At 40.0% G+C, this 144,179-nt stretch overlaps 5 protein-coding genes across 10 annotated transcripts; 4 read left to right on the top strand and 1 right to left on the bottom strand.

Annotated features, from left to right (window-relative positions):
* The first annotated feature begins 9,193 nt into the window (after window positions 1-9,193).
* LOC143885828 (uncharacterized) lies at window positions 9,194-10,135 on the top strand. The gene is made up of 2 exons (XM_077389884.1): window positions 9,194-9,459; window positions 9,628-10,135. The coding sequence occupies exons 1-2, from the start codon at window positions 9,194-9,196 to the stop codon at window positions 10,133-10,135; spliced, it is 774 nt and encodes a 257-aa protein (XP_077245999.1).
* A 10,139-nt stretch (window positions 10,136-20,274) lies between these two features.
* LOC143886384 (uncharacterized) lies at window positions 20,275-30,965 on the top strand. The gene is made up of 2 exons (XM_077390333.1): window positions 20,275-20,706; window positions 30,222-30,965. Exon 2 carries the CDS (start codon window positions 30,228-30,230, stop codon window positions 30,822-30,824), a length of 597 nt encoding a protein of 198 aa, XP_077246448.1. The 5' UTR covers window positions 20,275-20,706; window positions 30,222-30,227; the 3' UTR covers window positions 30,825-30,965.
* Window positions 30,966-33,826: 2,861 nt separating this feature from the next.
* On the bottom strand, window positions 33,827-86,331 carry LOC143886122 (ARM repeat superfamily protein). 2 transcript variants are annotated; one of them, XM_077390088.1, is made up of 6 exons: window positions 86,174-86,331; window positions 85,447-85,510; window positions 78,890-78,997; window positions 78,130-78,228; window positions 66,323-66,448; window positions 33,827-34,137 (listed from the first exon to the last, which is right to left on the bottom strand). In XM_077390088.1, exons 1-6 carry the CDS (start codon window positions 86,201-86,203, stop codon window positions 34,010-34,012), a joined length of 555 nt encoding a protein of 184 aa, XP_077246203.1. In that variant the 5' UTR covers window positions 86,204-86,331; the 3' UTR covers window positions 33,827-34,009. The 2 variants fall into 2 exon arrangements, with proteins under 2 accessions (XP_077246203.1, XP_077246204.1); XM_077390089.1 differs by lacking the exon at window positions 78,130-78,228.
* LOC143886917 (uncharacterized) lies at window positions 64,084-65,421 on the top strand. Its single transcript, XM_077391094.1, has 3 exons — window positions 64,084-64,495; window positions 64,592-64,967; window positions 65,055-65,421. Exons 1-3 carry the CDS (start codon window positions 64,084-64,086, stop codon window positions 65,419-65,421), a joined length of 1,155 nt encoding a protein of 384 aa, XP_077247209.1.
* A 16,816-nt stretch (window positions 86,332-103,147) lies between the features above and the next one.
* Window positions 103,148-118,738, top strand: LOC143886385 (uncharacterized). Of its 5 annotated transcripts, none has more exons than XM_077390336.1 (11): window positions 109,926-114,038; window positions 114,122-114,430; window positions 114,513-114,612; window positions 114,701-115,434; window positions 115,762-116,413; window positions 116,492-116,667; window positions 116,755-117,218; window positions 117,323-117,547; window positions 117,634-118,074; window positions 118,157-118,250; window positions 118,419-118,661. In XM_077390336.1, exons 1-4 carry the CDS (start codon window positions 112,996-112,998, stop codon window positions 115,244-115,246), a joined length of 1,998 nt encoding a protein of 665 aa, XP_077246451.1. In that variant the 5' UTR covers window positions 109,926-112,995; the 3' UTR covers window positions 115,247-115,434; window positions 115,762-116,413; window positions 116,492-116,667; window positions 116,755-117,218; window positions 117,323-117,547; window positions 117,634-118,074; window positions 118,157-118,250; window positions 118,419-118,661. The 5 variants fall into 5 exon arrangements, 3 of the variants coding, with proteins under 3 accessions (XP_077246451.1, XP_077246450.1, XP_077246449.1); XM_077390335.1 differs by having other exon boundaries at window positions 115,762-116,161; window positions 116,250-116,667; XM_077390334.1 differs by having other exon boundaries at window positions 115,762-116,667.
* Window positions 118,739-144,179: the final 25,441 nt, after the last annotated feature.

Here is a 144,179-nt window from a genome sequence, read left to right on the forward strand (position 1 = left end):
CACCCATTTAAATCAACTTGATTAAAGCAAGATTAAAACCAAGGTGATTTTTGAAAAAGGCTTAAAAGGCAAAATTTTATAAAGAAAACCAGTTCACCCCCCTCTTGGTTGCCACGCCTGTATTTCACAAAGAAAGAAGAAGAAACAAAGAAGAGATGAGTGGCCTTTAAGGCCAAAGTTGATTGTAAGGAAGTAGGAAGTGAAAAAGAGCCAAGTCTCAAGGACTTGACACTAGAATTAGCTCTCCCACGGAAGAAATTCAACAAACTTGAGAGAAAAGCAAAGAAGAGACAAAGATGAAGATCCTATCCAGTGCTATGAGTATGGGAAAATCGGACACATCCGCCTGGACTGCCCCCTATTGAAGAAGGATAAGGATTGAAGAAAATGAAGAGATCCCGGAAATCCAACCCCTTAGCCCGTTAGCACACAGCACCTTGCCTCTTACGGCGGCCCTAGATTCTGAAGATCCAACCTCCAAACTCAGAAAAACTCCATTGAAGACCAATTTCTGTTACCAGACACTTTTTGGGAACCGTAAACAATTTTGGCTACCAAAGACAACTTTTAAGAAGCCGAAAACCACATATCAGCATCCGGAAACGCAAGACCACATTTCGGGAACCTAGAACCACCCGTCGGGAACCAAGAACAACATATCGGGGATCCAGAACAACGAATTAGGGATCTAGGACCACAAACCAAGGCCCTAACCCACTCGGGATTTTTAAATCAGGGGAGGTCCCCCAAAATCACAGGACATGATTTTGGGGCCCCAAAATCGTGCCCTGTAAATTTGGGGCCCAACTCTATAAAAAGGGTCGAGTCCTCCTTCAATTTCACTTTAAAAATTTACTCTCCCCCCATATGGATAAATACAACCCCCTTTGTCTTCTTTTCACCTCCTTTTACGCTTCCACTTAGATTCTCTAGGTTCTAGTTCTGAAATCCTATAAAGAGAAAAAGTAGAGAGAAACTAGAGAAACTAGCTGAGGTTCTACAGAAATCAGGAACGGTCAGAATTCGACTTCCCAATTTCTATTGAAATCTGTTCCAAAACCACGGGACATCTGCACTCTGCCGAATTTCTAAGGAATTAGAGTGACCCCCAATCACAAATCGGGAAGTACTAGGTTATATTTACAACTTTCTGTCTTTCAATTACAAAACCGGTAGCGGGTAGCTACAGGGTTTTGAGATCCTTCTGGCCCCAAACCCTATAGCATAAATCCCCTATTTTTTTCACAGAAACAGTTCTTTTCTCTCTGCTTGTTCCGCCACTCTATCCCAAACTCCCCATAGGTCTTGGGAGCTAGAGCCTTGCGCTCCTACGGTGACAGAGAAGTAGAAAGAACGGAACCTTTTTCTCTTTACATTTCACAGGATCTAGATTGAGGATATCTTTAAGGTTTGGAGGTCCGGTGAACCCGAATCATATAGTGAAACTCTATTTTATAACATTCTGTCATTTACTTTTCATACCATCTAGATTGAGGATAGCTATAAGGTTGGGAGGTTTGGTGGACCCGAATCATACAGTGAAGCTCTCAATTTGTAGAGGTTTTACAACTTTCCATCTTTCAATTACAAAACCGGAAACGGGTTGCTATGGGATTCGGGGATCCTTCTAGCCCCATGTCCTATAGCCTATATCCCCTCCTTTTTTGCAAATAGAGTTCTTTTCTCTCTCCTTATCCCATCATTCTATTTCGGGCCCCACCATAGGCTAGGAGAGGTAGAGAAGAGAGTTTATACTAATAAAGTGTAGGACAAATGGAGAGAACTGAACACATTTCTTTACTTTCTGTAATTTACTTTCTGTCGCTTATTTTCTGTCATTTACATTCCATAGTACCTAGATTGAGGATAGCTATAAGGTTTGGATGTTCGGTGGATCTAAATTGTATAGTAAAGCTCTCAATTTATAGGTATTTAATTACAGCTTTCCTTATTGCTTTCTACATTACATATGGCAGAAATCATCTACCCGTTTGCAGCAAAAAAACCCTTTTTCCTTTCTCTTTTTAACTCTCTTTTATTCTTCTGTTTAAAAATCCTAACGTGAAAATAAGCCCGATCGTGGCAAGTGTTTTTTAAAAACTAACTTTGCTAAAGTTTTCCTATATTCTCCAAGTCAAGTTTTGGTGGAGAACAAAATCGAAACCCATAATATCCGAAACGTTACTTTATTTCGACCGATATTTCGGTTCGAAATTTCGTTTCCCCAAAATTTCGGTTCGAAATTTAAGGGATATCATAAAAAAATTGGATTTTATTGATTATTAAATACTTTCCTGAAATTTCAGTCGAAATTACATAAGTTTCGGCCAACGAAATTTTGATATTTCGGCTGAAATTTCGGTTTCAGTCGGTGAGGACCGAAACGCATTCCGAAACCGAAATTTGAAACTTGCTTAGAACTAAAGCTAGCATTAAAAGGAAGTAAGTCTTTATCAAAGCTTTTCATGGTAAATCAATATTTTTCCTTTCAGCATGTTTTGATAATTGGGCAAAATCGTCTTTTCCTTTTTAATTGGCTTCCAAGAGGTTTTTATTTTTGGGAATTGCAACAAAGCTTTGACAGCTGGCTATGTGCAATTATCAGAGCATGATGGTCTGAATATCGGTTCCTAGTACCAACTACCAACAACAATTATAGGGCAATGATAAATCGACCCCCAGATATCTTAAATCGACCCCTGGTGTGTCTTTCTCTCTCCATATAAAGACACATAGGGGTCGATTGGAGAGAGAAAGACACATAGGGGGTCGATTTATCACTCCCCAATAATAAAGTTGCTTTCCTTTTTTTGCCCTTTTTTATATTTTGTTGAAGAAAAAACCAATAAATAAGGAGTTTTAAATGCAAAGGACACTCGCTTTAATATGGTATAATCCTCTGCCACTTCTTGTTCGAGCTTTACTGTGGGACCCAATCATCTCACGCATACGCATCAATATTTTATTAGGAAGGGAAGAAACAACAATGGCAGCAGGTCCCACCTTTATTCTGTCAGTAAAATCCTGACCGTAAAATTAATGGATTTTTTCCTTAAATCCGGTAAATTTCCCGTGTTTCCTTTCACCTGCCATTTAAATGGTGCCAATATCAAAACAAGGGTCAGCGTAGATATCACATTTTACTAGCCCTCCAATATAGTTTCCATAAATAATAATACGCAATTCTTCCATAGATCTGGCTAGGATCATCCTATGGAAATGATTTTTGGGCCATAACTTATTCACATTATGGCCCATCACATTGACGGTTTGGATCATCCTTTTTTTATAGCTAAATTGGGGTTAGGCAGACCCCCACCAGATATATTAAAAGAAAAAGAGCAATTAAAAACGGTTATAGATGGCTCTAGAGGAGCCCTCCAAAAGAATTACATTCAGATCATTTGGGATAGAGGAAGAGGGGATTGGAAACCCCTTACAAGGACAAGAGAATTTAGATAAGTAATCAGCAGATCTGTTTCCCTCTCGCCGAATGTGGGATATGATCCAATTTTCAAAATTATCTAGGATGTGATGAAGCTTTTCCAGAGCAGGGATTTTTCTCCAAGGGCAGTTGGTGGAATTTTGAATAACTCTGACGGCCAATAGGGAGTCAAATTCTATCCAAAGCTTAGTTGAGTTCATCATTTCAGCAAGCTGAACTCCCTTTAGAATTGCATCTATCTCGAGCTCTTGAATAGTAGCTGGGGCGCAGTTTAGAGAGAACATTGCTGTGGGGGTCCCTTGTTTATCTCTAATAATTCCTCCAATGCTACCATCAACATTGGTCAACGAAGCATCAGTGTTGAGTTTGCTGAACAGTGGCGGAGGAGCAATCCAGGTGCAGGTCTTCGTAGTAGATTGAGTAGAAAAGAGAGGGATATTCGAAAGGCTTGCGATTCTGAGATTTTCTTCAGTATGAGAGTCTTCAAGCTTGAGGAATAGAATTTTGTCCCTTTGCTGCTGAGAGGATGGATTTCAGAATATATTTTTTGTGTTTCTTCTGATTTTCATATATTCTTCTATTTCTTTCTAACCAAATGAAGTGAATTGTAGCAATAAATAAGATTCGGACTAGAGTGGGGGTTTGGCCTTTCATTTTAAACTTGCTTCTGATCCATGATCCTTATTCATTGATTGATTTCTTCTGCTTCTTTCTCTTTGAGATGTGCCAAAGAACTGATCTCCATATCCAAGCTGAGTAGCCACAGGAGAAAAAAAGATGGTTGTGGGATTCAGATTCAGTATTACATAGAGGACATGTTTTGTCTCTCAAGGGACCATGGAAGAGAAGCGTATCTCTAGTGCTTAGTTTTTCCTTGATGGCTAACCAGGAAGTTAAGCTGAATTTGGGGATGTGGCCAAGGAACCATATGGAAGAGGCCCAGGGGAGCAGGGGGCTTTTATCTCTTATGGTATTCCAAGCACTGTGAGAGGTGAGTTGGCCATTTGATTTAGGTTTCCAAATAACTTTGGTCTGGGACTTTGAGGTGAGAAGGGCAGAGTTTGTGATATCTTTGAGTTAAGAGAGTTGAGGCAAGTTCTGAATCATGGTCCACCACCTGAATGGTATGCTGGATGGAGGCGTTAAGGGGAATGAAGTTTAAGAATGAGCCAAATGATATCTGGTTTGAGACTGGGCCATTTGGGTGCCAAGGGTCAGACCAAATTTTAGGCTGGAATTTGCGCTAACAAGGTAGCAGATGTGGGGCATTGCTAGATTTCTAGCCTTGATGATAGTTCGAGCAGCCCATGAGGGTCTGGATGGCATTGGGAGAGTCCAGATGCTTCTGTTCCTGATGTATTTGAGGTCAAACCATCTAACCCAAGGAGTTCTTTTATTATCCAGGATGTGCCACAATTGCTTCAGTTGAGCTGCATTGTTTATGTCAGATAGCCTCCTAATTCCTAAACCTCCCTCTTTCTTAGGCTTACAGATTGAATCCCAAGAGATGTTGTGGTATTTTTTGTTCCCATTTCCTCCCGACCAATAAAAGTCTCTGAGAATTTTCTCCACTTTTTCCAGCACATTTGAAGGGATGTGGAATGCTGCTGACCAGTATACTTGGTATGTGCTGAGAATCGATCTAATCAGCTCCGCTCTACCGGCTCTCGAGAGAATGTTGTTGGACCAGGAATATATTCTATATCTGACTTTCTCTATAATTCGCTGGCAGTCTTGTGAGGTGAGCCTTGAAGTTATGAGGGGGAGACCAAGATTTGATGGGGAAGGATCCTTCATCAATTTTTAATATGTTGCAAGTGGCTCTTTTTGAGTTATTTTCAACTCCGGAGAAGAAAATTTCACTCTTTGCCGGATTGAATTCCAGGCCAGAGCACTCCTTGAATTTCTTTAGGCAGGTTAGGATCCTAGAGGCATATTAGGGGGTTAGATCAGCATAGATCATGACATCATCAGCGAAGAAGGTATGAGAAATGGTTAAATCTTTACGGCAAAAAGGGGTGGAAATTAGGCCAGCAGATAGGGAGGAGCGGAGAAGACAAGAGAGCATTTCCATTACAAAACAGAACAGGAGAGGGGACAGAGGGTTTCCTTGCCTAATTCCATTTGAAGACTTGAAGAAACCTTGAGGGACTCCATCTATGAGGATAGAGAAGGAAGGGGTGGTTATGCATTGGGAGATCCATTTGCACCAATTTTCTGGAAAGCTAATTTTTTTAAAGAATGTGAGTAGGGAGGAATGATTTACACTATCAAAGGCTTTTTTGAGGTCCATTTTGATACACATGGTTTTGGTGGAGTTGGATTTATAGAAATTATGGCAAAGGTCATGGGAGAGAAGAATGTTGTCTTTTATGGTTCTCCCTCTGATGAAAGCAGATTGGAATGGGCTAATCAAGGAGTCCATATGAGGTTTAAGCCTATTTGCCATGAGCTTTGTGATGGTTTTGTAGATAAAATTGCAGAGAGAGATGGGGCGGTATTTTTCAGGGGATGAAGCATCAGGACATTTCGGGATCAAAGCTATGAAGGTATGGTTCATTTTAGGAAGGAGTTTTCCTTTAGAGAAGAATGAGAGAATTGCTTTGGAAATGTCTTCTTTCACCAAGTACCAAAAGGCCTTGAAAAAATCCCCATTGAATCCATCGGGTCCAGGGGCTTTGTTACCATCAGAGGGGAGGATAGTATTCTGATTTCTTCTTCAGAGAATGGCACAGATAGGGATTGAATCTGGTCTGGAGAGAGATAGTGCATCGGATCTGGAATGTTGCAGGGATCAGAAGGATGGTCCTGGCTTTTAGAATTGAGCAGGTTTTTGAAGAATGAGACCATAGTGTTGGAAATGGTTTCAGGGTCAGAGGAGAAAGAACCATCTAGGGTGGAAGTACCTTGAATGCTGTTTTGATTTCTTCTGGCCATCATTGCAGAATGGAAGAAGGATGAATTTGAATCGCCATGGTTCAGCCACTGGATTCTGGACTTTTGCTTGAAGAGGATTTCTTCCTTTCTTGACATTCTGATATAGGCATCCTTCAAAGTTTCTTCCGTCTCTCTCAAGTTTTGATCAGTTGGGTTGAGGGCTAGCTGACTCTGAATTGTGTCAAGTTGCGTTCCATATTTTTAAGGCTTTTTTGACCTCTTTGAGTTTTTGGGAAATTTGATAGAGATGGGAGCCTTTCACTTCAGTGGACCAAGCTCTTTAAACAATTTCGTACACCGAAGTTTCTTCCAACCACATTGATTGGAAGTGGAATGGTTTTCTGCCATTTTGTGTGGGATTATCAAAATGGATGATCAAGGGAGAGTGGTCCGAGAGGCCATGGTGAGGATAGGTGTTGAATGATATTGGGTAATTTACAAGCCATTCAGAATTAACCAGAGCTCTATCTAGTCTTCTAAGTTTCCAATCACCAGTTCTGGAGCTGTTGTTCCATGAAAGAGTTTGGCCATGGGATCTAAGATCAGAGAGAGAACAACATATCAATTGCAACTGGATTAGCACCACCAATCCTTTCATCAGCAAATCTTGTGATGTTGAAGTCTCCAATGATGGTCCAGGGGAGATTTATGCTTGTAGAGATGGCAGAGAGATGGTTCCAAAGGGCGCGCCTGGCAATCCCTTTGTTCCTTGCATAGACACTGGTGAGGTTGAAAGTGATTTGGGTTTGAAGGTATCTGACTTCACAGTGAATGAATTGGTCAGACTGGAGGTGGGAATGAACCTGAACTAATTGGGGGTTCCAAACTAGCCCTATTCTTCCCCTTTCAGAGAAGTTGTAGTTTGCAAGATAGTCCCAGGGTCCACAGATTTCATGAATGTATTTGACCATTTTTTGCTGGGGGGCATGGGTTTCAAGAATACTAAGCAAAGGAATGTTATGGTTGGTGATGATATCTCGGACTTCCTTCCTTTTTGTACTAGTACCAAGACCTCTTATATTCTAGACACCAAAATTAATCATGATGGATAGATGGGGGGTGGGGGAGGACAAGGCCAGCTGATTCTGGCTTTCTCTGAAGAGGTATGGGAACGGTTTTGGAAGAGTCAGAACAAAGGATAGGGAGATTTTTTGGGTTTGTCTCCAGCCTTGGAGACCAATTGGTCTTTAGGTTGGCAAAAGACTTCTTTGCATTCAATTCGAGGGATGATTCTTCTCCATCTGGGTCTTCTTCACTAGAATCCTTATTTTGGGCAGGACCTGGTGTGGGGAACTGGGGTTCAAGATTTTTGACTGGAGGGCTAAGGGGAGAGGTTGATTCAGCTATTTCTTCATTTTCCTCCTCTAGTTCCTGGAGAATAGAATAAGGATTGTGAATTTGGATGAGGAGCCTATCTTGATGAGGATGCTCTTGGATTTCGGGAGCAGGCATTTTGAGGGCTTTAGGAATAGAACAGGGAACCTGAGTCTGGGGGGTTGCTCTGGAGGGAGTTTTTGGACTTGCCTCCACACTTGGTGGAGGATGGCCTTAGGTTTTTCCAGAGGGATGTATAGGGGGTACTTTTTACTCGAGTGATTGAAAGTTAGGCAAGAGGGGTGATGGGGAGCAAAAACGCAAGCCTATCACAGGCCGCCACCTGTCCCGCCACCTGTCCTGGGAGTAGGTGAGCTCCAGCCTCTAACAGGCCACCACCTGTCCCGCCACCTGTCCTGGGAGTAAGTGAGCTCCAGCCTATAGCAGGCCGCCACCTGTCCCGCCACCTGTCCTGGGAGTAGGTGAACTCCAGCCTATAGCAGGCCGCCACCTGTCCTCGCACAGGTCATCCCACGTCACCACGTTTCCCTCTATAAAAGGGAGTTCAAAGCTCAAACCAAGGGTAATGAAAAACCTTCTCTCCACCCTAAACTCTTAAGACTAGCTCTGCACTCCTGCTCATACTGACTTGAGTGTCGAAGGGCCTGTCCGGAGTAACACCCGGGTTGGTCTTCTGACCTCGCTTGCCTTTGTGCAGGACTTGGCTCTCTCAGCAAGACTCAGTCCCTTCACTCCACTTCACTCTGGTCCTCCAGGACTTAGTTCCTTTGGTCATCCAGCTCAGCTCTTACATCACTGTCGTACCTGTTACCGATTTTCGGTCTAACAGATTGGCGCCATCCGTGGGACCCCAGAACTAAAAGCTGTTCAGATCTCTTACAAAAATGGCAGGGCGCAAGAGTGCGCGGATACCAACCACATGAACCACCCAAGCCGTGTTACCTCATAGGACCCGAAGTGAGCGAATCGCCTCACTGGTGGTGGCAGCCTCTGCTACAGCCGAACAGAGCCCGGCTCGTTCGGAACATCTCAACCCTATGCCTACTCCGGATCAAATTCAAGCTCTTTTCCAGCAGATGACGACCCTGGTCGGTCAATACCAGCAGCTACTCCAAGCACCTCCCCAGCATCCTCCAGAGACTCCACGACCTGTCCAGGAAAGGTCGAATGTACACAGGGGAGAGTCACCGCGCCACGGTGAGGACCGGGCTCACCACTCAAGACAAGTCCATCCCAAGTCCATCCCCCAAAGCCAGACATGTTCATACAGAGCCACAACTCCGCCAGAGGCCGCGGTCCTGCTCTGCGCAAAGGCCCCGAGCGCATGAAGGGCGCATACCACAAGAAAAGTCCCGGCCTCGCCGAAGGAGTCCGGAAAGTCAGTCCGGCTCTGCGGCGAGCCCATCAGTGGAGAGGAACAGGCCGCTGGACCAACCCGACCGCAGAGGTGATCCAATGCTTCAAAGGATGGAAGAAATGGATCACCGCATAGAAGAGCTGGCAAGAGATCAGAGCCGGCCTACTGTGCGGGCATTCTCGAGTAGAACGCTATTTACCGACGATGTCATGGGTGCCCCAGCACCCAGAGGGTTTAAAATGCCTACCATCCCTCAATATGATGGAACCACGGATCCAGTGGACCATTTAGAGACATTCAGAGCAATGATGCTCCTCCACGGTGCATCCGATGGTTTCCTCTGCAGGGCGTTCCAGATCACAGTGACCGGTGCGGCCCGGGACTGGTACTCCAGAATCAAACCAAGCTCCGTCAGCAACTTCGAAGACTTCGGCGATGACCTGGTCCGTCACTTTATGAGCAGTCGCAGGCCAAGGAAAACGACAGCATCCTTGATGGCCTTGCGGCAGGAGGATAATGAACCTCTAAAGGTGTTCGTTCGCCGCTTTAACAGGGAGGCACTCCAAGTACAGAATTTGGACCCCTCAGCGGCAATGAGCGCGCTTCTCACGGGCGCCGGATCCAATGACTTCCGCCGCTCAGTGGCTCACCAAAATCAGCACTCACTGGCGGATCTAATGGCCGGAGCTGAGGAGTATATAGCAGTGGAAGAAACGCTGGCAGCCCTAGACTTGACTCGGAGGAAAACCTCTGAGGACAAGAACCTTACCAAGCAGCGTAGGGATGATAAGGCCCCCGCCTCCAGAAGAGAGAAATCCCCCCAGAGGAGAGAAGAAAACTTCACGCCTCTCAACACCTCTCGGAGGCACATACTGGCTGCGATCAGCGATGAAGAATTCGTGAGGTGGCCAGCTAGAATGATCTCCAAGGGAAACAAAAGAGACCAATCAAAATATTGTTGGTTCCACAGGGACCACGGCCACGACACAGATGAATGCTGGCAGCTTAAGAAAGAAATCGAACAGCTGATAGGCCGGGGTTACTTGAAAAAATATGTCTGAACTGACGGTCGCGGACCAGAGAGAAGAGAGAAGAGTCCTCAGGGCCGCAGCCCTCGACGGTCGCAGCCGCCTCCTGTCCGGAACCAATCTCCTTAGCCACCTAGCTCACAACTGGAGGCGCCGCGGCCCCAGCCAAAGGGAGTCATTGGCACAATTATGGGCGGACCCGCCGCCGGGGGCACATCATCTGCCGCTCGAAAAGCATACGCACGCCGAGTCAACGCCGTGCACACATGCAGCAAGAAGAAAAAGACGGAGAACGAAATCTCCTTTTCAGACGCAGACTTGGACAACTTGATATTGCCTCACGACGACGCACTGGTCATAACCATGCTCGTCGCAAACTGGGAGGTAAAGAAAATTCTAGTAGATAATGGGAGTTCGGCGGATATTATGTACTATCATGCCTTCCAAAAAATGATGATAGGCGACGACCGTTTGAGGTCGGCAAACTCGGATCTGTTCGGCTTCTCAGGAGAGGTCGTGAAAGTGGAGGGCCAGATTGAACTCCCAGTCCTCGTCGGAGAACCGCCCTCTCAAGCGTTCACCATGGTCAATTTCCTGGTAGTGAGGGTCACTTCGGTCTATAACGCTATCTTAGGACGACCTGGCCAGAACCTGATTCGTGCAATGGCTTCGGCATATCACCAGAAGATGAAATTCATAACACCAAACGGCGTGGGTGAAGTTCGGGGAGACCAACCCCAGTCCAGGGAGTGCTATGCAATGGCACTTAAAGGCAAAAATGCAGTTGAATCGCTGCCAATTGAGCTACTCGACTTAAGGGATGAACTCCGGGGACTCAACTCGCCAAAGACCTCATCTCCATCCCGCTGTGCATAGACGATGATGAGAAAGTCGCTCTGATCGGCTCCTCTCTAAGCAGCAGCATCCAGCGCCACCTTACCGAGTTTCTTCAAGACAATGCTGATGTCTTTGCGTGGGATCCCGTTGATATGCCTGGCATTGACCCGGAGATCAGCACACACAGACTTGGTGTAGACTCAACCTGCAAGCCAGTGAAACAGAAAAGAAGGCATTTCGCCTTCGAAAGACAGCTGGCGATAAAAGAAGAAGTGGAGAGGCTTTTAAAGGCTGACTTCATTCGGGAGATTCAATATCCGGACTGGTTGGCAAACGTAGTCCAGGTCAAGAAGACAAATGGAAAATGGGGGACCTGCGTTGATTTCACTAATCTGAATAAGGCCTGTCCCAAGGACAGCTACCCGCTCCCAAAAATTGATCAGCTCATCGACGCCACCGCAGGCCATGAATTGCTAAGCTTCATGGACGCTTTCTCCGGATACAATCAGATCAGGATGTATGAATCAGATATACCAAAGACCTCCTTCGTGACAGATCAAGGGACCTACTGCTACCGTGTTATGCCCTTCGACCTCAAGAACGCCGGGGCCACTTATCAGAGGCTCATGAATAGACTTTTTCAGAACCAGATAGGCCGTAACATGGAAGTCTACATTGACGATATGCTGGTCAAAAGCCGAAGTGCACAGGATCACGTATCAGATTTGAGAGAAACATTTCAGGTCCTGAAAAAACATGGCATGTAGTTGAACGCCTCCAAATGCACCTTCGGCGTCAGCTCAGGAAAGTTCTTGGGGTTTATGGTAAGCCAACGAGGGATAGAGGCTAATCCAGAGAAGATCAAGGCTGTGGTGGAGCTCACTCCACCCAAAACTATCAGAGAAGTACAGCGGCTCACAGGAATGATAGCCGCGCTGGGGCGTTTCATCTCGAAATCCGCAGAAAGGTGTCTACCCTTCTTCAACGCGGTCAAAGGGCTCAAGACTGCGCCCTGGACAGAAGAATGCCATACCGCGTTCGAAGAGTTGAAGCAATACTTGTCCTCCCCGCCACTACTGACAAAGCCGGAACCAGGTGAGGAGCTACTCCTGTATCTCTCCGTAAGCCCCACCGCTCTGGCAGCTGTCCTAGTCCGTGAAGAGCATCACCAGCAAAAACATATCTACTATGTCAGCAAAGTTCTCCACGATGCCGAAATCAGATACCAGCGGGTTGAGAAAGTGGCTTACGCGCTGGTAATGGCGGCCAGGAAATTGAGGCCGTATTTTCAAGCCCATACTATAAAAGTCCTGACCGATCAGCCGCTCAGGCAAGTTCTCCATCGACCAGACATCTCGGGACGACTCGTAAAATGGGCCGTGGAGCTGAGTGAGTTCGACATCCAGTACGTGCCAAGGCCAGCGATCAAGGCTCAAGTGCTGACAGACTTCGTAGCTGAGTGCACCATCCCCCAGCAGATCACCGAGGCGGAAGTTGTTCAAGCCCCAGCCATGAAAAAATCAATCACGACTGAAGAATGCATAGCAAGAGGGACTGAAGCAGAAATCATCCCCGCACTAGCAGAACCGGGCCCCTCAATCGCCGAACTAATCTGGGAAGTATATGTCGACGGATCTTCGAATAAGGGCATGACTGAAGAATGCATAGCAGGAGGGACTGAAGCAGAAATCATCCCCGCACTAGCAGAACCGGGCCCCTCAATCGCCGAACTAATCTGGGAAGTATATGTCGACGGATCTTCGAATAAGGGCGGCTGTGGAGCCAGCCTCATTCTCACCGGGCCCGATAACTTCACTGCAGACTATGCCCAGAGGTTTGGATTCCGCGCGTCCAACAATGAGGCAGAATATGAAGCACTCCTCGCCGAGATGAACCTCGCAATTCACACCGGCGCCTAGAAGCTCAAAGCATATTGCGACTCCCAGCTGGTGGCAAACCAGATTCAAGGAGTCTATGAGGCCCGTGACGAGCGTATGATCAAATACCTCTCCAAGGTCCGCTAGCTAACCAGTAAGTTCAAAAGTTTTGAGGTCATAAGAATCCCCAGAACAGAGAATGCGAAAGCAGATGTGCTGTCTAAGTTGGCCGCCTCCAGATACACCACTCTCGGGAGTATATGTATGGAGTTCTGTAAAAACTCCAGTATCGAAAGTAAGGCCGCTGAAGTAATGCAGATGGAGCACGAGTCGTGCTGGATGGACAAAATTATTGATTATCTGCGCAGTGGTAAACTCCCCGAAGCCAGGAAGGAGGCCCGCAAAGTGATACAGAGAGCCGCCCGGTTTTCCCTCAGCGGTGAGAGTTTGTACAAAAGATCCTACACCCTCCCATACCTGAGGTGTCTCCGGCCAGGCGACGCCGCTTACACCCTGCAAGAGACACACGAAGGGATCTGCTGAGAACATCTGGGGGGCAAGGCCCTGGCGATCAAAGTGCTACTCAGAGGTCTGTACTGGCCCACCTTAAGACAAGATGCACTGAGTCTGGTTAGAAGGTGCGAGAGATGCCAGAAATTCTCTCCCACCATCCACCTTAGCCCACTCCCCTTCGCAGTATGGGGGATGGACATCTTGGGCCCGTTTCCGCCGGCCTCCGGAAGACGCACGTTCGTTGTAGTGGCAATTGACTATTTTACCAAATGGGTGGAGGCTGAACCCCTAGCCCAGATCACGGAGCAAAACATGCAGAATTTCTTCTAGAAATTGGTAGTTTGCAGATTTGGGATTCCCCGCGTTTCGATAACAGACAATGGTAAACAGTTCGACCACCGGAACTTCCGAAAGTTCTGCTCCGACTTAAAAATCGAACAAAGGTTTACTTCAGTAGCTCATCCGCAGACCAATGGGCAGACGGAAGTGACGAACCGAATCCTACTGCAGGGGATAAAGAAGAGGCTAGATGACAAGGCTGGCCGATGGGCCAATGAGCTTTATCATGTCCTGTGGGCGTATCGTACCACTCCGCGCACACCAACGGGTGAGTCACCATTCAACTTGTCCTTCGGAACAGAGGCGGTGATACCGGTGGATGTAGGCACCCCGTCTCCCAGAGTCACCAGCTTCAATGAACAGATCAATGGTGACGGGCTCCGCGCAAATCTTGACCTGTTAGAGGAGGCGAGGGAAGAATCCCGAATCAGAGTCGCCGCCTACAAGCAGAAAGTTTCTAACTACCGTAATTCGAAGATACGCCCCCGAGAATTCCGGACAGGAGATTTAGTCCCGAGGAAAGCTGCCGTCTCCCAACCAACGAAAGTCGGAAAACTCTCCCCGACATGGGAGGGGCCGTCTCGAGTGAAAAAAGTTATTCGCCCAGGAAGCTATAAGTTAGAGACACTGGAGGAGCACCTATTATCCCATGCATGGAATTCCAAGAATCTCAGAAAATATTATCAGTAGCTAAAACGACAGGCATGAAAGGTAATTTTGTAAATGTAAATACTTGTTAAATATGAATCATATGGAAACTCTTTTGCAGATCTCTACGCCTCTTGGAAACCCAGTTCACTAAAACTTGGGTACTCATATCTGGAAACCCAGTTCTCAAAAACTCGAGTACTTGTTATTCGGAAACCCAGTTCACTAAAACTTGGGTACTTATTATTTGGAAACCCAGTTCACTAAAACTTGGGTACTCATATCTGGAAACCCAGTTCTCAAAAACTCGAGTACTTGTTATTCGGAAACCCAGTTCACTAAAACTTGGGTACTTATTATTTGGAAACCCAGTTCACTAAAACTTGGGTACTCATATCTGGAAACCCAGTTCTCAAAAACTCGGGTACTTGTTATCCGAGAACCCAGTTCACTAAAACTTGGGTACTTATTATTTGGAAACCCAGTTCACTAAAACTTGGGTACTTATATCTGGAAACCCAGTTCGCAAAAATTGGGTACTTATTATCTATTTGGAACCTAGCTCTCTAAACCTGGGTATCTGACGCTTGGAGACCTAGTTTACCAAAACTTGGAAACTCGCAAGTTACTGTATTTCAAATGTCTGCCCACAGTAAGAAATCAAACAATGTTACTATTCAGAGGCAGACGGATGGAGAGCAAGTAAACATCAAAGTATGATTTCTATTCATAAAAGAGTAGGGCCTCAAAGAGCCATTACAAAAGATAAGAGCCTCAAAAAGCTGCTACAAAAGTTGGGTCTCTAAGGACCATTACAAAAAGAATCAGATGAGATGGTTCAGAAAGAAAAAGGGGAGCTCAAGAGACCCCGTGGCTACCGCTCCGAGGTAAGTCCTCCTCCGGGACCACTGCGGCGGCAGTAGCTGCCGGTTCCTCGTCAACAAGCGTCAGTGCTTCAGGAAGATTCAGGCCGGCCGAGGTCGTGGTTGGGTTGGACGCTTTGACCTGCTCGAGACAGTCGAAGTATCCAATCTTGCAGGCCTCACTGGACAAATTGAAAAGTTCGTCCTCCCGCTTTTGTACGGCCTCTGCGACGGCCTCCTTAACGGCCGCTATCTGTCTCTCCTTGGCCCTCTCCCTCTGAGCGTTAAGGGCTTCAGCTGCTTTTTGCTTCTGAAGGGTCTGCTCCTCCCTAAGCAGCTTTTTCTCCGCCTCCACCCGTCCGATACTTGTTTGAAGCTCCTTAGCCTCCATCGCCAGCTTTCCATTCTCCGTTTCTGACTTCGTGATTGCATCGGAGAATTTCTTACTCTTCTCCTGAAGATCATTGAAGTACACTCCAATCTACAAACACAAGCAGGCAAGTGTTAATACAAGAAATCAAAGCAAAAGATGGACAGAAAATAAGCATACCCGTTGCCCATCTTACCTGATAAAGCGAAGAGAATACGGCTTCTTCGGCAGTAGCTGGCAGCTCGTGGAGAACCTGCTGTTTATCTTTGCTCAGGATGCATTTGCTCTGAATCTCAACAGCTACTCGGCTTTCGCCTAAGCAAGTATCATTTTTCTGAACGGCCCAGTTGGGCCGAAAAACGTTGTCCCCTATCTTCGCCGGGGGAGGACGGGCTCCGGCTCCAGCGGACGTCCCCCCCGACTTCGAGGATCCCGCTCCTTTGCCAAAAGCACCAACCAGTTTCACCGTGGTTTTACCTTTGGGAGGCGGTGGAGGCGCAGTGTCTTGGGTATAAGCCGGACTCGCCATCTCGGCAGCTTTCCTTTTTTGGCTCTGCTGGGCCACTTGCTGAGCCCCCAGCTGAGCCTTGGGAAGGGCCCCTTGTCGTATTCTCTCAACTGTTGATTGTTGCTTCATCTCTGCAAGTGAACATAAACAGAACAGTCAGAAGCAAAAAGCAAAAAAACAAATAGAGTTCAGAACAAGGGTAGCCACATACGTTCAGAAGTCGTAGTACTAAGACCAAGCCCGGCCAGAACTTCTTCCCCTGAAAAGTCCGCGCAGTGAATAAGGCCTCCCCGTTCCACTTCCTCCCGTATTAGGGCAAACGTTCTCAAATCTTCGCCCTCGAGAAACGGTTTGCGACTCAGTGCAGTTGTATCAGGGACATTCCAGATTAGAGGAACCGGCCAGTGCTCGCTGGATTCCCTATCTTCGACATAGAAGAACCTATTCTTCCACGTGTGTATTGAAGAGGGAATGCCAGTGATTATTTTCAACTCGGAGCGCTGGCTAATATAAATCCAGCCCCCCTCCTTATGCCTCTTCAGGTGAGCACAAGCACGGAATAGCGGCACAGACACGCATCTTTCCAGCCGACCATGAACAAGGTACACAAACCCAGTCAGTAACCTCCATGAGTTCGGGGCAACCTGGGTTGGGGCCAGTCCGTAATATCGAAGCACCGCGGTGAAGAACGGGTGCAACGGGAACCTGAGTCCGGCCCTCAACGATTCATCATAGATACAGACATCCGAACTTTCATTACAAGCTCTATCTCCCTCTATCGCCGCCCTCAGCCTAAACCTGGGGGGCACACAGTACTTGTCTCTAATATCCTTCATCATGGACCCATCAAGGTAGTTCTCCTCGACAAGAGCCCGCATATTGTATTTAGGATTGGCTTCCATCCGGGCCCTAGCTACGACTTCAACGGCCCGGCCAGGAAGAAATGTTGTGGACGCCTCAGCGACATCACTACCAACACTCCCTTCTGCTCGAAGACTACCTGTTGGGGGTGGAGTGACGTTCAGATCTAATATCACCTCGTTGTGATTCTCCCCGTCGTCGCTATCTACAATTTCTACTCTAACGTCCGGACTAAACAATACGGAATCCTGAACCGGACTAGACTCTGAGCTACTGGAGGAAGACTCTGAGCCGGACTCGGAACTAGAACTACTATGAGACATGAAGTAGAAAATAGAAAGGCTGAGAAGAATACCGGGCAGAGTAGAAAGCTCCTAGTCCGCGCACGACTCCAACCACGCACCTCGCAAACCGAACTGGCAGAGCAGAGAAGGAGGAGAAGTAAAAAGAGAAAAGTGAAAAATGAGAAGGTAAAAACCTCTTTTTATAGCCTTTTACCCAAGGCGGTGTGCATTTAATGAAGGGCACATACTTCGAGGGTGCTTGAATGGTGCCACGTGTATGACGGACACACACTTCGAGGCGAAGGTATGGGTTAATATGCGCGTATCTCCAGAAAGCTAAGGGCCTCCGGACAGAAGATAATGGTCGCGTCCATCACAAAAGTCAGTCCGGCCCAAGCCGGACTGAATATGACGCGTTTTACAAAACGACAAAAGTCAGTCCAGCCCAAGCCGGACTGGATATGACGCGTTTCACAAAACGACAAAAGTCAGTCCGGCCCAAGCCGGACTGGATATGACGCGTTCCAGAAAACGACAGAAGCCAGTCCGGCCCAAGCCGGACTCATTTCCGGACAAATTTCCGGACTCATTTCCAGACTGGATATGACGCGTCGTTAGAAGCCAGTCCGGCCCAAGCCGGCCTCATTTCCGGACTCATTTCCGGACAGATTTCCGGACTCATCTCCGGACTCATTTCTGGACAGATTTCCGGACTCATCTCCCATTCAGGAATGTAATTCACCACACTTCCCCAAGTCACTACAACGACTTGGAGAACTGGGGGGCAACTGATGGGGAGCAAAAAAGCAAGCCTATCACAGGCCGCCACCTGTCCCGCCACCTGTCCTGGGAGTAGGTGAGCTCCAGCCTCTAACAGGCCACCACCTGTCCCGCCACCTGTCCTGGGAGTAGGTGAGCTCCAGCCTCTAACAGGCCACCACCTGTCCCGCCACCTGTCCTGGGAGTAGGTGAGCTCCAGCCTATAGCAGGCCGCCACCTGTCCCGCCACCTGTCCTGGGAGTAGGTGAACTCCAGCCTATAGTAAGCCGCCACCTGTCCTAGCACAGGTCATCCCACGTCACCATGTTTCCCTCTATAAAAGAGAGTTCAAAGCTCAAACCAAGGGTAATGAAAAACCTTCTCTCCACCCTAAACTGTTAAGACTAGCTCTGCACTCCTGCTCATACTGACTTGAGTGTCGAAGGGCCTGTCCGGAGTAACACCCGGGTTGGTCTTCTGACTTCGCTTGCCTTTGTGCAAGACTTGGCTCTCTCAGCAAGACTCAGTCCCTTCACTCCACTTCACTCTGGTCCTCCAGGACTTAGTTCCTCTGGTCATCCAGCTCAACTCTTACGTCACTGTCGTACCTGTTACCGATTTTCGGTCTAACAAGGGGCAGGATGTTGGCTTCCAGTCATACTCAATTTCTTGTTCAATTGATCCAGCGGAGGTTCTGATCTAGACCGAGTCTGGTAAATGCTTTCCTACCTCCACCTCAACGCAGATACGGGCATAGATGAGTCTGGTAGATTCAGCAGTATGGGTATCCAGGTAGAGAGGCTTTCCCACTCCACTTGCAATTTTGCTAAGAGCCTTTGTTGTCCAAAATTTTAGGTGGAGGTTGGGGAGTCTGATCCAAATGGGTATTTTATTAAGCTTCATCTTCTCTAAAGGCAGGTCCATGGTCCATCTTCTCAAGATCAGAGGTCTGCCTCCATAGTGGTGATTGGTTGCTTCCAGAACAAGAGTGCAATCTTCTTAATTAGAAAATCTGAAGAGGAAGAAGCCATTGTTAAGGGCATATAGTTGCAAGTCTCCTTTCAGTTTCCATTTTCTAGAGAGATGATCTCTCAGCGCTGGGAAATAGGGCCTTTTCCCTAGGAAGTAGCCAACAAGGCAATTTTTCCATTTGGTTTCAGCGTCCTCAGTGTCTTCATCCTCTATGTCGATGCAGGTTTTACCTTCTTCATTAACTTCTGGGCTATGGAAGTTTAGAGGTAGAGAGACAGCTTTTGGTTCTCCTGCAAACAGATTATTCCATCCTTTAGAAGAGTTTTCCTTGGGTTGAGAGGGTGGTGTGGGGAGAAGGGGGCCATGGGAGCTGAACGATTGTGGAGTACTGGCTTGATTCTGAGAGGCGGGAATGCAAGTTGATTTCAAAATTAGAAAAGGGAATTCCCGCTCAGGAGGAGGCCAGGAATTTTCAGCTTGGGATTTGGCGGGGTCAGAATTCAAAATTTCTTTGACCCTTGGGTCCAGCTGGCAATTTTCTATTGGGTCAAGGCCCACAACATTTCCATTTTTGGTTAGGGGTTCCTCAATGGGGCTTTCTTTTCTTAAAATGGTAAGTATCCCTTTCTCCGGTGGGTTCTCCGGTATCCTTGATCTCTCAGGGGAACCCGACCGGGGGATGAGGCTTGGGTGGGTTTCTTCTATGATTTGGGTAAGAACTAGAGGAGGGGGAGGGAGGAATTGTTTCTGGGTCATAGAGTTCTGGATGGGGCTGAAATCTAACTCCTTTTTGTTTGAGTTTCTTCTTTTCAGAGGAGGATTTCCCTGGCGAATCTGAGGATTGACTTGTCCTATTGAGGATTTTGTGGATCCTTGTTCCCTTTTTGACATGTGTGGTTGAATCAAACTGTTGAGATTCCTCTTCAGCAAGTTTTGCATTGAAATCTTCGAGGTTTTTGAAGAGCTTTGCCTTGGTTCCGTCCTCAGGTAATAACGAAAGTTCTTCAGGCCAATATTCTTATTGAAGTTCTCTAGCCTCTCTGAGAGAGAAAGAGGAGGTGGGGCAGCCTCCGTCCGTATCAACAGGAATAGAGGTTTTTCCCGGATCTGGGGGTTTGGATTCCATGATCGTGGGGCTTTGGTGGTTTTTACCAGAAGGGGCTTGAAGGGCTTGGGCCCTTGGCTTCCCACCGGCGGTAACCGGAGGAAGAAGAAGAAATCAAGGGAGAAAGGACAAGCAGAGTTTGTGCAATCTTTCTGTCCGGCGATGGTAAATCCACTCTTGGTTTGGATCATCCTATTATAGTGTACCAATAAAAACAGAAAAAAAAACTGAATGACCCGCGGGTCCATCCGGCCCTACGGGTGGGATCCGGGTTCACCAAATTGTCACTTGTGACCCGTAAATGACCCGGCCCGTACCCCTGGACCTGTAAAGGTTGGGTGAAACCCGGCCCGGCCCACCCGTTTGCCACTTGCCAGATACCCGAGCAACCCGCGGGGATGCCAATTCTGATTCCAACCCAATCAATCCAAAGAAGCTCAATCGTCGATTTTGGTAAAGTTGATCTAAAGGATGTGATTGTTCACGGGGAGGGGCCTAAATTGGAAACAACCTAGAGGTACAAAATTATCCAAACCCTAGTACAAAATTTTCCAAAACCTTTTCGGCTTGTCATTCAGATTTCCATCCCTTCCTCTACACTCTTTCTCTGCCTCTCGTTCGTTCGAACTTGGAAAGCACGAAAGGGTATTTGGCATATCTTCAAAAGGGTGAGTCCTTCATCTCCTCTATGTTGTTCACCTTTTCCCCTTCTTATACATAAGAGCATGATCGGTTTTTCTCTTTACTTTTTCATTGAGATTATACTTTTTTAGCATCTTAAGTTCTTTCTGTGGGATTCCTTGCAATGAAAAGAAGATGTTTTGTATTTGGTTCATCACATGCCAGACGTTTTACTTTTGGGTCCTTCGTCTTTTGATTTTGCCTTTTCTTTTTATTATTTTCTGTTTAATTCTAATTAACTTTCTCTTATACTTAGTTGGATTCCCCATCCTAATTTCCGTTTAGGTGAATTCTCTCTTAAATAAAAGTTAGGTTCGACAACCCAACTAATTTGATCCCTGTAGTTCTTACTACAATGGCCCAGAAATTGTATTTCTTTCTAAACATTGTGAAAAAAAGGCTTGATATTTGATCCAACATTGTGAAAAAAAGGCTTGATATTTGATCCAAAGAAGGGCTCTTGCTTCTGCCTTGTTGGATTTGCACTCACCAACCAAGCCAGAAAAGGTCTATAAAGTGTGTCTGTTTGAGACACAAAATATACCACCAATACCTGCATGACTTGGATGAAAAATTATATGGTGGCCGACCGTCAAGTCCCGTGAAGTGATACGATGGAAGTACCATCCTTGATATTTGATCCAACAGCAGCCTCTTAATATGTGCGCTGCTGTTGAATCAAATATCAAGGGTGGTACCGCTATGACGGTACTTGACGGTCAGGCACCATATAAAAACTCTGACTTGGATTACCTTTAGAACTTTTATCAAAATTAAGCTTGATCAAACTACTAGGGGGAGGGCGCCACTTTGGAATAGATCTATTTCCGAAGCCTTTTTCCCGTACAATAGTACTCCAATTTCTAAGTATGCCACCCATGCTATAGTTGGAGAATTTCTTCTCAATTCTTCCCCAAAGAATGAGATTTATTTTTATTTCTTATATTATCATTTCCAATCACCTCTTTTTCCTAGGAAAATACTATCATTTCTCTCCTTACATGCCAAATCAATACATAAGGTAACATGTCTCAGAGTATTTTTCTTGATTTACCAGAGGATCATCCACCCCAATGTAGAATAGTGTTCTTGATTCATGAGTGCTGAGTTTTTTGTTTTAAGATACCTCTTGTCCCTGAATGACACAGAGATGTGTCCGTGCATGCTACCAAGGTTTTCATCCATTTATTGTTTCCCCACATTGACTAGTTCTCCCTTACGTGTATATATATATATATATATATATATATATATATATATATATATATATATATATATGAGAAAACATTTCCTACACACTTGTGTAGGTAAGTTACCTACACACTAGCTTAAAATACAGTGGGGGCCCACATTGTTTAGGTGATCCAAACCATTCATTTGAATGGTCCTCACATAGATAGGGTGTCCACAAAAAATCAGATCCATAGGATCATCCCAACCATTCAAACTATGGAGGCAAAAAATGGACTAATTTGTGAAGGTTTATACACGTCCATTTTACCTCCACAAATCGTAGGGTATATATATATATATATATAGAGAGAGAGAGAGAGAGAGAGTTGTCATCTTCTCGAATTCACGAGTTCCTCCTCGATCCACATACCTTCTTCGTACTCTTGCCTACCCTCCAGGCACCCAGAAAACCACCTTCCTCCTCTTACCTACGCTCCGGACACCCAGAAAACTGCATCAAGATCAAGATACATTGAATGAAGCTGAAAAAAAACCCACCTCAATACGAAAAACCTATAAAACCCACCTCAATAAAGCATCAAAAGGAAATAATGACAGCAAAATAAAACAAAAAAACCCATACACAACAGTAAAACATCAAAAGAAACAATGACAGCCGGTGTATGCGACTTCCAATGAAGTGGAAGAGAGAGCTCTCTCTTATGAGGTTTGATTTGGTTTACCGCCCACAGCTTTAGGCCGTTAATCATTGAAGGTGATTCATCAAACGTAATAGCATGGGCAAATAGCAAATCGGTCAGACCATGGATATTAGCTGACATCAGTACTGTAATCAGAGACCTAGTTGTTTTGATTGCACTCAAGTTTCAGCATATACAACACTCTGCTAATGAAATGCTTACAAATTAGCTAAAGATGACTAGAGAGGAGATGATAACCGAGTGATGCAGGAGCATCCCCTGGGAATTCTACATTGACCTAGCTTGCTCATTAGTATAGGATTAGTATCTTATTTTTTCCTTTGCTAGCCATGCAGGGGAGTTTAGTCATATTGTAATTGTTTAATGTCCTTAATTGTCTTTTCATATTGAGGAGGGGTAGTTAGGACATTTTACTTGTAAGGGATGCCTATAAAAGACCACTTCCCTCTCTTTTGTAATTAGCTTACTTGATTTTTGAAATGAGAAATTAGATTTTAGATCTAAGTGGGAACTTTGGAGGGAAATCCTCTTGTCAAAAGAGGGATTTTAGTTGAAATCCGTTTGGAGAGTGATATACAAGCTTGGATCTCAAGTCTGACCACTTCTTTGTATCCTACACCTTATTCTTTTTTTTTGAAATGGCGAAAATATATCATTAAAAGAAGAGGGGGGACTAAGATGGACCACACCCAAATATACAGGAATTAAAAAAAAAAAAATTACAAAATAATTCCCACGGAGGGAGAAAATCAAACCACTCCAACTCCGAGCGACTAACTCCACGCCTGGCCAAACCATCCCACATCCCCATTAGTGGACCTCCGCACATGATTAAACACAATACTCGAACCCGAGATTAAATCTTCTATTTCATAAAAAATAGAAGAGAACCTCCATGGAGGCAACACCGCCCTACTTAGCTACCGAATCACATTGAGTGAATCACCCTCCACAATAGTTTTATCCTACACCTTATTCTATCAAGGATTCACTTCTGATTTAGAAATTCCGGCGTCTCCTCACTGGCTATGTCACAAATATCTCCGATATTTTTAAAATATAGCGTTTTTATTGCGAGATTTTGATAAAAAGACAAAATCCCGAACTAATCCCGAGATTTTAAAAATATAGCGATATTTTCGTTTTTATCATAAAATATCCCGATATTTTTACGATATTTTTATTTTATATTTTTTTCTTAAATTTAATATTTTTATATATTTTTTAAATAATTTTAATTTTACCGTTTATTTCCCGAAATAAACCTGAAAGAATTAATAAAAATTAATATATCCCGAGATTTTCCCTTGCCGAGAAAATCCCGAGAACGACATTTGTGACATAGCTCACTGGATCTGGTTCGTTGCATTGAAGAAAACTCAAGAAGGCAACATGAACTGCTCTTGTATGCATCTCTATTTCAAGTTGCTGGATTAAAAGAGAAATATTGTGAATTCTCTTGTGCTGAAATTCGACTACAGCTTCATATCAGTAAGTGAAATCCCTTCCTTTCCATATTATTTCGATCCTAATGAAGAATCTCTTGAAATGTGGTTGAAACTTAGCAAGAATTATTAAAGTTCATTATCCTCAGTTGATAGTGCTGTAACTGCTTGGAATTGAGGTTTCAGATCCCATAGTTCTTGATTAAATCTCAGACCTGTAACATTGATGCTTTTCTTCTTTTGGAATAGTATTCACCCCAGGTTGTCATAGACAAGGATTGTAATTTCGGTTTCGGTTTCAGTTTCGGCCTCAGTCAAAAATGAAATTTCGGTGGCGATTTCGGTTCCGGTGGAAATTTCGATGAAAATCTTACAATTTCAGCCGAAATTTTTTAATTTCTGTATTTTGGCCCGTATGAAATCCTAAATTTCAGTATTTCAGCCGAAATTTAAAACTGTGATCATAGATTTTGTCAAATTTGCAGTCCTGATAAGTGAACCAAGAACAGTGACCATTTATATCTGAATTCGGCTACAGAACTGTATACTCATCCTCTAATGTAATCAGCTAGCTTCAGTCTCCTTATTTCAGCATCAAAAGCATTTAGATCTGAGCATGTTGTTTAAGAAAGTCACTGTTGTAAACTCTTCACCTAAAGGGTTCAGATCCATCAAGAGAATCTATCAATATGAGACAGATTCTTGACTTTCATTGCTGAAATGAAATCCTTTTCATAGAGCTGCAGAGATGTCTCATGGATCTGATCTAGGTATGAGGTCTGGATCAACAAGGGTTCTTTATAATTTCTGGATGAAACCGAATTAGTGACCCTATAGAACTCAGAATACTGCTATACTGACTCGTATTATGTTGTGTCCACTGCAATTCCTAAACCTCAGCTAGAATTTTTTGCTTAAGGCAAGTCTCAAGTGAATTCACATTTAGACCTAAGGAGAAAATGTTGTTTGAACCATAGTTTTCGAAACTCCCCCGAGTCGACTCCCTTTTACCTTGGCCGCGTTCCGCGTTGCACAGCATACCTGTTTTGCCCTACGGATTCAATAAAAACTCCTTTACTCTCCTGAACTATGACCGTGTCTACCGAATACTCGTGCCGAGTCGACGAGGATTTTCTTCGGCCGCGTTCCGCGTTGCATCTGTGTTTTAAACATAGGTTTGAACTACTAAGCATCCTGTTTGGGTTTAGTGAAGTCAGTACAGCCAAGAAAACTCACTGGAGTGAACAGAACTGAACTCTCCATCAATGTTGGTTATAACTTAAAAGAAAAAAGAAAAACTTTTACCCTAACATAAAACCCTAAGTCACTCTCTCTCTCTCTCTCTCTCTCTCTCTCTTTCTCTCTCTCTCTCTCTCTCTCTCTCTCTCTCTCTCTCTCCCCGGCACCGTCACCCTCTCCAGCAAGGCGGAAACCCTCCTCTCCGGTATTACTCTCTCTCCTTCTCTCCCTCTCCGACTCTCTCTCTCTCTCTATCACTCTTTGTATCTCTCTGCCTCACTCTCTCTACTCTCTCTCCCTCTCACTCTCTCTACTCTCTCTCCCTCTCACTCTCTCTAAGGCCCTGTTTTTTTTTTTTTTTTTGACAGTGGACTTTGAGTCCATAACAGATTATTGGACTCAAAATTACATCGGGCCCTGTTTGTTTTGGATTTTGAGAACAGATTGTGAGTCCAAAGCTGATTGTTGGACTCACAATCTGTTGAGTCTAATTTTGAGTCCAAGAATCAACTTCGAACTGACAATCTGTTCTCAAATCTGTTGGATTCAAAATTGGGCGCAAGAATCAGTTGAGTCCAAGAATGAGCTTCGGACTCACAGATTGGGTGCAATAATCTGTTGGATTCAAAATTGATTATTGGATTGAGAGTCCAAAACTGTTGAGAGTCAAAATTACATTTGTTGGATTCAAAACTGATTATCTGTTTGATATTTGGGTCCAATAATGTCACGGGGTGACAATTTAGCTCACCCCATCTCATTTTATAGGCATATTAGAGGCCCAAAACAAGCACGGAAAGGTGGAGTACCTTGCAAAAGCCTAGAGTTATGTAGAAGAATCTTGTATACATCTCTAGAATAATGTAGAAGATTCTAGAATGTTCTACAATGTTCTAGGCATCTCTAGAATTATGGAGAGAACTCTAGAATCTTCTAGACTCTCTAGAATTATGTAGGTTATTCTAGAACCTTCTAGAACTTGCTAGAAGGGTGGAAGGCTCTAAAAGTAGAGGCATGTGAATAGTCTAGAGGAGGATGTGCTTGGAATATCCTTAGAATACTCTAGAAAAAGAAATGTATAGAAAAGGGGTCTAGAAAGTTCCCCTTATGCCCTATAAAAGGAGAGAAGACCCCTCATTTGTGAATCACCTCAGAAATTTGTAAGCGTTCTTCAACTAATAGAAGCTCTCTTTCTAAATGTCAGTGTATTATTTTGCTCTTAGTGTTCCCGTAGTTGGGTAGAAGGCTGACTGGTGCTAGGCATTGGGGTGCTGAGTGCAAGTGCCGCACGGTTTTAGCTAACGAAAGTGCTAAGCCCGTGACAAATAATCTGTTGGATTCAAAACATATTATTATGAAAGGGGAGATTATGGTCGAAGGACCGGCAGTGCTACTACTGCTCCTACCACAACTTTAGTTGGTGGCAAGGATGTAGAAGGTGCACGCAAGTTAAAGCAGAACCGAACCCTTCTTTTGTAACGCTTTCCGAGGGTGGGAAGAGTTCCAATAGGAAAATTAAACTAAGGAATAGACCTGGTGTTGGGTTTTGCTCCTCCTGTAAATATCTTAATTTCAGGTGGCGGTATAAGTGCCGTTGGTGTCAACGGTCTGAAATCCCCTCAAAGTGGGTTGTCCGTGGTAATTCAGAGCCTCGTTTAGAAGCTAACTATGGGGTGGACAGCCGATGGCCTGATTCGGGTAATATCCATTTACTTGAGGGTAAAGGGAGCCCAGCCCTTTCCATTTCCGGCAAGGAAGTGCTAACATGTATGGACACCCTAAAAGCTTGTCTTATCGGAAAAAAGAAAGACAGTAACGTGACTCTGGAGGATCTCTGGTTTTGGGCACAAAAGGTTTGGGATTTTCCATCCTTACATCGCCCTTGTACTTTGGCGGAGGACGAGATCCTCTTTATGTTTGAATATGAAGCCCATGAATCAAAGATTCTTGTGATGGGATCTGAAGCCCTAGGTAATCAATTGGTTTCTCTCTCATCGTGGAATAGGGAGTTCCTTCAAGGTGAGGAAGCCCTTTGGGTTAATTTTTATGTATCCCACTGCATGCATGGGCTATTTCAACAGTGGAATCTATAGGGAATCTCTTTGGTAAAGTATTGGAAACCAAAATGGAAGGCAACCACCAGCATTATATGAGCTTTGTCTCGGCCAAAATTCTAGCCCCCCGGTGGCATTTCCATGGTTCTTGTGTTAGAATTAGAATTCTTGACAAGGTTTACTCCATTGGGATTGATTTTCAGAAAAAACATGATAGTAAAAATGGTGGCTACTTTTTTTAGTTCTCTAGTTCCTTGCTTGGGATGTGCTGGTTTGGGCATTATGCCGTCGATTAGGGGTTCCCCGCCGATTGACGATCAGATGCCTGGTGAGCCATTGATCCCCTAACTAATTCCAAATTCAAATTCAAGGATGGCGCTGAGAAAGAGCTCGAAAAAGGTGCGAAGGGGCCTGCCTTTAGGAGTGTTGGTCAATCTTGTGTGCCCCTGGCGGGGCTCAAGAAGAGTAAGTTTGACTCTGCTGCACCTAGACGGAAAGTTGCTTGGTCCGACTTACCCAATAAGGTTAGAAATAAAGGTGCTTTCCCTCCAAAAGTAAGGAACACCTTCGTTTCCCGAGCCTTTAACGACGTTAATCATCGCCTAAATCTTAGTGCTATGGTGGCAAGATCAGGAAACAACCTCCTCGCACTTATTGTTGAGAAACTTTTGGATGCATCTTTGGTAGGGTCAAGAAGGAAAAATAGTAGACTCTCAAATCTCTTAAAATTTTATTCCCAGTCGCCCAAGGTAGGATTTGCTTCAGGTTAAATTGTTATTACTAGTTATTCCAGTTAGTAATTAGTAGCTTTTGGGTCTGGGAGGGTCTCCTTTTTGTTAAGAGTTTTCCTCCTTTTCTGGTGTTCGAAGCTTTGGCTACCCTTGGGGCTTTTGGTGCTAGAGAATGTCATGTAGCAGTTGAGAAAGATGACTGCTGATGAAGAGATGTTGCTGTTGGGAGGTCGCCTTCAGAAGCAATGGAAAGACTTCAACTTTGAGTCTCGAGCTAGGATCCTTACATGGCTGAGCCTCTGTGGGGCATTAGGGTGGTGGGTATCCGGATGGTGGAAGAAAGAATTATTAGCAGAAACATTCTGCTTATTGATTGGGACTTCGGGGGAACTCCTCATTGACATGCTGGATTTCTTGATCCTCTATGATTATGGCGAAGGGGAGTGCGCATTTTTGGCTTGTCATTCAAAGATACAAACTGAATGACTATCTAGATGATGGTGACAAGCCTGTTTTGATGAATGCCCTAGACCATTGGGTATTGGAAAGGATTGGAAGTTGTATGGTGAAAGCTTTTTTGGTTGCGGTAGTAGATGAAGATCTCGAAAGGAAAGTGATATAGCTATTCGGCAGGGTGGAAGGGCATGGAAGTGTTGACTCATCTGCAGTGGTTTGACCCAGAAGATATTTTTGGTTTTTATTGGCCCAGGAGTATACTCCTGGCCACTCTTAATTGATTCTATGTAATGCAAGTTGGGACCACTTGTCTCCAATGTAATCTTCATAGCATCAATGAAATTGTCAATTTAAAAAAAAAAAAACATTATTATAATTTATAATAAAATATTAAATCATATTATTATATTTGGCGTACCCGAATGTACCCGCACCCGGATTTTTGGGAAAATCACCTACCCACGTACCCATGTCATGTCGTACCGGCACCCCGTACCCATGCTTCTTAGGTTGCAGCATATTGAGGTCTTAGAGTGCAGATGTATTAGTGGGACAGTCCCTGCTTCTGTACCTTGGGTATTCAATTAATAAATGTTACCTTTCAAATCAAAATGTTGGGATTTTGACTTCCACCCCCTCCTAAAGCTCTAATGATGTGCAGGGCATGCTTGGGAGGGTTCAATAGGGGGCTGAGTTGGTTATTGGTAACTCGTAAGGACCCTCTTTTAAAGTGTTTCTGCTCTACCTTTTAAATGTTAGTGCATTTTTCTTTGCATTTTTTCTGCGTTGTGACTACCATCTTGACCCGTTTATGTACTTGTTTACCTTATTTGAATTCAATTTCATCTTGTAATCCCTCAAAGAAAAGAAAGCTAGGACCAGTTCAAAAAAATAAAAAAGAGAGAAAAGAAAGCTAGAGCTGAAGTTGGGCCTGTAATTGAGTTTCCAGACTTCTACTTTGAAATTGGGCTAGTTTTGGGTCTATTTGACTCATTACTGACCAATGCTAAAAGCCCAGCTCTGCTGAACTTTCACCCCTATATAAAGCTCTTTAATTTCAATGAAGAATATCATCCTTTATTTAAAATGTCTTGTCACTATCACAATATCATTGAAAATTTCTGTCAACTTTAAAAAAAATGGCTTGCCACTGAGTCCTAGAACCCAGGAGCATTTTTACAACTGCTGCAGCCAGACTGCTGCAATATCCAGTTATCTATCTGCAGTCTATCCCGTTCGAAAAAAAAATGAAATGTAGACTATTTCCTATGACACACCTTTCAAAAAAAATGAAATGGATAACGTATCACGAGGCATCACCACCCCTCAGAGACTCCCCTGTACATTGGGTGCATATGTTTCTTTATGTCGCCTATCCTGCTTTGTTTGTTCATTGATAATTTTGTGATTGAGGCTACTATCCCGTGGTCCTTTCACATATTACATGACCTTTAATGTTTGTTGGAGGCATGATCGCACTTTTCATTTTCTGGGTTTGCTAAACTTCATAAATTTTCTTTACTGAAATGTTATAGTGAAAGACGCTCAATTGGCATTCTGGCAAGACTGGCTCATAGAGTCCTCCTCTTACTACTTACACTTGTACACAATTCACACTTGTAGATGCCAGTCACGTGCGTTTTTAGTCTTTTTTGCTGATATTGCCCCAACCATTTGTATAGGTGGTCATGGCAGTAGAAGATGATGGCTGGAAAAGTATTTTTTCACAATCAGATCAGAGAGGGAATGAACTCTCTCCAGAAGACACAGCGTGGGTAGATTCTTGCTTGGTAAAAGACCCTGCATTATCAACTGATAATTGGAGTGCCCTGCAAGATGCCTTATTAGACATTCTCAGCTCTCACACTATTTATGAACCTTCTTCAACTGTGGAACTCAATGAGATTCCAGAAGAAAATGATGAGTATGTACCAACCAGTTATGAGTCAGAAACAAGACAAGTTCGATACTGCTTACGAGACGATGTTCTCCCTAATTGTCTTGATTTAGAAGAAAATGGAGACGATCACACAGCAGAGTTGGCCATTGGATCTTCTGAGAACGCAGAGCTTGAAAATATATTCAGGGTTTGGGATCTGGACGTGACCTTTGAAGAAGATGGACTTGTCAAACAGTTGAAGAAAGCTCTTTCTGAGAGTTCACGCAGAGTTCTACCATCAACACCTTCTGATACGGTTGATACTTTTGATGAACAAAATTTTGGTGACCTTGTTGCCTCCATGGCTGATCTGTCTTTGCGTCCATGCACAAATGGAAACCTGTGAGTCTTCTGCCAATTCATCCATGTACATACATGCTAACAATGTTCTTATTATAGCTGCACTCCCTTGTTTTGATAATGGTACTATTTTCTTTATGTTGCACTTCTCTAAGTAGCTATTAAAAGCATATTAAATTTACCTACCTATCATAGCTGGTCTGAAAGTGTTTGACAGTATGAGTGCTACTATCAAAAAAGGCGGTGTGGGGTATCATTATTCTTTATTTATTTCATTTAATGATAGTAGCTTCTTCCAGGAGAGATAACTGGGATTCTGGGTGCAATTTTTATGGAAACTTTTCAATCTGATGAGATTTGTAGTTGGGGAATGTCCACTTGTGCGCCATGCTCATCTGAGTCTTTGATATGCTAACTCATCATAAATGTGAGAAAATTATCGGGAACATAGCGAGTAACAAAAAGAAAAAAAAAGGCCCTGTTTGCTTTGGCTTTTGAATCAAAGTAGGTCGTGACTGTTGGGACCCGGGTTGAACTCGCCCTTAAAATTTTACCCTTAAGTAGAGGGTGCCCATGTCCTATATAAGCACATACGTATCTCAGTTTTCCGATGTGGGATCTTTGCTTTTGTGTGGAACCCCAACAGTGACTGTTTTATTGTTGTTGGTCCAGCAAAGCTCTGCTGAGCTTTACGACAGCTCAGCCTCCTCGTCTTCCTTATGGCTTCCTTATGGCAAAGCTTCTAGGTTGCTTGCAGCTGTGGCACTTTGGCTTGCATTTGTAAAATTAAATTTGGGCTCAAATCGATTCTACATCCTAACAAAAATACACATATTACTTAGATGTAGAATCCATTTGAGTCAAGATTGATTTTATATTGCAAACCAAATGCTCGACTTTCCCTAGAATCGGTTTTGAAATCAAAATTGATTACCAAAATTATAAACAAACAGAGCTCAATGGTATTGGCACTACCATGTTTTAATAATTACACAAACTCAGCTTGTCTTTTTCTTTGTAATTGGCTTCTAACAGCTCTTTAAATAATTAAAGGCAAGATGAGTTAGTTCAATTATCAAAACATGGCTGTGCAGATATAATTGCACTAGTTTTTTTCGATCTTTATAAAATCGGATTAATAGTTGTAAATTGCATAAAAGAAGTTAGTGATATTTTATCACCATTAAGGTCATAAAAGGCTAAGAAATATTAGATCAGAGCTAATTGTAAATGAATGTTTAGACTTAAAAAAGAGAAATCATACCGGACATTATTTGGGAACTTGGTATGCAGACCGCTTCTGATCACGTAGAATGAAAATTTTGTGGATTTTATCCACAAATTCCCCATGCAACTTTCATTGTGTATTGTGCTCTCAAAAGAGCAACTCTAGTCAAAATCTCAATCAAAATGTGCTGACTTTGAATCTTATTCTAAGGATTCTTGCTCTTCCGTAGGATTTAAGGAAATGAGAACCAGGAGCGGAGAGCTCTCCCCTCTGTGGAGACCCAATGTCCAGTTACATTTTCATTATATTGGTGGAAGCGCTTAATTCAATCGTTAAGAAGGCGCAGGAAGGAATTTTGTAGGTGGCATCCAAGTTCAAATTGATGCTCCTAGTATTTTTCATTCGCAATTTATGGATGGCATACTCATATCTTTAAAATAGAAGGAAATGGCAAACTCTACTGATCATCGCCTTGGTAAGCTATTGCCTCGCTAACTAGCTAATCAGACGCAAGGCCCTCCTCGGGCGGATTCCTCCTTTCGATGGTCTGAAGTCATTTTGGGCCTAAAATTTAACATGGAGAAGAGGAAGCAAGAATGGCTGAGGTGTTGGGAGGCATCAAAGTTAATGTCCCACTATCCTATCTAGGTGTCCCATTAGGGATGGGTAATTCAAGCGCCATCCCTACAGGACCCAGTTTTCTTCTGGACCGTGTTGGCTAAAAAGATTAGTTTATGCGAACGGCTTAAGAAAGAACAAATCCAACTAGTGAGTACATGCATCCTTTGTCAGAGAGTGGAGGAATCATTAGATCAGTAAGGCCCTGCTCATTTTGGATTTTAGAGAATTGTTTAATTTTGAGCCCAATAATCAGTTTTGAACTCAAAATTGGTTTCCAGAATCCAAAACAAAGAGGCCTTAATGATTCATTGTCCATGAGTGGAGGAATCCTTAGATCACTCAATGATTCATTGTCGATGGAAGGAAAAAACCATAGATCACTTACTACTCGTTTGTTTTGGACTCGGAGATCCGACTGAGACTCCAAAACTGATTATTGGACTCATATAAATTGTTGCTTTTTGGTATGAGATGAGTTTTTCCAAAATCCATCTGAAGGGTATTTCCAAAAACTATTAGAATCCATTTTTAATTGGTTTCCAACACATTTGGAAATGCTTCTCTACAAATGTGACTGCGCATATATGACCTAATAATAGAAGGTGACTTCAATAACGTTAGCTCGTGGGCCAAAAGACTTGTGAGATGAACCACCGATTACATTGAAGATCATCTATCGTGCTGTTAAAACACCAAAATTATAGGAAATAGTGATAATGTCGATGAGATGAGACAACTTAAGCTATTCCACTCGTACCAACAAGGAATAGGCTCTTGCCTAACATATACTTGGTGGGACCTACTTGTGCCTTGTTTATATAGGTCCGGTAAATGCCATTGAGAACACCTTAATAGGAGGATTCTAGGCCTTAATCCATCAAACCTCGTTCAGGATTCCTACAAGAAAAGTTAATCCATCAATTTTTATAATTCTTACCCCTGAGCATGGGATCTCTGTTCAGGATGGGATCAAGGACAGGTAGGTCTCCTGCTGCTCTACAAGATCAACGGTCTTGATTTCAAATACATGCCCACTTATGGGACTCAAAAATTGCATGTTACCATTGATCCCTACTATGACCATCTGCCAAGTAGTCCTCTATTATATATGATCTTCCTTATCTCTTTCGAAAAAAATAAGTTGGTTTACGCTTCTCCATTACCATAACACCCTTCCGAAATATAGTATACAGTTACCATTTTAAAAAGTTGGGTAAGGAAACCTATTCATTTTAGAAGACATTTTTGACCAAAAAGTCAAATTTCAGGGTGCTCTGTATCATGTTCTTCAAACATGGGAAGTTTCTTTGGAATTTAAACATGGCTACTAAACTTACATGGATTGCTTGGGCTCACAGACCTCACCCTTTAACGAAGTTGACTCATTTTTTACCATGCAACCTTTTCAGCAGGCTGGACTTGTAATTCACAACTTCAACATCTTGGGAAATTTCAGTAGAGTTTAGGATCGGGATCGCTCCGGCTTGGTGCAGAACTCCAACTGCTGCATCTGCAGTTTTTAAGAGAGATTGCATTTTAGTATCGAACTCACGCCTACAATTAAAAACATGACAGCCAAACAATTACAATTCCAGAAGGCTGCTGATATTTGCACTACCATGTTTTGATAATTGCACCAACTCATGTTGTCTTTTAGTATTTAACCAGCTGTCAATGGTTATCATGAATTCACGGTTTCCAAAAATACTCTCAGAAGCCAAATTAATAAAGAAAAGTCAAGGTGAGTGAGTGAAAATGTCAAAACTTTTTAGCGCCCATATCAATAGCCTTCCAGAAAGGTCTTCCTTTTTTATTTCTTCTTTGTATTGAGCTGCATTAGAGGCAAGGTTTTATTTCCTCTTGTAATTATTATTTTCTCATTAATAAAATTTAAGGTGCAGACCCTGGTTCCTAAATAAATTCCGTGTCAAAAAAATGATTTCAGGATGATTGGAAAACTTAATCTAGGATGAACAATGAAGTGTAAATAAGAAAATTAAATAAGCATGAGCATAAGGTGTGATTGAATGGCCTCAATGTTCATATCGTTAAATCCTAAATGCCAGGGCATGGGAATTAAAGCTCAATGTAAAGTTGGGAGTTTCTACATGGTTCAAAATTGATGAAATTATACGGTATGGTTGAATTCCTAAGCTGAGAGGCGTAGTTAGGCTTTCCTGAGGACAAAATTTTCACAAACTTGCACCGCAGTTTAAGCTTCTTTATAGTACTTTGAGACTTTATTGGAAAATTCATCTTAGCCAGTAGCGCCCTATGGTCTCATAAAATAATCATGAGAGTGATGCTGGGGCAAGCATTGGGAATGAGTAGCTCGGTCCTAGGCGATTTCAGTGACTTCAATTAGACATGGCTGTGATCAGTTTTAAGAAAAAGGATTGATGTTTACACCCAGAAAAAAAAGATGTCCCATAACAATAAGACACGACTGTGATCAGTTTTAACTTTTAGGAAAAGGAGTAAAAAGGACCACTTGCTCAACCCCAGCAAAGGGCTAATCTGAGCTGACCTGAGGCTTAGGCCCTGTTCGTTTAAGATTATGCCAACTGATTGTGTGGGCCAAACCAATTATTGGACGCAAATTCAAACGTAATGTTGGGTCTAATAATTGGTTTGACCAAGGAAGCAGGATTCTTCCCTGGGAGCCTTCGATTTCCGTTTCAATTCCCGCTTTCGATTCCCGCTCTGGCAACCTTTAGTAGGATTCTTCCCTGGGAGCCTTCGATTCCCGTTTCAATTCCCGCTTTCGATTCCCGCTCTGGCAACCTTGGGTTTAACACTCACAATCGGTTCGCATAATCTTAAACGAACAGGCCTTTAAACTTGGATTTGCTACCTTCACTAAGAACTTGCTATCAAAGAAACAATAGAAAAGGATAATGAATGGACCCTCAGGAGATTGCAGTTCCTGAACTGGAAAGTCATGAAGTTGCAGATGGGGCTGACACCTCAGTTGCATTTGGAACTCATGGTTGTAACAGAAATCAAAATCAAGGAGTCCTAACCAAGGAAATTGAAGCCAGAGGAACTGAGACAAGATACAGGTAGCATAAATCAAAACCATATCTAGTTCCAAGTTGGGGACCAGTAGTCCCACCCCTATACAAAACACCCAGTAACAACAACATGAGAAAAACAGAAAATAACTCCCCATACCATACAAACTAAAATAGTACAACTAGGATAAAAGATAACTCAAAAAATGCGAAAGACCAAGGTCTCTCAAGCATAATCGAGCAATGCATGGTAGAGAGCCTTTCCCAACATCCTTTCTGAACCAGGCGTCCCACAAAATCAGAAATAGAAATCACCACTCCATGGAGACATCACAGTAAGCCCTCAAGCAGCGAAGGATCACAGCCCCTCAAGCGCACTTGCTATTGATAGTGATCCATCCTTTACCAAAACACAGAAAAAAACAACATTCAAAACAGCTAAAAGAAAGAACGCCACCATCCCCGCAAGCTCACAAAAGACAAAAACACAATGCTTTCCAGAAGAACACCGTATCTACACCCAAGAGAAAACAAACTCTCTTTACCTACTCAAGGCCTTTAGTTCCTTGCTACACTTTCCAGGAGTCTTCCCTTTCTTTTCTTTCCCGGCATCACGCCTCTCAATATCACTGAACATTCTCTTTGTTTCTTCCACATCTTCTTCATAATCCATCCCCAAGACACTTCCTAATTTTGCCATCTCCTCAAATTCTTCCAACTGGACCTCTCCTCCAACAACATTTTGTCCCCCTCCATCGGAACAAAGTCAGCCCTATTGAAACAAGATTTTATTTTACCGCTAAGTTCAGCTTCCAGAGAGTCTCGGGGACACTAGATTCACGATCTCCACATGACGAGCACGCCTTTTCTTTCTTCCTCCCAGTTCTCACCATCAACAAACCCTATATTCAAAACTTGTTTTTGTTTTGATTTGAAAAACGGCAATTCATATAGCGGGACACAAATCTCTGCCAATGAGTTTTTACCAGTAAGTTCCTCCAATTCTTTCTCCTTCCCCTTCGCCTCTTCTTGTATGTTCCTCCACTGGAGCTTGAGATATTCTGACGCCACTTCCTCCCTGTTGAACAAGTCCTTCCTCTTCCTTCTCTTGTTACTACTCTGCCCAATTCTTTTAAAAGATCTCTTTTCACCTAGACCCAGCAGTTCTTTCCCTCCCGAGGACCTTTTGCTTTGTTAGGAAGAAACTTCCTAACATTGTAATCACGTTAGAGACAAACTTTTTCCTTCTTTGTCTTTTAAGACGCCTCCTCACTGACCACTTTTTATACAGATCTGAACCGCCCTTTCTATCCACTGATATCATTGATGTGACAGCAGCCTCGGTATGATATCCTTTATGCGTATAAGGAACATTTTTCAAAAGGAGGGCCTTCGCATACCACCACGCATCCCACTTAAATGCGGGATTGCACATACCAACTTTCCAAACTAGAGGTTGAGAATCGACACGTCTTCCAACACTGTTATAATTATCTTTCTCGTACTCGAGAAAACTGACATTCTTCACTCCTTTCATAGAAGAAAGCGGATTGATATCGATCTTTTTCAACCTTGCTTTATCTTCTATCACCCTAATATCCCCTCCTAAATGGCCACGTGGCAACGCATTTAATTCAGGGTACTCCAATTCATCTAACTGGTCTGTATCTACGCCAGCCTTATTAAGCCTAAGCATGCCAGCCAATGAGCACTCCGCTTTATTGGACCCTAATCCAAATTTGAAATTTGAATCATCCAACGGTCTGATTGCCGCCTTCTGCCTCTTTGGTATGACCTCGTTTCCTTCCCTCCACTCGTCGGAGACGGACTTCACCGCCAACAATGATTCCTAGAGCTGAGACGGTCTTCAACTTCAATTGCGGGCACATTACCCATGGATATAGATTCCAAATGAGCCGAATTTACCTCCCCTCCCCCAACCCCATAGAAGAATTATTAACGCTAGAGTTTTTTTGCCACATTGCCATCAAAACTCTTCTCTTAAGGGCCATACCTCAGGTAAGACGACGACGCTAATTAAGAAGCATTTACCCTCAGCCTTTATTCTAATAAATGAGGTAAGGGCCTTTCCAGTTTGGAGTAAGGACTTTAGTCGATGCAAAAGCCTAAGCATGCCAACCAATGAGCACTCTGCTTTATTGGACCCTAATTCAAATTTGATGAAATTTGAATCATCCAACAGTCCGATCGCCGCCTTCTGCCTCTTTCGTATGACCTCGTTTCCTTCCCTCCACTCGTCGGAGACGGACTTCACCGCCAACAATGGATTCCTAGAGCTGAGATGGTCTTCAACTTCAATTGCGGGCACATTACCCATGGATTTAGATTCCAAATGAGCCGAATTTACCTCCCCTCCCCCAACCCCATAGAGGAATTATTAACGCTAGAGTTTTTTTGCCACATTGCCATCAAAACTCTTCTCTTAATGGCCATACCTCAGGTAAGACAACGACACTAATTAAGAAGCATTTACCCTCAGCCTTTATTCTAATAAATGAGGTAAGGCCTTTCTAGTTTGGAGTAAGGACTTTAGCCGATGCAAAAGCCATACAATGATCATGGTAACTTGACAGTTTAACTTGGAGAACCATCCCAATTATCTTACCTGCAGCTTCAATCGTCAAGATATCATAAATCTTATCCAGACAGCTTTTGCCCCAGAATACAAGGCTGAGTTCCATGGGTACAAAGAAGCAAGATAATTACCCATAGCATCACATCCACGATACAAAACCCCACATGCTTACTTCTCCGACTCAAATCTGAAGGGAAAGATGTTTGGGAGTGGTTACCACAACTTTAGAAGGGAAGAATGTCATAAATGCTTGAGAAAACCGAAATAAGGAAGATATAAAGCCAGGAAAACCGATAAGTTTGTCAAAAATGAAAAGCCCATCTGGCCAAAGAAAGAAGAAATCTATTAGAGGAGGGAGATTATCTTGCCAATGACTATAGGGAAATGATATTTCCCCCCTCTGATGGATAAAATCCCCCCGTTTAACGTTATTCGTTAAGTTTTAAAGACAAAGAAAAACATTAAAGGGGGTGAATTTATCAACCACTCTCATAGAAACCGTTAAGGGGGAGATATCCGTTTAAGGCGGGGAAAATATCATTTCCCTAGCTATATCCGGAAAGGAAGAGGAGGATTAAACCAAACTGCTGAAAACATGTTTCATATGCAGACTGAAGAAAGAAGAATGGAAACTGGAAGAAATATGGAAATGGACCAGCTGGTTTTGGGACCTCTTGCAAATACCTATGCAGTTTAACTTGAGCAGGAATGAAATCTTGTTTTCCTTCCAGTTTGAGGCACACAACTGCAATAGCCAAGAGTGGGGCGAGAGCCTCTGGGGATCATCTCCTCTCTCTGAATCTGTGGAATCCAGCTTAAAGGACTGGCTCGAGGGGGATCTGGGTCTGATTTTTCGGAATATAGTTACATGCATAGGCTATTTCTACCGTTCAAGCATTGGGTAGTTTGTTCGGCACAGTGATGAAGGTAGTGAAGGAAGAGGAGGATGGGAGATGTTTAGAATACGTCCCAGCACAAGTTTTTACTGCAGATTGGGGATTTCTACATTCCTTTGTTAGGTTAAAGGTTGCAGAAAGGTGGTAATCAATTGGTGTGGGAGGAGAATTTGAGGAATATGTAAAAATTGATGCAGAAAACCCACGACTGCTCATGAGGGTGGAAGGAGGAAGGGCAAGATCATGGAAAAAAATGGCCTAGAGCAGCGGATGCTGAGCTGGTGATGGAGGAAAGTGTACCCTCGGATCGGCAAAACAAAAGGGAGTCTAACCGCTAGAGGAAGGAGACGAAATCTCCACCCTAGGTTGGGGAGAGATCTCAATCAAACTTCTCAATTCAATTGAACGATTTGGATTGGTTAGAGGAAAGGCCATGATTTTAAATTACGACCGAAATCCGTAGATTTTGGTCGTGATCGAAACTGAAATGTACCGAAATCGAAATTGCCAAAATGTACCAAATTTCGGTCGAAATTTCAGAAATTTCGGCCAAAATTTCAAGGAAATTTGGTGAAATGGTCCCAAAAAATATCCGAAATGGTGAGACGGTACCACCGAATTTGAAACTTGTAAAAGGGGGCCATTTTGCTTTTCCTGACACTGTTTTTGACAGAAATACCCCTCAGGCTCTTTTCTTCACAAGTAAAAAATTATAGCTCTTTTTCACCGTTTACAGAGAAAAGAGAGAGAGGTCGTCTTCCTCGCCTCCATCGCGAGAAATCAGGGCATTTTTCCCTCCCATCGTCTGCGAAGAAACTGGTATGGGTTTCACTCCTCTCCTTTGCTCCGATTTTTGTTGGTAATATTTTTGTAGGAAAGTCTCTATGAAAGAAAACCCCTTTTATAGGAAAGTCACCACTATTTTCACCCTCCTTGTTCCCAGATGTAATAGATATTCATCAAATCCGGGCAACCTCACCGTTTTCCGGTTTTTTTTTTTTCTCTGATTCGATCTACATCCTTTGAATTGGATTTATTTGGGATTTACAAAGGGACGTCGCTGATGTGAAAATAGGGTCTGCAAATGCTATTTTAATTAGGGTTTTGATAATTAGTTGATGAAGAAGAAGAGGAGAGGAGAACTTAATCATTTCGCTGGCCTCGTCATCACAAACCATCCCTATGCAAATTGTAATACTCACCTTCACGATCTGAAGCACTTCATCGCCACTGGCCATCAACCATATTCTCGCTTCATATATCTGTCTTCACCTCGGAATTTCAGCCAAGGAAATTCACAACCATCTCGACTAGGTAATCTCTTCTATCTTTCTCAATTTCCTTGTTAGATGCCTTCATTTTATTACTCTTTTCTCCATTGCATGAGCATAGCTTGCACTTTTGCCTAGTATATTTTCTTTTAGTTCTTTTGCGGGACTTGTAGTAATCTCTGATTTCTGGGCTGATTTTCAAAGCTGTAGATCACTGTTGTTGAGAGAATTCATCTTATTCGTAGTAATCAAAGGGATTCAAAGGAGTACATACATGTTGCGAATAATATTCATGTTGCAAATCTTTGATAAGCTTTGATTGATTCTCATGTTGCAAATAATATTCATGTTGGAATAAAATTATGCTCTGTAGATTAAAGCTTTGATCTATTTTCTTTAAATTTGGTGGGCATATTCTGATAAGGATATTTGAGATGTCATTTACTCAATTCATCTTATTCATAGCATGTTGTCTCTATGCGTAAGATATTAAATTGGTAGTGATTAACTTCATTCAATTCTGCGAATAGGCTCAAATGCTAATTTCCAAATGAGGTCGGGTAATGTTCTTTGAGAGAACTGGTTTATCAAAACAGGGTAATTTGTGTTCGTACTCAATTAGCAATGATGTTGGTATAGGTAAATTCTGAGAATTGCATAGATTGATCTTGGTGCTAACCTAACTAATTTTGTATACGTAAGTAGAGATAAATGCTTCATTGTTTCTGAATGGTTGGGTCAAATTAATGCATTCTTATTCATTTGAACAGATGCCCTCATTTTGGGGGAACATTTTGATTGTCAAATTCTACATCATTTATGGGTTCATAATTCCTCCTTTGTATACATTCCGCTCTTCCTGAATGTTAAACGACTGTGTAAAAGATATGTGAATCAAATAATTTTTCCATCTTATGCAAGTGACATGTTCTTTATTTTGAGATGATTTTGAGAATGCAGCTCTTAGCATAAGTGTGTGAACAAGGTATGAGTTTTTGAATGACAAAAGGCAAATTGACATGTGTATGATGTTTCATATTCATCAGCTGGACGAAGTGGTTCTTATTCATATCACTAGCAGGTTTAATATTTCTTTAGTTCTTTCATAAAAAAGAAGGTAAGAATTGATAGTTATTGATTCTGATTCCTTGTTCCTTCGAATTATTGATCCAGATTCTTTGTTCCTTCGGATACCAAACCCATGGTAAGACTTTAGTAAGCCTAATTTTTCTAAGTCCTAAATGTCACTAAGAGAAAACCATACATGATCATTTTTCAAATCTTCATGTTGTGCATTTGGGTAGCATAGAGACAGGATTGAATATTTTGGTTGAGGCTCTGGATTCTTTCATAATTAGAACTTAGTTTCTATTCCTGTCCATTCTCTCTTTATCCTTCTTTCTCTTTAGGATTTTAGGCTAATGTCTGGATTCTGTTTCTAACTCTTAGAACTTCTTACTGTCCTTGAGATCTTCATGGAGGTTCAAGTGACTTTCTGGCATTTTGTAACTTGTATAAGGGTCATGAAGGTCTTGTGGCCTAATAATTTGTAGACATGGCCGTTGGATTTGGTGTCATACTCTGTTTTTTTATTGTTTATGGTGGAGACTTCAACTTATCGTGTTTTAAAAATGGCATTTCTTCATTATTCTATCACTTAACAGTGAGATATTTTAGAATGCTTCATATATATGAAAGGATAGCATATTTTTTTCAATGGCTTGAATCATACAGTTTGAATGTTGACGAGGAGGAGGCGAAGGAGGGTGGACTTGAGAGGAGGAAAGAATTGAACCAAAGGCTGAAAAAACAGGAACAAAGGCGAGTAGATATCTAAAGTTATGTGAGTATGGAAGTTAAATATGCATCTTCTAAGTTCTAACCCTGCTATAATTTTGCAGTCGTATCCTCATGAATGTTGACAGTGTAGTGATAGTTGGTGAGGACCTTGAACACCTTTGGAATCTGAGAAGAGTCCTAAGAGTCCTAAGTTGCGCTGTAAGTGTTGTCTTTTCTGTGTATATTCAGTTTCAAACATTAAGGCTACTAACTTTAAGTTTAATATGTAAAGGTGGTCGACTTATACGGGAATTACCTACGCTCCTCCAACAAGGATAGGGCGGCAGATTCTACTGGACGGACTATATTTGTTCCGTCCTCGGTACATGTAAGATGATTTTTTGTGATTATACATCTAACTTTACAACTAATTCATCAACCACTGCTTCCAAATGCCAATTTATTTCTTTTTTCTTATACACGGAACTCTTACTTCCAGTCGTGAGGCTATGGATGAGAAAAGGAAGAAGGAGAAGCATGGTATCGCCCTAGGGAAATTGCGGTCTACTCTTGACGATATCCCGTTGGAGGAGATTCATATGCTCTTACTCTCGTTATGTCAAGACTTCCATTAGGTTCTCCTAGCGGTGGACATGGTGAAGAAATCATTCGTAGAATGCAACTCATCTAAGAGAGACGAGTTCAAGGAAAGGGTATTACCCACTGAAAGTAGATTATCAACTTCAACGACATTAGAATCATCAACTTCAATGACTTTGGATAGCCCCATTTTTAATTGCCAGGTAGCATGCATCAAAGAGTATTTCAAAGGACGGGGTGCCAACATTGATGATTACCCATATGAACAGATGGATGACTACCCATAGCAGAACAATTGGTCGGTACAACCTATGATGTTTGAAACTAGTTTTATATGTTAGTTCATTAATAGTGTCAAGTCATTCGAATCACTGCATTTTATTTGACAGCTTTGATTGCGGCGCATTTGTCATAATGGGTATTGAGCATTTCTACAGTGGATCTCCATTGAATTTCGGCCCAGCAGACATTCCCAAATTTAGGCTTGAACTTTGCGAAAGATTTTTAAGGGGGGAGTTTGGGAGATGTGATCTTGAATAGGTATGTGGAGTTTCCTCTTAATCATTTCTTTTTATCCAACATTTTCGTACTTGCATGGTTCATAATGATTGGAAATTTGTAACCTACCAGAGTGCCTTTATCCCATCAACTGATCAACCCATGTACAGATGTACTAGCATATTTCTTGTTTCTTTTCACATTATCAATTTATCACCTTGTTAATTATCAGCCTGTTAATGGAGGAGTTGGATACATAGAATCACTATATGGTTGCCTAGGATGGATAGGGAATCCTGATTATTCAAGTATTTAGATCAATTTGATCCTAGTTTGTTACACATTGTTATTCCTAGCCCATATAAAACTGCACTATGTATTCAAACTTAATCTGAGAATTTTAAGCTTTCATTTCTAAGTCATGGAGTGTCTGATTGGCTGCTCTTTTTTTGCAGGCCTGCTAGTGGTGGATAGAATAGAAAGCGATCATTTTTGGGGATCCTTGCTCTGGAGTAGTGAAAGTCTAGAGCAACAGGCAGATTGTGACCATTTTTTCATTTGGAAGTGGGGAAATTCCACTTAAAAGGGTTCTTTGGCACATGCCATCACGACATGGACTAAGGAAGAGTTTAGAAGCTATGAGAAGAGAGTAGAAACAAAGAGAAATTTCGTTCAAGTCTGTAGCTAGGCTAAAAACAAGTAAAGAAAGAAAAAAAAAAACAAGAGAAAAAGAGAAGAAAATAAAGAAATAATAAGAAAAGGGAGAGGGAATCTGTGGGATTAAGGTAGGTTCTTAACTTCCTCTTGAGTATATTTTTTAATAGAAATTAAAATTTGGTATGATTTTAATCTTAAAGTCCTATGGTTTCCCTTACTCTAAATCTACATTACAAAGATTCCTGTTTTTACCCGTTTTTCTTAAATATTGGAAAAATAGTTTTTGTATGAATTGTAATCTAAAAATTTTAACAGAATTTAATACATGAGATTTAGACATGTGGTAAAAATTTCAGAGTAGTTATATAATAGGATTTTTCTGTAGAAATTTTGTTATGATCGATCCTCAGAATTCATTGAAATCTGATATTTGTGTAGTATTTCTATTATAGTAAATTCTATGATTGTTAAATGAAAATAATGTCTTCACAACATTTTTAGTACACGAAAATATCTTTGAAATGGCACCAATTTTATAACTTTTGGACACTATTTGCTATAGTTTTGACTCAACTCAAGTTTAAAGACAGAATCTGTTTTACTGTACAGTGCTAAAATTTAGTCCGTATTCATTGAATTTCTGGTATCTTTGTACAGTGAATTTGAATCCCAAATTTTTATGTATGTATTATCAATATGTAATATACTAGTGGTTAATATTTGAGGTCATTTTGACTTCTATATATTTCTGAAACATTTTAGATGTAGCTAATGGTCAGAAACTCCCTGTGCTGAACTTGAATTTGACTTTTGTATAGTTTTACCCTCATTACTACTAATGTAGTTATTATCTGAGAATGATGTCTTCATATATTTTAATGTGCACTCAATTATTCTTAAGATGGACCTGGTTTCATAGATTTTGAATGTCATTTGCTATATTTCTGTTTTGTTATTCTCTCTTGAAATTTGCATGTATTAAATTAAAGTAACTGGGGTTGAAGTGTTTGAATTTTATTGTATAAATATTGACATGTGTAGTGTAATAGTTATATATTGAAGTATTTATCGAAGTGTTGGCCTCTTCTTGATCCTGGGGTTCATTTGAACTTGATAGTGGGGGTCGTAGATGAGTTTTTCCATTCCTTGATCCCGGGGTTCTTTGAACTTGATAGTGGGGATCCTGGTTGTGGAATTTTGATTGCTTGGAGTGTTGGCTGGTGGGTGTGTAGGATGATAATATTATTGAAGTGTTTACTGGAGTGTTGGCTGGCGGGTGTGTGGAGGATAGAAATATTGAAGTGCTTATTATGAAGTGTTGCAGGGTTATGTATGAAAAAGGGCTTTGCTCAATTGCTTGGAGTGTTGGCTGGCAGGTACGTAGGAGGATAAAATATTGAAGTATTGTCAGGTTAAATATGAAAGTGTTTAAACTCTTCAGTGGTACTCGAAGTGTATTGTCTTACGATCTTACTTCTTAGTATCTTATTATTGAACCTTTAAATTGCTATTGATTCATTGCATTCATGCTTTTGACCGTGCAATACTGATTTTTCACTCAACCTCAAAGGTATGCTTCACTCTTTGAGTAAGTTGATTATCTATTGAGCTGTGTTGCTCATCCCATGTCTTATGACTATTTTACAGATCAGTGATACTGAGGAGCATTGCACGTGAGAGCCATTTTTGGGGATTGCAGGGACGAGTCAGGTTGTTTGTATTTTCTTAGTATTTGTAGTTTTCTTTTGGTTTGTAAAGTCCTTATGTTGAAGGACTATTGTATAAAGTAAAAGAACGATACTTATGTGGGATGTAAAAGCTTGACTCGTATAGTTCTTATATTGTCCTAGACAAGTTCTTATATAAAATGTGAAATGTTTTTAAGTTTGCTCATTTTATGTTATCTTAAAGTGTATTTGATTACTTTAAATTTGTAAAGTTGGTTAATGTACTTGTAATGACATCGGGGATGTCACACAAACAATGGTTGTTATAATAACAAATCAAAACCAAGAACACCCCCCCCCCCCCCCCCCACGCACGTGCACACTCACGAGATATCATTTCCATAGGATGATCTGATCCCTCCAATCTATAGAGGAACAGTATATTATGGAAACCTATATAGATTGGAGGCTTGGGATCATCCTATGGAAGTGATTTTTAGGGCACAACCGATTTACATTGTCGCCCATCAAATGGACTGCTTTGATTATCTACGGTCTAGGCCATGCATTCCTTTTGGCAAAATATTGAATTGTAGGGACTTGCACCATGTGAAATCTCAATGGATCCAATGGTTAGGAAAAAAGAATATTTATTTGTTTTAACTCTTCAGTTGCAAGCAATAGATCCACTGGTTAGGACTGCTCATAAAGATTTCTGAGCCATTGCAATCCATAATGGGGGTAGAGAAACAAATCTCGGAAGTCAAATACATGAAAAACATAATTCATGTGGAAAAGGATATTGGATTGGATGTCAGAAAGTGAATTCCAAGAGTATGAAAACAACAATAAGATCTTCATGTACCTTTAGGCCACGTTTGGATACCTCATTTGGATTTGGATTTGAGTTTTGGATATAAAATACGAAAATTTTCCAGGTGTGATACCCTCGTTTCATCTCTTGGTCACCCTGTGGTACCCCCATATTCCTTGTGCTGGTAACCCCTTCCAGGCCCAACAGACATCAACCCAAAATTTTCCAGGTGTGATACCCCCATTTCATCTTTTGGTCACCCCATTTTCATATGTGGTACCTCCATTTTCCTTGTGCTAGTAACCCCTTCCAGACCCAACAGACATCAACCCAAAATTTTTCAGGTGTAATACCCCCCCACTTCATCTTTTGGTCACCCCATTTTCATATGTGGTACCCCCATTTTCCTTGTGCTGGTAACCCCTTCCAGGCCCAAAAGACATCAACCCAAAATTTTTCAGGTGTGATACCCCCATTTCATCTTTTGGTCACCTCATTTTCATATGTGGTACCCCCATTTTCCTTGTGCTAGTAACCCCTTCCAGGCCCAACAGACATCAGGCAAAAAATTTCCAGATGTGATACCCCCATTTCATCTTTGGGTCACCCCATTTTCATATGTGGTACCCCCATTTTCCTTGTGCTGGTAACCCTTTCCAGGTGTGATACCCCAAGCTCAAGGAAAATGGGGGTATCACATATGAAAATGGGGGTACCACATATGAAAATGGGGTGACCAAAAGATGAAATGGGGGTATCACACTTGGAAAATTTTGGGTTGGTGTCTGCTGGGCCTGGAAGGGGTTACCAGCACAAGGAAAATGGGGGTACCACATATGAAAATGGGGTGACCAAAAGATGAAATGGGGGTATCACACCTGGAAAATTTTGGGTTGATGTCTGTTGGGCCTGGAAGGGGTTACCAGCACAAGGAAAATGGGGGTACCACATATGAAAATGGGGTGACCAAAAGATGAAATGGGGGGTATCACACCTGGAAATTTTTGGGTTGATGTATGTTGGGCCTGGTAGGGGTTACTAGCAAAAGGAAAAAGGGGGTACCACTTATGAAAATGGGGTGACCAAAAGATGAAATGGGGGTATCACACCTGGAAAAATTTTGCTTGATGTTTGTTAGGCCTAGAAGGGGTTACCAGCACAAGGGAAATGGGGGGGGTACCACATATGAAAATGGGGTGACCAAAAGATGAAATGGGGGTATCGCACCTGAAAAATTTTGGGTTAATGTCTGTTGGGCCTGGAAGGGGTTACCAGCACAAGGAAAATGGGGGTACCACATATGAAAATAGGGTGACCAAAAGATGAAATGGAAGTATCACACCTGAAAAATTTTAGGTTGGTGTTTGTTAGGCCTAGTAGGGGTTACCAGCACAAGGAAAAGGGGGGGTACTACATATGAAAATGGGGTGACCAAAAGATGAAATGGGGGTATCACACCTGGAAAAATTTTGCTTGATGTCTGTTGGGCCTGGAAGGGGTTTACCAGCACAAGGAAAATGGGGGTACCATATATGAAAATGGGGTGACCAAAAGATGAAATAGGGGTATCACACCTGGAAAATTTTGGGTTGATGTCTGTTGGGCCTGGAAGGGGTTACCAGCACAAGGAAAAAGGGGGTACCACATATGAAAATGAGGTGACCAAGATATGAAATGGGGGTATTACATATGAAAGTTCAGAAGTTACAAGGGATGGAGGGGACCTCTATTATTACTTGACCATATCAGGCCGAGTTATGCGAAACTTTGGGATCCACTGTAATAACTCAACAATTGATCCGTTACCGTTTCAAAAAACCTAGTAAGGGTTCAACTCAATGGTAGGGCCATCAAACATTAATAATGAACCCTTATAAACCCTAATCACGACAGTTATGAAATAAATAGCAAGGGTTCAACTCAATGGTAGGGCCATCAAACATTAATAACACTTATGAACCCTTATAAACCCTTATAAACCCTTAATACACCCTTAAGACACCCTTATACACCATCATAATAAGAGAGTAATCAAACACATTAAATGAGATATTAGGGGTTAAATCCACAAACCCTAAGAGGACAAAAATAAAATTCAACTTTTTCTCCTTTTTGTTGCAGGCGTTAATGAGATTGGCGAAGGTAAATGGTAGGTAGAAAAAGAAGGCAACACTTTTTTCTCCCTATTTTTATAGCTTAACGTGTATATTTTGAGGGTGAAGGGTATTTCGGTAAAAAATCTTGTTAGGAAAAGTAAAATGGTACCCTTTCACAAGTTTGAAATTGAAGGGTATTTCGGTAAAAAATCTTGTTAGGAAAAGTAAAATGGTACCCTTTCACAAGTTTGAAATTGAAGGGGTCCATCTCACTATTTCAGATATTTTGTGGTACCCCAATACTATTTTTAAATTTTTTTACTGAATTTCAGCCGAAATTACCAAAATTTCGGCCCAAAAAACCGGCATTTCGGGCCTTTCTACGAACTTCGGCCGAAATTTCAGTTTCGGCCAAGACTGAAATTTATACCGAAACCGAAATTTAAAACCATGGGAAAGCAACGAAAGGGCAAGTTTCTGATGGCTGATCAGGAGGAAGGGAAAACAATCCCGCCGTAAGTTTCAATTTCAAATACCGAGCACCGAGAGAAGTTTAACCACCAAACCGCCTAGTCTTAGCAGGCAGTATTTGACTCATGGTTTGTACCTCCAGAAAAGAAGTGCAATGCAGTTAATGGGGTATCTATAGGTTGAAAAAAGGATATCCCCTTCCGACAAGATCGCTATGCTAGCGGAAATTAGATTTGCATAGTATTTTATGTTTTCCTTTTGATCTTGCTTTTGCCCAAGATCCTAGAGTCTAGATTAGTTATTATAATTAATCTAAGATCAGTAAATACCTTTTTGAAGAATAAATTGATAGGTCACGATGCTTGATCTACTCCTCGAACGGTTGCGATCGTTCTAAACACCACGAACCCGCAAGTTGAACCGATGGATTCTATTGTTTGCACCGTTGATTGTGGATGTGAATAACTCGTATTCACTTCTTTAGGATCTGACTTAATCAGTATCCAAGTGACAAAGAATAGAGAATTATACTGGAAGCCTTTTTCTTTTGATCTTTGGTGTGATTTTCAACTATTGAGGGAGAGATGAAGGGAGAATGTGAAAACGATTTTCCAAGGGGGAGGGGAGTGGACGAATTCTAGATTTCATCTGCTGATGGAATTCGTCCACCCTCATATTATAGTCCAAGAGAGTTTGGTTAGTTCATTCCTTCTTTTTCTCACCCAAATTCTATCCAAATTAGAAGACATCTTGTATCAAAGTCCAAAACAAATTGGGACTCCTCCCAAAACCGACCCATGGCTGAGTTCAACGCCCTTCACTCCTTGGGGGGCGTGTATTTGAGTCACACTCCAGCTCTTTGAGAGCTTACCAATAGAGTTCAAGTTGGAATCATATTCTATGACTTCTCGAAGATAGCTTGGAACAATTCCATCTCCAAAAGAAGTTCTAGTATAAATGTAACTCCAAACCAAAGTGGAAAACATTTTCCCTTGTGTCCCAACTAAGTTGGGCGTGTGGTGGACCCAAAGTTACTGGGATTGCCCTCCCACCCTCCGACCCACGATCCGGGGTCGCCAATTCCAAACATGGGTCATTTTCGACCCAGATCGTAAAAAATGGCGACTCAAGTGACCCACAAGAATGGGAGAGGTGCATAGAGAGAGGGGGAAGAACGGGGGAAAGAGAACAAAAAAACAACTCTCTTTCCCAGCTTTAATCTAATCATACCACATTGGAGGCCGAAAAAAAGAAGAAATTGAGAAGTAAAGAGACTTAACTGAAACTTGTTCCAACAGAAACTTCCACTGAAGATCGCCAATCGAAATACAACCCATGCATAGTATTATAAAACCTCCTTCCCTGCTTCCTTGCTTTTACAAAGAGAGGGGGGGGGATTTGTAAATGACATAAGAGATGAGGCAAAAGGAAAACGTGGAAGGCATGCAACCACTTAAAAACCCTAAACAAAAAATCTGACAACAAACCTACTGATATTAACACTACAAGTTTTAACCTCTTTTTTAAAGAGTTGTCAAATGGTATTGCCTTTCCCAAAAACTGATATTGGCACTACAAGTTTTAATCTCTTTTTAAATTAGCTGTTAATTATGATTGCCTTTCCCAAAAACTATTAGCAACCACCAGTTGATATGCTTGACCGTCATATTTAAGATAAGGCCTAACAACACTTTAGCATCTCTTGGCATAACATTAAACTAGAGTGAGAGAGCACCAGAACGACCAGGATTAGCGCTCCAAGCCGACCCGTGACCCCATAAAGTGAACCAACTTTGCCTACGCTCATCGTACCGCGTACCGGGCTACCATCGTACCCCATACCCATTCCCGTACCACGTACCAGAACGAACCGCGTTCCGGGTAACCTTGGGTGGATCCCACCACACGTTTCCCAATGCGTGGGACAACTCCAATTTTGAATTCGGTTCTCATTTTGCCCTCTATGCAAAATCAGTTTGGGTACAACTGTCCTCATTTGGATTTCATACTATTATTTCTATTATTAATCATAATAATGATATTTAATAATGTTTACTTAAATAAATAATTAATTATCCATTTAATCAATTAGTGACACCCATCCTATGGGAGTTACTTGGCTCCAATTTTGTTCTCGAAAAATTCTCTCATAGTCTCTTGCTAGTTAACTCTTTAACTAACAAACACACACACACACACACACACACACACACACACATACACACACACACACACACACACACACACACACACACATATATATATATAAATATAAGAAAAGTGTCTCTAGTCTGCCGACTAGAGATCATTCTCTAGTCCGCCGACCAAAAACACATGGGTTCCACATTTTTTTTGGTGATCTAAAGCATTCATTTGATAGGCCCCATCATAGATAGGGTGTCCACAAAAAATCAGCTTCATAGGATCATCTTAACCCTTCGATTTGTAGAGCTAAAAAATGGATAGATTTGTGGCGGTTTGTAGCCGCCCCTTATAAGCTCCACAAATCGTAGGGTTGGGATGATCCTATGGAGCTGATTTTTTGTGGACACCCTCTCTATGTTGGGGCCCATCAAATGAATAATTTGCATCACCAAAATAAGATGGGACCCATGTGTTTTTGGTAGGCGGACTAGAGAATGATCTCTAGTCGGCAGACTAGAGCCTCTCTCTCTCTCTCTCTCTCTCTCTCTCTCTCTCTCTCTCTCTCTCTCTATATATATATATATATATATATATATATATATATATATATATATATATATATGTGTGTGGAAAAATGGTTTCTACACACAAGTGTAGATAAGTTATCTACACACTAGCTTAAATACAGTGGGGGCCCGCATTGTTTGGGTGATCCAAAGCATTCATTTGATGGGCCCTCACATAGATAGGGTGTGCCCAAAAAATCAGCTTCATAGGATCATCCTAACCCTTCGAACCGTGGAGGCAAAAAATGGACAGATTTTTGAAGGTTTATACACGTCCATTTTACCTCCACAAATCGTAGGGTTGGGATGATCCTATGGAGCTGATTTTTTGTGGACACCCATCTATGTGAGGGCCAATCAAATGAATGGTTTGGATCACCCAAACAATATGCCCTCCACTGTATTTTAAGCTAGTGTGTAGATAACTTATCTACACTTGTGTGTAGAAACCGTTCTCTCTCTCTCTCTCTCTCTCTCTCTCTCTCTCTCTCTATATATATATATATATATATATATATATTTATTTAATTAATAAATATTCATATTGATCTAACGGATCTTGTCTGTCTGTGCAAATACTTAAAATGTGGAACCCTGATCAGTTTAGATGTTATTGGGTCATTCGAGTTATGAGTGGGATCATCGTAGGGATCCGACGGTCGATATTGTAGAACCCTTTAGTGGGTCCCACTGTGATCTCGCTCTGTAGTTAAACTATACGCATTGGGTCAGTGGCCTCCATCGAGACGTAACCCTAAAGATGACCGTCAGATCATCTTACCCCTAATCACATCTTGTATGTGCAAGTCCTTTCTCCTCTACTACATCTACTGACTCGAGTCCTAGTTAGGTGGACACCTCTTACCCCTTTGGCCCACTCTTGGTATACCATTTTGGTCAAGCGGTGTTAGGCCTCCAAATGCATTTGTAAAAAATTTTGAAAGCTTTTCAATGTTTCATAATACATTCCGATAAACCTTTTATCAAATCCGCCTATCCTGGCTATTTAATAGGCCTACCGTTTGAACAAAATTGTAGATGTCAATCCCTAAATTTTAGGGCGAAGAATCCCATATTGAGTATCAATATTGGTCTCAAGGGTTTGCTCTAGGATATAGTACTATCTGAATGTGACCCTATACTAGATCACTATGAGATAGACTAAGACCCTAGAACGGGCCCACAGACCAATAAGATCTCTCAGGTCTAAGAACATGTGAAGGGTCATGTCTGGTAGAACAACCTTACACTCTCTTGTCCACAAGTTGTTCTTTATTTGATCTGGTTCAGTTGTGCGATCCAATCATCGCACCCACTCTTCTTGCTCAGGGTCCACTATCCAGATGACCGAGATAAGTTACCTCACAACACGCGCATGTAGGCAAGACTGGTGTTGATTGTATACAGAAAGAGATGTCCATTATCTTCCCTACCCAGGAAACATTAAGGCTTGCACAGGTAGAAGGCCTTCAACTTGCAAAGAAAAGAAGACCTTTAAGGCACAAAAGCCCTCTTATAGACATTTCATCAAATACTTAGGGTACATCGTGGAGATCAAGACAAAGGCCATAGAAGCCAAAAATATAGAAAAAAGAAAAGAAAGGGTTAGGGTGGAGTTTTGGGATTCAAAAGAGGAAGAAAGTGAGGAAATAAAGGAGATGGGAGTGCGAATTAGAGAGATTTGGAGTTTACGACAACAAGAGGAGAGAATCTGAGATTGTTCTTTTTCTTTCTTCTTTTTTTTGTGTGTTTTTGGGATTTACGGCATAGGAAAGGGTTTTGGGTTTTGCCGTAAAGAGAGAGAAAGATGGTCGAGCAAGAGAGATTTCAGAGAGAGAGAGGAGCGGGAGAATTTAGGGAGAGATTTGTGAGAGATTTTTGTAGACTAGATATTTACGGCAAAGAGAGTGGAGAGAGCGCACCACGCGTACCCGACACGTCCTGCTTCTTCCTGCTGCTTCTCTTTCCTCTCCTGTACTACTCTCTACTATTTTATTGTCCATTTACTTAAGATTTACATGTAAATAACGGAATACCCCCCTTTTAGATTTATTAAAAATAGTTTCAACACCCAAATCTAAAAGGAAAAAAGTCAACTCTCCAATTCTAGTACAAAATTCAAAGAAAAAGGGTCGGGTCAAAATTTTAACTTTCTTAACTTCCAAACGGTGGGGTATTTTTCAAATTTTAAAAATTCATAAAATCTATCGTGTCCAAACATTATTAAATCCCAAAAGTCCGGTAAAAAAAATCTCATAATTTGGTCTCTAAAAATTATTCATCTTGTCAGGCACTGGTCAACACACTGGTGACAGACTTTTTTTTCTAATGAATGATGTATTGATGCCTCATGTTCTGAAATATGGAACTTAATCACTTATGAAATGAAGAGTAATATTAGAATTTTCCATTTCGGTGATGTTATTGTTATTTGATTGCTCTACAATTATTTTTTTTAATTTTTATAAATATATAATAAAATATTAAAATATATTATTATATTCGGCGTACCCGAACGTACCCGCACCCAGTTTTTTTGGCAAATCACGTACCCACGTACCCGTGTCGTACCCGCACCCCGTACCCGTACCCGTACCCGTGCTTCATAGGTTACGGCAAAAACATTAAAAAAAAATATTAGCTCTAGGCACTATTGGGAGAGAGTGAGATTTTAGGGAGTGAGGAAAGAAAATCTAAGGGGAGAGATTTTAGGGATTTGCATCTTTGCGCAAAAATGCAAATACGAGAGAGAGAGAGAGAGAGAGAGAGTTTGCGAGAGAGAGAGAGAGAGGGAGATGGTGTGGATCAGAGAGAGATGGCTCTTCTTCTTTCCTTATTCCTTTCCCAACAAGCTTTGCTTTGATACCATGTTAGAAATGGAGGCTAGGGTTGGAGAGGATGGAGAGTCTCCACTAAGGAGATCTCTCATGTATATGATGTATATATAAGAGATATGATGTATATATAGGCCCTAAATAGGGCGAAATAATACAATGACTATAATACCCTCTAGAATACATGTAATTACTAAACTACTCTAACACACTACTGAACACTTATAATTTTCATGTGGATGTCATGCTTCCTCTATTGTCTTGGGCTCTTGAAATTTTAGCATTTCACTTATTGTTCAAGCTCACTAAACTTGTCAGTTGATTATGATTTTGTACTCTTTCCTCACGAAGTTCACTTCATTTGACATTTTTCAAAAGTTTTCATCCCCTTAAATCATATTTTGTATAAGCATATAATTTATATTATAAATTTTAACTAATCTCCAGGTGGATCTCCTCACTTTCTGATTAAAATTAACTATCCACAAGATCCACCACTTCTAAGAAGTTAAACAAACTGATATTATATATTATATATATAGGGAAATGTTATCGGCACTATATTTTGATGATGGCACTCCTCACTTTATTAAAAGTATGGTATGGCCTGTAGGAAGGTTTTTCACCCCCGGGCAAAATCGCTACGCGCAGCGGAACTAGAAATCGCGTAGAACAAATATTTTCTCGTCGATTTCGACCATTAACCCAGGATCCTAGGGTCTAGATGATCTGATGGTGATTCAAATAAAAATAAAATACATAAAAATACCTTTGTGACTGACCGTAATATCAGCCTCTGATTGATCTACTCCTCGAATGGCCACGAACGATCCGATCGCCGCAGACCCGCAAGTTGAACCGATGGATTCCTTTAAATTGCGTGAAGGGAAGTTGAAGAGCTTTTCTTCAAACATATATACTGATCTATATCAGTACCTTTCGATGAGAATCTGAATTTTCTTGATGGAGCTTTAGGTTTTCTCATGATAACTTGAACTAGAATTGAAAAACTAGAAGATAAAGAGAGAAAAGTTGAGAGGAGAAGAAAGAGAGTCTTGGATGTTTCTCCAGAGAGGGAGAACGAATTTCCCATCCTTTGTTAGCTTCCAAAAACGTTCTATGATGATTTATATAGAGTTGGTTTCCTACTTTGATGAATTCCTAAAGTTTCTCCCACAATTTGACTCAAATTGGGAAAACTAATAAAGTAGACTTTGATTATTAGAAACCAATACAGAGGGGGAAGCTATAGAGGTTTCCTACCATCATTGGGCATGTACCCAACCTTGGAAAAACGTTCCAAATTGGCTCAAATCAAATTCCTAAAAAATCTCCAAAATCTCTCCTACATTCTATCTTTTTGCACTTTCCCGCTACAAAGCTGCTGACCGATTTTCAAGACCGTTCTTGGACTAGTAGATGGCGAATTTGGAAAAATCATAAACTACAAAGTTGTAGCCCTTTGAAATATCTTTCTAATGAGTATTTACACACTCAATTTGGCCAAACGGTCAAAAAGTTATGACTGTTTTAGTAAAACATGTCTATAAGCTAAATACACATTTGTTATTTAATTTTCTAATTAAATAAACTTATTTCCTCCCATCCAATAGGATAAAAGCTCCATCCATTATATTCTATAATTCTCAAAATACCCCTAAGTTAACAATTAACACTTTGGGTATTCCAAATGTGTCCTATGGCATGTATACACCAAAGGAACTACGTAAATATTTTCTCTCGCATCAAATGTGACGAATCTAGTCCGTCCATGCAATCTAATAAATGCGGGACCCTTATCCAAATGATATAAATGGGTCATTCGAGTTGTGAGTGGGATCGTTGCAGGGATACGACGGTCAATCCTGCAAAACCCAAAAATGGGCTCCACTGCGATTTTGCTCAGTAGTCAATGACTATAATCGCATTGGATCAGTGGCCTCCATCGAGACGTAACCCTGAAGATGGCCGTCAAATCATCGTACCCCTAATCACATCTAATATGCGCAAGTCCTTTCTCCATTCTACATCTACTGAGTTGAGTTCTACGGGAGGTGGACAACTACTACCCCCTGAGCCCACTCACGGTATACCTTCCAGTCAAGCAGTTAGGGCCCACAAATGCATTTAGAAACTCATTTAAAAAACAATCAAGTGTTTTAGTAAAACCTTTGATAAACCATTTATTAAATCAGCTTAGCCAAGCTATTTTATAGGCCTACTGCTCTGACCGAAGCTGTAGATGATATTCCCTTAATTGGGGCGGAGAATTCCATGTCGGGTATCACTATTAGCCTCGTGGGTTTGTCCAAGACTCTAGTACTACCCTCTGGTGATCTCTAGAAGAACCACGGTTAGATAGACCAAGAATCAAGGGCAGGCCCACAGACCAAGATGACCCCTCGGGTCTAAGGATATGTAAAGGGTCATGTCTGGTAGAATAGCCTTACTAACTCCTGTCCACAAGCTATTCTAGTGTGATCCTGTTCAGTGCTCAATCCCTATTGTCGCACCCACTCTTCTTGCTTAGGGTCTACTACCCAAGTGACTGAGATAAGCCACTCCACGACATGTGAATACAAACAAGACTGGTGCTGGTTGTGTACAGGAGGCGATGTTTAATCTCGACCCCAACCAGGAACCTTTAAGGTCTGCAAATAACCGGAATACCATATCTCCCTGCTCCTTAGGATCTGCGAATCCTTGAGCATGGTATTCCTACTTTGCTACCTAAGGACGAATATGTGCCAAATAACAAGCACATCACACATATTCAATCATATATTACCCATTAGATGTCATGAAATTAAACCTTTATTAATATTAATGTGACAAGATATATGAAATGTACTGGCTTTTAGGACACTAACTCGAACATGGCCCACACCATAGGATGATCCAAACTGTCCATTAGATGGGCCACAGAATAGGTTGTGCCCCAAAAATCATTTCCATAGGTTGATCCTAACCGTCCGATCTAAATGTTAGAGGGGTTGATCCTAACCCTCTATAGATCGGAGGGTTAGGATCAACCAATGGAGACAATTTTTGGGGCACAACCTATTTAGGTTGTGGCCCACCTAATGGACGGTTTGGATTATCCTATGGTGCAGGCCATACCGTACTTTTAATAAAGTGAGGAGTGCGATCATCAAAATAAAATAGTGTTGATAACATTTCCCTATATATATGGAGATGATTTTTTCACCCCCCCCCCCCCGGATTATGCGGCTCCCTTTTAACATGATTTGACATCAAAAAGCGTTAAAATCGGACACAATTCACTTTAAAAAGGGGGCGCATAATCCTATAGGGGGGTGAAAAAATCATCTCCCCATATATATGGGAAAACTGTTCCTACGCAGATAAATTGATTCTATCTGCGCTCAAGTGCAAAAAACTGGGTAGGTCCACATTTTTTGGGGTAATCCAAAGCATTCATTTGAAAAGGCCCCTATCATAGATAGTGTCCACAAAAAAAAATCTCCATTGGATCATCCTAACCCTTCCATTTGCGGAGGGAAAACGGGCAGATTTGTAGACAAACAGTATCTGTCCTTTTTTCCCTCCACAAATGGACACCCTAAGATGATCCAACGGAGCTGATTTTTGGTACACACTCTATCTATGATAGGGCCTTTCAAATGAATGCTTTGGATCACCCCAAAAATGTGGGCCCAACCTGTTTCTTGCACTCAAGAGCAGGAACAGTTTTCCCTATATATATATATATATATATATATATATATATATATATATATATATAGAGAGAGAGAGAGAGAGAGAGAGGAAATGGTTTGTGAGCAGCTGCTCAGATAGGCTTATCTGAGCAGAGCTCACAAACCATTGGGGGGGCACATTTTTTGGGGGATCCAAAGCATTCATTTGGAAGGCCCTTCCATGGATAGGGTTTGTACCAAAAATCAGCCCTATAGGATCATCCTAACCAAATCAAGGGTGGAGGGGGAAATGGGCAGACACTGTGTGTCCATTGTTTTGCCCATTTTTCCCCTCCACAAAAATGGCATGGTTAGGATGATCCTATAGGGCAAATTTTTGGTACACACCCTATCCATGGAAGGGCCTTCCAAATGAATGCTTTGGATCCCCCCAAAAATGTGGCCCCCCTATGGTTTGTGAGCTCTGATAAGCTTATCTGAGCAGCTGCTCACAAACCATTTCCTTATATAACCAGAGTAACCTGAAGTAGTGCTCCAAAGCGACCCATGACCCCAAGTACTGATCCAAATAAGCCTACACCCATGATACCGTGTACCAACTAACCATCATACCCCATACCCGTTCAGGTAGAGAATACCTGAACGTATTATGTTCCACGTAACATTGCTATAAACGCTTATGCAAGGAAGGTACTATTTGTGAAATTTGCATTGGCAGGACAACTTGTCCTCAAGGAAGTAATTCTAGTTACAATTTATTAATAAATTTCACTTCCTTTAAAAAATCTTCTCCCCAATTGAGAGTATTGTTTGGTCTCAGTATATAAATACACGGTTAAGGAGAAAATGGTTATCACTTTCTATTATTAAAATCAAACAGCTAATCTGTACCAGAGAAGCAGGATTCGTACCTAGAGTTGGGGATTCGCGAATCCCCGAATCGCGAATCCGAACCGTGATTCGATTCGAATCCCCAGAATCGGGGAATCACGAATCGATTTCATCGGAATCGTGAATCGTAATTTGGGAATCGCGATTCTGTTTCCACCGGAATCGCGATTCTTAAATTTGGGATACGCGTTTTATTATAATAAAATTCGCGATTTTATTAATTTGGATTCGGGGATCACAAAAATGAAAACCGCGATTCCCATCACTTAAAATCCGTTCTTTAAGTGATGGGATTCGCGAATCCCAACTTTTTGACATTAAAATACTGTTTTGACCATTTTTTTTAAAGAGGGGGGTATTTTTAGTAGGGGCTTTTTTGTAATTTTCATTTTTAACCTAAAAATGCTTATAAAACGAGGGTTTCGACTCAAACCCTAAAAAACCGAAAGTCTTCCTCTTTCTTTCCGCCGCCCCTCTCAGTCCCGTCCGACCGTCCGCCGGAAAGGAGAAGAAGAAGAAGAAGAGAAGTGAAGAACTTTGCAGGTATTTATTTTTTTTCATTTTTTTTGAAAAAACTAAAAAAGCTTTACCCCCCGCCCCCTCACACGGTTTCTGTGGATGGTTTCTGATGGTTTCTCTCAGAAACCATCTCACACACCATTCTCTCACACAATTTCAACTCCCCTTCCCTTAAACGATTTGTGTGGGGTTTGGCAGTGGATTTTGGGTTTAGGTTGTGGGTTGTGTGAAAGGGTTTGGCAGTGAAAGGGTTAGCACTACCATGTTTTAATTATTGCACAATTTTTCTCCATTTAAATTGTCTTTTGACTCTTTTCTAATGTCGTTAAAAGCCAAGATGAGTTAGTGCAATTATCAAAACATGTTAGCTCCAATCCAACATCGGTAGCTTTTATTTTTTGGGAATTACTAATTTTCTGGAATTTAATCCAGCATTTTTCAAAAGTACAGTGGATCCCCAATTGATAGGATGATCCAAACCATTCATTTGTCGGGCCATAATGTGATGTACGGTTGTACCCCGATCTCTCGATAGGATGACCTATCCCTCTGATCTATAAACTTTTTTGAAAAATAAATGGTAGGATCATCCTATGAAACTGATTTGATCAATGGGTACACATTCAGTTGCCCAACAAATGGTTTGGAACTTTGGAATTTGGATCATCCTAAGAAGTTAGCCCCACTGTCCTTTTTGAAAAAATTGTACTTGACAGTTGTGACACACACCACACGAGATGTAAATTTTGATTCCCAAAGTGTTTACTGATTCAAAATTGCATTTAGGCCCAATTAATTTTAGAATTTGAGAATTGAGTTTGAGACTTTGAGTTCATTGAATATTATTAGATTGAATGTGCTCATTGTTGTGCAAATATATTTTTATGAAATATTGTTTATGAATGTGCTGATTTTTTATCAAAAATAATATTTTTATGATTGTGATTGTGCAAATAAAGTATAAGCAGTAATAATCTGGGAATGATAAGTATTTGTTTACTTTTTAGTATTTAATGGGCTGCGACTGAAAAGGTTCCAACTTCCAACAACCTCTCACAAGCCCATTATGAGAAGACAAGCTAGGAGAGCATCAGAGTACAAAGTACAAACTCAAATTGTCTCTGACTTAATGAGATAAAAAAGATTACAGTGATAATATCATTTCCCTAGGGTAAATGATTTTAGCCCAGCCATATTTTGATATTCAATGCTATCCTAGCTTGTCTTTTGAGCTAATAAGATATTGTTTATCATTTGTCATTCTATAATAGTACGAGTAACGAGACTACATAGTACATACGAGCCTACGTGGGGCCTTTACGAGTGATGGCGAGCGGAATTGCTGAAGTCTCCAACAATGGTTTACTGGCATGGATCAATGGGTTGCATCAAGTGGAAGGAGTTAATCTTGGCACGGTGGGCCTATGCAGCTTACGCCATATTGCCACTGTCTGTGTTTATTGGGGTTTGATTCGTGCCGCAATCAGTTGTTGGAATCCAAATTTGCATGTGTTTCATTTTGGAATGCAAGCGCTTTGTCCGACTCATGAAGATATTTGCATGATGCTCCGCATTTCTCCTGATGGTCCCATGTTCAAGCCTTCCTTTAAGGAAGGCTATGATAAGGCATTGAGCAGTCTGATTGGCGTGCCACAGAAGTCCCTAGGGCACTACCATCAGGCAAGTAGTATCTTCGTGCATAAGCTAGTACAAGTCTTTTCACCAAGTAGAGAACTGGATATGGAGTATCATCGTTGCCGTGAAAATGCATTAGCATTATGTGCTTATCCAATGTTTCTCTTTCTGGGCCGATCAGAGTCATCAGACTTGATTCCATTATATTTTGTAGACTTGGTTGATCAAGTTCGCCAAGGTGCAAATCTAGCTCCTATTGTCTTAGCGGAACTTTTTGATAGCCTAGATAGTGCTCGCCGATCTACTGGATCTGACTTCTCGGGAAGTTCCGTCATTATTTATGTAAGTATTGGATGGTTTATTAAAAATGCTTGAATGATGTACTTGGTTATGGATAATTATTATTTCTAACTTTTTTTTATTTAGGTTTGGCTAGTGGAGAGATTACGAATTTTGGGTCCACCACCTTTGCCAAGACGAGCCTGGACGAGGAGTTTTAATACTCGGGAGGTGTTGGTTTCATTCGATGATCGCGACAGTTGGGCTATATGACTTGAGGGTCGCTAAAGTAAGGACATTGAGTGGACTCTCCCATGGGCTCCCATTTCCTCTGCAGTCCTCGAGACTTCTGGTCAGAAGTGCGTTCGGATAATGGGTTTCCAGAGCACTTCCTTTTACTTGCCTCTGCGGATCCTCCGACAGTACTTTGGAGCCCAACATCACATAGCGATGATGGATGGTTCGGTACCGAACTCCATTCGCCCTCAATCGTTGAAGATGAGGACGGTGAATGCAATTGATAGAGACTGGAATAAGCGAACCATCGTTGTCGTTCAGAACAACCCCACCCCTGGAGAGGTGAACAACTATTTTTGGGAATGGTATGGGACTGGTGAGGCAAGTGGTGAGGCAAGTGGTGCTCCTGAGTCAAGTGCTACTTCTAGGAGCGGTGCAAGGGGGTGATTTATTTGTATTTTGATGATGTATTTTGCTGAACGGGTATCAGATCTATGTAATAGTTAATTAGTTGATTACTATTTTGTATTCTCAAATGGATTCGACACTGCGCCACGGGAAACCTAACCCTGACCCTACCCCTGCAAAATAGTGAATACCCTCAGGAATTCCCACGTAAGACGGTCTGTTGGATATAAATCCAATGGATTCGACACTGCGCCACGGGAAACCCAACCCTGACCCTACGCCTGCAAAATAGTGAATACCCTCGAGAATTCTCACGTAAGACGATCTGTTGGATATAAATCCAATGGATTCGACACTGCGCCACGGGAAACCCAACCCTAACCTACCCCTGCAAAATAGTGAATACCCCCGGGAATTCCCACGTAAGACGGTCTGTTGGATATAAATCCAATGGATTCGACAGTGCGCCACGGGAAACCCAACTCTGACCCTACCCCTGCAAAATAGTGAATACCCTCAGGAATTCCCACGGAAACCCAACCCTTACATACCCTTGCATGCATGCATGTAAGACACTCACAATAGAAAATATCTATCATACTTATTCAAATATTTTACAATTTGATTTTGTCAGAGGCAATTGAGGAAAGATGGTGGACGAGACTGTCAACCAAGAATTTCAAGGCCAAGGTGTAGGTGATGATGACATAGTTTTTGAAGGGGACCTAGAATACAACTATGATGAAGAATATGTGGAAGAAGATTATGATGAGGACATAGTGTTGGGTCCGAACGTAAGGTCAGCGACAGTTTTATGGTCACACGTAGTCAAAGGAAATAAAGCTAGCGAAGGACATGGGGGAACCAAAAAGTGGAAATGTAAGCACTGTAAGAAGGTTTACGCTGGAACTTATACAAGGGTTCACGCACACCTTGTGAAAGCACCAAGAGGTCAAGGTCAAGGAATAGCATATTGCAGTGCAGTTGCAAAAGACAAACAATTACAAGAGCACATCGGAAGCCAAGTCCAAAGAGCAGAGAATTTACCTGGGAGACTGCGTCTGAAGAAATCACGGTTAGACATGCTTGGCAAGTCTTCCAGTTCTGGTGCAACTTCTTCAAGTAAGGTTGGTGAATCACCAATTGGCAAGTCTTTTAGAGCAAAGGATAGAGACGATGTTGATCATAAAGTGCTGCGATTTTTTGCCGCCAATGGGATTCCCTTTAACGTCCTCCGATCTCCATATTTTCAAGAGATGATAACTGCCGCCAATTTTGTGCCTGGACACAAGTTGCCTTCTTATGGGAAAGCAAGAACAACTTTATTGGACCATGAGAAAGAGAATGTAAAAAAAGATCTAGGTGTTGTGAGAGAAAAATGGCCTGAACATGGGCTTTCTATTGTCTTTGATGGATGGACAAACGTGAAGAACAAAGCCCTGATTAATGTACTGGCATCGAATATGTTCGGTTCAATGTTTCTCTATGCGCACGACTTCTCTGCCGTGGAGAAATCAGGGAAAAACATTGCAAAGTTTTTGTTGGATGCCATTGAAGAAGTAGGGCCTTTTAATGTTGTGCAAGTGCTGACAGATAATGCAGCCAATTGCAAGCTTGGTGGGACAGAGGTTAATAAAGTTTATCCCCACATATTTTGGTCTCCTTGTGTGGTTCACACATTAAATCTGATATTCAAAGACTTGACCAAGCATAAACACCTAGGTTGGATTGGAGAGACTTACCATTCCTGCAAGGATGTCGTCAAATATATTACCAATCATTCGCAGGCTCTTGCTACATTTAGAAGCAATTCAAAGTTTGAGTTGCTGAAAGTTGCGAAAACTAGATTTGCAACTCATTATACTACACTTAAGAGACTTCTTGATGTAAGGGAGGCGTTCAGATGACAGTATTAACAGATGCTTGGAAAGATTGGTTGAATGCTTGCACCGACAAAGTGATGATAGAGAGGGGCGAGATGACAACTACTTGTGTAGTCTCTGATGAATTTTGGACGAACATAAAATTGGCATTATTAATTACGAAGCCCGTCTATAAAATGATTATGTTCACTGACCAGGAAGGCTGTCTGATATCAGAAGTGTACGAAGGCATGGACAATATGTTAGGACAAATAAAAGATAACTTGAAAGATGTGCCTGACATGTACAATCATATTCATGGTATTGTGGTGGGACGATGGGGGAAGATGAATGTTCGAATGCATGCCTTGGCTCATGTACTCACTCCAAAATATTATGACCCTGCATATCTTAATATTCCAGCACCAGGCGATGGTAAACGAGTCACCCCAGGTATGTAATTGTTTCTCATATTGTGAATTTTCATAATGTAATTGTATTTATCTTCATTTATGTATCGACTGATCGATTATTCAATTTTATTTTCAGATAAAGACCCTGAAATCATGGATGTTGTATATGAAGCCATTACGGATCTCTCCCCTGATGATGAGATGAGTGGTACGATTAGACGTCAGTTATATGATTTCATAGGAAGGGTTGGAAGGTTTTCCAGTAAATTTGCCAGGGAGGATGCGAAAGATCCCAATGTGTGTGTGACCAAATGGTGGAACTTTCATGGAAGTCATGTACCAGAGTTACAGTCAGTGGCCATCAAAATTCTCTCACAGCCTATCAGCACGTCTTCTGCAGAGAGAGTATGGACCACGTATAGCTTCATTGACAATGTAAAGCGTAATCGCTTAAATTCACATCGTGCTGATACCCTTGTGTACATCCACTCAAATCTTCGACTCCTATCCAGGTTTAAGTTTGTTTCGTTTTTGCATGCAATAATTGTTTTTTATTATTTATGTCAAATTATTTATTTAATTTCGAATCTATTATTTAGATTTAATGCGGCTGCATACAAAGAAGGACGAAATAAAAAATGGGACATCAACCCAGAGCTCCCACTTATGGATGACTCCTCTATCAGAATGGAGGATATGCGATGGCGGGATCTCGATGATGATTTCCTTAGACCTTCTACATTTCGTACGTCATCTCAGTCATTACCTTCAAGTCCTTCACTCACTATTCGTGACTTAGATGACAATGACGAAGCTGCAGGATCTGGGACTCCAAGAGTGGTCAGTAGCTCGGAACTTGAAATTGGACGACCATCCAACACTCAAGGTCGTATTACTAGTTTCCTGGGGCGTGGAGAACGTACAAGGGGAGGTACAAAATCTTTAACACTTGCAATTTCCCAGTGAAGATATTAGTCTTATAAATATTAATTCATTTATTTAAACTTTTCCTTTACAGAAAATGTAGAAGGAAGAGGACGAGCTGATCATGTTTATTCGAAGGGAAAGAGAAAAGCCTACCTTTATTTCTTTTTATTTGAAAATATTGGAGAAATTCTGTAATAATTTTGATATTTCGCTTTTTGGAAACTGAATTTTTTGTTTAATGGTGGAATCCTGGGCCTCTGGCTCCTGAATGAAAAACTGTTATAATTTCAGTATTTGGAGAATCATGTTTATGTTTAATGGTGTACAGTTGAATGCTTAGATTTTGATTTTCAGGTATTTTTCCTTAAATTTTATCTTTTATTAATTTTTTATCGCTCTCCGACGACTCTCCGACGACTCCCCGACGAATCCCCGACGACTCCCCGGCGAATCCCCAGCGAAAAATCGAATCCCGCTCCCAACCATCCCCGGAACCTTCGAATCCCGATTTCGAATCCTTCTTGCCATTAGGTGCTGCTATCGATTTTTTTAATGGTTTTATCTGCAATTTGAAATCAAAATGCCGAATTTTTTAATGGTTCTATCTGCATTTTGAAATCAAAATGCCTAATTTAACTTCAATAAATTTGAAAATCATTAAACATGTTGAAGATACTTGCAGGTTGTTGCTGGAATAACATTTTATGAAGGATAAATCTCGATCACCATTAGTGGGTTCCAGTAAGATATTCATGGCCAAGGCCACAGTCTAAAACCTCTGAATAGCAGAGATATTTAGATATCTAGGGGTTCCACCAAGCAGAAAATTTCAAAGACCTATGCTAATAAGCATGTCAGAAACAATGTAGGAAACTAAATGCCAAAATTCATATTTAACATATTCATAAATGCAAGCAAGGAAATTTGCAGAACAATTTACCTGAGAAAGAAAGAGCAACGAGAGCCTTGAGAGCTTCTTTGCGTGTGCGGTCATCTTTAGCATCCTCCAACATATTCAACAGCTGTTGAGCCCCACCAATCTCTACAATTTTCATCCTCCTTTCATCTACAGATCAACAGAACCGTGCTGAAAATAAAAAATCGTCTAGAATCACAATGAAAAATCGTCAAAAGATGATCCAAAAAGTTCAGCAATTTTACCATTTTCAATTGATGGATCAAGCATGAAGTCATATACATTAAAATTAGAATCTAATATGCATATATGATCGCCTTTTATTCGAAAATATCCTTTTTCTCAATATTTAAAACTGTATATCCATCAAATCAAAAGTTAGATGATGCATTTGCACCATAATTAAAGAAACAAGCAAGAAAACATAACATAAGCACTTGTCAAGCAAAAAAGTGAAAACCCAAGCTTTTGAATGTACTTTGGTCAAAATTTCGACTTGTTGATTGAAGTTCAGTAAATTTACACACTAAGATTGTCACGCCCCCAAACCGGGATATAGTCTAGTCACGTAACAGTGCCACATGATCTTCATAAACCATCAATATATAATGCATTCAAAGGAACCATGCAATAAAAAGAGCAACTAAATAACCAATCCATAAATGAATAATCAACTGTCAGAGTGAAATAAATGCGGAACTATCAATCTGTTGTCCAACGGAACACATTGAATTAAACCAACTGATTCAACTAAAGTTCATTCCTACTTCAACTGTTCAAAAGTAAATAACTGATCTTGTGCTTTTGCTCACTCCCAAAATCTCGTGCATCAAAACATCCTACTGCTACGCCATCTCTAACATAGAATACATGAATGAGCCAAAGCTCAATGAAATAGACAAGTTCTAAACTAACAATTTAATAACAAGAATATCATCAAAAATTAATTGGAGTATCTAACTGGCATTCTATGTAATTATTGTATACTTGCATAACAACTGACTAGCATATCTTGCAAAACATGCAAAATAACTGTACTGCAATACTCAAAAATCCCTCAACAAATTTTCTATAGTAACCTGCCAATCCCAAGAAACTTCGTACTTCTAATACGTTGATCAGCCGTCTCCATTCTGGCTGTCTCCATTCTACCACTGCCTGGATTTTTTGAGGATCCACGGATATACCGTCTTTAGAAATCACATGCCCAAGGAAGGATACTTCTTCGAGCCAAAACTCGCACTTATTAGTTTTGTATAAAGTTTCTATTCTCTAAGGGCCTGGAGGACTATTCTCAAGTTTTATTCATGCTCTTTCCTTCCCTGAGAATACACTAAGATGTCGTCAATGAATACAATAACGAACTCATCCAGTTGGGGTTTAATACCCTATTCATTAAGTCCATAAAAGCTGCTGGCGCGTTCGTCAAACCAAATTCTAATACCATAAACTCGTAGTGGCAATAACAGTTCAAAAAAAAAAAAATCGGCACATACTCTGCCTTAATCTTCAATTGGTGATAATCTGATCGAAGATCAATCTTTGAAAATACTTATGGACCTGAAGCTGATCAAACATATCATCAATTCTTGGTAAAGGGTATTTATTTTCAACAGTCACCTTGTTCAACTCCCTGTAGTCTATGCAGAGTCGCATGCTACCATCTTTCTTTTTCACAAATAGAACCGGGGCTTTCCAAGGAGACACACTAGGGCTAATAAACCCTTTATCTAGCAACTCTTGCAACCGCACACTGTGCTCTTTCAGTTCTGCTAGAGCCATTCAATAGGGAGCCTTTGATCCTGTGCCATGTGCCAAGCACTAGGTTGATAGTGAACTCTATCTCTCTATCTGGTGGCAACCCATGCAACTCCTTTGGAAAGACATTCAGATACTCCCTCACTATAGGAATGTCCTCTAGTCTTGGGTCTCCTTGACTTACATCCCTTACTGATGCCAAAAATCCCTAACATCCATTTCTCAATAATCGTCTGGCATGTATGACTGATATAACTCGGGGAGGTACAACTCTCATACATCTTTAAAAAAGAACTCTGTCTGATCAGGATTCAGGAATACAAAACCTTACCAACTTCTCCTGACAATACGGATTGACATGATTTGTTGCCAACCAGTCCATTCCTAAGATGACATCAAAATCCTTCATCCCTAGGACCACCAAATTCACAGGTAATTCCCTACCCTCAATCTTAATTGTGTAAGACTTGTAGATACTCTGCCACTATAGCACTTTCTACTCGGGTATCCACTACTAGTTCCACATCCATGGGTTCATACTTTAGTTTGTTCTTTCTAACAAAATCAGATATAAAAGAATGGGACATGCCGTACCAAACAAAACATATGTGCATACACATCAGAAATCAATAGGTACATGTCACCACCGTGTTAGAGGTCTGAGCGTTCTGCTCATTGATATTGTAAATTCTTGCTAGTATTCGAGGCCTCTGATTAGCAGGTCGATTCTGAGTTGCTGGTGCTGGCAAGGCTGGTGCGGTCTGGGTTGGTCCTTGAGTCTGATCTTCCTTCTTCTGGGGACAATTGGATTTTCTCTGTTAAAGTAGCCCATAGACGAAGCAAGCACCCGTCACATATGGGCATCCTTTCTCATCATGGCTCCTGCATCTGAAGCACCACCCCTTCAAATTTTCGCCTTTTTGGCCACTACCTTGCTGCTAGGATCCACTACCGGATTGATTACACTTCTGCTTCTTAGATTGAATGCCAGAACCTTGGCCATTGTGAGTGTCTAAGGTCTTAAACTTCCTTTTCTATTGGAGTTCTCTGGCCTGTTGGGCCAGCGCACAACACCCTTTTCAATTCCAAGGCCTTGCCCATGGACTCGGCATATGAACAGATCTAGAAATCCTTCACCCTTTGCCTGATTAGTTCCCTATAAACAACAATCTTATATATCCATATATGTACACACACACACACTCAACTCAGCTCAGCTAAGCCTTTGCCACTTTTCTAGGAAATGAATAATATATATGTGTGTGTGTGTCTATATATATATATATATATATATATATATATATATATATATATAGAGAGAGAGAGAGAGAGAGAGATGGTTTGTGTGCAGCTGCACAGATAGCTTATCTGTGCATGGCTGCCACAAACCATGGGGGGGGGGGGGGGGCACATTTTTGGAGGGATCTAAAGCATTCATTTGGAAGGCCCTTCCATGGATAGGGTGTGTACCAAAACTCAGGCCTATAGGATCATCCTAACCCTGCCATTTGTGGAGGGAAAAAATGGGCAGAAACAGTGTGTCCATTTTCCCCTCCAACTTTGATTGGGTTAGGATGATCCTATAGGGCTGATTTTTGGTACACACCCTATCCATGGAAGGGCCTTCCAAACGAATGCTTTGGATCCCTCCAAAAATGTGGCCCCCCCATGGTTTGTGGCAGCCATGCACAGATAAGCTATCTGTGCAGCTGCGCACAAACCATTTCCTCATATATATATATATATATATATATATATATATATATATATAGCAGAAGAGAAAATGAGAGAATTATTTGAATTTCTTCCAAAATTCTAATAGAATTACAGATCACTTTTTTTTGCTTTTGTTAATAAAGGCCCCCATTAAAGCCCCATATTTTCAATCCTACCCCCTTCACAATACCTATTTTACCCTTCTTTATGAATTTTTTATTATACATTTTGTCCACAAAGTCAACATGGTGGCGTTTTTTCTTTGCAAAATTACAGATTGGGTGCATATGTTACATGATACTACGGATTTTTGTGAACATATTACATAATACTACGGATTCAAGACAACTTAAAAAATATTGACGAATTATGGGCACCTTAAGAGGAACAACAATTATGGAGACCTCTATAGATTGGAGGGCTAGGATCAGCCTATGGAAATGATTTTACGGGCACAACATATTTATGTTGTGTTCCATCACATGGACGGTTTGGATCAACCTATGATGTGGTCCGTACAGTTCTTTGTCGGCCCGTGCATCGCACGGGGTTTTTTACTTGTGTGTGTGTGTGTGTGTGTGTGTGTGTGTGTGTGTGTGTGTGTGTATTTCTGAGCTACAGCTCAAATAAGCTTATCTGAGCTCGAGCTCAGAAACAAGTGTGGGACCACATTGTTGGGGGATTCAAAGCATTCATTTGCAAGCCCCTATCATGGATAGGGTGTCCACAAAAAATCAGCTCCATTGGATCATCCTAACACTTCCATTTGTGGAGGAAAAAATGGGCAGATTTGTGGAGAAACAGTATATGTCCATTTTCCCCCGCACAAATGGAAGGGTTAGGATGATCCAATGGACCTGATTTTTTGTACACACCCTATCCATGATAGGGCCTTTTAAATGAATGCTTTGGATCCCCCAAAAACATGGGCCCACATGAGTTTTTGACGCTCGAGCTCAGATAAGCTATCTGAGCACGAGCTCATAAACACTATTCTCTCTCTGCATATATAGCTTATATGAGCTTGAAGCTATCTGAGCACGAGCTTATATGATTGTGAGCTTGAAGCTCAGATAGCTTATATGAGCTTGAGGGCCCAAACACATGAGTCCCACATTTTTTGTGGTGATCCAAACCATTCATTTGCAAGGCCCCATCATAGACAGGGTGTGTACCAAAAATCAGCTCCATTGGATCATCCTAACCCCTCCAAAAGCGAGGGCAAAAATGGGCAGATTTGTGGAAAATGATGTCTGTCCATTTTGCCCTCCACTTTTGGATGGGTTAGGATGATCCTATGGAGCTGATTTTTTGAACACCTCCTATCTACGTAAGGGCCTTTCAAATTAATGCTTTGGATCATCCTAACAATGTGGGCCCACATGTGTTTGGGCCCTCAAGCTCATATAAGCTATATGAGCTTCAAGCTCACAATCATTTTCCTCTCTCTCTCTCTCTATATATATATATATAGAGAGAGAGAGAGAGGAGTGTTCCTGCGCAGCTGCTCAGATAGCTTATCTGAGCAGCTGCTTCAAAAACTCATGTGGCCCCACATTTTTGGGGTGATCCAAAGCATTCATTTGAAAGGCCATGATTCGCTCCATTTCATTAAGAGTGATCCTCCATCTTCCATGGATCCCTCTTATCCTTGATGGCATTAGGATGATGCCATGATTCGCACCCTCCTCCGGCAGAGCATGGCCTCTCATATCTCTGGCACGATGATGTGCCTTCCGACATCCAAAGCCATCTGGGATCATACTTCTATTCTCTATTATGGGGTGGACAACCTCACTCGCATCTGTACTACGTATTGCGATTGGATACGTCTCCAGTGCGGCAACACTCCTCTAGCCTTCTACAGTCAGTTCGTACCACTTTGTCAGCAATTGGATATCTTTATGCCCCTCACCACTGACCCGACTGTTCTTGCCAGGCAACGCGAGCAGCTCCATGTGGTCCACTTCCTCCATGCTTTGGGACCAGACTTTCTACACCTTCGCCAGTAGATTATTGGCTCTGGTTCCCTGCCCCCTTGCATATGTGTATTCTCGAGCACATCATTGTCTCTCGGATGGTTCTTCTCTTGATGCTCCCATCGATAGCTCTACGCTTGCAGCATATAGTACTGTTGATCGTTATGGCCCGGTGGTGGCTGGTCTTCTTGGTTGTGCTGGTGGCAGCGATACTGGAGGCGGGGTGGTTATGGTTGACGTGGTCACCTTTACTGCACTCATTGTCAGCGGAGGGCCATCATATTGATACTTGTTATGCTATACATCCAGAGCTCCGTCATCACAGTTCTGCTCATATCACAACCGTCGGTCTCCCTGATGCATCTCCCTCCTCCACAGCTAGCACAGCAGCCCCTGATGAAACTTTCCATCTCTTCAGGGCTGACTATGAGGAGTTTCAACACCTTCGCTTGAGCAGCCACTCTCCCATTGCGGGTTTTGCCCAGCCAGATAGCTCACTTGCCTCTCTACCTTCTAGGTCCAGCTTCTGGATCATTGATTCCGGGGCCTCAAACCACAGAACTGGTAATTCTTCTTCACTTAACTCATTTCAGGAATTTCTTTCCCTTTCTCATTCTGTTACTCTCGCTGATGGGACCATTTCTCTCACTTCTAGTGTTGGTACCCTTTCACCTCATTCTGGCCTTACCTTATCTTCAGTCTTATGTGTCCCGAAATCTCCTTTTAATTTACTTTCTGTCAGCCAGCTTACAAAAAATCTAAACTTCCCTTCTTATTGTGTCTTTCAGGATCTCTTTACTGGCAAAATATTGGTTCAGGTCGTGAGGTGAATGGTCTTTATTGTCTTGACTGCAGCCCAACGCCTACCATTTTGCACACTTCCGTAGATGCCTATCAGTGGCATTGTTGTCTTGTCCATCCGTCTCTTCAATATCTTCAGCAGACCTCTATTGTCTCTCTCCACTTCAGTCATGCCAATGTGAGTCATGTGAACTTAAGCACCATCATGTGTCATTTCCCTCATGTGTTATTAGCCGGGTCTCGATCCCTATTGAGTTAGTGCATTCTGATGTCTGGGGTCCCTCGAGGACCATGTCTCTTTTTGGATATAAATACTTTATTATTATTGTGGATGACTTTTCTTGTATGACATGGCTCTTTTTACTTAAGGATTGATCGTTTTGAGGTGTTTCATGCTTTCCAGACATTCCACGCAGAAATCACTAACCAGTATAATTGTCGTCTTACATGTTTGAGAACTGATAATGCTCGAGGGTACTTCTTTACATCCAATGGTTTCCAGGAGTTCTTAGCCAGTCATGGCATCGTGCATCAGTCCTCTTGTGCTTACACCTCCCAACAAAATGGTGTAGCCGAGAGGAAATTGAGGTATCTCCTCGATATGGCCCGCAACCTTCTCTTTCGGATGAGGGTCCCTAAACTATATTGGAGTGATGCCGTCCTTACCTACTGTTTCCTAGCTAACAGCCTACCCTCTTCTGTGTTAGTTGGTAAATCTCCCTTCTCCATTTTACATCCTTCGGGGAATGCCTTTCCTCTTACACCACGGGTCTTTGGTTGTGTCTATTTTGCTTACTCCTGGTTTGGATGGATTAGACCCTCGGGCGGAGCGCAGTGTCTTTCTGGGCTACTCTCGTACCCAACCCAGAAAGGTTATCGGTGCTATAGTCCTCGCCTTTGCAGGATCTTTGTTTCAGCAGATGTTTCTTTCTTTGAGTCGGTTGCTTTCTTCGATACTCCCACTGCGACTACCCGAGCTATTACCGACTCACCAATCCCTCTACCTCTTTCGGTCCTTCCTGACCCGGTTCCATCCCCTTCCGCACCCTTTCAGGTGCCAGCTATTCCTACTCCAGATCCTGTGCAGGTGATGGCGCCTCCTTCTTCAGCTCCTCTGCAACTCTATCAACGATGCCCGAGGCCCGACTCCCATCCCGCACCGCCCGAGGCATCGTCTCTTCAGCTGAAGATCATGTCTTTTTCTTCCTCTGAGGTACCTATTCTTCCCTCTTGTGATGTTCATGGCAATTCTTCTGTTGCTTCACGTACACGGTCGCGTACCACTGCACATCCTATTTCTTTTGTTGTTTCTTATGATCATCTCACCCCTTTGTTTCGTAGGTTTGTTTCTTCCTTGTCCTTGGTTTGTTTGCCGAAGTCTATGGTGGAAGCCCTTGCTCACCCATGTTGGCATGCTGGCATGGATAGTGAGATGTCCGCCCTTCAGGCCAATCATACTACTTGGGATCTGGTTCCTCTTCCTCCGGGTGCTCAGCCTGAGCGTTGTCACTAGGTGTTCGCCATCAATTACTTGCCAGATGGGACAGTGGAATGCCTGAAAGCGTGCTTGGATGTTAAGATGGCCGCCCTTCTCTCCCGTTGCCAAAATCCCTTGTGTGCGTATGAATATCCCTTGCTGTGAACAGGGATGGCCCTTATATAAACTCGATGTCAAGAATGCCTTTCTCCATGGCGATCTGACTGAGGAGGTGTATATGGAGCAACCTCTTGGGTATGTTGCTCAGGGAGAAATGCCCTCCTCAGTATGCCGGCTTCGCAAATCATTGTATGGCCTCAAACAATTTCCTCGAGCATGGTTTGGGAGATTCGGTAATGCTATCATGAGATATAGCATGAAGCAGTGCGCCGTTGATCACTCAGTATTTAGTCATCAGTTTGTTGCTGGTCATGTCCTTCCCGTTGTCTATGTCGATGACATTATTATTACAGGGAGTGATATAATTGGGATACAAAATTTGAAAGCCTACTTGCAAAAAGAAATTTCTACAAAAGACCTTGGCGCCTGCTATATTTTTTGGGGATTGAGGTAGCTTACTCATGTGGTAATCCATCCTTCTCACAGAGGAAGTATGTATTAGATCTACTAGATGAGACAGGATCTTTGGATATGAAACGAGCTGCTACTCCCATGGACCCAAATACAAAGCTACTTCCAGAAGTGGGAGGCTTGTTACACTTGTTAGATGACCCTTGCAGATACTGACGGCTCGTTGGGAAACTTATATACCTCACAGTCACTCGCCAATATTTCATTTGTAGTGGAGGTTGTTAGCCAGCTCATGAGTTCCCCTCGTACCGCTCACTGGGCAGCTGGATTCCGATACTTGAAAAAACGCACCAGGGAAAGGGCTGCTTTTCAAGAGACAGCCATGAGAAATTAGAAGGGTTCTGTGATAGAGACTGGGCGGGGCCACTAGAAAATAGAAGATCCACTACTAGATATTGTACCTTTGTTGGTGGTAACTTAGTATCATGGAAAAGGAAGAAACAAGATGTAGTGGCCAAATCGAGTGTAAAAGCCAAATACCGAGCCATGTAACATAATAGTGACGAGCTTATCTAGTTTCGCTCTCTCCTATTTGAGATTGGATTCTCACATCATCCCCGGCTCAGTTGTATTGTGACAATAAGGCTGCCATTCACATTCCCACCAACCCTGTCTTTCATGAGCGAACCAAGCACATAGAGAAGTGGATTGTCATTTCATACGCCAGAGAATTCAAAAGGGAGAAATACACACTACTTTCACTCGATCAATGGATCAGCTAGCTGATGTTTGCACTAAATCCTTGAGTTGAAGCAAATTATATGATATTTGTAACAAACTTGGAATGCATGATATATACATTCCAGCTTGAGGGGGAGTGTTAGAAGTGTGTATGTGCCTAAGGGCGTCTTTGTCATTGTACTCTTTACCTCCTTTATATAAATACATAAGTGAGGAGGAACCATCTCCAACTCACTCTTTGTCTTTCCCTTCCTCATCCTCTTGTCCTCTTCTAACAGTATATAAACCCCTCGCCGTAACTTATAACCTAAAAACAAGTAAAGAAAACCCTAACTCTATTATTCTCCTCCTTCCTCCTTTTTCTCCTCCTCTTTCATTCTTCTCCTTCTCGTCATTCGTGCTTGTTACCAACTTATAACCTATAAACCCCTTCTTTTCTTTATTTTATATTTAATTTAATTTAATGGTTTTAAATAAAAACCAGATAATTACTCATTCTATTTCTGTTTTTGACCTTTTTATAATTTTTAATATATTTTCTCATTTTTTCCATTTAAAAAGATACTCATTTTTATATATAAATGCGAAAAAAAACTTACGATTTACGATCCAATTTACGATTTGATCCCTTCTACGATTCGAACCCTGTTACTATTTACGATTTGATTCCGATTTTCAGAACTTTGGTTGTGTATGACGAGAGGGGAATAATTTCATGAGTCAAATATGAAGTATCCCAGTGATATAGATACTAATATTATACAGGATGATAAATAACTACAATTCCCTTAATATAGGGTACCATTGTACAAACACGTTTAAACAGGCAGCTTGTCGTAAGAAAACAGCTTATTATTTGTTCGCCCATCTATTTGTAGTGATTTAGCCAAAAGAGAAATGATGGCTACTATATTTCAAAAACTAAGAAACACTTGAATTACAATATCAGTCCCAAAATAGTGATCAATAGCTCGTTCTTGATCGCATATATTGATCCTAGTGACAGAGGTAAACATTCATAGAAAATGAATAGTAAACCATCACAGAACATCCATAGCTTTTGGCACATAATGTTTCAACATATAAAATGAAAATAATCATCAGACAACAAATTTTAGTATGAAAAATGATAGGCGGCCATTGGATTGAAATTTCCCCGAAATTTTCCCGAAATGACCGAAATGTTTCCATTTTCATCCCCGCCGGAACAAAATCTACATGATTTCCTTTCACATTATTATTTCCACGAAATTTTGACCGAAATTCTCGAAATTTGACCGAAATTTCCAAAATTTGACCGAAATGACAAAAAAATGGAAAGACATTATTTGCATATCATTTCATTTCATTAATGTAGAGAATAATATTTGGTAGGAAACATCATTGAACTACACAATAAAGTAACTATATCTTATGCATGGTATGTCAGATCAGCATGGGACAATTAATACCTCATAACTCTGTGGTATTGACATAAAGTTGGGGTCCTTAGAGGGGAGATTGGTCATTGTATTTTCGTAGACTTTATTACACTGTACTTCTTTATTAACTTTACCGTTCTAGACATGTGCGACAATGCATGTCACTAGGTGTTCGATGTGGTTAAGCCATTATGGATGGTTTTGTTGCTTATGTGACGGTTTCTAAGTATGCATGTGTGCTTATTCTAGCATTTCCCAAAGTTCCATTTTAAACTTTCATCATTTGCACATTTCTTTAAAAGATCAAAAAAATTCATCATCTGCATATGCTTCCATATGTTTCCATGATTTTACAAGATTTTCACCGAAATTTCCACTGAAACCAAAATGTTTCCGTTTCTGTGTTGACCAAAATCGAAACCGAAACCGAAATGTAAAACCTTGTACGTGGGTTCCACAAGCCATAGTGACAAGTGGTCGTCATCTCCAACATAAACACAGCATGTCTGTGTGATCAGGTCCATTGATCTGATGGACCACCTCATGGATGGGCCATGGATGAAAAATTGTGGTGATAGGAAAAGTAGCTGGATGAGGATCTGGTCAGTACAATTAATGCTCGTTTAATGTGAACAGTTGTGTTGCTCATTTTTTGCAACAAATACTTCTTACCATCCATTTGCAGGCCATTAATTGGATGCCTACGATCATTGAAGAACCATTACCTTTAGGCAACGACCCAATCCCAAGTCGTGGTAGGTCCATGAGATCAACATCCACCTTGCACGTATGCCATGTCTACACTGAAAATCATGGGTTGTGGCAATCCACTAAACATTACAGTCCACACAATCCTATTACCATATCTCTCATATTATTTACAATAATGAGATATAAGAGGATGCATTGATGCAGCCAAAACAGAAAAATCACAAATTCCAAGAAAAAATCAAGTGATGGCAAATATTTGATTACATAATGCTTAGTTTATACAGTCTAGAAGCAAAAACACACAAAAGGACAAAAAGAAAACAAAATCCTGACATGCAACTCTTTTTTATTTTCCTTGAAAATCACATCTATATCAACACAGTGACAAAAGAATAATAATCCCATGCACTTAATATTTTTGGACTCTTTCTGCGAAGCGGCAAGTGTCTTAAAGATATGGTTTCTGAAAGAATACGATCACAAACAAACATGCTAAAAGACATGGTTTCTGAAAGAATAAATCATAAACAAACATGCATATTACTATAATTAGCTCACACTACTATCAATTCTTATAAGCTACATAGAAACACAATAGTTCAAGAACAACCATAAAAACGAAGACAAAATACTAATGAGGAACCATACAATAGATAAATGTGATGACATTCAACAAATAGATGCGTGTAAAAATACCATCTATTGCAAAGCGTGACAATCTGGATGCTCCAATTCTTTTAAACAAGGGATCCTTCACTTGCAAAAGTGAGACAGATTGGTGCAACAAATTCTCACCTGAAATCTTGCCAGGCAACAAGACAACATGGTAAATCTATCTCCCTCAAGGTTTTAAATTTCGACCGAAATCCGAAATTTCGGGTTTTGGTTGAGACCGAAACCGAAATTGGGTGAAATCGAAACGTTATAAAATTTCGACCAAAATTTCGAAATTTTGATCGAAATTTCGTTTTGCCCGATATTTCGGGCCGAAATTTAAGGAATATCTCCAAAAAATCTGATTTTAGTTCATTATTTAATATTATCCCGAAATTTCAGCCAAAATTACATAAATTCCGGCTGAAATTTCGGAAATTTTGTCAAAATTATATACCCTATAAAATAGGCGTTAAGAAGATTTCGTCAGATTTCGCCGAAATTTTGGCTGAAATTTAGGTTTCGGTGAGGACCGAAACACATTCCAAAACCGAAATTTAAAACCTTGATCTCCCTTTCCTATCTTCTAACAACAAACATTAGATTCAAGTGTTGATGTCCATTTATGAGCATGAATTTAAATTTCGGTTTCAGTTTCAGTAGAATTCTTTTTCAAATTCGGCCAATTCGGCCGAAATTTTTACAATTTCGGTCAAAATGACCAAAGTCCAGCCGAAATCCGAAATTTTGGATTTCGGCCGAAATTTAAAACCATGTTTATGACTAAATGCATCCTGCATACCCATATAAGGGAAGAACTGGTAAGCAACGTATGAAGCAGTTCCAGCAAAGATCAGTTTCAACAGCCATCCTACTTTTCTTTCAGCCTCCTCCTCAATCGAAAGCTCATCTGGAACACAAACAAATCCATGTTGTTGATTAAGTATTCATCAACAATCTTTAGTGGAAGTTAAGTGTATAATATTCAGGTTAGGCATTCAACCTTCCACTCACTATCAAAATAAAGTTAAAATCCGGAAATGAAAGATGCAGATGAATTTACTTCATAGCTATCATGGTTTATAAAACACAAAAATAAAGAAAAGGGCACATAATTACCTTGCTAATCGTAACACTTTCAATCCCACCCACAAACCCATCACACTCCCCCAACCACTAATAACACCACATACACACACCACACATCCCTTAAATAAATGATTGGTATTTTATTGTCAGGACCAAATTGGAACAATGACATATGACTAACCATTTTTTTCCGTTGTGAAAGAACAGATAGATACTCTTGAAAAGTAAACCATTGGCACCCTCCAATTTAATTGACTTTATTCTTATATTGCTCAAAAAACATAACCGCATAAGCCATAGAAATTGTCGCGCTTGCTAACAACTAATTTACTACTCAGATTTCACAAGCACAGCTTATTATTTTGGTAACACAAGGTTTAAAATTAGCAATAAATACTCATTTTATTAAGTAAGGAACGATAGTGACACCTCTTATGGTAATGTAGGCCAGCTGTTGAAATGCTCGCATAATAATACGACTCCCCTTCAATTAGTAAAGGGTCCCCACCTAAGTTGTAAAATCCGTTTCGTTCGCCGTTTCATTTTGGCGACCGGAACAGAATGCTTCGGTGTTTCGGCCGTTTCATTCCACATTTCAGTCGAAACTTTTCATTCCGCTTCCGGGAGGAAATTTTTTTTTATTAGTTAAAAATATGAAAAAAAATCGAAAAAAAATCAGAAATTGTTAGAAAATTATAAGAAACAATTAAATGAACCAAATATGTAAAAAACACATCAATTTTATTCCTTTAAAAAGTTCACACTACAAGTTTAATACATAAAAAACAAGAAAATACACCAAAAGAAAAAAGGAAATACATCTCCAAATCACATCTCTAAATCACATTTTACAGTAAAAGTGAAGATAGAGGAAGATTAGAGAAGCTTGAAGAGCTTAGAAGAAGATTAGAGTAGATCTTAGTTGGTGGGAAAGCGTGTAAATGAAGTTTGTAAGAGAAGGGGGAAAGAGAAGAGTGTGAAAAAAAATGGTTAAAGGGGTGTGTGTATATATATATATATATATATATATATATATATAGTGGTGTGAAGGCTTGTGGATGCGAAAAGACGTAAATACCCTTCCAACGGCTATAAAACGGTGGCAAAATGAGGGTATAATGGTAAAAAAAACTCCCAACGGCTATAATGGCACTCCCGGTAATTTGTTTTTGAATTTTTTCCTCTTTCTCAGGCAATTTCATACGAAACATGGTGTTTCACCCGTTTCGTCCGAAATTTCGGTCAAATCCGAAATTTCGACCAAATCGGCCGAAACTAACCGAAATCCGGACCGAAATGAGTTCCAACCGGATTTCATTCCAGTTTCTGGACCGAAACGAAATGAAAATTACAACTTAGGTCCCCACTCACCACCCTACAAAGCTTTCGGTTTTCTCCCCTTCAATTAGTGAAGGGCAATCACCATTCTATAAAGATTTTTATGTAGACCCTAATAGCGGAAGCTTTGATAACAATCGATGCAGGGTCGCAGAGCAGGAATCTTAGGTTGGTGAGGAGTTAGGATCAAAAGGTCTAGATGAAATATATGGCGAGAAGGGTGTTAACGAGTTAAAGTGGTGGGATTGGGAGGCAATGGCCGAGAGGTAGATGGAGATGGATATATTGGGTTTCCGTTACGATGGAAGGGGTTATAGGTTGGATTTAAAAGGTTGATTAGATCAAAGGGGCTGGTTTGGATGGGGTTTTACGGTAAACCAATAGGGGTTTAAGGGTGGCTAAAATATTGGAGTTATTTGGTTAGTTTTAGGAATGAGGGTGTTGCAAGGGGTGGCTATAATATAGGGGATATTGTAGGGTTCGGTGAACATAAGGTGAACATAAGCTGGTGAATTTTTGGTCAAATAGGAAGGGCTACTTGCAGCTAAAACTTAGGGAAATTTCCTAAGGGAATGGGAGGCTAAAAGTTGGGAAATGCATGGTTTTCAGTTAAACAAGGAAAGGGATTAGAGCACCTAAAAACTAGGAATTGAAGGAGATTTTGCGGAGGGATCTCCGTCAAATAAAAAGAGGGCTTGCAGTTATTTTGCCAGAAACCTTAGGGTTAACTTTGAAAGGCAATGGGACGGCAAAAAATTAGGAACAACGGGTACAAAGAGGTTATGAGGCTAAATTTAAGAAATATGCAAAGGGTGCCTAAAATATAGGGAAATTGCACGGTTTTCAATTAAGGAATAAGGTGGTGCTATGTGGCTAAAAGGTAGGGGGTATCGGAGTTGTTCTGTGGTTTTCTAGGGGTAAACCAGATAGTGATAAGTCAGCTAAACTAACTGTTGTGAGAAAGATGGAAAACCCTGGATGGTTGCAGGTGGGTTTTAGTTCAACAAGGTCCGAACTAGATAGGCTGGGCAGCAAGATGTAGGTGTTAGTTAATTCCAGAATTCAGCAACTTGCTGACTTTGGATGGGGCTCATCTGCAAAAGGATGAAGCGGGAAAGGCTGCTTCTTATAGTGGAGCAGGCGAAGAAACTGATCAAAACCAGGTCAATTCTTGATGATCTTGCATAAAACAAGAAAATATAAAGAAAGAAACTGAAGATCTGAACTACATTCAGTTCGTGTGGTCATCCAAAACAGAACCTGTATTCAATAGGTTGGATAGAAACCAAAGAAAGGCGATTAGTATTCATTGAAAAAACTGCAAATACATGTTCTTCAAATCGTGTGAATAACAATCTCAAACACAAATTTCTGTGCATTCCATATTCAATACATTCGTGTGATATTATAGATGTTTTGGGTAGACGACTTTTACCCAAACAAGGAGGCTAAGACAGACTATAAAAAATTGACTTAAACTTGTAAACTTTGGTCAAATAAAATTCTCCTAAAATTTCTCCTTAAAATAACTCCAACTCCAAGTTTAAACCAAGGTTGCCAGAGCAGGAATCAGAGGCTCCCAGAATGGTCGGAAGCAGAAATCGTGAAGTCGCCGGAGAGTCACTAGAGATTAGCCGGGGAGTCGTTGGGGAGTTGGGAATCGCCAAGGAATCTCCAGGAATCGTCGGAAAATCACGTTTCACATAACATTAAACTGCGGTTCCCCAAAAGTGAGAATCGTGTTTCCGGGGAATCATAAACCGCAATTCCCAAAAGTGGGAATCGGGTTTCAGGCGAATCCAAACCGGGATTCCCAGTTTTTGGGGATTCGAGAAGATTCCCTGAAATCCCAATAGGCAACACAAGAGGGGGGGTGAATTGGATTATTAAAAATTTTGCCATAATTAAGTGTAATGTTAAAACCAATTTTAACAATTAGCAATTATAAGTTCAATTAGAATTTTGAAATCAACACAAGTTTAAATCTAACCCTTGTTCAAATAATTATAAACATAAAGAAAGGTTAGATATTACCAATCACCCAAATGAGGCAAAAAAGAGAGCAAGGAGACCACACAAAGATTTATAGTGGTTCGGTCACAAACAGACCTACTCCACTACCCAAGTACTTGGTCTTTCCTTGGGATTTTCCTTTACTATGATGGACCTCTTTAAATGCCGAGTCCCAAGCTTTACAATATAAACCGCCTCCAAGGGAACAAACCCTCTTTGCAAACCGCTTCCAAGGAACAATCCCTCTTTGCAAAACCGCCTCCATGGAAATCACTCATCTTCGCAAACCGCCTCCAAAGTAGTGATCCCTCTTCGCAAATGCCTCAAAGGGAAAAGCTCCTCTTCGCGCTGGATTCACCTTTGTTGTTGAGCTGAATCGTAGACCCCGATTACAATGAAAATGGAAGAAAATAAAGCTCACTTAATGCCTCTTGATAGGCTAATACAAACACTCAAAAAGCTCACAATCTCTCCAAAAAAATAGCAAAGTAAAAGCCTATAGAGATCCTCTTGATAAATGAAAATGCACAAATCAAAGCATAAAGAGGATAAAACTAAAGAACCTTAGATTTGCAAGGTTAGGCTCAAAGGATTTGAAAATGATTTGCCAAAAGGTTCCTTAGTTGGTCTAGGATAGGGTTTAAATAGCTCATGGAAAGATATGACCGTTTGGGGGGTAAAGCCGTAAAAACTAGGTTGAAAAAGTCAACCTGCGCAAGCCCCAACGGGTCTTTTGCCAGATCGGTGCGGTCGACCGGGCTACGGCGGTCGTCCGCCCCTCTCCGGCAAACCTTTTTAAATTTCAAATTTCTATCGTCGCAGTCGACCGGCCCATGGCGGTCGCCCGGCGAGGGCTAAGTGGACCTTTTTATTTTTTGGCCAGGTTCCTATCCGCGGTCGACCAGACCTATGGAGGTCGACCGGCCGGACCATGTTTGAGTGTTTTCGAATTTCCAAAAACACCTCCGCGATCACCCGGGAATACCCGGTCGACCGGGCCGCTATGTTTCGGCAAGTGATGGATTTCCAGCCACTATGCCGTGGTCGCCCAAGACACCGTGGTCAAGTGGCCCCGTTTGAAAATCCATTTTAACCTATAAAAATCAAGGGCTTTGGGCTATGGCCTTTGGGCTTTTGTCCAAGGTTTTCAAACACATTTTAGGGTGTGTAGATAGTTTCCAAAGATGTCAAATTTGTTATGAAAAACCATTTGAAAACCTTTGAAAGTGCACGTACATTTAAAACAAGAGGACTCCAATACAATCTAAAAGTGTAAACCTTGAGTCTTCTTGATGTCTTGGCTCCTCCGCACTTTCTTGGACATCTTCAACTTGCTTTGGATCTTGTGACTTCCTCCATTCTTCAAATCATGTTGAGAGGTACAGGAGGTGGTCACCAATGCTGGTTCAACTCCAAGCTTCCATTAGCACTTTGCTCGGCATACTTGTAGGATCTTTTACTTGAGCTCTTTGACTTGAACATCTTCCGAGGATGATGTCTCCCATGTGTGTACAAGCTCTTTGGTTCCTTTGTGCATATTAATCCGCAAGCCATGTGTTGAGTTGTGATGTGTTGTGTAATGGCGATATGACCTGTTAGGTTCCTATCTAAGGCACAACACTACAAAGCAACACATTAGTCCATAAAGACTAATCAATTTGGGTTTGCTAGCATCAAAACAAGAAGGTAAAGGTGAATGTTTGAACCCTTGGGCTTACATTCCCGTTTCGGATTCGAGAACCGGGGAATCGCAGTTCCCCACTCCCGAGGAAGAATCCTGCTTCCTTAATTTAAACCAAAGATTTCCTAAAATTTATTTCCCCCTTACAAAGTAGGCACATGGGAATGAATATCTAATACAAATTGGCACTAAAGGCATTAAACTTCACATCCTAAAAAGTAGGAAAATCCTACAAAATAGGATACCCCCCCCCCCTCCTCTCTTTGGATGACCAATTCAAAACAAATCCTATTAAAACTTACTCATAAAACTAAAAGGAATCTCTAATTAAAATAAAAATAGGACTCCGTGTGAAACTAGAATTGGTGAATTGAGGTGCTCCGATCTCCTAATGAGCCAGGAATCCTCAGCCTTCGGATGGTACTCTCCCAATACAGCTTGGTTTGATCGACGTTTTGGAATACCTGATCGTTGATTCAATGGTCCCGAGCAGTCGGATCATGTCTTTGAAGCTTTCGGCCATTTATCTGTGCGATCCGATCAATCTGATTGCTAGTCAAGAACCACCGGCATTCAATCTTTCATCCATTCTCTCCATCATTCTGAAGCTTGGACGCTTGTTCAAATATTGGGGTTCAGAATGTTTAGAAGGTTTATAAAGTATGCAATCCACAGTTTCGAGTTTATGACAATATTTCTTGGGAGATGATCTCCTCCCCCCCCCCCCCCAATCCCTTGTGTAGGGTAATGTGCCCCCCTTTTAACGAGCATTGTGGGCAGACTTTAACCACCCCCCCCCCCCAGCCCTTGTGTAGGGTAATGTGCCCCCCTTTTAACGAGCATTGTGGGCAGACTTTAACGCATTTTAAAAGGGGGCGCATCATCCTATGGGCGGGAAGGGGGGTGTGAAAAAATCATTGCCCTTTCTTTTTTTTTGAAGGGTAGTCATTCCCCTATTTCTTTTTACAAAAATGTCTTGATACAAATCAATAACTCAGGTTTTGAAAAACTAAATCAAATGATGAGTTTCCAACAATTTTACAACATAGGGAATTTAAAGTGGGGAATTTAAAGAAGCTAAAAGGAGAGATAATAATGGTAACATGAACAATTTTACAACAGAGGGAATTTAAATTTAAAGAAGCTAAAAGGAGAGATAATAATGGGTAACATGGTCTTTTTTTATCAGTATACGTGAATGTCTGACTAGCAACTACTGGGAAATAAAATGGGATTACCTCTTCTACTGAATGACGAGAATTGACTCGTGTGAGAATTCCTAGCATTTTTTCCGAACAAATACTGAAATTGCAGAACAAAAATTACATACCCAAAAGGAAAAATCGCCTTAAATAGATTCAGACATTGAAATACTTCAGAAAAGATGAAAAGCCTAATTCCCCTGTTTGGATTGCAGGAATTTTGTGGAAAAGCTTGGAAAGGAAAAATATTTCTAAAATTTCCTCTTTTTTTTTACATGCGAAAAATGATAACTTGAACCAACCCCAAGAAAAATTTAGCAGTGGGGCCTTCATTTTATTATAATATCCCTCGAATTAACCATAATCATATCATTTGCCTTTAAATCTTGGAAATAAAAAAATCTAGACAATTTTTTTTTTCATCAGACATGATTTTCTTGGAATCCAAACAGGGCGAAGCAAATATTAAAATTCCTTGTTGAAGACCACGAGGGAAAAAAAAAGCTCTCCAACCATAACCTTTTCACCCTTTGCATTGAACAAACAAATATTCTTAAGGTATAATTAACGTGTTAATATCACAACTCCTAGAAAAAGATAAACGTTAGATTCAGAAACTCCAAAAAGTTATTAATGTTTCACAGGAAATAGCTAGGGTTTCACAGGAAATAGCTAGGGTTTCAAAAGAACAAAATCTAAAATTCTGAGATTTAAAAGCGCAGTTTCAGATTGTGGAAGAGAAGGAGAATGGCAGAAAACTTACAGTTCGGAGCTGAGATGCTAACCTACGCATGGTGCTGGCTCTAGCCAAAGTTCACCATTCCCAGCAAGTTAGATTTGTATAGTGTTTAGTTCTGGCCCTTGTGATTGCAACGCAGGTTTGTATAGTGTTTAGTTCTGGCTCTTGTGATTGCAACGCTAGCTCTCACATGAGTAAAATTTAGGGTACGGATATTGGCACTATAATGTTTAGATAATTGCACTAACTCATCTTGACTTTTGTTATCTAAAAGGCTGTCAAAGGGTATTGCAGTTCGCAAATAGCTCTTAAAACAATTAAAAAGAAAAGACAAGCTGAATTTGTGAATTATTAAAACATGGTAGAGTGCCAAAATCAGCAGCCTTGAACTTAGGGAATGATATCAGCACAACCATCTTTTGATAATTAAACAAACCTAGCTTGTCCTTTCTTTTTTTAAATCGGCTTGTGAGAGCTTTGGAGGAAATTTCGCCGAAACCTAGCTTGTCTGAGCCCAAATGTCGCCTAAATTTCAGTTGAAATTTCATTTTTAGACTTTTTTTACAAAATTTCCACTGAAATTTTAATAATGTACTCCAAAATGTAATAATTTCCACCCAAAATAGCTGAAATTTCATCCAAAATTGCCGAAATTGACACCGAAATTTTGGACATTTCAGTCGAAATTAGAAAAAATAAACGAAATCATATTCATATTTTTACATGATTTCAGCAAAAATTTTGGACTGAAACCGAAACATTTCAGTTTCTATGGTGGTCAAAATCGACACCGAAATTTAAAACCTTGGATAACATTTGAAAGTACTTTAAATACTAAGAGACAAGATGGGTCAGTGAAAATATCAAAACATGGTTGTGCTGATATCATTTTCATAAACCTATTATCTTGTCATTAGGGAGTGACACCCACTATTGTACTTTGATAATGGCACCACTCACTTTGTTTTACACTTTTTAATTAATGATTAACAGTGTAAACATCTAAAAATAATCACTTATTTATCTAGCTATATGTTGCTGCTGAAATCTGGACCGGCTCTTAGAAAGTGAACTGGGTAAGCTAGCTCTTGGGAAGACGACATGTGAGAAGTGCGTCAGATAGAAGACTGGAGTTGGACTAAGAGGGGACTCTCTTATGTCTGTCTCAAATGCAACAACATTGTGGACATAGCTCTCAGAGAACTCTGGAACATGAAAAGTGATTGATGTGATTGTGAATGCATACCTCAAAGTTTATTTCCTTTTTATAGAGTATAGTCCTAAGCAGTGAAGGAATGTTGCCTTTATGGAGTCTCGCCTGTTTCAGCGAGTTTTTCGAAATATCAATTTATGAGTTTATCCTTGCAGAGGCGGCTAAGGATTCTATGGTTTCTAGAAGCATGATGAAATTACCCTTTTACCCTCAGCACCTTTAGGTCTTTTCTTGCCATGTGTCAACTCCCCATTGAGCAGCAGATTTTATCCCCAACATACTGCCCCTCGCTTTCTTGTGTTACTTTGGGCCAAGGAAGTAATCTTCTATCTCGGCTTGGCTAGGTTTGTTTGCTGGGTTGAGGACGGCTTGGTGAAACATACTCAAGTCGGTTGTAGTAGGTCAGTAGCGACAACTTGTGTCTGAGATTATCTTTATTGACCTCGGTCCTTGTATCTCACACTGTTAGACTTGGGCTAGATTTTCACATAGGTCCAAGTAGCACGGTCAAGGTTCTATGTTATGAAATTGATCGGTGGAGCTTAGCCAGAAAAGCACAGTCTCCCGGGGTGCTTTCCTTGGCTGGCTAACATTGGCATTAGGAGTGTTCAAATCAATTCATCTAGATCGGTCTTGGAGCCAAACACCTTGGTTCTTTGAACTCGAACCAAGATTTGTCTACTACTTCGACCTTGGGAGGTCGGTTTAGATTTCCTTCCACTCGGTCCATGCAACTCAAACAAAGGATTGTATTTAAATTTCCTAGATACAGAATTGAGATCCATTTACATAGGTGTAGATACCCCATTTTGACGAGCCCCTATTCACTTTGTTTGACCAAAAACCCAAGTAAATTAATTATCTAGTGTCCCAAGTTTGTCCCTAGAGTAGGTTAGGGTCCCAATTAGGTCTTTTTAAAATTTCGTTTAAAACCGTCGAGGTTTGCCTAGCAAACGAGCGTAGTTTGTAAGATAGTGTATGTATAGTGTAGGAATTAGGGGAGTGATTTATCTGGTTCGGGTGTGGTCCAGTTAATGTATTTTGCTAAAGGCGGTTGTCTCAGGCGACTAGAGGGGGTAAATTGTCCCTAGTTTTCATTAAAGCGTTTTTTTCTTGCGGACCATCCTTGCTCATCCAAAATCAAGTTTAAATACACATAAGGGAGTTGCCCCACAAATTCATAGGGTTCAAAAATTAGGGAGGTTTTCCTATAAATAGAGATCTAGGGCCTTAATCTGGGGATCAGATTCTTAATCTAGGGTTTTCTTGTTTTTTTAGAGAGAGAGAGCGAGAGAAATCTAGAGGGAGAAAGTAAATCTCGTTCAAACCCTAAGTTCGTTCTTTCTTCTTCTCCGATTGGCTTCCGGCAACATTCCGGCCACTTTTCTTGTTTTTTTATAGAGAGAGAGAGAGCGAGAGAAATCTAGAGGGAGAAAGTAAATCTCGTTCAAACCCTAAGTTCATTCTTTCTTCTTCTCCGATTGGCTTCCGGCAACATTCCGGCCAAGCTCCGGTCAGCTGTTCTTCCTTAAGTTGACGTGTTCTTCTTCCTTTAGCAAGCTGCTTTTGCAAGAATCCTCCAATTAACCTCTGGCCAGGGGCTTTTTCTTTCACTTTGTCATGAACTTTCGTTGTTTTACTTCTTCTTTTTGCTAGGTTTTAACTCAAAATTCCTCAAATCTTAGAAATTATAAAATAAAAAAAAATCTGAAGCTTGCTTAAAAACCCTAACTTATCTTATTAGTTGATTGTGTGAGATTTGATCTTTTGTTTGCTCGAAATTATAGATTTGATGAATTTTTTCTTTGAATGTGAACTTGTTTTGTTGATATCTTTGGATCAGAGTTATTTTCTTTTATAGATTTTTATCTTTGCAATTTCTTTTTGAACAGAACAGGTTCTGTTATGAATATAATAGAAGAAATAGTTTTTTTTTTCTTCTTTTCCTTTTGAAGTGACAAAGCTGTTGGAAAGAAGAAGAAAGAATTTTGCAAAAGTTTTTAGATCTACTGTTTTGCTGAGTGCTATCTTATGATAAGAGTTTGGAATGAATGTTCTTTATCATATATTAGTTTTTATCAATATTATTATTTGCGAACAAATATATAAGAGAAGAGCTTAAATTTAAAAAAAGAAAGAGAAAGAGGTTTCCGTGGAGAGCAATTTTGGTTCAGCTTTGCTATTTTTACTAGAGATTCGTTTATTCATTTTCATTGCACGAAATCAAAAGGAGAAGTACATAATTTTACATTTACAGACTAGGTCAGTGCATCTAATTCTCTTTTGATCATGATTAGCTTTGATGTGGTGTGGATCTTATTGCTTATCCTACTGTGATCATTTTTAGAACAAAAGTTATAATATAATCTGTTGTGATGGTTATTTCTTTATGAATTTCTATTATAGTCTAAAGGAAATCAAAAGAAGTTTTATTCATTTACATATGGAAAAGGATTTTGTTATAAGATGTCTGTTTGATTTCTTGTTTGGTTTTAATGTCACTGAATTTTCTGTTTCTTAAGAATGAAGAGGATTGTCTATTCGAATATCTTTCATCTTGATTAGAATTTCATTCTCATGGTGGTTAAGATTTTTTTTTAAAAAAAAAGAAAAGAGGAAACTTTGCAAGTTCTTCACTCATGCTTCATAATTTGTCCTTTATTATGTCCTCTTGTCCATTCAGCACTTGTAATGATGAAAGTAGTTAAGATCATTAGTTTGCATTGAAAATAATTATCTTTAGGAAGAAGATAAAATATAGTTTTATAAGGTTCAGGATGATATTTATGGTCGTACATGTTAGTGTTATAAGGTTTATTTTGCCATAAAATATGATTATAAAGCTTATAGATTTGTCTGTATATATTAAGAGTGATAACATATGGGCATAAGCTTATTTTAAGTTGGGATGAGGAAATTTGTGTATTTTTAGTTGATGATGTTTTGAGTGCCTGTTATTGAATGCCTCATATAGAATACAGAGTGAGTGCTATGCCTCATGTGTTTTTTCTTATGCAACACATGTATGTATGATCATAATCACCGACTTTATGGGAAATGGTGTCAGTTCATAGTAGGATATTGAGGCATTACGAAATCATAAGTCATTATTAATAGTATTAACACGCTACAGGTTTTATGATGAAATAAGTTCACATATGAAAGCTTAAAGTGAATTTGTTGATGCATGTTTGACTCTGGTTCTGTAAGGTTTTCTTTTCGAAATTGTAACATGTAGAATGCTCAGTTTGTACAAATTCTCGGTTAAGATAGTTTCTTTGTGATGAACGAGCAGTTCTTCTACCTTTAAGCACTTTGATTTAGTATTACCTGTGCATGGTTCAGATGGTATATTGAACCTGCCATTTACGCAAAAAGTTTCACACTTGCTTTGAGAATTAAACATGTTCACATCATTTCTAACAGTGTGGGTGTGGTCACAACTTGTGTAGACTATCTCATCACATGTTATATGCTCTGCAGTTATGTTTTTTTTTGTTTGGTTAAATAGTACATAGCTGTTGTTTTACAACACATAGCTACAATCCTATAGGTTCATATATTCAACATTTGTGTCAATAGATGTGTATATGAGTGTATGTGTGTACATGTATGTATGTGTGTGTGGGTGAGTGTGAATAACATTTTGAATTGGACAGCCCTCATTATTTTTTAATTGGACAGCCCTCATTGTTTTTGATATGGACAGCCCTCATTATTTGTGATATGTACAACCCTCATTGCTTTTGATATGGACATCTCTCATATATTAATGATATTGGCAACCCACACATTGGCAGCCCTTTCACCTCTTTGGTATTGGCAGCCCTCATCTTCTTGATATTGGCAACCCTTTCACCTTGATAATGGTAGCCCACACACTTTGATATTTGCCGCCCTCTCACCACCTAACTTTGGCAGCCATTTCTACATTGATATTGACACCCCTTTATGGCTGGAATGAAGTGTAAACAGGTTCATTTTTTTAATAATGATTTAATACACAGTATACTCATATTCATGTTGGCATTGTTCTAAGAACTGGCCTTACCGTGTGTGTGTGTGTGTGTGTGTGTGTGTGTGTGTGTGTGTGTGTGAGTATGAGATGCCTGTGAGTATAAGGGTGTGTGTGAATTTTTGTATATGTGAGGGTGTGTATACGTTTGTGTATATGTGTGGGAGTGTGCATGTGTATATGTGTGTCTATAAGTTTGTTTATGTGTCTCTTACAAATCGATGTATTTGTTGAAATCATAGAATTTAAGCATCCTATGTGGCAGAGTTCTGCTATGACAATGGCCATGGCTCTAATTGTTCTTACAGATCTTACTACATGATTTAGAGTTAGGTTTTTTTTAAGCTCATGTTGGGACATTGTTTTCAAAACAGTTTTGAGTTTTATCATTGAGAATAGTTAGCACAAAAGCTGAACCAGCGGGCACAAAAATCTGAATCAGTGAGCACAAAAACCTGAACCAGTTGCCACATAACCTGAATCAGTTGTTATGCAACCTGAACTAGCTAGCTATTAATCTGAAATTAGTTAATCATAACCTGAAATCAATTAGCTTATAACTTTAAAATGGTTAACTTAACCTGAAATCTGAATGTATGTAGATATGATTTGAGTTGTACGTGTAGAACTACATTTTTATGATGTAAATATCCTATTAGCGCATAAATTATGATTATTCCCCTGGTCATTGTTTTTATGATTCTTTCAAAAGCTTGCTTGCTGTTAGGGATGTTTTAAAATAAAAATAAAATTTTCCGTTTTTGTACATATGTAATCATAGTTTGTGAATTTTATTTGTCTCAAAAGAACAGAGAGGGTGATGTTCACATTACAAATAGTAATCATGTAGAATTTTTTTTTTTTAGGCTTTGATGTCTTGTACAGATTTGTTTAGTCTCTTTTACTCTCTTTAAATATTTTTTAAGAGCAATAGTGTCGAAGTTGCTTTCATACTGACATTAAATGTTCCTTTATTCCCATTACTACTCGGATTGGAGAATATTCATTCAAAAGGGTTATAGAATGTGACTGTTGATTAATTAGGTTGGCCTTGTATTGGATATTTTAGACTTTGGTAACGGCATTCACTTTTAGGTATTTTCATCAGAGTAAAAAAGATATAAAGATTGAGTAAAAGATTTAGTGCTTTTATTTCATCATTTCCAGTTTCAAACCCACTTCATTTTATTTTCCCATCTATGGTTGATATAAAACCTGCTTCAATGCTCACTTGTTTCCTCATTTGAGAATTTAAGTATTGTTTTCTATGTCTGAGATTTTATCTCATGGCCTGCCTCTACCGGCTAATCATTTTAATCTTACAAGCTTTGGATATAACTATCAATTTTTTTTAAAAAAAGGAGAAATGGCCAACCTCTTTTTATATATATTTAAATGACATCAACATAGTCATAATATGGCCATACTTTGTCGAATGTATTCTGCTAGCTTTTGTGGTTTGCCTATTTCATAATACAGGTTTGAACTTTATAGCAGCCCCCTTTAACACCAAAAAGCAAGTTCATTTTTTTGTACGATGGCTTTTCAAAATATTTCCAAAGTTTTCATTTCAATTTGTGAAATTTAGTCATGAGAGAGAAGATGGAATTGAATGTAGTCTGTGGAAGTGAATATTATTATGGGTTAGTATGGTAGCAGGGATTGGAATGGGTGAAACGTCACAAAAAATATTTCTATGATAGTGTTTACAATGATTGTTGAAATGTGATAAAAAGTAAAGGATAAAATTCATAACTTTGCTTTAATTACAATGATTTCTTTGTTGATGTGGTTATAGAAAGGTCACGCTTCAACCTTAATTATGAAATTTCTTTAATTTTCTTAAGGCCTATGTGATTCGATTTCTTATTGCTAAATAGGTAACATTAGTCTTATAATTTTATTACATCAGTTGTTATTCTGAGCCAATTAGTAGAGCTTAAAGTAATGACAAAGTGAGTTTCATTGTTCTCATATGAACGGGAGCATAGAATAAGTTCGCATATGATAAGGGGTTGTTTTTTTTAGTCTGCATATCACAGACTCTAGACTTTATTTTGTTAGGTCTATATATTTTGGTATACAATGTTAAAATGGTCTTTGTGATTCTTGTTGTACTGTTTATGTAATCCATTTGATGTCTTTAGGGCGATGAAGGAGTTATCCCAAGCCCATCTTTAGGGGACTTGCTCAATCCAAGTAGCACTCCCCTCTTTACTTAGTAAACTTTTCTAGTCTTTTAGGTACCCTTAGACATTAATAGCTCTTTCATTGCAAGGGCAATGAAAGAGTCATCTAGAGCCCCTGCTAGGAGACACACTATGTCTCATTTAGGCAATTTTCCTTTAGAGACAAACCTTGTCGTCTAGAGCCTACCCCTGTAGGGGATCACCTTGGTTTTGTAGAGAGTTAACCTGTAGGAGGCATGCTTGGGCTCATTTATAGAACCCTCTCTAAGTTGTACCCCAATTTGTACCCCTACTAGTTGGAGACCAACTTGGTTTGTTAGTCACCTGTACCCTTATTTATCATTGCAAGGGCAATGATAGGGATACTTTGAGCCCACCTTTGTGTCTAGGAGACTTGCCCAGTCCCACTAGCACTCATTTTTTGTAGCGTTATTAAAGAGTCTTTGACTGATTTTCCCTCATTTTTGGCAGCGTTATTAGAGAGTCATTGACTTATTGGCACCTCCTCTTAGAGTTGTTAGACATGTTTGGACCTATTTGCACTCCTATTTTAGAGTTACTTGTTAGGAGTTTATCCACTTATATAGGAGTTTACCCTTAGTGTTGTCATCACTCCTCTTTGTTAGAGACTAACCCAGTCTTATTAAAGCTTTGTTTACTAGGGATCTTACCTTGTTATTCATAATTGGGACACCAATTACTTGTTGTGGATCATTTTAGTGTTCTTGGGACACTAGTTTGCTTGTTCGGGATTTCCCCTTTAGCTTTAGGGCTTTGCCTTGATTTGTTGTTGCTTTGTGTATTCTCTTTGGTCTTTGGCTAAAAGGGTGAAAACCTTTTTAAACAAAATCTAAAAAACATTGGAAATTTGAAACTCAAAAATATTTTAAAACATTTAAAACACCAAAAATATTGAAACATGTTTAAAATACAAAAAACATTTGAAAGTTAAAATTTAAGGAGCGTATTAGGAAAGTTTGTTTTCGAACTACGTCGACTTGATCCTCTTCCACGAGGTACATAGGCAGCTTGAGATTTTCATCCCAAGTCCAGTCAAACCTTCAAAAATAAACCACGTAAACCTTTTAAAAACATAAAAGAATCTTTCAAGTTTTCTCAATAAACCTGTTTTTGAAAAGCTCTTCCTCTAGAGTTAGGAGTTTGTCCTAGATAGAGTGTTTTGGTTGTTGTGTGTTTATGTTAGAGTTAAGAGTTTGTCCTAGCTAGGAACGTCTCTGTCTGGTCAGTTGGCGATCCACATCGCCGACTGATGACTAGAATATGATGCGTTAGTCTACCTACTATTTTTCTTAGGACATACAGCCTAGTTGCACGTAGGATGAAGGGTTCACCTGCATTAGCTTAAGGCTAATCTGTATTTAGTTAAGGCATATAGGGTGTCATAAAATCACAATCCACTTAAACATAAATAATCGCGCAAGAAGCTTTAATAACTAGTCCGGTCTTTTAAGTCGAGTCTAGGATAGAGGTCTAGATGTCTTAGGTATCATAGTTTAGAATATGTGCGAAAAACTATGTTGCTTTGATTCTTGGGGAGGCGGGGATATGAACTGGCTTTGGATGAACATCAGACCATCCAAAGAATCGGTCGAAAAGTTTAGAGTTTTAGGGTTTGTTATTAGTGTTTTAGGATTTGTGTTTATTGTTATCATTGTTTCTAACTTATGATTATGATTATGTGTTTTATTTCATATTGTGATCATCTCTTCATTTGTTTTACAAACATGCTTAGCTGTAACTCTCACATGTTTAGCTGTAGCTCTTTACTGCTTACTTGTATACTGTTTACTGCTGATATGCTTAGCTTTAGCTCTTTATTATTGTTGATTATTATTTTTGCTATTATTTTCTGACATTTATTCCTTGCGCAAGTACATCGTGTTTAGTTTTTTTTATAGATATGCATGTGTTTGTTTACTGTCTACTAAATGTGTTGGTTAGGATTAGATGTATGACTAGAGGCAGATATCTGAATTATCTGATATTAGAGTAGCATTAGTCTTCGACGCCTCTCTATGAGAGACGGCGGATTCTAATGTTTGTTCTAATAACAAATGAAACTGATGTTAGCTCTCTTTAGGTATGGATGTTAGATGGATGTGCTGAGATAGATAACAAGGTTATTTGATATGGAATTAACTCTAGTTTTCTCCACCTCTTTAAGAGATGATGAATTCTAGTGTCTATTCCCATGTCAGATGCTACTGGTATCACTTCTCTTTAGGAATGGGATGATTTATTTTCTTTTGCCCATCCCCGGGTCATGCATGTTTAGGTAGACGTTTTCTCAGAGATGTCTGTTCCCATTTCACATGATTTTCGCCCAAAATTCTTCAAAGTTAATAAATAATTGGCATAAGAGACCAAGTGCTTGCACTTGGGTGGATTGAGATGCTCTTCGGACCTTCATCATCCGTAATCAGGCACGAGCCCATATATATTTCTGGTTATCCATTGCACAGAGGATTTGTTTCGAGTTCCACGGTTGACTTTCTTGGATGGCGACTCTGAGTTATTTTAGGTACGTCTTGGTTTCAAGCTTTGGTTCCGGATCAAGAGGTATCTCATTTTTATCGCTACTCGTGCTATGCTATGAGTGTGACACCTATTTTGAGAGTTCCTTGGTAGAGCTCTACTTCATGTGGAGATCCCAAAGGACCGACGGGGGATTCGTTTCCTCCCCGCCTCCTCAGGATCTGGGTCCACAATAGGTTTTTCGAGCACAAATTTGAGAACCGTTCCCTTAGCTTGGTTTGTTTAGGTTAGACGAAGGTTTTCTTGTACCTTGAACCTGAAGACCTTCATCCACCTCGGACTGTTTGGTCAGTTCGAGAATTGGGTTGCTTGCTCTTCGGACTTGGTCGTTCTTATTAGGCGGGGTACTCTGCATGTTCTTTGCGAGGTCCGAACTACATGTGTGTGGGCTCAGGTGGCAAACTTAGAGGGGGTGAATTGGGTTTAAAAGACTTTTCCTTCTTTTCAATGATTAATTTAAAAATTAACCCAAATAAATAATGCAATCGAAGCTAAGGAAGGAGAAATTGAGATCCACAAAGAATATAGAGCGAAGAGTAAAAGGACTGCACCCGATATTTTTATAGTTGTTCGATCCAAACCCGGACCAACATCCACTCCACAAAAATATTTTGGTAGCTTCACTAAACCCAGTCTTCTTAATGGGTGAAGACCAAACCACTGCAGCCCAAGGGGGCTATGTGCTTCGTACACTTGACAAATCAATCGAGTTGGCTTCGTGCCTCGTACACTTGCCAAATCAACTGAAGTAGCTTTGCACCTCATACACACGCTAATCTTCAACCAAGGTGGCCCTGCGCTTTGTACACTCAAGGGTTGACAAGGTGCCCTTCACTAGTACTAATATGAAAAATGAAAGAAAAGTGAAATTAGGTTAGGCAACACAGGAGGGGGGTGAATTTGTTTTCCTTGGAAATTAGGGATTTTAAACTTGATTATACTTAAATTGAGATTAGTACTTGTCACGCCCCCGACTCTCAGGGCACATGACAGGTGCCGCACACTCGCTAGGCGAACCCGACAAGCGTGCAAGGCCTCTGAATAGATAATCATCCAGATAAGCATGGTAGAAACATAATATCCATAAATAACTAAGAGACAAAAAATAAAAGAAACTCTCTTTCATTTACACAACCTCTCAGATTCTATACATAAACAGAAAATAAATACAATGCACAAGCCCATACTCACTCTAGTATGGTCACACTCTCACAGCCACCACAAAGCTTGCAAATAGATAACTACCCCGGAGCTAAAATATGCAACATCGAGCATATTAGCAAATAGCTAGCAAGCAAAACAACAATCTAACAGTTTATCATAATCTATTACCGGTTTGTATCATATACATATTATCTCATAGAGAAAAGTGTTCCTACACATTAGTGGTTTAAAAAGCCACCGATTGGTCACTTTTTGTGGACCCCGCAAAGGTGGACCCGCCATACGACCAATCGGTGGCTTTCTAAGACACTAATGCGCAGGGAACTCCCTGCATAGCTGCGCCCGTATGCACACATAGAGATGTTATTTATATTCAAAGCCAACAGGCACACATAGTTGTATAACCAGAATTATTGAACACATAAGCATAAAGCTTGCATGCAATACAATAATCTACCAGTATATTATAATCTTGTTTTATTTCCTTATACATAAAAGGGTATATATATATATATATATATATATATATATATATATATATATATATATATATGATCTTAGCCAATAACATGGCACTATAAAAAACAGAATCATTTCCAGAATCAGAAACAGAATCAGAACCAGAATCGCAACCAGATAAGAATCTTCTCAGAATCACAATTAAAACCAAAATCACAAACATAAGCATATGCATATGCAGATGTATGTATGTATGCTTAGGATTCAGGAATCATAATCAGAATCTTCTCTTTTAGAATCAGAATCAGAATCATCTCACAACTCAAGAGTGCCAGGGGCGTACCCTTGTTTTACAGAGCCCGCAGGCATTTACAGAATTGGCCCCCGTAGGCTTTCAGAATAATTATCTTTTCAGTATCTTTTACAGAACTTAGCTGGTGTGGCTAAGTATATGTGAGAATGCACAAAACACATTGCTACTCTTGAGGGAGGAATAAGGAACCCCACCGGTTAGGGTTATGCATGCGAATGTTGTATGGTATGATGCAAATGCAAGATATATATATATATATATATATATATATATATATATATATATATATATAGAGAGAGAGAGAGAGAGAGAGAGAGAGAGAGAGAGAGAGAACGGTTCCTACACATATGTGTAGATAAGTTATCTACACACGAGCTTAAAATACAGTGGGGGGCACATTATTTGGGTGATCCAAACCATTCATTTTTAAGGCCTACACATAGATAGGGTGTCCACAAAAAATCAGATCCATAGGATCATCCTAACCATTCGAACTGTGGAGGCAAAAAATGGACTAATTTGTAAAGGTTTAAAGACATCCATTTTAGCTCCACAAATTGTAGGGTTGGGATGATCCTATGGATCTGATTTTTTGTAGGCACCCTATCTATGTGAAGGCCTTTAAAATGGATGGCTTGAATCACCCAAACAATGTGGGCCCCCACTGTATATATATATATATATATATATATATATATATATATATATATAGAGAGAGAGAGAGAGAGAGAGAGAGAGAGAGACACAGAGAGAGAGAAAACGGTTCCTACACATATGTGTAGAGAGTTCTCTACACATATGTGTAGAGAGTTCTCTACACACTAGCTTAAAATACAGTGGGGGCCCACATTGTTTGGGTGATCCAAGCCATCCATTTTAAAGCCCCTCACATAGATAGGGTGTCTACAAAAAATCAGATCCATAGGATCATCCCAACCCTACGATTTTTGGAGGTAAAATGGATGTCTTTAAACCTTCACAAATTAGTCCATTTTTTGCCTCCACAGTTCGAATGGTTCGGATGATCCTATGGATCTGATTTTTTGTGGACACCCTATCTATGTGAGGGCCTTAAAAATGAATGGTTTGGATCACCTAAACAAAGTGGGCCTCCACTGTATTTTAAGCTAGTGTGTAGATAACTTATCTACACGTGTGTAGGAACCGTTTTCTCATATATATATACATATATATATATATATATATATATACACGTGTGTAGGAACCGTTTTCTCATATATATATATATATACCAACATATACTAACTGATATTAATACATAAGCTAACTATGTTGTCCTATACCAGCATAGTTAGATCACATATTAATACACAATAACACATATATATCAACCAATATTAGATCATTCAGATATTACATTGCTAGATAGAGCTATCAACTAATATCACATCATCAATATATTACATTGCTACACAGACCTATGAACTAATATCAGATCATCAAGGAATCATAGAGCTATACAGATCCATCAAGTAATATCAGATCATCAAGAAATCACAGAGCTATTAACCAATCGTGAGATCATTAAGATCTCCCAGAGCTATCAACTTGGAACTCATGCCCGTAATTACTAGTGGTCATTATTACTCAAAACAAGCTCAGAAAGTCATTTTACTTATCATAATTTCTTGTCTCTATATCTAGAGTGTAACATTATATGCTATATGGTTTCAGGTAATAAATACATCATTTATTAAATACATAAACAATCCATACACGAAGATACTCAAGGTCATCACACTTCTAAAATTAGGATATACATCTCATCTTACTACTAGGATTAGGGTATAAATCATATCCCTATTCTCATCAAAAAATAAGATATCATTTTACGCTAGTGACAGCGTACTCAAACAAATATCAGAACCTACATGTTTCACATCATATTCCAAATTTCTTTCTCATGTATACTCATTTGTTCTCATATATGTCAGGGTTCAGAACGTAGTCATCTCAGCCCAAGAGTGCAGGGGAAGTACATAATATCTACCCACATAGTGGGTTCCAGCGTACTAACATTACCCAACGGGGGTTTTATGCTCAATTCTTTATGTACTACATAACCATTGGCAACTAGTGCCCTTATCTTATTCACAGATATTTCACTTCTCTTTCTATAGTCATATAAGTGATCATATTATCTCATCATATCATGATAACTAATATATATATATATATATACCTCATCCAATTCTTAGCAAGCATGTCTTTTATTAAAGGGTCAATTATAAGCAGTTTCACTACTGATCAAGGTCAAAGTAACCAATTCTAGCACTGATCGGGGTTAATGTATATCTAATTACATAACTGGTCAGGGTCCATATTTCTCATACATATACTCAGAATGTGAGACATATCAGTGATCTACATATAGTCTAACTGTCACTAATTGGTACTGATCAAGATATCATATATAATAATATAGAATTTTCTAGTTTATATCAAAGCAGAATAAATATAACATGTTTATCTTAACAGAAATATATCTAAGTCATGCTCGAGTCCATACTCAAATTCAGATCCAGGTTCAAGTACAAATTCAAGTGCAGATTCAAATTCAAATTCAGATGTTGATCAGATTCAGAATGAATATGATGTCCATATACACCACTGGCAGGACCATACTATAATGTCAAGATACACCACTAGCGGGACCATGTCCAAATAACCATACTAGAACGGATCTAAACAGATTGAATCATAATCATACTAATAACCATATATTCTTGACTTATCATGTAAGTAGAATGATTGATCGAAGAAGAAAGATTGCTTGGCCTCCCTATGGGGCTTGAATGCTCACTAAATGCTCACAATAACTCTCTTAAAAAGATTACAAGTAGAAGAACCTAAATCTAAACCCAAATGAACACACACAAGTCAAGGCACAAGTTTGGAAGAGAGATTTTTTACCCTAAAATGATAGCAAGGTGTTAATGGTGGCTCTCGAAGGTTGGTAGATTATCACAAAACGTAAATGTTCAAGGCAAATAGGTATATATAGACCCAACATCTCAAACTAGCCGTTAGGGGCATTTTCGTAATAAACTGTTCAAGAAAAAGTCAAGCCGCTTGAGCCCCAACGGCTACTTTGCCAGACGGGGGCGGTCAACCGGGGTGTGGCGGTCGCCCGACCTCATCGTGCGCCCTTTTGTATTTTCAAATTTTGAGATCGAGTGGTCGACCGGGGGATCCGTGGTCGCCCTCCAAGGGCTGTTTGTCCATTTTTTTTCACAAAAAACCTACTTGCGGTCGGCCGGACCAGTGGCGGTCAACCGCCAAGACCTTTCTGGATGGTTCCAATATTTTCAAGAGCCTATCCGCGGTCGACCGGGGTTGCCTCGGTCGACCGGCCTGCTTTAATCAGATAGATGCTGGAATTCCAGCATCCATCTCACGGTCGCCCTCAGTGCCTCGGTCGACCGGCCCTGTTTTGAAATTCTGATTTTACCTGTTTAAAGCTTAGGGCTTTGGGCCATGATCTTGTTTTGTTTATTATATTTATGGCGTTTTTAACTTGTGTTAAGTGCCTTGACTTGAGTTCAATCAAAAGAGAAGGATTTACATACTGTCTAAGTTTGAGCTCTTCATTTACTCTTCTTAGTCTTGTGGCCTCCAGAAGTCTTCCTTTGAAAGTACATTTGCTTGGGATGCTTGAAGCTAAGCTCTTCCTTGGTTGTTCCTCCAAGCGATGATTGATCCATGTATACTCAAGTCCTCTTTGGCTTTAAGTAGTTTCTCCTCAAGCTTTGGCCATGTATGATGATGTGCTAGCTTGGATTGGCCTGTGAATAACCTGTCTAAAGCACAACACTCAAAGGCAACTTATTAGTCCTTAAGGTTTAATCAATTTAGGTTCATCAATCATCAAAACAAGGGATTAGTTGAGCCATTGGGCTTACATCAATTCCAAGCTAGTCTTCTTTGGCTTTTAGCTTCAATTGTTGACTTTGATTTTACCTATCTAATTCATAAGACTAGCAAGGCCATTATCAACTTATAATCAATTTGGGTTTGTTAAGCATTAAAACAAGGAAGGGTTGAACCCTTGGGCTTACAATCTCCCCCTTTTTTATGATGACAAACCTAAATTGATTATGGGGTGGAAGCTCCCCTTATAGATTGCAAATATGTAGTTGTAGCTCCCCCTTGCAATTTGCTTATGATAATGGTTATCCTAAGTTGAAATAATCATGAATAACATGGGTATTAGCATTGATTGAGCATTAATAAAAAATATTACAAGATTGATTAATTAGACATGATGTGAATGAAGGAAACACTTTAAGACATATAATCATGCTAGTCATGCTATAATCATGATTGACATAATCAATTTAACATATTTCTCCCCCTTTTGTCACATCGAAAATGTGGGGTGGTAGAATTCTCAAGTTAAGGCACACATTTTTTTTAATTGAGTGTGCAAGTTGTGCTCCCCCTAAGTATCTACTTATATGGCATACATAGTTGATACATAGGATATGAGATAGACATGTTCATGATCTAGATGGTGGCATAGGCCCATAATTAAGTGTATTCATTAGAGATGAAGGTAAAGTCTCCCCCTTTGAAACAAAAAAGGCTAACAGAACCAATCGAGTGAATTTTAGTTTAAGATTTGGCCACCTAGATATGCTGTTAAACTCAAAATGATCATCCAAGTATAATATATGATAAGTATGATATTACAAGCTCAAAATTCTCTGACTTGGTTAAAGCTCCAAATATTCAAATCACTACTTAATTGGCAAAACCTTTCTTCACTTAGTGGTTTAGTGAATATATCTGCAAGTGTAGACACCCCATTTTGACCGGACCATTTTACACCTTATTTTGAACAAAAAATCCGTTAAACCAGTGAATTAGTGTCCCAAATTTTACCATAAGGTAGTTTAGGATCCCAAATAGATCCCTGCAAAATTTCAACTAAAGTGGACAAAATTCGCCTAATAAGACAAGTCGAGTGTGTGTAAGTATCAAAATAGGGTTATGTTGAGGTTATTTGCAGAAGAGGGGTGAATAAATTAGCAGGGTTGTTAAAGGAAGAGAACGAAGTCTAATATTATGATGTTTCTTTGCCAACAGATTTTATCCGAGCCACCCCTTATAGTGAAAGAGTAGTAATAAATATACGTAGATGGGGTGTCCAAGTGGAGAAAAGGGGGTGCAAGTATATCATTTCCTATAAATATCTTAGAGGGGGTTGTTCATGGAAGAAAATAAGGCTAATATATTATTTCCTTTTGGTTTACCTGTTTGTAGAAAATGTAGTCATAATACACTAGTAGGGGGTGAATCAACTACATAGAGGTTGTACATGGGAGGAGGAGGCGGTCAAATATATCAATTTGCTATAAAAAGCCATCGAATGGGGCGTTAGAGGGGGCTCTCATTTTCAGATCGAGAGAATTGCAGAGAGAGAGAGAGAGAGAGAGCGTGAGAAATTCTTCAAAACCCTATTTGCTAGATTTCACCTTCTCCGATCAATTCTGGCCCAAACTCCGGCGATTTGTCATTGATTCCGACCACCAGACCTTCTCATCCTTTTCTTTTTTCATTTTATCTTCTTCAAAACCTCCTCAGACATTGTCATTCTTTGGTAAACCCTAGAAATGTGTTTCAATTTCTATAAACCCTAACACATTCACACCTTCAAGATCCATGACATCTGGTAGAAAATTTCACATTTTCCGATCACAAAGCCGGCAAGTTCTCTAGAATTGACAAGATTTTGAAGAACACAGAGATCTGATCAAGCTCGATTTGATTCTTTGCAATTTCGAAGACTTCTAGAAAAGTGGAGGTAAGTGAAGAAGGTAATATGTTTCTTTTCTCTACTATTTTAGTTCGTGGCGTAGCACTTCGATCTTATTTTTCGATTGAATTGTTGCTTTAATGTTTGTGTTTGAATCAGGATGATAATGTGTCCTAACTGTTTGATCTACTGTCTATGTGATTTTCATGATTAAATAAGTTTAGTACTAGAAAGGTTTTTTTTATCTAGCTAAGATCTTTGTTTCTTTTTTCATTTTTTTTCCTTTTCACAAAATTCCATCAATCTTAAGGTGGTAAAAAAAAAGGTTCAGTCTACATTGTTCTTTTTGAAGAGAAGAGATGACCAGTTCTACTCTTGTTATTGACCAACACCTACTTCCAGACCATCTAACCTTAAATTTGTTGATCTTTAGCCTGGATTCAACTTTTGGTCTATACTCATTTCTACTTTATTCCCTGATCTTTACAATTTTGATAAAGAAAGCTTAATTTGTTGTGAAGAGAAGTCCAGGTAACTCTTTTACCTTCTCATGATTGATCACCACAATCTTGCACATATTATTGCTTTAAAGGGATTTTCTTATTTAATTTGATTACTTTGGTGAATTAGTAGTTGGATTTCTAAACTCCATTTTCAATTTATGGGTTGAAATAGATTTAACATCATGAAAGATAGACTAAGATCTTTTGAAAATCACAAGAATAACATTTTGTTATTTTTGTTGGAATATATTTATGTTTATTTTTTTATTTTCTTTAAGGTTTTTTTTAATTGTTTATTTCTTACATAAGATTTCATAGCATCTGATTTAATATTGTTTGGAGCGAATTTTCTTTTAATTTTACACGAATTTATTGAAGGGAAGAGTGTAATGAACCTTGTTGATCTCTTCCTCTAAGTTTATACTTACGCAATCATATAACCCATCTCAAATAAACATCACAACCACATGGATGAAACATATAAATGAGCAGTACATTCATTACATTTTAAATCACACATCAAGAAAGGAAATGGGACTCTTGCTGTTGTGTGTACAGGACCCCAAACCGTTGTGTGTACAGGACCCCAAACTGAAATGGATGGCCTTTGATTGTTGATGGAATAAGGGCTCAAGCTTTTTCCAATTGTTGGAGAGGAATGGGAGATGGAGGATGGGAAATGCTCACTGCATTTACACCCAAAAAAGGAGATAAAAAAAACGTGCACCTTGGTTGGCTTCACTAGCCCAAACAACCCACGAATAGAGAAACAAATAGATGGCATAAAAAAACTAAAACCTCCTTTCTCAATTAGCCCCATTTTATATGTGGTTGCAAGATGCCCATCAAAGTCCAATGTGGTGCCCATATGAGTTCAATATCTTACTGACAATAGCCACAACAGCACTTGTTCGTGCACTTCTCTATCCATACCAATAAAGCCTTCAACTCTCCCCCACATGGGGTGCCAATATCATTCCAGTGTATTGGTGTAAATGGCTAACAGGAACCCTTGCCCAACAATGGACACACATAGGTGCCAATATCATTTTAGCAACCAAGGAGGAAATAATCCAAGAGATGGCCATCTCATCACCCCATTGAATGCTAGACACCTCTTTGGCCCTATGCCCTAGAGAGGACTCCCACTCCATTGGTCCCACAAGTGAGCCACCTGCACATAATCTTGCCTCGCAAATGATACCCAAACACACAAAAGCGGCCCCACACGGCCCAATTCTTGCACCCCATGCGATCCATAATACTTGGTCAATGTTCCTAAAAACATTACAAAGAGGGTATGAAATTACGTTGGTCTTGCTATCTCAACAGGAGCCTAAATCGGTTTCTACTTTGACTTGATATTTGCTTTATATCCCCTTAATTCAATGGTCATGATGATTTCTAGATCATAATTTTTTTTAACGCTTATGATACATGGCCCCTGACTTAAGGAGTATGTGTCATAGCTTTGATAAGTCTCTGAAATAGAAAATTTTAAATTCCAAGTACATGTGCTAGAAAATTAATGGAATTTGGGCTTTTGGTTCTAGGTAAGGATACCTCTTTCCCTCATAGATGAATGATAAATTTTTGTGTGTAGGAGTTTCTTTTTAAAATTCCATCTTCCATCCTACCAGACTGCAATTTGCTCTCAATTTAACACATTTTAGCCTCCTTGTTTTATGGATGTTGTGAATCTGGAATCCAACTTATATGCTTGATGTGTTTCAATGTCTTGATAAGAGCTATTCCATCAAATTCATAGTGGGTTATATTTTTATTTGAGCTGGGTTTATATTTTGTTGGCATTCATGCTGGTCACTTAATTCTTTAAGTTAAGACAAGGCATCTTACTCTCTTCAGCCCAATTATTGTACGCATAGAGAATAGAGGTCTGTGTATGTGGATTACTTGGTTGGGTGTCAGGTATTTGATTTTTCTTGGCTATGTGTTCTCAATGCTTACGTCGTGCTGCCAACTTTTGCTTCTTTGATTTGGTGTTCATGTGCCTGTGTAATTGGTTAAATTTACTTCATTTCATAAGCTTTGAGCTTATACATCTTTTTTATTGTCTTAGTGTTAGTCTTGATGGTGAGTTTCTGTCATACAAGGAGTTGTTACAAACTCAAAATTCTCATGCTGTGCGTTTTAAAGTTAGGTATTTCGTGATGGTGTTGTTGTCATGAGCCCTCATACTTTTGATGAGCATTTTTATTTCAAAGAGCACTAATTATGGTCTGCCAAAAATTTGATTTACAAAGAAAAAAATTCGATTGTCATCAATTCCTGTGCACTGGGTTCTATCCTAGGTTTTAAACCGTTTGATCCTGTTATGCTTGAGCTACTATTCATCCTTATATAGGTTTTGCCATTTGTTTGTGTATGTTGAAAATTAATCTTATTCATGTTTGAGCTGTTAAATGTTAAATGATATTTTACATTTTTTTTATTTTTATTAATTCTCTTAGGAATAATATCAGTATATCAATGATTTAGTAGATACACAAGCCCATTTAATTCTTACCATTTCATTTTATATTCTTGGGGCTTGTAAGTTTGTATTTCCTATTGATCTAAGTTTGAAATCGGTATAACCATATTTTAGTAGGCTATGACAGTTGGTAAACCTTTCTCTATTTTAAGGTCTGTAGCAACTCCTTCCCTGTAGATGTACAATAGATGATCAGGGAGTGGTTGTGACAACTAAATAGTTGACATAATTAATAAGAAGAACTGGTGTTAGTTTCTGAGCATATGTTTTCTCTTCTTGTCTTCCAAAATGATGCGAATATAATTGAGTGATGTCAATTCTTTTTTTTTTTTAAAAATGAATGGTGTATATTGAATTTACAACTGCTATTAGATCATCTCATCGTTTTAAATAGTCTGATAGGAACTTGGCTTATAATTGTTTATCGAATCGTGAATTTTTTTTACTTATGATTTGTTTGTTTATATACTTTCTGTCCATTTTATCTATAGTAATGTAATACCACTTGCATTTTACAAAATAGTATTGTTATTTTTCTACACCTAGACCGAGTGTGCTCGGGCGAGTGGGGTGCCTAACACCTTCCCTACTCGTAACCAGGCACGGACCCAATTGTTTCTAGTTATCCATTGTTAACAAAGTATATTTTTGGTTCCATGGCCTATCCATGGATGGTGACTCTTTCATTGTTTTAGGTACGTCTTGGTTTCGAGGCTTTTGTCTCCGGATCAAGAAGTATCTCTTATATCGCCACTCATATTGTGAGGGCATCTTTTTGAGAGTTCCTTGGTAGAGCTCTCCTTCATGTGGAGATCTAAAAGACTAATAGGGACTCGTTCCTCATCGCTCTATGGATCGTGGTCCACATTTTTTAGTCTTGAAATAACACGACAAGAAGCATCATGCTGGTATAGAGCATGGCTTAGCTCTTGCATAGCTGCATGTAGTTGCTACTCCAATGCAAAATCGTATAACATCAGTGCATCCCATAATTCTGAAACATTCCAAGCAGCCCAGGGATGCTCGCAGCCTGTAAAGGTCTAGGCTTGACTGCCTTATTAGTCTTGACTGGAACAATATCATCCATGGTAAGTGGTTCTCCTATGACAGGGCATTTTCCACAGTCTGCCATGTGTTGCTCAGTTAGTCTCTTCTCGAAAAGTAGCTCTGACTTCTTCGAAAATATTGGATCTTCCAGTGTGTTGTCGGAAATTGCACAGATCATTCTTGGCTCAGGCAGAAAGACAGATACCCATGACAACGTCAACCGTTGTTGTGGCGAATCAATCAGTTGTTAGCCATGGAAAAAGAGCTGCCGAGGAGGAGGAGTTGGGCCCTGGTGGGAAGAGAATCCGTCCAGGTATCTCAGCTGATATCATTGCAGAACTTACAGACTGTAATGCTAAGCTTTCAGTACAACGGAAAAAGCGACAGATCCCCCCAACATTGGCGCTTGTTGATGCCTTGGAGAGATAGACCCAGCTCTCTAGTCATCCACTTCACAAAACTAGCAAGCGGGAATTTTATCTGCAGATATTCATCCCTCTAAGGATGTCATAGCAACCGGAGGGGTTGACTCAAATGCTGTTCTTTTGGATCAAACATTAGGGTAGATCTTATGTACACTCAGTGGTCACACTAAGAAGGTTACCAGTGTCAAATTTGTAACTCGGGATGAGCTATTCATTACTGGGTCTACAGATAAGATGGTTCGCATATGGCAAGGGTCTGAAAATGGGAATTATAGTTGTCAACACATCTTGAAGGACCATACAGCTGAGGTTGATAGCACTTTAGAGGACGAGGGTTATACATCAGCTGCCTTTCATCCTGATGGTCTCATCCTTGGAACTGCTATTTCTAGAAATCTGGTTAGGATTTGGGATGTGAAAAGGGCCAGTAACTGTCCTCTCTTTCTTCGAAAATGGGTACTACTTGGAGACTCCAGCTCGTGATGGTGTTAAACTATGGGATCTTCGCCAATTGAATAACTTCCAATCATTAACTCCTTATGATTCAAATACCCCAACAAATGCTATGTAATTTGACCATAGTGGAAGTTACCTTAGGATTGCTGGTTCAGACATAAGAGTTTACCAAGCTGGCGATGTTGAGGTAGAATGGAATTGCATCAAAACATTCCCAGACTTATCAGGAACAGGAAAAGTGAATTCTATGAAATTTGGCCCTGATGCAAACTACATGACAGTAGGGTCAATGGATAGGAACCTTCGCATATTTGTTATTTCAGCTCGTAGGATCCAGCAAGCAATTCGAACAGATAACTTCTTTTTATCATCTCAGGACATTCCAGTTATCTCCATCCAAACAGAGAGTGGTGCTTGCTACTTGCAAACGTGCAATCCATTCGACCACCATTAGGTCTATAAGGCAAAGAAAATAGATGTTACCCCTCAACCTGCATCTGGAAACGGTGATTCCATAAGATGCCAATCTAGGAACAGTCCTAAGCGGACTTCAAACTCAATTAAGCCTGACTTAAAGGCAAGCGGTGCAGTTTTCAATTTCAAAAGTCATGAAAGAGCAGAAAAAGGGAAAGAGTTCTACATGAGGTTGGAGGAAAAGATGCATGCTAAATAGGCTGAGATAAACCAGATCCAAGCAAGAACACAAGAAGAGATACAAGTTGAGATAAAACAGCTTCGAAGAAGCCTAAACTTAAAGCATCATTTATGCCTACTCTCTACCATGAACTTGTGCCACAAGGGTCTGAGAGCATTTTCCCTCTTTCGGCATCTCGTATTGAAGGGGGATTGCATTTGCATGGAACAGGAGAAAAGGAGAATAGATTGGGTCTGGAGGGTTGACTTGGGGGTAGGAATATAGGACGAGAAGAGGAGATTGGGGCTGATCTGGGAAATTTCAATGGATCTTCACTGTTACAGCCCATCCATCATCCGTTTTAACCTGATCCTAGTCTTCATACAACCTGATTTCACATTATTTTCCCGCCGATCATTTGTTCGAAACTTTTCTTTAGACGACACTTCATTGGGAAGCGACGCCGGCACGAAAATATAGCGAGGTACTTGGGGATCGCCATCTCTATTTCAGCACAGGTAATCCTCTTTAACTTTTTTTAATTCGTGGTTTGAATGGGAATTCTTCTCATCATGATAGTGTTAGGCCTGCAATTTGTTTTCAATGTTCAGTGAATCCATTTTTGCACATCCTTAGTAAAATAGATGCAAATGATTTTGAATGGGACATTTCTATAGGAGGGATTCCATTTTGCCTCATTCTCTAAAATAGGACCTCACCATAGGAATTCATAAGCTTGGTTATCCCCATGTTGGAATCTTGCATAAACTATTCAATTAGCTGTAAGCCGTTATGGGGTCAGCAATTTTCTACTTGCTGTTGGGTCGATGAGATTCAATCCGTTAAATGTCACTTGCTAAATATTTTAAGCTCATCCATTTAGAAATGTTTACTATACCTGTTCCTCAAAATGGCTTCCTTTATGATTTTCATAGCATTGTCAGGCAAGCTTTGAGCCCTTCAAGTGATTTCTATTGAAAATTTCAGGTTTGCACTCCTAGGAACTTGGTTATGTCTGCCCATTAAATGCTTTGTGATATGATTCTCATTCAGTTTCCAAGCGGTCATGGACCTAATAATCACCTCCATTGAGGATCTTAAGTCTGCAAGTCAAATAGTTGTTAGGCATGCTGTCAATTCGATGTCGTGGATATCCACATTATTTTGGGCTTGCCTCGGTTTACTTCGGGCTTGTTAATTAGGACAAATTCAGAATTCATTTTGTTTTATTTCGATTCATGAGTAAGAGGGGATAGGAAAGGAGCTAACCTGTTGAGGGAGTTCAGGTTATAAGTCAATGACATGACTTAACCCACTCGTGTGATAATAGCGGGTACAAAGTTCTGAGCTAGAAGACTATCTTCTTGTATGAATGAGGCAAAGTGGAAGACTTTTTTCTTTTAGAAAAAAGATCCCATTCAATATCTGCGGCAAGTTCAGTTTGTCCATCTTGATTTTTTCTTGAAACTAAAAAGGGCTTTCCTTATTCTTTGAATGGTTACAAGTATACACCATAGTTTTTTTTAAGAAATATAAAGTTGTTTTGATAGAATCTTATGAAAGTTTATTTCTGAAACATTTCTTTTTGTCATTATGAATTACAAAATTTTCATCGAGTCTTCAAAACTTGGGGTTCTTTCAAGTTCTTGCATTTGTTGCATCTCTTTTGTTTTTCTGTCTTACCTAAACTTTGAACTTGATGTATGTATGCTTGCCCATGGTGTGTATTCTCATTGAAATTTGCATTGTATAAAATTTTTGGAGTATATGCTTGCCTATGGTGCAGCATGTGGTTCATATCAGAACCACCAGATAGTGCAAAAAGTCCGTGCATTTGTCTTGGACCATGGATGTTTCTTATGATTACAAAAGAGTTATGTGAGTTTGTGTCTATCTTATTATTTCAGTATTCCTCCTTGATTTGCAGTTTATTTATTTATTCTACTTAATTTAGAGGTTAGCTGTGGCTCTTATTCTTCATTGTATTCTAGTCGTAACTTGAGTTGTAGTGGATACTTGGGTAGTGGGCTCTGGATCAGATTATTGAGGTGTTTATTCTTTACTCATGTGTTTTTATCCTTAGTTGCATGTAATGACATTGATGTTCATGGTTTGAGATCATAGGATTGATCAATCGTTACCATTTTGTTGCGGAGAGAATCACAATAGTTATGGATAGAAGTTGGATTGAACTTCCAAGGTATGACTAGGTTTTTTTTAATGGCTCCAAGGTTTGATTAGTTAGGTGTTTATCTTTTCCAAATGTAGCTAAGATGTCTACTCTATTTCTGCACTTGGATAAAATAGGAATGATCCGGCGTACGAGCAAGGAGTAATTCAGTTTCTTGACTTTGCATTTGCTCATGGAACTCATGAAGGAAAGATATTTTGCCCATGTACGAAATGTGGCAACGTTAGAAGGGCTGATAAAGAAGAGGCCATGGAGCATTTGCTATGGAATGGGATGCTCATGGGCTACACTAGATGGATTTATCATGGGGAAGGGTCGTCTCGTGCTATGAATCCTAATGCTCGTCGAGTGCCTGATGAATCGATTATACAAGATGAAATGCATGAAGTGTTACATGATATATACCCAAGGACGAGCCATGATGATGACAATGGGCAGGCAGGTGAGGAGGATAACCCAGCAGATGCAAGTACGGACAAACCCGATGCTGATGCGGAGAAGTTTTTCAAATTATTACAAGATGCCGAACACGAATTATACCCGGGAAGCAAGTTCACAAAATTGTTTTTCGTGGTTCGGTTATTTCACATAAAGTGTCTCAATGGGTGGAGCAACAAATCATTCACCATGTTGCTTGAATTGTTGAAAGAGGCGCTTCCTGAGGGTGCTGTACTGCCGAACTCCTTTTATGAAACGAAGAAGATTGTTAGGGATTTGGGCCTCCATTATGATAAAATCGATGCATACCCTAATGACTGTATGCTATACTAGAAGGAAGCCTCCAATGAGGAGACTTGCCGCATATGTGGGGCTTCAAGGTGGAAAACAACTGAAGGGCATTTGGAAGATCAGGGAACTCATTCATCCTCAAGAGACCCAAAATTTCCTGCAAAGATTCTACGTCATTCCCCTTTGAAGCCGAGATTTCTAAGGCTATACATGTCAACTAAAACGGCTTCTTTCATGACATGGCATAATGACAACCGTGCCAAAGATGATATATTAAGGCACATGCAGACTCTACAACATGGCAAACTTTTGACTACATTCATCAGTGGTTTTCCTCAGAGCCTCGCAATGTTAGACTTGGGTTAGCAAGCGACGGATTCAATCCATTTAGGACCATGAGTATTGCTCACAGCACATGGCCCGTTGTGCTCATTCCATATAACTTACCACCATGGATGTGCTTGAAGCAACCATATATAATGATGTCTTTGCTAATTCCCGGTCCATCTAGTCCAGGAAATGATATTGATGTCTACTTACAACCCTTGATTGAAGAGTTGAAGGAACTATGGGAGAAGGGTTTGCAGACCTACGAAGCACCGAAGAAAGAGAATTTTAGAATGCATGCAGCACTTTTGTGGACGATTAGTGACTTTCCTGCATATGCTAACTTGTCGGGATGAGCACCAAAGAGAAACTTGCATGTCCTTCTTGTGGCAAGGAGACTTGTTCTCTTCGTTTGAAGCATGGAAGAAAATTTTGTGACATGGGTCACCGTCGTTTCTTAGAGAACAACCACAAATTTAGGTTTGAAAAGTCTGCTTTTGATGGCACTGTAGAAAAGAGGTCAGCTCCGATTCCACTGTCAGGGACACATGTATTGCATCAATTACAAAATATTAACATAACATTTGGCAAAAAGAAAGATACCGGTCCAAAGAAGAAAGGTACCCGTCAGAAGAAAAGTGGAACTAGGGAGAATCCCTTGGACAAAGAAAGTTCCAATTCCGCCGCTAAGAAAAAAGAGAAGCCTCTCAAAGAACACAATTGGAAGAAGAAAAGTATATTTTTCAGTCTGCCATACTGGGAAACACTCCTACTACGCCACAACCTAGATGTGATGCATATCGAGAAGAATGTATGCGACAACGTAATTGGGACATTACTGAATATTGAAGGAAAAACAAAGGATACTGTAAAAGCACGGCTAGATTTGCAAGAAATGAAACTAAGAAGAACTCTTCACCTTATGAATAATGAAAGGAACAAAACATACTTGCCCCCAGCATGTTTCACAATGTCTCCAAAGGAGAAAGAAGTTCTTTGCAACATCCTGAAGGACGTCAAAGTTCCAGATGGCTATTCCTCTAATATCTCGCGACGAGTGAATGTTCGAGAGCGCAAGCTTTCCGGATTGAAGAGCCATGACTGCCATGTTTTGATGCAACAATTACTTCCGTTAGCAGTACGCTCATCATTGCCTAAGAATGTCAGCTCCGTCTTGATTGAACTATGTAACTTCTTCAAAGAGTTATGTTCAAAAGTTCTCAATGTAAGCGACCTCCTCAAACTCCAAGATCGGATTGCACTAACACTTTGCCATATGGAAAAGATCTTCCCGCCTGCCTTTTTTGATATCATGGTGCACCTACCGATTCATCTAGCGGATGAGGAAATGTTGGCTGGACCGGTACAGTACCGATGGATGTACCCCATAGAGAGGTATGCATAGATTATGAAAATTTATTTCTTACTTGAAAAGTTATTTGTCGTAGTCAAAGTAATGAAAAGTTCTATTCGTTTAGGTACCTACTCACATTGAAGTCATATGTGCGCAATAGAAGTCGTCCTAAGGGATCTATTGCAGAAGGGTACCTGGCAGAAGAATGCATGACGTTTTGCTCAAGATATTTTGAAGGTGTGGAATCAAAGTTGAATCGACCAGTTAGAAATGATGATGATGTTCCAAGTGAAATAGAAGAAGGATTTGCTATTTTTTCCGTAGCAGGACGCCATATAGGCAACGTTAAGTCGTGCCCCTTAGATCAAATCACAATTGGTCAGGCACATCGATATGTTCTCTTCAACTGCCCTGCAGTTCAACCATTTATTGAGTAAGCCAATTAAATTGTCTAACAATTTATTGAGCAAATATGTTAATGCTTTTTTATCTAACATACATTAATTTGTATGCAGAGAACACCTTAAACATATTCAAACGTTGCATCCTCGTGCTAGACCAAGGGTTATAGAAAACACACACAACAAAAATTTTCCAACTTGGTTCCTCACACATGTAAGTTTGTTATGAACCTTACGCCAATCTTCAAGTTTTTTTAGCAAACACGTTGGTCTTTGTAATTGAACAATCAAATTATGAATAGGTTCAAGAGTTGCATCGTTCAAGAAGTGAAAAGCTATCAGAAAAGCTTAGATGGTTAGCCGGAGGTCCGTCGACCGTTGTTACGAAATACAAAGGGTTTATTAGTAGAGGTTTCCGCTTTCACACGAAGAGTCGCGAACGGTTAAGAAAAACACAGAATAGTGGGGTTGTCGTCACTGCAAGTACAAGAAGTTTTTCAAGCTCTAAGGAACGGAATCCAATGGCAGGTGATGTTAGTTATTACGGTTTTTTGACAGATATCATAGAACTTAACTATTACGGACGACTAAAGGCGTTGCTTTTCAAGTGTGATTGGTTTGATGTTCTAACGCCGGACAGGGGAATAAAAATCGATGAGTTCGGTTATACGGTTGTAAATATGGCACGACAAATTTATAAAGATGAGCCTTTTGTCTTTGCATCTCAAGCTGAGCAGGTATTCTATGTACAAGATCACCCCGGCAACAAAGATTGGCACGTGGTTGTGAAGACGAAACCTAGGGACTTGTATGACGTGCATGGTGAAAATGAGGAGGCATATGTCTAGACCAAGGCAATGGAAATTCAAAATTTGGAAGACATTGGTAGATGGGAACGGACAGATATAGTTGGGACAAAAATTGATGAACCTTTGGAAACCTTGACCCAAAAAATTCAAGATGACGAAGAATGTGATACCGAAGCAGATAATAGTGACGAAGATGATGATGCTAATGTTGGCATGGACGATCTAGAGTATGGTCACTACACTGTTAAATCAATTTTATTTCTTTGTCAAAACTGTAAATTTGGTTATTTGGTAAGAATGTGATACTGATTTTGCATGTCTTTTGTGTCTTTTGGTTCAAGTAGGGGTAGTTTGGTTATTTCTATACCATATATTCTCTTGATCAGCGCAGCCATATTATTGTATGATTTTCTAAAATTATTATTCATATTGTCAACTCGTTAAATTGTTATTTATAGCTGTTAATTCTATGATTTTGTTCTCCCATTAATTCTATGACGATGCCAGTGTTCTGCCATTGTTAAATATTAATCTCAAATGATAATCCTGTGCAGGTAATCAGAGATGACACGACAGAATCTCATGAGGCCATCGTCACAGTTACAGGACCCAGATTCGTCTGATGACCTGGCGCACTACCAGGATGACATGGTTCGGCACCTAGATGAGCTACCGCACTCCCAGCCCTTCGATCCACAGTCGCAGACATAGGATGTTCCCTCCTCATCGAGGAGGACTCGAGGTCCGACTTACTGCAAAGATACATGGGGAAAACAAGGCCAGAAGAAGAGAGTGAAGTTCAATGAGCTAATCCTGCCTGTAGGGAAAAGAGGGAGAAATTTCACATCATTCTTGGGTTCTGTAGCGAGAATTGGTGATAAGTTGCCCATCGACTATCTCGATTGGAGAAAAATGCCCAATGAAAACAAAGAAGATGCGTGGGATATTGTTAAGGTACGATGAAAATGAATTTTATATTAGATTTTCTTAGTACATTCGTTGTAATTCCATTGTATTATTAACTTTTTACTTGACCTTTTAGCACATAAGAGTTGGGTGCTTAGTAATATCGGTCTGAAATGAAAAAATTGGAAGTGTAAGATGAAAAGAAGATTCTTCGATAAGAATCGTCCATGCATGGAGTAGAGAGTAATTGAAACACAGTGGTTGAATCTTTGCATTCATTGGCGCTCTCCGCTGGGTCAAGTAAGATGTTTTGTTTTAGTTTTCTTGTTATCTCATTCAAAGACTTATAAATTTTATTATGTTGATCCCAAATTATAGAGGCGGAGTAAAACCAATAAGACTAATAGGTCCAAACAAAAAATTATGCGGGAAGTAAGAGTTTCGCAATGATACGCTATGAGGCGGGTGAGGAGCTTAGCCGCACTGAAATATTTAAGCGTACTCATGTTAAGAAAAATGGGTTGCCCATTGATCCAGCCTCAGAGGAATTGATGGTATGTTCGGGTATACAATGTTTATATTTATATATTTTTTGTTTAATTGGGTAATTTTCTTATAAGTTATCTTTATTTTGTTTCCAGAACAAATTTAAAGAGTACGAAACACAGCATCCAAAGGCTACCACTAGCCGCACTGTTGCTAGTGATGACACCTTTGCTCAATGTGTGGGATCAGAAAGGCGTGGCCGAGTACGGATGATGGGATATGGTGCGAACTCGACTAACACATTTGGGTCATCATCAAATCGCATGGATTATCTGTAGACAGATTGAACAACAGAGAGATGTAATTGAACAACTTAGGGAGGAGAATAGCCAGTTTAAGGAGGCAATTTCCCAAAAGATTGAGGATTTCTTATCGACTTTCATGCGCAACCAAGTGCAATTTGAATTTTGTTCAATAGGAGTTAGTTATAAATATGTGATATGATGTTTTTGAATGATGTATCTACCATATTATATCTAAGACTCCTGCCGTGGGGACACCTTCACAAGTGGATGCTCCTTCCCCCTCTAGTAGCAACACAGTTCGCTCCCGCCCTGAGGTATAAATGGTTTTTGTATTTCCATAAAAAAATAATGAATTTTCTTGACTATCACCGTTTTATAGTATACATGTACTTGACTTTATTTCTTTAATGTTGCTAAGGTTATTTTGATGAGTATTAAACAACCGGGCCTTGAAGTGGCCAAGGGACTTCTTGTGAGTGATGATTCGATGACTATAGTAGATGGAAACCCAATGGGAGATGGATTCTCTCTGGTTAGTATCATGGTTGCAATGATGGGTGATGAACCTCTGCTAAGACCATCAAGACGACGCAAAACTATTAGAGACACCGCAGGAGGACATGTGGCATGGGTTTCTTCATTTGTAAGTACATGATACATTTATTTATTGATGAATTTACTTCAACTTTATTGAAGCTGTTACTCATTCGTATCCTTTTTTTTTTGCAGGTCAAGCTAGCATGATGCACTTAAGGTCCATTGTTATGCATGTTTTTTCTATTTCTTTCCTATAGTTTTTGTATGGATTTTGGTAACTTTTTTGTATGGGGTTTTGATATAAGCACACACGAAGCACTTAACCAAACACGGAGCACTTAACTCACTTTGGTTTATTTCATTTCCATGGTTGATGTATGAACCTTTATATTTACTTGATATATGCACCTTTATGAACTTTAAGCTATTTCATGTCTTTATGTTATCTATTCCAAATGGGAACATTATAAGTTAAAGGGATGGTGGAGAAGATGGGAGAGTTGGTAGTTGTTGGTATGTAGAAGATGGAAGAGATGGTGGTGGTATGTGGATTGTTCAAAGAGAGACCAAAACAGGAACCACCGCCCATCAAGGACAGCAAAGAATGTTGTGCACGTGTTGTATTCATGGAAGGTTGTATTTTAAACGCTTGTAAAATCCTTCTTTTCTTGTAGTAAAGCATCACCATTTAATATGATGGGTCTTTTGTGTGCAGGGGTGTTTAATTAGCCCATCATGTGTCGTGGCGAGCCAAGGCAAATGACAAGAGAGAATCAAGGGAAAGCTGATCCCCCATGTACACTATCAAGGTATGTGTTCCTAGGCATTTTTTTTAATGCATACTTATTTGTATTATTTTACCCATGTGTTCCTACTGTTATGATACTCAGTTTTCATGGAACAATTTACTTTGCTATATTTATCTCATAATGGCTTCTCCCTAAATTTTACTTTCCGTTCAATTTTGTGGTTGGCAGGATCCAATTCCAATGAAGGAGACACAAGGACGAATAGTTCTTTATGTTGGGCTTTGCTACCTGTTTGCTTTGGAATGTCTATAATGGATATTCAGGATTAACTTATGAGCTTATGTATAATTTGAATCGTTACTTTAGTAAGAAGGGGAGCTTCTATGTTCTTTTATGTTCAAGTACATGCAATTCAAAGATCTGAATGCTAAGGAAGTAGATGAAAAATTTAGCTTCCACATGTTTATAGGATCTATGTTGTATGTGTACAAGTTCTACGTTATAAAGCAGGTTATGAATGTGATGTCAATATATGTACAGGTTCTACAGGTTATGAATGTGATGTCAATATATGTACATGTTCTACATGTCGATCAATATATGTACAGGTTCTACAGGTTATGAATGTGATCTCAATATATGTACAGGTTCTACATTATAAAACATTATAAAGCAGGTTGTAGATTGTATCAGTGTTTTGGGAATTTTAAGTATTTTTTTTTTAAAAATTATTACGTTTAGCAGCGGTCCTTACCGTTGCTATATGTTGCAACCTCGTCATATAGTAACGAGTAATAGCAGCGATTCTGACCACTGCTATATGTATATAGAAACAACAGCGGTCCTGACCGCTGTTATATTCCAAAAATTGGCATCTAATACGGGAAAATAGCAGCGGTTATAAGCGCTGCTATATATATCATACGGTAGTGGTCTGTTTAGTAGCGGTTATAACCGCTGCTAAAACATACAACTACACATTTAGTAGCGGTTTTATGACCGCTGCTACAATTATTAGTAGCGGTTTTCCCCTTTTTTAGCAGTGGTCCTGACTGCTGCTAAAAATGTTTTTTTGTTGTACTGAGACCTCAAAACAATCAGGGTATATTGTGCAAGAGGGTAACCAAACCCAAGGATATTTTCAAGATAATTAGATAATGTTATCCGAGTGTTGGATCGTATGGCCATCAGCCTTCGAACGGATATCCAGATTGTAAATACCTGAAATTCGCCCTCCCTTTTAAATTCGCCCCCTTGTTTACCGAGGGTATTTTGGTCATCAAGAATTAGATTAGAATTAGGGCTTCTTTAGAAAAGTCTATAAACACATCTTTAAGAGAGATCAAGAAATCCTAAACCATTTTTGCAGTCCTAAGAGAAGATCTAAGTGGAGAAAGAGAGGAAGAACATGATTTGGAAAGAGAGAATGCGAATCGAGGTAAAACTTTTGATCTTTATTGGTTAAATGAATAAAAGAAACCCTAAACTAAGGATTTGGTGTGAAAAGAGAGGTGATTAGAGCTTTGATTTCAACCTATGATGAACTCCATGATAGATCTTGGAGTCCTTGGGATTCGTTTTGTGTGGAATCCCCAAAGAACTCAAGATCAATTAACTTTGTCCATAGAAATCTCAATATTGGAGGATTTGACTTAGAATTAGATTCATATCTTAATAATTAACCGTTGTGATTTGGAGTGCGAAACCGGATCTATTGGATTCTTCTTGTCGACAGGTTTCCAATAGATCCGACCTCGCGTAAATCAGAGTTTGGACGAAAAAGATATGATTTATCAAGGTTATGCAAAATTGGGTAAAAATCTAGAAAATCCCGCAACTAGGAAGAAAATCCAGCCTCGATATTCGGTAGCCTGAAATTGGGTGCTTGGGCGCCCGAAGGTGGTGTTCGGACGTCCGACCCGGACACCTGAATACGCAGAATTTGGAACCCGAAAGTTGGTTTTTCCCAAAATTTCTCAGAGACTCCCGAAGGAGGCGTCCGAAAGGGGGTTCGGACGTCCGAAGGGTTAGGTTCGGGCGTCCGAACAGTCAGAAAATTATAAATTATTTTGGAATTCTAATTCAGTTTATGTTTTGCCTAAACCAGTTGGACCCTTATGTGATGCAAATAAACTATTTGAATTAGGTAATTGACCCTCGAGGAATGAGATTAAAGAAAGTAGTGCGGTGTTAAGGTACATAATTTCCTACTACCTTAGTGCTGCGATTTACCTTTCGAACACTGCCATTGTTGATTGTGAACCCAAAATCTTCTGAATCTGTGGAGCCATTGATAAACTTTAAATCTTTATTTGGGTCTTGCATGCTTAATTATTTTCCTTGATTAAACTCTATGGAATCTTGCTATTTGATATACTCATTGGATGTATCATTCCTAACTTGGAAATTTTCTGAAAACCTTCACAATCTCTTCAGAACTATGAACCTTTAGACTATTAGACATTCTCTACTATATGAATCCATTGTGGAACTCATGTGAAACACTCACTTCGAACTTTGAACACCTCCTTTTAGACTATATGAATTTTGGACACCTTTTGAGAGGCTTAGGTGTATGTGAACTTTTGGGCACACACCAATGGGGGTAGTACGTTGGTTTTTGGGGCCCGTCAGTAGGTCTAAGGTCTATATGCTGACCCTGTCGACAGGTATGTGAACCTAGGAACTTGTTCCGACACCGTAGGCGGTCGGTGTCAACAATAACTGGCCGTGGGGTAAAAATAACTTGCTTTTTGGACTAATTAAGTCGATGATCTCGGGATGGTATCGTACCTATATGAATTCCCTTCAGTGACCCTCAGAATCTGTGTCCCCTTTGTTGTGACATTATGAAATATCTTTTACAGATTTTACCTATAGCTATTGCTCTTGTGATTAGCCATGCTTTGCGTAGCTTTGCACCTGTATTGTTCATAAATTGGCTTTCCTTATTGAAGCATGCTCGACCCCACTTTTGTAGTGCGTTATGTACTGGGCTTCGGCTGACTGTGGTTTATCATTTTCAGAGTTTGATCTTCGTGGAGTCGACAAGGAGGCGTATTCATGATTTCCGCTTATTATTCTCTTTTCAGTATGTATGTATGTGTGTGGCTTGGGGGCATGACACAAATCGTGGCCATTGGTGAAGATCATCATGTTCACAAACCCCAAACAAATTGCACATGCACATTGATTTTAAAAATTATGTTTATAATTATTTTTGTATAAAAAATCAATTTTCTAAAATGGACGGTCCCCCAAAATATAACCTGAACTGCAGTGATTCATGTTAGTTTTTTATATGTGTAATCAAACAATGGGAAAACAGGAAATTCTAAAAATAGTTTTTCTTTTCCAAACTTTTCCAAAAAAATCCCTGCAATCCATACAGGGCTTCGTAATCTCTCCAATTAGTTGGAAAGTGCTGGGGGGGGGGGGGGGGAGGACGGGGTGTCAACAGGTAATGGAGAGAGGGGCTCTTCTCCTTTCGGTGTTGATGTAGTTAATCTGGGCACATTTGTTATGCGCTTTTGTGTGCCCCAGTCTTTCAAAACTTTGGCATAAGTAGGAACCTGTGAAATTGCATCTAATAAAGGAATATTAATTTGCACTTGTTTAAACATATTCCAAATATTTTCTGTAGCAGCCACCTTCTTATTATCAGTAAGTCTCCTTAGAAAAGAAGCCTTGTGCACATATTCCTTTTCAAGTGGTGAAACTGCTTGCTCTTCACTTACCTTTTCGGGTTCCGCAGTCGAACCTGTGTGAGGAGAACCTTTACTTACCTCTTCGGATCTATAGAGGGTTTGGATTTGACCTCCTCCTTTTGATATTCTCGACCACTCCTTAGAGCATAAACCGCATTACATTGGTTGGAGGGCTCTTGTCGCTGCAGAATTGGTTGAATGGCATTCAATTGATTTGGCGGTACCTGTGGATTCACATTCACATTCAAATTCCTTGGATTAGGAACATGTTGACTTGGCATCTTACCCTTTTCCTCATGCAAAGTCGTGGCGAGTTGAGAAATTTGTTTCTCCATGTTGTGTTGGTTTGTCATGAAGGTACTCATAAGAAGTTCCATTTTCTTTTCCAAAGAAGTTATTCTGGCCGATTCTCCTTGTTTTTGAAAATCCGGTGGTTGCAGATTTGAAACATTATTTAAAATTGGGTTTTGAAAGGAGGGGGTGTGGCTAAGGGTGGCTGAACATTAGTGGGAGGGAAGGTAGGCCTAGGTTGGCCGAATTGGCCTTGACCTTGGAAATTGGATGGCCCACCTTGGTAGCTCCCTTGGCTCCAAGAGAAGTTGGGATGATTTCTCCATCCCGGATTCTAAGTGCTACTATATGGGTTATTTGTAAACAAAACACTTGCTTTTTCAGTAGAATTACCAAACTTTGAAAAATTGGGGCACTTTTCCATGACATGGTCAGGAGCTTGGCACTAATTGCACATGGGGATACTTTGATTGATTTGGTTTACTCGTGCGGGTCCATTTACAACTATAGCCTCACGTCTTTTGATTAGACTATCTAATTTGGCCTCCTTGGCCATTGTACTCTCAATTAGGAATCCCTTACTTGATGTGGCTCTTTCGTTTTCTTGAGTGGATTCCCACTCATGGGTCTTTTCTGCAAAGTCAAGTAAGAATTTCCAAGCTTCATCGTCATCCGTATAGGATATGAATCCTGTAGGGCACATGGACTCTAAAAGTTGTTTGGTTTGAAAATCAGTGCCCTCATATATGATTTGGCACAAGTGCCAAGTATCTAAGCCGTGATGAGGACATTCTTGGAGTAGATATTTGAATCTCTCCATAAATTTTGAAAACGACACATGAGATTTTTGCCTAAATTGAGGAATATCGTTTCTTAATTTATTAGTTTTATATGAAAGAAAGAACTTTTTAAGAAACGCTACTGTAAACTGCTCCCAAGTGGTGATGGAGTTTGTAGGCAAACCATAAAGGCATTTTTTAGCTCCCTAGTTAAGTGAGAAGGTAATGAACCGCAATTTCACCGCATCATCTGTGAGTTGTTGTAATTGAATTAAAACACATACCACTTCAAACTCTCATAAAAATAAATAGGCATCCTCAGAAGGGAGCCCATGAAAGTAAGGGAGCATCGTAATAAATTGCGATTTTAACTCAAAATTATTGTCCTGAGCAGCTGGCAATTGAATACAAGAAGGTTGTGTTGCTCGGGCAGGATAGAAACGATCGCGAAGGATTTTGGGAACTTCCTCTTCTGCCATGGCAATTGGAATTGGTTGAATGTCCATCTCCGTTTCTGATCGAATTACTCTCTCGAAACGGTTGACAGAGTTGCGCACGCAACCTACACTCATACACAGAAAATAGCCACGTTAGACCAAGAAGTAACCAAAAGTCAAAGTAAACGAACAAATAATTGAAACTAGCCAACTAAAAGAAAACTAAAAATGACTTCGAATAATATAAGAATTAAAGTAATCGCACTCTTCTCTGGCAGCGGTGCCAAAAACTTGGATCTGATATTATAAATAACCGCAAGTGCATGGATCGAGTGTAGATACAGGTCGAACTCAGCGAAGAGAATTGTGATTTCTACCCTTATACTATTTGAAAAATAAACTTACGATGTATTGTTACCTGGAATGACCTCAGGATTTTCGTGGACCACAACCTCGGATCCAACACTATATTTAAGTTTATAAGCTAAATAGGTACGGCTTGAACACAATGAAGAAACAATTACCAATTCAATCCTTATATTTAGGCAAAGTGAACCAATAAAGGATTTCTATTAATTATCTAACCTAATTAGAAAATCAAAATCTAAAACCTAAATTGATTGGAAAATTGGTTAGAAAGTACTCTAAAGTAAATTGAAATTCTATTGGAAATCTAATTGATCCTTTAATTCGATTACAAGATTACTTAAGGTTAGAATCCACCATGGGTTTGGATTGAATTTTTAATTAAACCAATTTTTGCATTGAATTGTATAGTTTATAATTAGTCTATGGGAAATAAGATCAATGGATGTCATTGCCCATGAGTAATTGATCAAATACACACTCCAATTTCAAAGATTATCTAGGTTTTTATAATTTTTCATAAATAATTATTTATACGAAAGGATAAAATCCAATAGCATGAATGATTGGGAATCCAATATTATAAAAACCTATATATGCTATTATTTCATACCATAGAATTTAATCAACAATCTTTCTCCTTCCCCATGGCTTCATCTAAACCCTAAGTAGATGGGTTTAGTTAGGGCTGCAACAGGGTCGGGTTATTCAAAACCCTTGCCCAACCCTGGAACCCATTATCTCGGCCCTGACCCGCCCTGACCCTGAGTTAGGGCCGGAAAACCTCAACCCATTACCCGCCCTACAGGGTATTGTGCTAGCCCTGGCCCGTCCTGATTGGGCAGGGCCGGCCCTAATTGACCCTAGTCAAATACCTGTTAAGAGTGTCAAAAATAAAGCAACCACTTATTATATGGAACAAAATGATCAATAAACAGAGAAAGGGAACAAAATAAGACAATATGATTTCAACATGTGGGCAACAGAGACAATTAATAATAATAATATAAAGAAACATCAATCCAAGATAATAGAAAATATTAGCAAAAGAAACATGCACAGATGATTCAATTCTATAATAGAAAACTCAGGGTCGGGCTGGGTCAGGGTACTCGAGGCATTAACCCAAAACCCGCCCGACCTGAGTCAGGGTCAAAAAAATGAACCCTGACCCGCCCTCAGGGTTAGAAAATCCAGCCCTGACCCTGTTGGGGCTTAGGGCGGGTCAGGGCTGATAGGGCCAAACTTGCACCCCTAGGTTTAGTTGTTCATGGAATAGGCGAAAGAAGCAAAAAAAAAAAAAACAAGAAAATAGAGTGCCATCAAGAACTTGAAAGGGGAAAGAAACAAAAATAATTCTTCTTTTATAAGAGTACATCGAATTTCAATTGAAATAAAGAACAAAACAAAAGAAAAACTTATTCTTTTTTTCCTCCAACAATGGTTGAATCCTTGATCGACTTCCTTCAAGCCTTGGTATTGCCTTGGATTGAATCTTGGACGGTTGGATCGAGCCTCTTTGATTTGAAAGAGAGAAAGATGGGCAAAAAACTAAGAAGAACTAAAAAGTTGGACGAAAATTACAAGAAGAGATAAAGCAATGGGCAAAAATTATTGGACAAGGGGAGAGAAAAAGTTGCGCCATAGTTGATTAAGGGAAAGAGAGAGAGAGAGAGCGTGATCGTCCAAATTGGTAGAAAGGAAAGAGAAAAGATTTTTCTAAATTGCAAGATGTCGTCCCCCTTTTTTCAAAGTAGCGAACTTATATAAAAACCTCTCCCATGCAGCCAAAAGAGAAAGTTATGATTTTTAACTTGCTTGGGAAGAAAGAATGTAGGCAGGCGGGCCATAATCTTATTAATGAAAAGACTTTTTGCCTCTTGTGTTCATTTTGTGGGATCTTCTTCTTTGCTTGTTGGTCTGAGTGGAATAGGTATGCCTGTTACACCCTCCTAACTGGGGTGAGGAATGTTGTCGGTGAGGGAGTGTTGGGTGATGCACTACTGTCTTATCTATCTCGTGAAGCGTAGGTTTTAACTTGATACTTAATCCTACCCTTCTAGTCTGGCCAGATCTTTTTCTATCCTTGAGCGGAATAGGAGAGAACTGGAAGGTAAGGGTGGATTGTTGCTTTGAGATCCGACCCCTTTTGCCCAACCAAGTTCTTTTTCTATCCAAGTGGAACGGGAGAAAACTGGAAGGCAAGGAAGGGCGAACTGTTGCCTTGAGATCCGACCCCTTTTGCTCGACTAGACCCTTTTTCCATCCTTAAACGGAATAGGAGAAAACTGGAAGGCAAGGGCGGACTGTTGCCTTGAGATCCGACCCCTTTTGCTCGACCAGATTCTTTTTCCATCCTTAAGCGGAATAGGAGAAAACCGGAAAGCAAGGGCGGACTGTTGCTTTGAGATCCGACTCCTTTTGCTCGACCAGATCCTTTTTCCATCCTTAAGCGGAATAGGAGAAAACTAGAAGTGAAATACTCATAGGCCCTAGATGGCAACCCAAAGTGGGGGGTGTATAGGATTTTAAAAGTTTTGCCAAAAAATACGAAATTCGGAAGCTAAAAATAATAATGGCAATTAAAAAAAAAACTCAAGCACAACGGAAGATAAAAATCATAAGTGCAATAAAATGTAAAGGAGACAAGAAAGAGTGCACCAGAGATTTTTAAGTGGTTCGGTCCAAACCAAGGACCTACTCCACTCCACCAAGAACTCTTGATGGCTTCACTAGTCCGATTCCCTTAACAGAGGGGAATCAACCCAAATACACTAAGGATAGCTCTCCGTCCTTGGCACTCGCTCTGTGGAGATAGCTACATGTCTCCACTAACACTTGCCTTCTTACAATGATTGAAGAAAAAAAAATCCCTCACAAGGGTTTACAAACTTGAAGAACATGTACAAATGAGAGCCTATAATCCAAATCCTTAATCTAGAGGTTGCGAGGCATAAAATAAGCTTGAATCACTCTTAGGATGTTCCAATAATATTTTAGAGTGTAAGGATTAAGTTTGGTGAACTTTAGAACCCATATAAATAGGAAAGACCAAAATATGACAGTTATAGGGGCATAGTGGTAATTTCACAGAAGTCCCAACGGCTCTTTTTTTTACTTTCAGACCATTCTCAGACTTCCGAGCAAATTCTCGGAGTTCCGAGAAAACAAACAGGGATTGAATATTTGATACCTGGATCATTTCTCGGAGCTCCGAGGACATTCTCGGAGTTTCGAGCTCGGAGCTCCGAGAATTCTCTCGGAGTTCCGAGTTTATCTTCTTAACCTTGGCAAAGACCGGTGCCAATTACAATCTCCAATTGCTTTAACCTTGGTGGCAATCCTCACCACGGAGAGAGGGCTTTGCTTCTACGAACACTCGCCCAAATACAACTGTTTATCAGGAAAGAAAGAACAAAGAAAAATTCCTTCCAAATGGTTACAATCTTGAAGAGGATGTACAAATGAAAGCCTATGATCCAAAACCTGAATCTAGAGGATGAGAGGCATAAAATAAGTTTTATTCACTCTTAGGATGTTCCAATAAAGTTTTAGAGTGTTCGAATTGATCATGGAGAAGTTTAGATCTCAAATATATATAGAAAACCCAAATATGACCGTTTGAGGGCATAGTCGTAATTCTGTGGAAAACCCCAACGGATATAATTTTTTCTCGACATAGTGTTCTTGGAGTTCCGAGAATTTCTCTCGGAGTTCTGAGAATACAAACAGAGATTGGAAATTTAGTCCCTGGACCATTTCTCAAAGTTCTGAGAAACTTGCTCGGAGTTCTGAGAAATTCTCGGAGCTCCGAGAACCCTATTTCAACAGGATTTTAAGTTAGATTTGCTGATTTGTTTTGGGCTCCATGGACTTCCAATTTTATACAAGGTTGAGATTGTTATGAGGGTTCCAAAGTCTTGGAACACCACAAGGACAATCACTTAATCATTTAGGGGAGTGTGATTGCTTCATTTATGCTTCTCAAAACCTAAACTAGGATTAGATCTTTACAAACTAATAAGACTTCAAAGATATGGTATTCACTTTGCATTGCTTCAAGTCTTCTTGCTTCTTGGATCTCCAATGACTTTGGCCTTCTGAATATGATCCAATAAGAGCGCTTCTTGGACTTGATCCGAGCAACCTTGATGTTAAACTGTCATGATCTACAACTGAGACAATCAAACACATTAGTGATATAAAATCACTTGAGTTTGGAATCATTAAAAGAATATGGGAATGCCAAGGTGGGAGCCATTGGGCTTACAACACATGAGAATCTATATTCATGGATAATAAGATATATCAATTAAGCTTATATAATCTAGATACAAAGAATCAATCAATGAATTGAGGTGTCTAGAATGAATGCGAATGATATAACAATTTACACAACCTCTAAACTAACACATTCACTAATTAGTTTAAATGTAATACTTTGGAACCCAAATCCCTTTGGTTCCATCCAAGTTTGTTTGTGGGAGTGTATCCTTTCTTATCCAAACAAACTTGTTAGATTTCACAAATCTAAGCTTACACCTAGATTTGTGATGTCCAAATCTACCACAATAAGTATATGTGTAATGATTGTTAGATGAGGTATAAATAGAATCACAAGACTTTGAAATTGAGCAAATATGCTTATCTTTTTCTTCTTGTAGCATTTGATTCTTAATAGAGAGTTCTTCATTTATTTGATCTTAATTTTCACAAACATATCTATATTTTTCAACAAATTCATTGTTTGTGTTTTCAAGGCTTTTAATTTCTTTCTCAAAGGCATTGCATCTTTGAAATAAGTCAACATTTTTATTTATAAAAATATGCTCAATTGATTTAATTTTTTATTTCTTTTCAAACTTTCATTTATTTCCAACTTCAAAATTTTCAATTTGAATTTCAAGATTGAAAATTGAATGTTTGAAAAAACTTTCTTTTGCAAAAGATTTTTGTGAAGTTTCATTGTCTAGAAATTTATCATTTGAAAAGAGAAAAATATTTTTCTCAAAAGTGTTTTATAATATAGTCCAAATATCTTTTGCATTGATGCAATTTGAAATATTATAAAAAATGTTTGGAGTTAAACCATAACACAATAAAATAATTGCCTTTGAGTTCAAGAAAAATAGTTTTAAATCATTTTCAGTACATTTCCATGAAAAAGAAATTCCCTCTTCAATGAAATCTAGCATGCCAAAGTCTATGGATTTGAGATAGGTTTGCATTTGCACTCTCCAAGCCCTATAATTCGTTCCATAAAAAAATGGAGGAATTAGAGCGGATCGGCCTCTCTCAAAATTCATTTGGATTGTCACGGATCTTTTCTCTTGTAGGTTTTTGAATCAAAAACCTCTTTAAGAGCCTAAGCTCTGATACCAAATGAAATACAGGTATGACAACCCAAGAGGGGGGTGAATTGGTCAATTAGAAATTTTAGGCTTAATTAAGGGGAGATTAAAAATTAATCCATTTAATACCGTTGTTCAAATAGGTATATCAATAAAAGCTAGGATTTAGACTTTCTAATCAAGCACATTTAACTAACCCTTGTTCAAATAAATATTATAAATGCAATTAGGGTTTATACATTTAATTCACATGCATTTACTAGCCCTTTTTTCATTAAAACAATAAACAAGTTAGGGTTAGAGATTACTAATCATCACACGTGTAAGAGAAGAAAAGGAAGAGAGAGAGAGAGACAATGAACACAAGATTTATAGTGGTTCGGTCTATCACAAGACCTACTCCACTTTTCACGTCCACGCGTGAGTTCTACTATCTCGATCATCTTTCAAGGTTGGATCAATGAGCCATTATATGACCAAGCTTTTTCATTCTCAAGGGCCAAAGCGAAGCCCATCTGCACGAAGCCTTGCGAGGGACAATCCCTCTTACATGTCTTCACCTTTCTTAATGGGCAGAAGAGGAGACCCTTATCTTCACCTTTCTTAACGGGCCGAAGAGAAGACCCTCTTCTTCACAATTCTTATCGGGCCGAAGAGAAGACCCTCAATGAAGAACAAATAAAAATAAAAACTCTCATGCCTCTTGATAGGCGGATTACAACTTTGAAAGCTCACAATCACTCCAAGAAAATACAAATGTAAAGCCCTATGGAGTGCCTCTTGATAAGATGTAGAAATGAAAGATCAAAGAGGTTTTTGCTTTTGAAATAAAATATTGAAGCTCAAAGAGAAATGGGATTTGATCTTTCTTAAAATGTTCAAAAGCCTGTAGAGATAGGTTTTAATCATGTATATATAGTGTATTTGAAAATATGACCGTTTGGGATAAAATTGTAAATAACTGGCTTGAAAAAGTCAAGCACAAAATGCCCCAACGGCTAGTTTGCTCAACTGCGGCGGTTGAGCGGGTTACAGCGGTCGCCCGCCCCTATCGGGCGCCATTATATATTTTTAAATTCTTTACCGTCGCGGTCGACCGGCCCATGGCAGTCGTCCGGCGAGGGAAACCTGTTCGCTCAAAAATTCGGCTCAAAAACCTATCTCGGTCGACTGACCCACGGCGGTCGCCCGCCCAAACCCATGACGAATTGTTCTGTTTTGAAACAGACACATATCCGCGGTCGCCCGGCTTGTCCCAGTCGACCGGCCCGATAATTTTCGAGATGCCCTGTGTAAAATTTCATTTTTAACTTTAAAGATCAGGGGCTGTAGACATCCCATTTTGACTGTGCCCTAATCTTTCCTAGTTTGAGCAAAACTCCACCAAATCAATCAATTAGGGTCCCAAACTTCACCCTAAGCTAGGTTAGGGTCCCATCTAGCTCCCCGCAAAATTTCGTCAAAATCCGAGCGCGTTTGCCTAGCGAACGGATCGAGCAAAGTCGTAGTACAAGTTCGCAGAAGGGGGGTGAATTATCCTGGAATGGTGCCAAGCTGCTTCTGAATAGGACACGATTCAATTGTGCGCCTATCAATTTCCGCGCAGCCGCGCGCTCATCAAATCTGGGGGTGCCAATAACAACACTCATTTTTCTCTTATAAATATTGGTTTTCTCTGTTTTTTTTTTAAAAAAAATAAAAAATCTTCGTTTAGAGAGAGAGAGAGAGCGAGAAATAGAGAGAGAAAACCGATCTCACCCAAACCTATTTCTTCCGATCTTCTCCGATCAACCCGTTCTTCTCCGGCGAATCCTTGCCAGAAGTCATCCATCTCTTTCAACCTCCATCATTTTCTCTACCAGATCACAGATCCTTCAGATCTCGTTTTTCCCTAACCATCTTCTTCCCGATCGTCTTCTCCGGCAGATCTCCGGCCGATCCATCGGTGCTCTGGCTAGATCTGCAACTTCCGATCATATTCTCCATTCCTTCTTCATTTCATCACCTGCTAGTTACCGCACTACTTCATCTCCGATCATTCTACGGTCTCATTCCTTCATCAGCAAGATTTTCCGATCTACATCTTTTTACTTTAGAGATCTCAGATCCTAAAGACCGTAGATCTGCTCATCCAGAAGCTCTGATCTGTGCAATATCGACATAGATTTATACAAAAATGAGCTCCAGAGGTTGATTGATATTTTAAAAAATCAAAATCGAAAATCCTCAGTTATTTTACATCTTATTTTGCAATGCATAGATAGGGATTGATCCTTAATTTGATTGCTTAGAATGAATTTTCTGCAGAATTGTTATATATATATATATATATATATATATATATATATATTTAAATGTTTGGATGAGGATCGCTTAGATGATTTGAGTCGCTTGTAACCTTGAAAATCTTAATTTCTCATATTTTAAGTCATTACAGTCACTTTAAAGTTTCAAAGTATATTAGATGTTGCAGAGGTTCATTACTTTGAAATATGTTCTTGAGCCATATGTATAGTTCCTTAAAAGATACGATTGTGCTTGCCTTGTGTTTACTTAATTTTTGGATCATATGGCTGATGTGGCTGGTTGAGTATGAGTCTTTGAGATTATTACCAAAGTTTGGAATAGTCTTTAGCGTCTAATATTGTTACTTGTTTCATAAGTTTTTCAGTAGGTTAAGGGGATAAAATAAGTCAGTATATGTGTGGAAACGGGGTACAGCTTGTATGCGTGTTCATATTCAAGTGGTCATTTACAAATGCCTATTTAAGTTGTGACATAGCTGAATCTCAGTGATGGTAGTTTGTACTTTTGTTCCCTCAATGTCTATAGTTTGTTGTGATATACTTGACTGGGTGTTCTTTGAGACATAGTTCTAATTGGCAAAAGTTTGACTCCAAATTACTTCTAAGTTGCATCTTTTAATCTAGTTGATTTCAAAAGATTTAAAATCCTTTAGTGTTTCAGATTTCATGATATTTGAAGATACAAAGTTTCTTTGAATCTAAATTGTATTGGGATACATGCTCCTGGCGTTTGGGTGTCATTTAAACATGAATATTGGACTGGAATTGTTGCTTGATATGCATAAGATTTAATGGTGTGAGTATTTGTCTTGGTGAAATTATTCTAAATATTTGACCTTGCATCAGGTTCTGGTTCATTTTTTTTTTTTTACAGTTATTTGACAATATAAACAAAGGATATGCATTTTTTTAGCTAAAAGCATCTTGATTATTTATCTCTTGGTCCATTTCAAGCATTATAGATGAGAATTGATTTTTTTTTTTACAAACTGAATGTCATCTTTTAGAAAGGAATTACATGTTTTGATATAAGTCTGTCTTAATGATGTTCGCATTATATAACATCTGTTAAAGTATAGAAATAGTTATATTCATTAAAATTAGATAGTACTTACATTTCTCTTTATGAGATTTTTTTAGTCTAGTGCTTACAATTGGGATAATATCTTATATTCATACTATCATTTTTTTTTATCAAAAATATGCTGAAACTTGCCCCTCTTGTGTTGCAAAAAGTGGCGCCCATTTGAAGTGTGGTCTCCTCTTATATGTTTGTATAAATGAGAACCTGTGTTTTTCCTTTTGCCCATTTCAGTTTCAGGTTATAATGTACTCTTGAACAAAATGTATTTTTTTGCCCAAATTCTGATAAAAATCATAACATAGGAGCATTATTCTAAGAGCTGTAGAGATTATTTGCTGGAAATTTGAATGTCAACCGATTGGATGAGGTAGTGCAGTTGCCAAAACATAATGATACCAGCATTTTTTTTAGAGTATCTTTGTAATATGTTCTTGTTGTAAGCTTTATTTCAGGTTATTTTCTTATGATGAATGATCTGATTATTTCATTATTGTTCTAATAAGATATGTGTGAGTTGATAGCTTTTGAGATTTAAGTTAATTTCTCCAGCTTCAAAAGTATTGGCAGAAATTTAATGATCCTTATAAATTGTGATAATTCTAAGTTTGCATTGGATATCATTTAAAAGCCTTATAGTTGAACTTTTGGTTTCCTATAAGAATAACATTTGGTTGAATACTATATTGATAACAGCAGACCATACGAATGTAATGATTCCTATGTCCTTTTGTCTGAAGAGATTATATGTGCTAGAATGGTCATTCAGATTGAGAGATAATTTTGTGTTTAGGATAGATAATTTGAATCATATAAATTTCAATAGTTGAAAATGATCATAAAAATATCTAATTTTTTTTTATCCGTGTACAATAACTAATCATTGAATAATTATGTTATGCATGCGATGAAGGAGTCATCCCAAGCCCATCATTAGGAGACTTGCTTAGTCTCATTGACACCCCTCTTTGTCTCCCCTCTTTTGTTTGAAAGACTTGCCTAGTCTTTAAGATGTTCATTCCTTAAAAATTAGAATCCCCTCTCATTGCAAGGGTAATGATAGTGCTAGTTGGAGCCTACCCCTTTTAGGTAGACAATCTATGTCTCAACATGAATGTCAAACCCGTTTAAAGACAGGCTTTGTCTCATTAGAGCGCCAACCCTTTTAGCGAGACCAGCTATGTCTCACGAAAAACATAATCAAATCCTTTGGAGACAAGTTTTGTCTCATTAGCGATTCATACATAGGAGACAATCCAAGTCTCAAATAGAACGCCCCTATTAGTTCAAGACCAACTTGGTCTGTTTGTTTACCATATCTCTTCTTATCATTGCAAGGGCAATGATAAGGTTACTTGGAGCCCATCTCTGTGTTTAGGAGACTTGGCTAGTCTCACTAACACCCTTCTTGTCTCCTTTTCTTTTAGGAGACTGGCCTAGTCTCGTTGGCACCTTCCCTCTTAGGGTTGTGCATTAGGAGTCAGTCATTTCGTATAGGAGTTAGTCATTTAGTATAGGATGTCTGTCCTTAGCCAGAGAATCAGTCTTTCAAGAGTCTGTCTTATCATCATAGGGGTTAGATTTCTTTCCAACCTCTCATCATATTATTTTTTTTCTATCCGCTCTTGCAAGGTATAGGATGCTGTCCAACCCTTGCAGAGTCGTGTTTCCGTCATTTTTTCCCCGCAAAGCATAGGATGCTGTCCAACCTTTGCGGGATATTCAGAAGTTTATCCTCCCCTTATGATGATAGGATTCAGTCCTCTTGTGTCAAAAACTCAAAAAACACTATAAAACAACCAAAACATCAAAAACATTTCAAAATCCAAAAATCTCAAAAATCTTGAGTCATTAGGAGAGTAGTTAGGAATTCTGTTCCGAACTACGTTGGCTTGATCCCTTCCATAGGATACGTAGTGCAGCTTGGGATCCATATCCCAAGTCCAGCCAAACTTTCAAAAATAAACATTTCAAATATTCAAAAAAATACAAAAAATATTGAAAACCTTTTTCAAAAAGATCTTTCTCCTAGAGTTAGGAGTCTGTCTTAGCTGTTTGGGGTATTTTAGAGTTAGGAGTCTGTCCTGATTTTTTGATATGGTGTGTCCAGTTGTGTAAGTGTCCCTAGAGTTAGGAGGCCTCAATTTGATCGGTTAGACATTTAGTCGAACCGATGGCTAGACTAGGAAGCATATAGTCAGCCCATAGTTTTCTTTAGGATGCACAGCCTAGTTATACATAGGATGTAGGGCCCACCTGCATTAGCTTAAGGCTAATCAACTTGCATTAGTTAGGGCATATAGAAAGTCCTAAAAATTACAATTCACTTGAACATAAGCAATTGTACAAAAAAGCTTTAAAAATCAGTCGAGTCTAGTGGAATCGAGTCTAGAATAGCAGTTCTAGATGGTTAGGCATAGTAGTTTAGAATAGGGCATCGAACTACGTTGACTCCGATTCTTCCCGAGGCCGGGATACGTAGAGCAGCTGGGATGGACGGCCATCTTGGTCCGAGTCAGGTCGCATTAGAGTTAGGACTCATTTTGTCAAGTCATGTATAGAATTGAATTGTGTTGTGTGTTTTGCTGTGTTTTCTTACTTTCATGTACAGATCCTATACCTTTAGCTGTAGCATGCATGTGTTTGCACACCAGAACTCAGACACCAATTAGGTATGACACTCATAACCTAGTTATTCTTAGGCGACATTTCTTTCATTTCTTTTTATGTGTGCTTATTTTTCATCTCCGAGACATGCATGATCAGATAAACGTCTTCTCGGAGATATTCGTTCCTATTTCATATGACTTTCGCCCAAAACTCTTCAAAATCAATAATAAATGGCATAAGAGACCAGGTGTTTGCACTTGGGCGGACGAGGTGCTCTTTAGACCTTCCGACTTCGTAACCATGCACGAACCCTCTTTTTATAATCTCTGGTTATCCGTTGCAACAGAGCATAGTATGGGATCCTTGGCCCACTTCCTTGGATGGCGACTCTTCTTTGTTTAAGGTACGCCTCGAATCTGGGCTAGTCCCCGAATCGAGAGGTATCTCACCTTTTATATCGCCACTCATGCTGTGAGAGGCACATTCATTCCAGAGTTCCTTGGTAGAGCTCTCCATTCACGTGGATGATCATGAGACTAGCGTGTGGGGGTCAGTTCCCTCTCCGCCTCTCTCGGATCGGGGTCCACAGGCTGGTGACTTTGCTGGGGAAATCTTTCGAGATATTGCCTAACTCTGTTAAAATGCCATTTGTTACTAACTTTGAAGAATTTTGGGTTAAAATAATTATAAATGGGAATTTAATCGCTTAGAATCCAGGGCACCAAATAGGTGTTTAAAACAAGAGATTCACACACTGCACAGCATGCATCATTTTGTTCTTTATTTTCTTTTTATTGATTTTAATATTATTGGCTCCACGGGATAGATACAATGGGTGCCACACGGGATGTCATTACCCTGTTGGTGCTGTTGTATTTATTTCCAAGCTATGCGCCAGTGCTGCAGTCGTAAACACTCGGTGTACTTGTGTTTACAGCAGCCGGTGAGCAATGAAGCATACTGTATATAACACTCGGTGTACTTGTGTTATATACTTAAAGTATGGATCATATGCATAGTACCCGATATATTGAGTCCGGAGCTCTACTTTCATTTTACATATATTATGTACATGGATATACTTGTTGATTTAGTAGAGCCCAATTAGGATCAGCATGTGCTTATATATATATTACATTCATATAAGGACGAACATGTGTTGCTTATACATGTTGGAGCCTAGATTTAGGAACCATGTCCTATCCATAGATTATTGTAGCTCACCGTATGTGGCTACAACGCAGTCAGCACACTCACATGTCTGTCTTGAGTCAAGTGTCTTGACTCTGCGAGATTATATTTAGGGCTGGTGCCCCTGGTTAGGATATATATGTATATATCTATATTTTGATTATTAGATTAGAGCCTACTCATTAGTGAGGCTTCCTTATCTAATCAAATCAGTCATATCAGTCCGTTCTTCGGAGCTAGACCCGACCAGTGGCTTTTACTTGCCCTTCTTATGGTCGTGGCCTATCCTTTGATCTATTCATTAAGATTCTTGTCCATATATCTCTTGATTATAAGATCAGGACCTACTTTCTAGTAGTGATTCCTGGCTTGAATCAATCCATCGTGTATATTCATTTCTCAGATCTAAACCCGGCTAGTGGCTTCTACTTGTCACACTCATAGCTATGGTTTATTCCTTGACTAGGTGATGATAAATTTTACCTGTTATTATCCTTCAAGTTCAAGCTTCATTCATCTATTCTTTCGTTGTAGATTCATATTGTATATGTATTACTCAAATTGTTGTTTGCTTTGTCTTAGATATGGTCGATAGCTTGTCTGCTGTCTCTATGACCATAGTCTATCATTATTGATCTTCTTGATCGTACATTTTGTTGTCCATCCTCCAGAGTTAGATCCGGTCTATGATCTACTTTTGTCATTTTATGACCGTGGTCTCTTCCCTGAGTTTCTGATCATCTTTGATCATCAATGGAACATTTGAAGTCGCCAATCATATCCTTCTTGTGATTAATGGTTAAATTCATCCTTATTCATTGTCTATTCCAAGTTATTCTTCCTTCCCTAATTATCCCATTCTATTCTTTGTATTTAGGTCAAATCATGGCGAATAATATGTTGAAAGGCTGGATAAGCGAGACTATTAGGACTCTTCCGCGAGAATCTTCGGAAAGGAATATGGCTGATAAGTTCATCTGTACCTTCAATCATTTGAGTGTATCTGATATAAATTAGAAGTTTCTCCAAGCAGCCGCTGGATTTTGGGATCCTAATCTGCATGTTTTTCGATTTGGATCCTTCGAGCTTTGTCCTATATTCGAGGATTGGTGTGCTTTATTAGAACTTCCAACAGAGGGATTTTGGATACGATCTTCGAATATAGATTCCCCTCATTCTCTTTTTTGCAAGCTATTCAAAAATCAAACCGTTAATGCTCTTCCATGCTTAACGGATTCATGTGTGCAAGTTCAAAACCTCATTACACTTTTTTTCTGAAAACATCGATCCTACTAACTCCCGTTTTCAGAGTTGTCGACGCAATGCTTTGATTTTTAGTGTCTTTGCGCGATATGTCATTCGGAAAAACCCTCGTGTTGCTCCGTTAACCTTGCTAACCGTGGTAGACCAAATTAACGAAGGGAGGAATCCAATCCCTACCGTGTTAGCAGAGACCTTCTTGGGACTAGATCTCATTGCTTCCCAAGAGATCAAAGACAATTTCTGTGGGTGTGTCAAGTTGTTGTACGTCTGGCTTGGTCAAAAACTTCAAATTCTTCAGCGACAAAACCAAAATCCGTATACCCTGAAGAATTTCCATACATGGAAACCAATAGCCAATCGACCCCAGTCCATTGATGAATGGTGCAATTGGTTACAACATGTAGAGGAAAGCCAGTTTCGTTGGGTAAGTCATTCGTGTTTTCAAATTTCTACTAGCACTTACCCACATCCGTTTGTTTATCTCATGGGTACTGAGAAATCTTCTTTTTATGCACCCATGCGATTTCTCCATCAGATTACGGGAATTCCATGTCCTCCTGGAATCATAGTCCCTCCTCTTTGTGAAGATCTCACTCCTGATCTCGTCCGATCCATTGTGGCTGCTTGGGGAAACAAAAATATGGAAAGGAGGTTCGGTTTATCTCGTAAATTCCGACATGGGGAAATATCGGAAGAGCCCGCAAGCAGGAGAGCTCGATTGAAGAGCCTTGAAGATCTATATCATATTTTGTTATTTTGATTTTTGCATTTCACATGATTGTCAGTCTGTTTATCCAGTTGTGATCAGAGATTAATATTTTTCATCCGTTGTAATCGCAATTTGAATGAAAGTGTGTTTCTGTTTCTTTTGTCATTATTTGATCAAAGTAGTTTATTTCAATTATCAAATTTTTAATCTAGTGTTTATATTTCCATATCAGGATTCTTAATTGAGCAACCATTGCTCCTAAGAAAATCCTCGTTTCAAAATCAACCTGGTCCCGTCAGTCCGCTGATTCCAGGCTGAGTCGATTTCCTTCCTCACCAATTTCTTTTACCTCCCCTGCATTACCCTTTTCCAATCTCCAGGAAATCCCTTTGCCCGTCCAATTTACTCCTGAACAGATGGCTGAATCTGGAGTTGCTTTGGCAGAGATGAGTGAGATGATGAAGGCTATGCTCCAGCAAATGAATAATATGAATGAGGAGATAGCCCGTCTAAAAAATGACAGAGAGTCTACCTCCAAAGAGCATGTGGCTCAACACCCTTCAGTTTTACCTCCTCCACCTCCTGCAGTGGCCCGGCCTGCTGTTTTGAATGTTGAAGACGATTTTGAGGAAGAACAGTATGCAGAAGAGAATTGTCATCCTAATCTGGATAGAGCCAATGAGGGCAAAGCGATGGCAGACAGAATGGATAGGCTGGCCTAAGAAATGGAAAACATAAAATTTCAGGGGCCGAAAAAGTTGAACATGGCCGATTTTATGATATATCCAGGAGTTACACTGCCTCCTAGATTCAAAGTGCCAGATATGGATAAGTATGATCGGACAGGTTGTCCTAGAAGCCATCTGATGTCCGTGCTTCCACTTCTGCAACAGCATGGTTTATCTCCAGAGCAAGTTGCTCTTCTGTTCCCTAGATCACTTGTTGGAACCGCCAAAAAGTGGTTTTTGAGTTTAAAATCCGAGGAGATCAGAACTCTAGAGAACATTGCAAATAGGTTCGTCGAGCAGTTCTCCATGGAGGAGAGAATCGATGTGACCAAGAGAGATCTGAAGGCTTTGAAACAAGGTCATAATGAAACCTTCACTTCCTTCATCTGCAGATGGAGAAGGAAAACCGCGCAGATGACTCATCGTCTGGCAGATGAGGATCAAATTAAAATTGTTGTGAAGAATCTGTCTCCACAATACTATCATCACATGGCTATTCAGTATTTCCTCGATTTCAACCATCTTATTAAGACCGGGACTCAGATAGAAGATGCATTGGCTAAAGGCCTGAGATCCAGAGTGTCACCTGATGTCAGAGAGGGGAAGCGACCTGTGATGGCGCCAAAAGAAGTACATAATGTCAATTATGTCAGGCCACCACCCAGGCCGATCGCTGAAGTAAGAAGGCCGCCGATGGAGCAGAAGCCTCTTCGTCATTTTGATCCTCTCCCTTATTCTTTGTCAGTAGCATTGAAAAAGCTGCTGAAAGACAAGAAGATCGAGCTGCTAGAGCCTAGGGAGGCTCCGAATCCTCTCCCGAGGTATTGGAGGAAGGATTATTTTTGTGAATATCATCAGAGTGTTGGACATCTGATTGATAGATGTATGGCCTTGAAACATAAGATCCAAGACATGATCGAGGCAAAGAAAATTTCTGTTGAAGCTCCTAATGTTACTCGCAATCCTTTACCGACGCATGCCACCCCTCCACCAAATGTTTATGCGATCCTTACAGAGGAAATCATCTTGGACTATTCTCCTATTTGTGCTGTCATCTCTGAGGAGCCGTATGTTCTGAGATGGGAAGAGGGAGACAGTGATACAGAAAATGAGAAGCCTTATGTACTATCTGCTCGGGCTGGGGGATCTGCAGAATCTGCTGAATGTTCATATGTCCTCAAATATGAAGAAGAGAACAACGAAGAGGTCCCCTATGTTCTAAGGTTAGAGGATGAAGACTTATCACTTCTGGATGATCAATGTGATGAGCTCCGTCACGTCACACGTGGTGGACGAGTTTTCAAACCGGCCGAGCTCAGAGTAGAGAATCCGGCTGAAGTTGCAAGAGCTGGTGATAATCAGAAACAGAAGGAGAGACTAGATGAAGAAGAAGATAACTTGTTGAATCAGCTAAAGAAAACCCAAGCTAATGTTTCAATTGGGGTTTACTGATGGCATCGCCAAAGCACAGACAGGTTGTGCTTCGTGAACTGAATTCATCCCAAGTATCAGTTGAAATTACTCCTGATGAGCTGGTCAGTTTAGTGGCCGTGACAAGAGCTTCCCAGGATATGTCTTTGACTGATGAGGACCTTCCTCCTGAAGGAAGAGACCATGTTCGCCCTCTCCGAATCACCATAATTTGCAACAAAAAGAGAGTGCCGGAAGTCTTGATAGATAATGGGTCGGCTTTGAACGTTTGCCCATTAAGTACTGCCACTACTCTAGGGTTTGGACCGGGAGATTTCATACCATCTGAGCAGGGTATATTGGCGTATGACGGCACTAGAAGGGATGTGATTGGGATATTAGCCACTGAGATTGAGATTGGAGGAGAGACTTTTGAAGTCGAATTCCAAGTACTTGATATCAAAACCTCTTTCTTTCTTCTCCTGGGCCGACCTTGGCTGCATAAGGTCGGAGTTATTCCTTCGACATTGCACCAGAAATTGAAATTCGTCCGGAATAACAGGGTGATTACAGTACGAGGAGATCCAGAGCCTGAAATTGGGCAGATAACTGCCGAATCAGTTGATGAAAGTGCCAAGGATGTCAGCTTGACAAGATTCTCACTAGAGGTCTCTACTATAACTATGAAGGAAGCCATGAATGAGGAAATCATGTTTCTATCAAGCACCAATGTTAGTGTCGCAAGGATGATGCAACGGTTTGGTTATATCCCGGGAGCTGGCCTGGGAAGAAACCTGCAAGGTCTGACTGAGTGGCCATTAATGAAGGCGATAAATGGATTATTCGGGTTAGGGTATCAGCCTACTCGAAAGGAAGTCCAAGAGATGAAAGCATACATGTTGAAATGGGCTACATGTCGCCGCCGGGGTTTAGAGTTTCCGATGGGACCGTTTAGCATGGTCATGAATGGCAGGTTCAGAAAGGAAGGGGCTGATTGTCCGTTTTACGGTTTTTCTAAGCCTTGGTATGATGAGGCTGGGAAAAAGCTGCCAGGTCTTGAAATCTTCTTCGCAGATGAACTGCCGAAGAACTTTTTCTTTGAGCAGATTGCAGAGGCAGCTGAATCAGAGAAGCAAGACTCAGATTGGGTTGAGTCATTTGAATCAGAGCTCCTAGAATCCTTGTTCCAAGTTGAGGCACCAGTCATTGCGATGATTGGAAGAGACGCACCCTTCATAAACCCAAAAAGCTCCATTACCCCAGCTGAGGGACCTCTGGATAACTGGACCTCACAGGTTATACCCCAAGTATTCTTTCAGTATAGTCCAGTCCCTTCAAAAGAGTCAGTCATTTCAAAATTCGTGTCAATTTCTGAGTCCGTCCCAGAGTCTGTCATTTCTAACTTTTCTTTTGATGCAGGTACTGTAGAGGTCGGTTCTACTCCTGGAGTGGGTGATGAGTCTGTCCTTGGTGGCGTCAAGTCTGAATTAGAGGACAACTTCATTGATTCTTTGTCTGTACATATTTCCCATTGTATCGATACTGATGTCGACTTATTTCTTCATTCTGTTTCAGAGTCTGTAACGCCTGATGTGGGCGAGTCATCTGATGTAATCATTGATTCCGATGAAATAAAAGACTCTTTTGCTTATATTCCTGTACTTGTCTCTTCTACTGACTCTGTTTCTAAACCTGATCAAGTAAATAATAATAACGATCAAGACTCCCCCTCTAATGAGGAAGCTGACGACACTCCCTTTGAAATCAAACATATGATTCAACAAGAGGAGAGTCGCCAAGCTAAACCACTTGAAGAAGAAATTGAAACTGTAAATATAGGTGATGAAACCTTAATTCGGGAAATACGAATTGACAAAATTTTATCTCCTGAGGAGCGTGAAGAATTAATCACCTTGCTAAAAGAGTTTAAGGAGGTTTTTGCTTGGTCTTACGACGACATGCCAGGATTGAGTGAGGACATTGTCCAACACAAATTACCTTTAATCCCGGGCATCAAGCCGAAGAAGCAAAAACTCCGAAAACTTAAAACAGAATGGGAGTTGAAAGTTCATGATGAGGTTAAAAAGCTACTTGAAGTGAAATTCATTGAAGTAGTTGAATACCCCGAATGGCTTGCAAATATTGTACCGGTGCCCAAGAAGGACGGAAAAGTCAGGATGTGTGTCGATTTCAGAGATTTGAACAAGGCAAGTCCGAAAGATGACTTTCCACTTCCGAACATTGATCTCCTGGTTGATAATACAGCTGGTCATGCGCTCTTATCCTTTATGGATGGATTCTCAGGGTATAACCAAATCAAAATGGCGCCTGAGGACATGATGAAGACGGCATTTATTACTCAGTGGGGGACATATTGCTACAGAGTGATGCCGTTTGGTCTCAAGAATGCTGGTGCCACCTATCAGAGGGCTGCGACTACTCTTCTTCATGACATGATTCATAAGGAAGTCGAGGTCTATGTAGATGACATGATTGTCAAAGGCAAGACTCGGCCAGAGCATACAATCGCTTTGAGAAAGTTCTTCGAGCGAATCCGGAAGTTTCAACTTCGCTTGAACCCAAATAAATGTGTATTTGGGGTCACGTCAGGAAAATTGCTCGGATTCATGGTCAGCGAGAGAGGAATCGAAGTAGATCCTCAGAAGATCAAGGCTATCCAAGAAATGCAGCCACCAAAGACAGAAAAGCAGATTCGTGGATTCCTTGGCAAGGTACAATACTTGAGGAGATTCATATCTCATTTAACTATGACGTGTGAACCCATCTTCAAGTTATTAAAAAAGAGTTCCTCCAAGAGATGGAATGAAGATTCTCAGGAAGCATTTGAAAAGGTCAAGCAGTGCCTATCCTTGCCACCTATCTTATCCCCAGTCATTCCTGGTCAACCATTGTTGATGTATTTATCCATCACGGATACAGCAATGGGTTGTATGCTTGCTCAGCAAGATACATGTTCTAAAAAAGAAAAGCCCATTTACTACATCAGCAAGAAAATGCTAGAATATGAAATCAAGTACACCATCTTGGAGAAAACTTTTCTAGCATTAGTTTGGGCAACTCAAAGACTTAGACATTATTTGCTTTCAAACAAGGTATTTTTGCTCTCACGGATGGATCCGTTGAAATATTTGTTCGAGAAACCCGCTCTTACTGGAAGAACAGCCAGATGGTTACTATTGTTGTCTGAGTTTGACATCACTTATGTCACTCAGAAATCAATTAAAGGACGGGTTATCGCTGAGCAGTTGGCTGATGCTCCTATTGAGGAGAATGCTTTTCTGAAGGCTGATTTTCCTGATGAGGAAATCATGGACATTGAAGAAGAGACTCCAAGTTCCAAGTGGCTTATGTGCTTTGACGGAGCTGTCAATAATCATGGTCAAGGAATAGGGCAGTTTTGGTATCTCCAAAAAAGGAGTACATCCCTATATCCATCAAGTTGCAGTTTGAGTGCACCAATAATATGGCAGAATACGAAGCATGCATCGCAGGACTTGAGGCAGCTTTGGCTTTGCGAATTCAAGATATCGATGTGTTCGGAGATTCAATCCTGATCATTTGTCAAATAAATGGGAATTGGAAAACAAAAGAGGCGAGGTTGATCTCGTATCACACTTATCTTGCATCTCTGGTCGAGAAGTTCAGGAATGTCACCTTTACTCATCTGTCGAGGACAAGGAATCATTTTGCTGATGCTTTAGCCACTCTGGCGTCAATGTTAGACATTTCTGCGACAATG

This window comes from Tasmannia lanceolata, unplaced genomic scaffold (assembly GCF_043159265.1).
Source record: "Tasmannia lanceolata isolate RefF3 unplaced genomic scaffold, GAP_Taslan_0.1 ptg000011l, whole genome shotgun sequence".
Lineage (NCBI taxonomy): Eukaryota > Viridiplantae > Streptophyta > Magnoliopsida > Canellales > Winteraceae > Tasmannia > Tasmannia lanceolata.

Bases quoted from the DNA above. Each gene is read 5' to 3' on its own strand.
- LOC143886122 (XM_077390088.1), bottom strand. From the start codon at position 86,203: ATGCGTAGGTTAGCATCTCAGCTCCGAACT. The intron at 85,511-86,173 runs GTAAGTTTTCTG...CTGCAATTTCAG, and splicing joins TAGCATCTCAGCTCCGAACT to TATTTGTTCGGAAAAAATGC. The intron at 78,229-78,889 runs GTATGCAGGATG...GCAAGATTTCAG, and splicing joins CCAGTTCTTCCCTTATATGG to GTGAGAATTTGTTGCACCAA.
- LOC143885828 (XM_077389884.1), top strand. From the start codon at position 9,194: ATGGATCACCGCATAGAAGAGCTGGCAAGAGATCAGAGCCGGCCTACT. The intron at 9,460-9,627 runs GTACTCCAGAAT...CCGCTTTAACAG, and splicing joins ACCGGTGCGGCCCGGGACTG to GGAGGCACTCCAAGTACAGA.
- LOC143886384 (XM_077390333.1), top strand. From the start codon at position 30,228: ATGGCAGTAGAAGATGATGGCTGGAAAAGTATTTTTTCACAATCAGAT.
- LOC143886385 (XM_077390334.1), top strand. From the start codon at position 112,996: ATGAGCACCAAAGAGAAACTTGCATGTCCTTCTTGTGGCAAGGAGACT. The intron at 114,039-114,121 runs GTATGCATAGAT...CTATTCGTTTAG, and splicing joins TGGATGTACCCCATAGAGAG to GTACCTACTCACATTGAAGT. The intron at 114,431-114,512 runs GTAAGCCAATTA...ATTTGTATGCAG, and splicing joins GCAGTTCAACCATTTATTGA to AGAACACCTTAAACATATTC.
- LOC143886917 (XM_077391094.1), top strand. From the start codon at position 64,084: ATGACAGTATTAACAGATGCTTGGAAAGATTGGTTGAATGCTTGCACC. The intron at 64,496-64,591 runs GTATGTAATTGT...TTTTATTTTCAG, and splicing joins TGGTAAACGAGTCACCCCAG to ATAAAGACCCTGAAATCATG. The intron at 64,968-65,054 runs GTTTAAGTTTGT...TCTATTATTTAG, and splicing joins AATCTTCGACTCCTATCCAG to ATTTAATGCGGCTGCATACA.